Below are 114,328 nucleotides of genomic sequence, written 5' to 3'. Positions count from 1 at the left end.
GCCGGTGGAGCAGTGGGGGTCAGGACTGCACCCAGGGGCACCTGTTTGCCCTCAGTGCATTAGAGAGGCTCCAGGCTGTTACCAGGAAGGGAAGCCAGGAGCGGGGCTGGCCCCGAAAATACAGCTGGGAGAGAGGCTGCGGGACGTGTTTTCAGCTGAGAACACAGGGCAGTGGTCTCTATGATAATTTTTTTTTAATATTTATTTTTTAGGTGTAGATGGATACAACACAATGCCTTTATTTTATTTTATTTTTTATGTGGTGCTGAGTCCCGAACCTGGGTCCTGCCTGTGCTAGGCGAGTGCTCTACCACTGAGCCACAATCCCAGCCCAAGGGGCAGTGGTCTCCATAAGGGGCTGAATGGCCTCCCCACGTTCAGAGGTTGAAGACAGTACTCCAAATGTGACAACAGGTCCTTATTGAGCCATAGGGACTTTACAGAGGAAATCAGGTTGAAATTTGGACATTGGGTGGGCCCTAGTTTAGTACGACCAATGTCCTTGCAAAAAGAGGGAATTTGGAGACCGACAGGTGTCCAAGGAGAGCAGCGGGTGAAGATGAAGGGGGAGTCAGCGATGCTCCTGCAAAGCAACGAACGTCAGGGATCGCCCTGAATGTCCAGATGCTGGGGGAAGGACATGGGACAGTCCTGCCGACGCCTTGATTGGACTTCTGACTATCAGAACTGAGAGGAATAAATTTCTGTTCTTTAAACCACACAGTATGTGGTATTATTATTATTATTATTATTATTATTTTTAATAGCAGCCGTAGGAAACCAATACAGTTACTGTCTGGCTATGAGTGATGGAGAATCTGACTGTGCTCCTCACTACTCGTATTCTGGGTACCTGGCTGGAGGTATGATATCCCCTGAGCCATGTTCTTTTTTATGGCAGAAAAAGGAGGTCAAGCGAAACCTTTTAAGCACAAATATAGCTCACGAATATCCTAGTTCTCTGCAGTGCAGAGTGTTATGTCCTGCTGATGTATGTGACACATCTCAACCTGTGCGTTTTGGAGGCCAAAGCCCATGGCCAAGCCTGTGACCTCTTTGGGGTGAGGCAGGACGGCCCAAGGAACAAGAATGTGCTGCACCGGGGGCCGTTGGCCCAGGGATTGAAAACGTGACGAGGCCGTTCTAAAGGAACACAGAGTATGCGGTAAGTCATGAATTACTTCCTTGCCTTCTGTTTCACAAATAGAGTGTGAATTTAAAGTAATGTGTAAGTGGCTGCATTTGAAGGAACATGGGGGATCTGAGGGGTGAGGGGAGGACCCTGCGTTCAGAGCCTCAGCAGACTGGCGAGACCCGGCTGCTCCGTGGGGGACACTTGTTTGGAAGTGCTGTATTCCCGAGGCTTCTCCACAGGGCTCTGCTGGATACTGTGGGAGACGGAGGCTGCGTCAGGGAGACCAGCCGGGTGGTGGGTGCTGGGTGGGGTGCTGGGTGGTGGGTGCTGGGTGGGGTGCTGGGTGGTGGGTGCTGGGTGGGGTACGGGGAAGCAGCAGGGTGGAGTCGGGCCTGAGCAGGGGCTTTCCCCAGCCCTCCGCGAGGCTCTGCCTTAGAAAGAATCTGTGGGGACACAGGTTTTCCGACCAGCAGGAAGTCTGGGGTCAAGTTTAGCCAGCACAAGGGGATCCTGGGCAGTCTGTACTGGAAACCAAGGTCATACCTAGGGACCACTCCTCAACGAGGCTGTCCTGCTGCCATGAGGAGGTCCTCCATCACCTGCAAAGAGGAAGGGCGAGCCTCGGCTGGGTGCTCCTTCTGTAGCCTCCAGAATGTGAGAAGAGAGGCCCTCTGGCGCCTGTAGCTCTGGGCGAGGCAGCGGGAGGCCAAGACTCAGCGACAGAGGGTTTGCCCACCAAGGAGGGGTGCCCTGAGTGTCCAACACAGAAGCACTTGCTGCCCCTCCTTGGCTATCTGACATGCACCTTCTTCCCAAGCTCACCTCAAAAATAAGTCTCCCAGCAGACGCACCCGAGCCTCACCACCGCACGGCCCTGCCTCTCCCTGAGGGCGAGAACCCCCCACCCCACCGCTCTGCGGATGACGTCCTCGACTCCTGGTCCAGGCGTCTGGGATGTCTCTTCCTCCTCCGGTTTTTCTTGGTTCTCTGTATTTTCAAGGATGTAGGATTAAAGCCAACGGCTACACTATGCCGCCAAAGTGTGGCCCAAGGACCCAGGGGTCTGCGAGGTCCTTGCCCAACTGCACATCTGGGGACGCCATGCAAGAGACCAACGCAGAAGTCAACGTGGGGACACAGTGCATCCCGGGAAGCCAGACACTAAAGGTCTGCAAGTGTGGGACACGAGGCCACGCTCCACTCACTTTGTTTTGTTTATAAAATTGGGTCATTTTTGACTTTTTAAAAAAAGTTAACAACAGATTTTTTTTAAATGAATAAGTACTTTTTGAAGTTATTGGTTTTGCTTTCTATAGTGGTGAATGTTGATATAACTAAAAAAAAATCTGTGGATTAAGTTCAAAAGTCTAAGCTGGGCATGGTGGTGCATGTGTATAATTTCAGCAACTTAGGAGGCTGAGGCAGGAGGATTGCAAGTTTCAGGCCAGCCTCAGCAACTTAGTGAGGCCCTAGGCCACTTAGTAAGACCATGTGTCAAAATAAAATATAAAAAGCACTGAGAATGTGACTCATTGGTAAAGTGCCTCTGGGTTCAATTCCCAGTTTTTTAAAAAAATTATAAAATAAAACAAAAATGAAAAATGTCTAACAGCCTGTGGACAAAACCTTCTGGAGTAGGTGGTCCATATCTGGCATATTCTCATGATGCCACCAGGGGCTTTCCAGGTCTCCAGGTCATAAGGATCTTGTGCTCAGCTTGTTACCTAATGTTCACAAGACGGCGGTTGTCTCCCTAGGCATCACGTCTCCATTCTCAATTTTAAAAGAGGGGAAAACCCCTTTTTAAAATTTTTCTTTCTTTGAGTTTTTATATTTTTATTTGGACATAGCGATGCTCAGCAGAAACCTCAGCCTGTGTCTCCTGGCCACTCTTAGCTGCAAGGGAGCAGGCAGAGCCCGTGCTTTAGCAGGGTATTTGTTGCCACACCCAAAATTAGGCTTTCTTTTTGGTGAGGGTCTTGGTCCATTTTCTGTTGCTAAAATAGACATCTGAGTAAGTTTAATAATTGGTAAAGAAGCTTGTTTTGCTGCACAGCTCTGGAAGCTGGAAATCCCACTATGGAGGCAGGTGTCTCCGGGGAGGGCCTCACGCGGCTTCTGTTCTCCATGGGAAAATGGAAGGGGAGCGGGGCACAGGAGGGGCAGAGCGCAGGGCAGCCTGGCTGTGGGGCAGCGCTCTCTTGATAAGAGCGAGATCCCACCCTCGGGAAGGGCAAGGGTGGGATCCTCCAAATCCCACAGCTGGGGCTGTGGGGTGTACATCTGTATCTGGCGGGTGAAGACCTCCTCTGCTTCTGACCACCACGTGGGCCCTTCCCTCGGCCTCACTCCTCTGCCGGGACGTCCTGCCTCACCTTGAGCACGAGGCAAGGAGTCTGCTGTCCACGGACTTCCATCTCCGCGACCCTGAGCCCCCAGTGACCCTCCCCTCCTCGGTGGTTGTGCTGGTGGGGTCTGTCAGTCACGGCAGCGGAAAGGCTGACTAAAGCAATCAGAGAGGAGGAGGGACCGCCACGGGTGGACATCCAGGACGGTGTCTACAGCCTCCCTCGGGAGGTCGGGCAGAGGAACCGTCACTCCTGACTTTAGGAGGCAGAGAAAAATTATTTGGGGGCATCATGAGCTGGCGGGGAGGGAGTGAGGGAGGTCCAGGCCTGAGTGGGCTGAGCAGGCCCCGGAGCCGGGGTGGGGTGGGGTGGTTGGATTGGGATCCGGACTGTTCTGCTAAGGCCCCCGTGTGGAAGGCCTGCCCAGCGTGGCAGCAGGTTCAGGGTGGGAAAGTGCTGCATCGTGGGGCTCTGGCTGCCAGGGGGCTCCGCCTTTGGAACCTGCGTGGACCGCGAGGAGGTGAGACGTGCTGGAGGAGGCAGGGGTCTGCCCCGGGAGGGTGGTCTTCTCCCGGCCCCTTCCTGTCTCTGCTTCCCAGTTGCCGTGATCTGGACAGCTTCCCTCCACCCTTCATGCCCCTCTGCCACCAAGTTCTGCTTCTCTTCAGGCCCAAAGCAAGGCAGCCAGCTGTGGCCGAACCCTCAGACACTGTGAGTCAAAACGTGTTTTTCCTCTAATATTTTGATTTTCTTGGGCTCACTGGAAGGACATGAAAGGCATCTTTCTTCCCATTTCTCGAGGACTTGCTCCAAATGCAGAGGTTTTCTGGCCTCAGAGTGCCTAAGAATTCGCAGAGAAGCGGTCCTGCCTCTGGTTCTCAGATGAGAAAGCTACAGCTCAGAGAAGTTTAACGAATTGCCCAAGGTCACACAGCCACTGAGTGGCCACGGACTTTGAGTGCAGGCAGTGAGCTAGAGAGTCTATTCTTGGTTCTGTGCCCTGCTGCCTCAGGAAAAAATCAGAAGAGAACTGACACATGAACTGAAGCTGGAATCCTTTCTAATTAGCTTGGACCTAATCACCCCTGGCACGCTTCATAGATCCCCAGGAAGGGAGGACTCTGCAGGGGGACCTTGACTGACTTCATGGTTGTACCCCTGGGGGCGGGACTTGATTTGGAAAAGTAGAAAAAGCGGGGTGGGGGGCATCTGTGGCATCCTAGGACTTCTACAGCAGTCCACACCTGTGGCCCCAGCAAGAATGTCCAAGTCACCTGATTGCGTTCTGATATGCTTCCTTTTTTTAAATTTAAGTTTTTGAAGAACTGCAAGAATATATTTGCATAGTCTGAAAATCAAAACAATACAACCGTGTTCATTTTTTGGGATTGGGTATCAGGGATTGAACCCAGGGGCATTCCCACTGAGCCCCATCCCCAGCCCTTTATTGTATTTTATTTAGAGACAGGGTCTCACTGAGTTACTCAGGGCCTCGCTAAGTTGCTGAGGCTGGCTTCGAACTCGAGATCCTCCTGCCTCAGCCTCCCAAGCCAAGCCACTGGGATTACAAGTGTGCGCACCACCGCGTCCAGCTAACATTTACATTTTCTTTCAAAAGGGCAGAAACTGCATGAGCTTTTCTGAGCTGGCCTCAGAAGTCATGGAATATCACTTGTCCTCCGTTAGTTGAAGCACTCACAAACCTGCCGAGATTCAAGAGAAGGAGACAGAGAGCCCATCTCTCAGTTGGAGGAGGGCCAAAACGTTTGTGGTCATGTTTCAAAGCTGCCACCGCACTCGTGCTATAGGGAGAGAAAATCTCATGGCTCCCAGCAACTTCCCTTTGGGATGGAGGCGGCTTCAGGGTAATTACAGGGAAGCCCATCTTTCCAATCCCAGGAGTGGCCAGAGTCGGGGTCGGGTGATTGGCATCCTGCTAACAGGTGAATCAGTGACCCCTCAGCTCCCTGTGACTTTGTCTTAGGGTGGCAAGTCTGAGAAATCACACCTCTCTTCCAGACTGACCAGCGCCAAGGGATCCATCATCCTCTGCTGAATCAAAGGAGCCATCACTGTCAATCCTTTGCCAAGGCAACGGCAAAATTTCCCCTCCTGTGATTCCAAAATTTCCCCTCCTGTGACTGCCCTCTTATAATCTGTTCTTCAGAGCAGCTGGAGTGATTTTCGAAGATGATCAAGCAGATGATTTCGTAGCCAGCCTCCCAGCTCAAGTTGACCCTCGACCTCCATTGTTCCTGGAAGACATCTGTGCTGCTTGTCATTGCCTTTGGCCAGACACACAACCTTGTCCCTGCTCAGCTCTTTGATTTCACTTCCTTTCACTGGGTTCCAGCTACACTGGTTTTCCTACTGTTCTTGGAATTCACCAGCCTTGTTCCTGCCTTGAAGCCTGTGGACCCCATAACCCTCGCCCCCAGGTGACTGTATGCAAGGACATCTCACCCCACCCTTTCCTGGATCCCTTTCCCCCTACTCACAATAATGTGACCTTGCTTCATTTTCGTTATAGCACATATCCGTGTCTGCAACTTTTTTTTTTTTTTTTTGGTGCTGGAGATTGAACCCAGAGGCACTCAACCACTGAGCCGCATCCCAGCCTTTTTAAAATAGTTTATTTAGAGACAGGGTCTTGCTGGGTTGCTTGGGGACTTGCTGAGTTGCTGGGGCTGACTTTGAATTCACAATCCTCCTCAGTCTCCTGAGCTGCTGAGAATACAAATGTGCACCACTGTGTTCAGCCCCATCTCTTTAACTAAAAAAAAAAATTGACATAGGGTCTTGCTGGGTTGCTGGGGCTGACCTCAAACGTGATCTTCCTGCCTCAGTCTTCTAAGTTACTGGGATTACAGGTGTGCACCACCACTCCCAGCTGATATTTTCCATTTACTAATTTTTTGCTTATTTTCTTCACTAGAGAGTTTGGTTTATGGCAGTAGAGGTTTTTTTTAAAATTTTATTGTATTTTTACGCAGTGCTGAGGATCGAACCCAGTGCCTCACATGTGCTAAGCAAGTGCTCTACCACCGAGCTACCCCCCCAGCCTGAGAGTCGAGATCTTATTTTTGATTTATCACTGTCTTGGTCATCTATTGCTGTGTAAGGAGACCCCCCCAAACCTTAGTAGCTTAAAACAACAATTCATTACTATTATTTCTAGCTGGATTTGTCTCTTTTGATTCCTTTGGTCATGTCTCCAGAGTTAAGGACCTCTGTGGCGGGTGATACAATGTATAAGGCATGGCTTAAAATGTTGGCATTGCTGTGAGCCTGGCCTCTCGCTTACCAGAACTCAGAATTAAAGCTCTGACTGTTGTTTGTCTCCAGCAGCCTCTGTTTCCCAGGAGAGGTCACCAGGCTCTCGCTCCTCCAGATTAGGGTAAGTGTGTGTTAAGCTAAGAGACGTGCTCTCAAACGGGTTTAAGTGAATTTTATTTTTTGGACGACATACATGGCATGTTCTGCCCCTTAAAACCAATGCCTCCACTTCAAAGAAATCATGGTCAAAAGAAACAAGGAGCTCGAGATGACACTGGTGCCCTTTGCACTAAGTCCCTGTGTGGCATGATGACAAGCAGCAACCAGCGTGGTGACAGGTGACACGTCCACAGTGATTGCCAAATCGGTTAATGTTTCCCATTTCTAAACCCTCCTTAAAGAAAGTCAGATTCAGGGGTCACGATGTCCTCTGCGTCATCCAGCAGAGCAAGCCTGTCACCTGGGTTCACGTTCTCACCAACCAAGATCCAGTCCTTTTTGAAATCAGCAAGGACGTGCGGGATCTGCTCGGCAGCTTGTCAATAGCAGGTGTCACCCTTGGGCCTGGGGCCTTCAGTTCTGCTCTGGTAGATTTCCTGCAGTTTCCCCAGTGTGTCTTTCTTTTAGTGGTAGGTGGACACAACACCTTGACTTTATTTTTATGTGGTGCTGAGGGTGGAGCCCAGAGCCTCAGGTGTGCCAGGCGAGCGCTCTGAGCCCCGCTCCAGCCCAGTTTTCCACGCTCTCCGCACAGGCTTCTTCGGGGAGGCTGCTTTCCCGTAGAGATGGTGCTGACGCTATCAGCACCAGTGGTCACTGTGTTCTGGTACCTTGTTCTGGGGGACTTTCAGCAGAGGCTGCTCCAGCCGCGAGTGTGTCCTGTGTGTCCTGTGTGTGGCTGTCCGTCCTGTGTGTGGCTGTCCGTCCTGCTGGCCCTCCCCCTCTGTCTCCAGGCTCACCCTTTGTGGTCCTCTGGACCATGTGAATGTCAGAGAACACATCATGCCGTGAGGTCCAGGCAGATGACCGTGATGGCTGCAGGGAGCCACTGTGGTCACCAGCAGGAACCAGAGCTCAGAGCTCCGAGCCGGCTCCGTGCACCCCGAGCAGCACTGAGGGGGAAAGGAGAGGGGCAGGAAAGTGACGACTTATTGGGGCCACGTCACCTGAAGGCTTGATTGGGCTTGAACCCCAAGCCGACTCCCTCGTGAGATGAGCATTGGCTGTTGGTGGGAAGCTCCTTTGGGACGGTCACCAAGGAGCACCTGGCGAGCTCGGGAATCTCCCAGGATGGTGGCTGGATTCTGAGAGGGATGTCCCTAAAGCTGTGTATGCCCCCAAAGCTGGTGTCCCCAGAGGCAGGAAACGGGAACTACCAGGCTAGTGAAGGCATACCACCCAACTGGCACGTGTGACTTCTGCAGTGGTCAGCTGATGGCAGCACTCAGAGTTCGTGCCTGGACTTCAGTGAGTGGAGAAGGGAGGGCTCGGTCGTGTGCAGAGGAGGTACGAGATGAGAGACCAGGTCACCACAGTCTTTAGAAATGTGATCTGCCACGTTGTCGTCTCAACACCCTCGACGGCATCGGATGTGTGGAGGGCACAGTAAATATTTGTTTAATGAGTGAATTAAATGGGAGGGGTCAAATCTTGTACAAAAGAAAATCCCCAGTCCACAGGTGGAAACTGACTTACCTTCTTGTGTCTTGGCCCTCAGGGTGAGACCATAAAAACCAGAGCTTACCTGCTGCATATTGCATAGATTCTGCCCCATGATGGACTTTTCCTCCACACTCCGGGGAAATCTGACTGTAAGTTCCTATGTATTGGCTGCTGGAGGCTGTTAGGAAAGAAGACTCTGGGGTTGGCTCCATTAAGGAACATTTGATGGGACAATGAACCCCCAGGGAAGTCTGTGCAGGACAGAGCAAGGGATGTGGCTGGAAGTAAAAATTGGACTCCCATAAAAAGTCGGGCTAACGGTTCACGTGTGGTGGCTCACCAGTGACTGGGGAGGCTGAGGCAGGAGGATCACAAGTTTGAGGCCAGCCTCAGCAACTCAGTGAGGCCATAAGCAACTTAGTAAGACTCTGTCTCAAAATAAAGAGGTAAAAAGGGCTGGGAATATGGCTCCATGGTTAAGCACCTTCTCAGGCTAAGGAGCTTGGTCTGTCCTGTAGGCAGTGGAAAGCCTGTCAAGTTCACAGTCAGGGAGTTCCCGTGGACAGAGCAGGGCCCTCGGAGACGGTTTGGCCTGGGGTGGAATCAACATGATGTCTTTACAAGTCTCCTAGGTACAGAACTAGTTTTGCATCGCAGCTCAGTCACCCTGTCATGCCTGAGTCCTGGGCGAAGGCTGTGACCTCTTGGTCTTCCTGAACCTGGCAGGTAAACATAGCCACCTGGAGGACTTGTTCTCTGGTTTAAGAGATAATCAATATCTTGTGGCAGATCAGAGGAGGAACTTGGTAAGATGAGTGTTATTTTTAGAATGAGTTTATTCCATTTATTCACCCAACAAATATTTATTGAGTGTCACTACCAGGAAGTGCCAGACACAGGGGCTAGGGACACGCAGAGAACTGAACAGCATTCCTATTGGCACAGAGTTAAGATTCTAGCAGGGAGAGAAGAGCGAATCCACAGCTATGTGGTGTGACAGCCTGCGGGAGCACTTTGGAGGAAATAAAGCAGAGTAGCCAGCAAAGTCCTCTTGAGGAAATGCTATTTCAGCAGAGGCTGGAATAGAGGGAGGAGGTCAAGGCTAGTGACTCCCCTGGTGGAGGAGAATTCGGGCAGAGAGAGCAGCGAGTGCAAAGGCCCTGTCGGGGACCTGCTTGCGATGTCAAGGAAGAGTGTGGGGACCCACAGAGCTGGGGAGGGGACCGAGAAACAGAGAGGGAGATAGAAACGAATGTGTGTGTGTGTATCTGTGTAGGTGTGTGTCTGTGTATGTGTGTGTGTGTGTCTGTGTCTGTGTGTGTGTTTGTGTGTATCTGTGTGGGTGTGTGTCTGTGTATGTGTGTGTATATTTGTGTGAGTGTGTGTCTGTGTATGTGTGTGTGTATCTGTGTGGGTATGTGTCTGTGTATGTGAGTATGTGTGTGAGTGTTTGTGTGTATCTGTGTGGGTGTGTGTCTGTGTATGTGTGTGCGTGTCTGTGTATGTGTGTGTGTATCTGTGTGGGTGTGTGTCTGTGTATGTGTGCGTGTGTGTCTATGTATGTGTGTGTGTATGTGTGTGTGTGTGTCTCTGTGTGGGTGTGTCTGTGTATGTGGGTGTGTCTGTGTATGTGTGTGTGTATCTGTCTGGGTGTGTGTGTATGTGTGTGTGTATCTGTGTGGGTGTGTCTGTGTATGTGTGTGAGTATGTGTGTGTATGTTTGTGTGTATCTGTGTAGGTGTGTGTCTGTGTATGTGTGTGTGTGTCTGTGTGTATCTGTGTGGGTGTGTCTGTGTATGTGTGTGAGTGTGTGTGTGTGTGTATCTGTGTGGGTGTGTGTCTGTGTATGTGTGCGTGTGTGTCTATGTATGTGTGTGTGTATGTGTGTGTGTGTCTCTGTGTGGGTGTGTCTGTGTATGTGGGTGTGTCTGTGTATGTGTGTGTGTATCTGTCTGGGTGTGTGTGTATGTGTGTGTGTATCTGTGTGGGTGTGTCTGTGTATGTGTGTGAGTATGTGTGTGTGTGTTTGTGTGTATCTGTGTAGGTGTGTGTCTGTGTATGTGTGTGTGTGTGTCTGTGTGTATCTGTGTGGGTGTGTGTCTGTGTATGTGTGTGTGTATCTGTGTGGGTGTGTCTGTGTATGTGTGTGAGTGTGTGTGTGTGTGTGTATCTGTGTGGGTGTGTGTCTGTGTATGTGTGTGTGTGTATCTGTGTGTGTGTGTGTATGTGTGTGTCTGTGTGGGTGTGTGTGTGTGTGTATGTGTGTGTGTGTGGGGTGTGTGGCTCAGGGTAGGACTTGGGATCTGGTCCCACAGGCCAGCAGCTGTCCCTGGAGGAGCCGAACTGCACAGACCCTGGTGGACGGAACCTGACAGTAGCCTGCAGCTGCCCTGTGGAAGACCAACCGAGGACACGATATTTACTCTTTCTTTCCAGGTACCACGTCCTCCTCCAGGGCCCTCCTAGGATCTGGGGTGTAGCAGGAACGAAATGAAACCAGTCCTGGGCCCTCTTGGAGCTTTTCTCCCACAGTGAGACGCAGCCAGGTGAACAGATGTAAATCAGGTGTTCCCTCCGACGGTGAGAGAGCTCCCGAGGAGGCGGAACCCGGAGAGGAAACACAGAGGCTGCCGCTTAAAACTGGATCATCACAAACAAAGGGCTTTATTGAGGACGTCTGAGCGGCTTTTGGGGTGGGGGGGCAGGAGGGTTTCAGGCAGCTGGAGACCAGCAGGGACAAAGTGTGAGGCGGATTTCAGGAGGAGCGAGGGGCAGTCTGGCTGGACGGTGTAGGGAGGACAAGTGGCTGTGGGTGGGGCTGGTCAGTCGGATGGGCCATGGTGGCCCGTGAATGAGACGGGAGCCACGGGGGTGTGGCACGGAGGAGCACAGGGTCTGGCCCGGGTGACAGCACTGCTCTGGAGGCAGCAGAGGAGGGTTAGAAGGAAGGCGGGGGAAGGGAGAGGTGCTTGGACCAGATGGGATGGCGGAGGCAGGCAGGGTGGATTCTGGAAGGATTCGCAGAACTGAAGGCAGAGCCAGCGGGGCTGCCCACACTGCTCCGGGGAAGAGAGAGGGAGTGGCCGAGGACAGGGAAAGGGGTTGTCGTTCACTGAGAGGGAAGAAGCAGGTGAAGGCGCTGAGAATGTGGCCTTGGGGGTGCTGTCTTGGGGGGCCTGTGGGGCGCCTAAGTGAGGACACAGGGAGTTAAGGGGGACACAGGGATGCCATCACCCGGGCTGGAGGGAAGGAGCGCCCGTCCTGCAGGAGAGGCAAGAGGGGAAGGCGGACGGACGGGGAGACGTGCAGCAGGAAGACAGGGCTTAGGCCAGGACGGGAGGGAGAGGAGGAGTCTACGTGGTATGTGATGTGGACCTCTGGTCCTAAAACATGAGGCAGGAGCCACAGCTGCTTTGACGGAGGAAGGTGCTGAGCTGGGCAGACAGGACACCCGAGCGGAAATGCTCCCACAGTGGGCAAACCCGTCACTGAGGCAGAAAGAAGGAGAAGGGAAAAGATACTGAGTACCCCAGACTCAGAGAAGGGGTTGGGTGTGGAAATCGACACAGACTGAGCACCTACTATGTGCCAGGTACATTGCTGGTGCTCTATATCATGATCACAGACAGCTCTTTAAAGGTGCCCACATTTTACTGAAAGACCCCCATCCAATGAAAGACCCCCGTATCCCTGTCCAAGGAGAATCACACGAAACACTGGCTGCAAAAGCAAGAGGTTGGTTTATTGGGACACAGGCGCCTGCGGGTGCCCAGCAGAACCTCAGCCGGAGCTTTGGTGAACTGGCACACTGGGCTTGGGGATACAGAGATTTTTATAGGGTTTGGGACAGGTTTTGCGGGCACGCGGGAAGCAACAGGTTTCTTATTGGTTTGTTTAAATCTAGCATATAGGCCACCTAGGGGGTACAGGTCTGCATTCCAAAAACCACAGGTCTGCATTCTATTCTTTCTTTTCCTGCTTATCTGTTCCGGTTTATTCATTCATGCCTCAGGATGCAGGTGCTCTGTTCTTCAACCGGTTGTCCGGAGAGCATGCCTGGCGCCTGAACCTGTTTATGGCGTGCCTGGTATCTTGGTTTCATATCTTGGCCTTAGGTAACTGGGCTGACTGGGCTAGGGTCTTTCATTACATAAGTGGAAACAGGCCCAGAGGAGGTGAAGGGATGGCTGGATGCCACAGAGGGCAACAGTGGCAGAGGGACTTCCCGTCCTCTGGTGGAGGTGGAAGTCAGGAGTGGAGAGAATCCCTGAGGGGTAGCGAGGTGTGACACAGGGACACCCATGACCACTTACTGAGTCGTGGCGCACAGATCTTCCTGAAGCCGGAGCTCAGAGGGCTAACCTCTTCTCCAAGGTCACCCAGCCTACGATGGCAGGAGTTGGCAACTCAAGACTCTGACTGCAAAGCTGTCTTCCAAACAAGAGGGTTTAAAACTGTCCTTAAAGGCCCTGGAGAGCCACAAGAGGAGATTCAAGATACTTCAAATAACGAAGCTCTCTGCTCTTCGTGGATTTTTGCACTGAAACCATGTGAAACAACTTTTTTTTTTTTTTTTAATAAAGGATTCGGTTTGAACATTGTTACATTTATTTCACATTCCACAAAGGCCTTACTGTGAAGTAGAGGAGAATGGAGGCTGGAGAAAAAGCCATTGAATTTAGAAATGGGGAGCCTAATGGTGGCCTGGGTATAGGGGGTCAGCACACTTTGGTTGCTAGCAACAGAAACCAACTCGCTATAGTAAGCCGAGACGGTACTGAAATTCACGATGAAAGCAACATTGAAGGAGCTTTTCGAAATGCACTCAGGAGGCCACTGGGAAGCTGTCCCTGTGCACTTTGCAAACTGGTGCTAGGAATGTGAACTTTGGTCACCCTTGCCCTTTGACTGCAGGCATCTTGAACAGGTGATTGCATTGTGCCCGGAGACTCAACGTGCCTATCGAGAGGTTTCTGGACCTTTGTTTTATGGACAGTTTTAACTAAGCATAAACATTCTTTTCTTTATCTTCCATGGGTTACCCTAGCCTCTGTTATTCAGTACCGGATCTTTCTCAATTTCAATAGAATTCCCTACAGAGAGATTCTACCTCTTTCTACTGTTTGCCCATTTAAGCTCTGACTTCTTTGGAACATTGACTCAGAACTCTCTGAACCTGTGTCTCCTGAGTTACAATTACAAAGACCTCAAATAAACACCTCTTTACTTCTGCAGTTGCTACGTTTGCACTGATCAACAAAGAAACTTAGGACAATGGTGCGGAGATGTACTGGGTATCCATTCTCTCTTCCCAACAGCTCCTTTAAGTTAGCTAGGGCTGAATTCGAATACTTGCAACCAATAGCACTAACTGATTGGGGTTAGCTCACAGAACTGAAGGGAAACCTAAGAGAACCTGGTTTGGAAAGGATGGTAAACAAGGAAGAACTGAGGCCTTCTCCCGGCACCTCTGAAAGAGCCCAGGTCCTTCCTTGTTCAAGATGAAAATTCCAGGGACAACATCTGATCAGCTATTCTGTGGGGACAGATCAGGCACTTTGATTGACAGGCCCCCCTGCCCTACTATCCTGGTAGACGAAGTTTCACTTTGCCAAACCCAGATCAGGGCACTTTATCAGAAAAAGGATAAACAGATGGTAGATGACAAAACAAAATAGCCAATCTCCCCAGAAAGAGAGGAGAGAGAGAAGTTTCCATAAAATGAAATTTGATTGAGTCCAACAGTTCAAGAGGACAAGGCTCCATTGTATAATTAAAGACAGCTGTTAGTTCCTGGGAATTTCTCAAATCTTCACCATTAACTTGTTTACGGTCACTTTAGAGTAGGCGTGGCCACAGGTGACTAACATCGCCTCCCTTTATAAACTTTTCCTTCTTTACTATTTCCTTCCTCTTCTTCCTTGATAAATATTGCTTTACACTCATGAAGTCATGTCCAAAGTTTTGGATGTATCATCTATTTTAACCTTGGATAATTCTGTGTGTGCAAATGTGTTTGTTTGTGTGATAGTGAAATAACTGGGACTGCATGAGCAAAAAGTATTGCTATCTTCCTTCTGATGGACTGGCTGTGTTCCCTTGGGCCAATCACTTTGTCTACCTGAATCTCCACTTCTTTACCTGTAAGATACTCTGTAAGATTTTTACATACATGCAAGCTTACTACATGCTCATCCACAGGTTACAAGGTAAATGCCCTCTCTGGACAAGCAGGTAATACCAACTGAAGTAGCTGGGGGCAGGGCATGTGAGACAATAAGGAATGGTGGGGATGATGGGGAAATGGAAAGAATGCTTCTTTCATAAAGAGAGTGGCTTCTTTTAACTCTAGGTCACAACATTCATAGTGTGGTCTCTTAACTAGCGGTATCACCTGGAAACCTCTCAAATGCACATTTCTATCCCAGGCCTATTAATCAAAACTCAGGGGAGTGCCAGGCACAGGGGTGCACATCTATAATCCCAGTGACTCTGGAGGCTGAGGCAGGATGATCGAAAGTTTGAGGCCAGCCTCAGAAATTTAGCAAGACTCGGCAACTTACCAAGACCCTGTCTTAAAATAAAAAATAAAAAGGAATGGGGACTGTAGCTCAGTGGTAAAGCACCCCTGGGTTCTAACTCCAGTATCAAAAATAAAAACAGAAACCAAAAAAACTGCAAAACCTCTGGGGGTGGGGTGGGGTGCTGCAACCAGTGTTTGAACAAGCCCTCCAAGTGATTCTCACACAGGCTGCTCTGAGACCCACACTGTAACTGAGGGCTGCTATGTACTGGCTGCAGGACCGGGCTGCCAGGTCTTGTACTTTTTCCAAGAGAAAAAAGAGGTTTATTTTTATGTGAAATTCCCCACGTTTAAATCTTGGCAACTAATTTAAATTTTAAAAATGTACTGTGTGGGCTAACAATGCATGTGCTATAGCTGGATTTGCCGCCTCTGGTCTCTGCTCTTCCCTTTCATCCTTAGAATAATCTTATGAGATGTCATATGATGCTCATTTTGTGGAGGAAGACGTAGGTCCTAAAAGTGAAGTGCTCCTCGGAGTTACAGCCAGAAAATGGCTAACCCCTTCGTGAGACCGGGATGCATTTGGTTTTAAAGTCTCTGCTCTTTTTACTTATGCAAAAGAGAAAACAATGACTTTTCATATTGTGGCTCTGACACCGCAAAAACTAAACATCTGATGCCATCGACCTATGAAATGTTCTTTCCATCCTTCTACCACCCCACCCCACTTCCTGAGCCTCACACTAATCCGCATTCTTTTAAGAGTGAGCCAGTCAGCAAGGGGGGGGGGCTCTGAAGAGGTGGGAGGGGCGAGGCTGGCGGTTTCCTGGCCAGGGGGTGCTGGATAGGTCCTGGACAATCAGCCAGCAGCTTGCTAGGCCACAGGCTGAACCCAGGGGCTCACCACAGTGTTCTCTGCGGTGCCCTGAGTTTGCCCAGGGCTGCGTCTCCCCCTGGCTCTCGCCCTCATGGCTGTTGACTGTTCTGAGCTCAGAGCAAATAGTCCTGGCCCCTCCCTGCAACGGCATGTGTCCAGGGCTGAGGCTGGGCCTGGGAAGCTGGGGGAGACATTCTCAGACTCTTTCATGGACACTCATCATGGGAACAGGTGGCTCATTGTCCCCACATCAGCAAACTACTCACCCGTCCTCCTCATTTTCATTGTTCCTGACCCCTCTAGCCACCAGCAGCAAAGACTTCCCTGGGTTTCCAGAACCTCAGATTACTGGAGCAAGAAAAATGTTTGAAGGCACTTCTTTCTAACTCCCTTGGCAACCGTTTTGACATTTACCACCCTGGATTCTAAAGCTCAGTATATACAGTTGTCCCTAAGTATCCCGGATCCCTGTGTATATCCACCCACAGATGCTCAAATCCTGCATATAAAAAGGAGCAATATTTGGATATAGCCTGGGAGCATTTCACATATACTCTAAATCCTGTATAGATTGCTTAGAATACCTACTGCAATGAAAATGCTATGGAAGTCGGTGTATACTGTATTGTTTAGGGAATAATGGAAAGAAACAAGTGTGTACACATTCAGTACAGGTGCATTTTTTTCCCAAGTGTTTTTTATCCAATGTTGGTTGAATGCAAGATCATGGAAGCCACAGATGTGGAGGGAGGGGAGGGGAGGCTGTACTAAACAGTCTCCTTACCTGTTACTGAGCACTAGAGGCCACTTATGTAGCACCTATTGTGTGCCAGGCCTGGGGTTCCTATGTCAATCAGTGTGAATTTACCTACCAGGAGTACATACGTGTTCCACAGCAGGTACATTAATGTTGTAGATGAATGTTTATGTTATAGATGACAAAATGGTCGTTCTGAAAGGAGAAGTAAGTCACTTGAAGACCCTCGGGTGGAAAGTGATGGAGGTGTGTCAAACCTAGACACCAGAGCTCAGTGACTCCTATGGACTACTTTCTCTATCCCAAGTGCCCATGTGTCTATACACCCGGCGAATATTTATGATGGAGTGGGAAAAAAAGGTCCCCAAACAAGGCCTGTAGGGAGAGATCTGGGGTGAAATAGACTTGTCTGCACAGCTCTGCATGGGACCTTGGTGAGGGGGGGTCCTAAACCTCTGTACATCACTCTATCATATCCAGTTGGCAAGAATAACCCTCTTGTCAAAGGCTGCTGGGAAGATCCACGAGCACAGGAGCACGGTACCTGGTGGCAGTCAACCCCGATCGAGTGGTTGACTCAACAGAAATGCACCCAGCATGGCTGGGAACTGTCTTCCACCTCCACAGGCCTGTTCCTTGTCAGATGGGTTCATTTATCCCCGACAGGCGCCATTTCTACAGCCTGTACCACCCAGCCCTCCACCACCAATCTGCACTCTGATCCCACTGACCCCTAGTCCAATCACTTAATCCTCAGGGTCTCTTGCCTCCCTGTGGCCTTGCTCTTTCCCCCTCCAACCCTCAGCCTTGGACATTCCAGGGAGGACTCCAGTGGAGCCCTGGGCTTGGACTGCGCTGGCTTCCCGCTGCCCTCAGGCCCCAGGAGGGAGGAAAGGAGGGGGGAGCGGACAAGGGTCCGGCTGCAGCTGGTCGAGCTGCTCCTGGCCTGGAAGCTGCTTAGGTTCCTGGTTCCCACCGGGGCCAAGAGTGACACCTGATCCCGGGGGATTGTGAAATGGCATGAGGTGGCAGTGCTCCCGCTGTGCCCATTGGGCTCTTAGGCCCCCACCGCACCCCCTAGCTCGGCCCCGCCCCTGCCCCACGCCCCCCGCGCGCGCGGTTAAATCCCCCCACCCGGCTGCAGCTGCACCTGCACCCCGCCCCGGCGCAGCACCATGCCTGTCCCTCGCCTCTGCGCGCTGGCCGCCGCCCTCCTCCTTGGACTGCTGCTGCTGGGCCTCCCTCCGGCTACAGGTGAGTGGGGCGGGGAAAGGCCGGGTGCCCAAAGGGCCGAGCCACCTGCGCAAGACGGAGTCAGGCAGAGGTGCAGCCTCGCTGGGGGCTGGGGAAGTGGGGATTCTTGGGGCGGAAGTGGGGACACCCATGAAAACTAAGATTTGGTGATCTCTGGGGCCTAAAGCTAGTGACCCTTGGAGCTCGGGGTGTGGAGCCTGGGGGTGGCGAGACTACCAGGGGCTAAAATTTGGAGGGGCGGGGCGGGTGCAGAGGGCGGAGACGGTGGCTGCCCTGGAGCGGGGAGCCGTCTAGACGCAGGACCTCCCAGGCGCTCAGGTGTGCAGTCCCCGGAGGACTGAGATTTGAGGATTTGAAGCCCGCCCGGGGACCTCCTGTGCCTCCAGGGTTGGTGTGGGCCTCCAGGAGCTTTTAGAGGGTCCCCAGGGCCGGAAGGTGAGAAGGCCAAGGAACGGAGATTGGGGGGTCCTCGGAGTAGGAAGCGGGCACCCTCTGGGACTGGGGCCCCCGACTGACCCTCCTCCTGCCCTCGCCCGTCCGCAGGCGCGGGGGAGAGGGCGGGCGTGTGCCCGCAGCTGCCGGCGGACGTGAACTGCACCAAGGAGTGCCTCTCGGACAGCGACTGCGCCGACTACCGCAAGTGCTGCCAGGCCGGCTGCGGCACCGTGTGCTCCATTCCCAACGGTAACCCCGCGGCGACCCGGCGGGCACGGGGCGGGGCCGCGGAGGATGCGGGAGGCGGGAGCACCGCGTTCTGGGAAGGAGGGCGCCCCTGCACCCGGGACCCCGGAAGGTCCAGGCGGGTGAAGCAGATCAGTCCCCGCCGTCCTCCCCGCGTGGGCGGCGGGAGGACAAGAAGCCAGGCGGGGGGCGAGGGCGGTCCCCTCACCCTGGCTGGATTCGGTTCTCTGGTGCATGACGGCTTCCGGGCACGCGCAGCGGGACATGGTTCCGGGCAGCCTGGGGACCGGCTGCGCTTCCTTCCCGGCCGGCCGGGGCCTGCGGGAATCCCGGGCGGCCTCCGAGCTGGACCCGAGGTCCCGACGCCCGGCTCTCAGCTGTCCTCCCCTGGGCCTCCCAACCCTGGGGACGAGGGCTAGCAGCCCGGGCCCCGAGACTCGCAGGTTCCTCCCTCTAAAACTTGCCAGATTTAATGAGCCCACATCTTGACCTGTAGACGGAGCCGCGGAGGGAGCCGTGGTCCTGCCTAAGGTCGCATTGCCATCCCGTGGCTGAGAGTTCAAGTTTTTAAAATTTATTTTTTATTTTTTTTGTGTGTTTGCTGTTTACTGGCTGAGAGGTTTGAAGAATGCCAGGACCTCTCCCTGGGCACCTTATCCTCCTTCTTCTTTTTTTTTAATATTTATTTTTCAGTTATCGGTGGACACAACATCTTTATTCTATTTGTACGTGGTGCTAAGGATAGAGCCTAGCGCCCCGCGCGTGCCAGGCGAGCGCGCTACCGCTTGAGCCACATCCCCAGCCCCCTTATCCTCCTTCTTAATCTTTAATCTATCTCTCTCTTCCATCCTAAGTACCCAGAAAGGGTGCCACGGTGCTCCGTCGGGGTGCTCGCTGGGGCGCTACTCTCTGCACCAGGCTGTGAACTCTGATCAGGGCGAGATGTGGCCTTGGCATGGAATCCAGGCTTCTCATTTCCCAAAGGGAAAAACACGAAAAGCAGGGATACCATCTGGGGGAAGGGGCGCGCATGGGAGGGCGACGTGGGAGACCAAGGTACTGTGATTACTGGTCTTTATCCAGAATACAGCCTCTGCGATTTTTCCTCTTGGTTATTTCCCCATCAAAATGCCATCCGAAGCTGGGAAACGGGAGACCCGGGACGCTGTGAGGAGGGCAGTGGGAGGTGGAGGCGGGCTTGCCCACTAGGGGGCAGCATCTTGGGGTGGAGACCTAGTGTGGACCTGAGAGGGAGGACCAGAAGACATGAGGACTGAGAGAGGAGGTCAGAGGCAGAGCCAGGTGGAGGGGCAAGAGGTGTCGTGTTGTTGGGTGGATAAAGAGGCACAGGCCAGAGAGCTGCCTGGGCCGGGGGAGGAGCCCGGAGGCTGGAATCCCAGCCCTGGCCTTCCCAGGTGTGTGATCTTGAGCAACGTGCTTTATCTGTGAGCTTCTGCTTTCTTGTTTGCACAGTGGGATTGATATGAGGGCTAAATGAAGTGGACATGGAAGTGTCCCATGGATGCGGGGACATTCTGTGTACTTAACAGAGCTCTTCCTTGTTTATGCCCTTTTAGTCCCAGGGCCACCTGTTATTGAGAGCTTCTGCCCTTTTCAAGGGAATGGGTTTGTGAGGGAGTCAGGACTCGGTCAACCAGGCTTGAGGTCACCTTCAGCTAATCAACAAGTTCTGGGCCTAATTTTACATTTGGCTGATCCTGGCTTCCTTCTCCCTGACCCAGAAGTAGAGTGGTGTGTGTGTGTGTGTGTGTGTGTGTGTGTGTGTGTGTGTGTGTATTATTGAAGGCTGGGCTCAGGTCTTAGTTTACTCCTGAGCAGCAGGGTGCTGCTGGGTGGCACCTCTCTATGTCACGTTTTTCTCATGCATGATATAAATAGGGTTAGAAATATCCCCTATGGCTGGGTGTGATGGCCCATGCCTATACCCATGCCTCCCAGTGACCTGGGAGGCTGTGGTAGGAGGATTGCCAGTTCGAGGCCAGCCATAGCAACTTAGCAAGACCCTAAGAAATTTAGCAAGATTCTGACTCTAAAGAAAAAAAAAATGTGTGTGTGTGTGTGTATATATATATATATATATATATATATATATATATATATATATATATATGAAGGCTGGGGTGTGGTTCAGTGGTAAAGTGCCTCTGAGTTTAATTCCTTTTATCAAATAAATAAATAAATAAATAAATAAATAAAAGAAAAAGAAAGGAGAAAGAAAAAAAGGAATATCCCCTACAATGGAAATGGAATGGTTCATGTGAAGATTAAAGGAGATAACAGGTTTCCATAGAGAGCACACAGCACATCTCCGCAGTGTTTGCTCTAGTGTGCATGTGTGTAAGGATGTGTGGTTTTATCTGTGCATTAAGTATGGAGGGCCACGGTGCTGAGTGATTTTGATTGGCAGTGAGTCAGTGGAAGTGAGTGAAGAGAAGGTCGAGTGTGTAACTCCTCTCGTGTGCTCAGCCCATTGGGTGACCCTGCACTGTGTCACCAGCCATGCCAGGTGCTGGTTTTAGCAGCAGGTGCGCAGGGGGCTGGCACACACACTCTGGAGCTAGATGTCCTGCGCGCTTCAAATCTTGCCTCAGTCCTTTGTGACCTTAGACAACTTAACCTTCTCTGTTAAGGAGGTTAACAGAGCAGCTTAACAGAGTGGGTAGGAAAGCAGGAGCATTTCCTTACTGGGGCACTTCAGGAAGAGCCAGAGGGCTCTTTCTCTGCCTCAGTTTCCTCCTCTGCAACACGAGGAACTATTAACAGGCCCCTCCTCCTCTCTTAGGGATTTTGTGAGGATCGAATGAGCTAATATGTGTCAAGTGCTTAGAATAAAGCCTGGCCGACAGCAGGAGTGAAGTCATTTAATAACTACTCATTATTATTACAAAGTAGTTTGCTCTTTGGGGGGAGAAACAATGTATGTTTGCTTCCATTGCTTTTGCAACCACCCCCTGTGGTGCGTGACACTGACACCTGAGGCAGGAGGGATTTCTGGCCCCAGTCCACAAACGGCAGAGCAGGGACTCAACTGGGGGCTTATGATTCTGAAGCCATCTGGGAGCAGAAGGACGGAATTGCAGGTGACTTCCCTGGCTCAGGCCCCCAAAATCAGAATTCCTAGGCAGCTCCGCTGTTTATGAGTCAGGGTGAGGGGCCGTGGTGGATCCTGCTCTGGCCGTCACCTCTCTGCCCCGCTTTGACCTGCCTCCTCTTACTCCTTTTTCTACCCAGAGAAGCCAGGTTCCTGCCCCAATGTGGACCTACCCCAGCTTGGCATCTGCCAGGACCAGTGCCAGGAGGACAGCCAGTGTACTGGTCCCATGAAATGCTGCCGCAATGGCTGCGGAAAGGTGTCCTGTGTCACACCCGACCCCTGAGGTAGGTGGGCAGAGAGGAAGGTCAGGCATCGGAATCCAAGGACGACGGTACCCTCAGCAGGTTGAAGAGGGAGACCTGTGCACATGGAGCTCACGCGTTGGACTATTTACTTTAATTCATTCACAGTTACTGATTGAGTCGTGTGCTCTGACCACTCTGGGGCTCTGGGGATGCTCCATGAGTGAACAAATTGACAAAAATGTCTCTCGGGTGGGGTTTACAGTCCAGTGGGTGATAAACCAAGTAAGTCAGCAAGCAGGTTTTGCAGCATGTTACAAGGAGAAAGGGCCCAAGGGAGGGGAAGACAGGGGACAGCAAGTAAAGGCCTCACCAAGAAAGTGGGAAATGAGGGAGCACACTGTGGGGATGTCCAGGGAGCGTCAGGTACAGGGAGCGGTGGGTGCTAAGGCAGGAGCATCCCTGGGGTGGATCAGGGTGCAGGCAGGGCAGAGAGGTGGCTGGGATGGAATGTGGTGAAGGCAGGTGGGGCAGAAACAAACCAAACGCTTGGTTGGCCCGTTGGGTGACCCTGCCCTGTGTCACCAGCCATGCCAGGTGCTGGGACACAAAAGTGACCATTGCCCATCCCCAGAGCTTGAAGCCCAGGAGCTGAGGCGGATGGGTGGATGACATGCCTAGTGCCCAGAGTCAGCTCCTGGTGCCGTGGGAAACAGAAACATCACGCAGGCGGGTGGGGGAGGTGGACAGATGGAGCAGGCCAATGGGGGGAGGCTTCCCAAGAAGGTGACCTGAGCCACAACTACAAGTGAGTCCAAGGGAGGTGGCCCTGTGCAGTGCAGTGGGGCAGTCGTCGCAGGCAGAGGGAACCAGAGGAACTTGGAAGGGCCCTTTGGTTGAACACAATTTCAGCAAAGGAACCTGGAGGTCACGGGTGAATCCCATTGAGTGCGCAGAGGAGAGACCTGAAGTCTTGAGAGGGAGGACCTGCCCCAGTCCTGCGGTTTCACAATGTGCTCTTCAGTGCTTAAGAGGGACCATGGTTTCCCCGGGCCCAGAGCTCTCCTCTGGTGCCAGCCACGTGGGTGGGTTTTGCAGGCAGGAAGACCCAGGTTCACATTTCAGCTCTGACCCGTAACTGGCCTTCTCACCTCCGCGAGCCACAACTGTTTTGCTTCTAGAATGTGAATAAACGAGATCTATTTGACCAGCTCATCTCAGCTTAGTGTGTGCCGTGACACCGCAGTGGCAGTTCCTGGTGGTAGAGGGATTCCTAGCGGGGTGAAGGCCCACCGTCCCTCAGGAAGGCCACAGGGGTCAGTCAGGACAGGATATACCCAGGTGCGTCCTGGGGATGATGGGAAGCAGAAGAGGTGAATCTAGAACCTTCAGGAAATTGCAAGCAATTGAAACTTTGCTGTGTCTGAGTGGGATGGTGGGTTGGGAGGAGTCGGTCCAGGATTTATGTGGCTGCTACTCCTGTCCAGTGTGATGGATGTCAGTTTTGATGCTATTGTTACGATTCTTTTCCTCCAGCTCCAGCCACCACCAGCCTGAGGAGTGGGGAGGGGAAGCTTCTGCCTGGCCACACATCCGGCCCCCTCATGGCCACCCTCCCTTCTGGGTAGCCCCTGCACTCCTTCCTGGGCTGACCATGGCTTCTGCCTTCTCCCGCCAATAAAGTGACTGCTTTCAGCATTGGTGGCCTCATGGCTTCTGTTCTTATCATCCTGTCCCTGTTTCCTGACACTGGGGTTGGGGTGGGTGGGGCAACCAGATGGTCCAGGCGTGAAGTCCAGGGAGGGCTTCGCTCTGACCCATGGATCCAGGCCTTGTCTCCACTTGTCAGCGTTTTCCTGGTGAATGTGTCACCTGTGAGGTTGGTCACTGTCCTCCAAAGGTGATGAATGAGAAAAGAGATCAGAGAAGAGATGGAGTGTCTCCAAAGTCGCTCCGATTCAGCAGCATGTGCCATGTGCCAGACACACTTGGCTTGTGAGGTCTCCTGGCTTCTCAGAATCCTCAGAATAATTAATAACCATCCCGAGTTACAGAGGGGGACTCCAAGAGGTTGCTTACCCAAGACCACACAGAAAGAAGGTGGCGCCGCTGGAGGTCAGCTCTGGTTTTCAGAGTGACTCTGAGGTCTGTATGTGTCGCTCATGCAGAGCGCGGCACAGTGCCTGGCAGGATGTATGACGGTGAGGGTTCCTTGGACAGTGGGTAATGGCTCGGGTGGGCTTGAAGAGAGCCCTTGAATGAGCCTGGCTGGTGAAGGGGATGCCCAGGTGAACGTGCCTGCCTCCATCCTGCCCTCCAGTCCTGAGGGGAGTCTGAGAGAATGATGGGGAGAGCCTCGCCGTGCATGAGAAGGGACACTTTGGGATTGGGGTGTCCCCATCTTTGGGTCTCGTGGATTCCTCTCGAAATAAATGAAAAGAGAACCTCATGTTTTTCTCCTCTCCCTCCAACTAGTAGCCATTGTCCTTGCTTAAGACAAACCAAGGCACCCTAGGACCAGGCTTTGTAGTCCTCTCCCGCGTGGCAGGAAGGTGTGGCATGGCCTAGTGGACAGGGGCTTTCACACAAATTCACTCATTTTCATTTAAAAGTGGTCTCAGATTCCTTCAAGACCCCCCTTCTCTCCCTTCCTTTCCCAGTTTGTGTTTCCTTTATCCGTGTCACAAGACTCCAGGAACCCTTTCCTTATCTCATTGAAGCCCTTTAAATACCAGGTTTCCACATCCACTCCCCTCCCCCTTCCAAAGCTTCGTCTTCCAGGGGGTGCAGCAGTGATTCACAGGAAGCTGAGAAAGGCTCTCTAGAATTCTGTGCCCGTGTGTGTGTGTGTGTGTGTGTGTGTGTGTGTGTGTGTGTGTGTTTTACAAAGAAACTCTTGAGGCTTTAAACGGTATGTCCACATTTGTATTATTTCAGGCCCAGAGATGAAATGATCTTAGGAACATGTGGGACGATGAATTTGGGGGTGGGAGAACGGATCTCTCGTGATGAAGGGGGTTGAAATGCCTCTAACAGCCCTGGCGCCATCCTGACTCCGTGGCGGGCTGTGTTCTCCTGAGGAAGTCACGCGGTTTTGCAGGCTTCCTCACACAGAATTTTCTCCCTAAACCTGTTGTCATTTCCTTCGCAGCCCCCGTAGAGAAACGGCACACACTGGTTTTCCTCCATTTTGTAATACCATCTGAACAAGCCTGCGCGACAGGAGCCCTTCTCCAGAGGCAGATTGCATATGCTCGGATCTACAGAGAGAAAGCAGTTGAGGGCGGCCGGACCGTCCCCTTCCCCTGGTCCAAACCCCTCTGTCAGGGGTTGAGATGACCCAGAGCACAAGAGTGAGGCTGCCCGTGGCAGCTGTGCCCCGTCCCTCTCCTTTCCAGCCCACGGAAGGTGAAGATTCCATTTTTAGAAGTTGCCTGAAGGAGTGCAAATCCCACACTTTATTATTATTATTATTTTTTTTTCCAATCGACCCACATGGTTTTATTCTAGCTCAAACTTCACTTTATGCACCCTGTAAAACTGTGATCACCAAGGGGCCAAGTGACTTTCCCAAATCGATTCACCAGTTGGGGCCAATCTCATACTCGAGGTTGCAGCTCAAGCGTGCGTTTGTGTGTTTGTAATGTTGAGAAGTTGAACTTCACGGGCTGGGGTTGTGGCTCAGTGGAAGGGGGGCCTGGGGTTGTGGCTCAGCGGTACAGTGCTCCCCTAGCATGCAGGAGGCCCTGGGTTCAATCCTCAACACCACATAAAAAATACATAGATAAACAAAATAAAGGTATTGTGTCCAACAAAAAAAATAAATATTAAAAAAAAAAAAAAGAAGTTGAACTTCACATCTCCTGGTGGCTTTCAAGATCTGATTTCCTAGAGCAAGCTTCCCCAGGCTTCCGTCTCTCTCATGGTCAGTTCTAGAACAGACAGCCCCTGGGGAAAAGGTAGGTTTTGAACCTGAGAGCAGGGTTTAGACTTGACTCAGTTACTTTCTAGCCGGGTGACCTTGGAAAAATGAGCTATCTCTTGGACGTTCATTTTCTTTCACTGTAAAATGGCTCTCTAATATCCACACTTGAGGCTTTTTGAGAGGTTAGAGATAACCAATAAAATTCACTGATAAACGGTGGCTGTTCTTAGATGGTTTCTTAGCCAAAAAAGCCCTTGAGCCCAGGAATGTCCTAGTGCCTAAAGGGGACCTGGCTCTCAGTTCTCAGTAAATGTTTGTCTTCAGAGAACAATAACTAGGAAGGCATCTGGGGCTGTGTCCTAAGTTCCTTTGTACTCTCCTTTCATGTTCTTGTCACCATCTGAGTGGCTTTATCCTTGTATTTAAGCTTCACACAGCTATTACGACTTCCAGTGTTACATGAAGAAACTAAGGTCAGGGAGACCAAGTGCCTGTCCTGACATCCTGCTGGGAAGCGGGGGACCTAGAATCAAACCCGGCACAGGCCAGCGGCACAGGTGTGCGGGGACTCCAGCCACCTTTGTGGTGATAGCATTTCAGACGCAGCCCTGGAGGGAAAGGACCAGCTCTGCCTCCTCCCCCACTGCAGGCTGATGGAGGGTGAGGGACAATGGTGAGGGATAAGGGAGCCCCTTCCTGTAAGGAAAGCTGATTCATCAAATCTCTCACCTTTAAATCTGGGCCACCATGAGCCCAGACTTTGGAGCCCCCTTTCCCGGCTGTACTTTTCCTGTGACGCCTTATCACCTGGCATGTTATTATGTGTGATGGGTACTATGTGCCTCTCTCCCACTAGAATAGGAACTCCACAAAGGCAGGACCTTTGGCTTCCAGCTTCAACCCCAGCACCTAGGACGGTGGCTGCGCGTCACACAAGCTCAGCATACATTTAAGTGTGAGATGAGGAACGGATTCGGTGCAGCTGCGCCTCTGTCCTAGCCCCGTCCACTCTGAGATCCCACGTTCCACACTCACCTTTCTCTGACTGAGTCTGAAGCTCTTGGCAGGTGAGAACCAGGAGAAGTAAGAGGGAAGCCTGGAAGCCCATGTTCTCGCCCAGCGGTGGCCCAGCCTAGCACTGCCTTTTTAGAGAGAAAGGGGACCAAAAAGGGGTGGGGATGACCCCATATTTTGCTTATTCACTCCTAATTCCTGCTTCTCACGGGGGTAGCTGCCTCAGGAACAGAGTGTCCCGAGCACAGTTCTGCCTTTCTCCTCCTAACTTATCTGATCTGGCCACCAAAGCCAATTTGCTACCACTGCAGGGTGAAAAGCCCTTTTAACAATTCTAAATCACGCACCAGATGCCTTTCTTTTCCAGGCACCATGGAAAAACCTCTTTTTTTAAAAAAAAAAAAATTTCTAATTTGTGTTTTTTTTTTTTTTTTTGTAAATTGAAATATGCTTTCCACATTGTCTCTCGAATCTACACAGGAAATCCTTGAGACTTAGGACCCCATGCTTTGGTTGGGATATGGGTTGAGTGTGTGGCTTAAGGTTTGAATGGGGTCCCCAGTGAGGTGAGGTGGAGAGGTGGGGAGCCTTAACAGACAGGGCTTAGGGTTAGGAGATGAGGTCACAGGGTGCTGCTCTGGGAAGAGGTTGATGACATCTTGTGAGACCCAGTCAGTTCCCTTGACAGCGGGTTATTGCGGAGAGAGGATGCCTGGCCCCTGAGTTGCCCTGGCTTCCTCTCTTACCAGGGCACATGTTCCCTGTGCCCTGTCACATGTACTCCTGCCGAGACACTATCTGCCATACTGTGACACAACCAAGAAGGTGCTCACCAGAGGCCAAACTGAGAGGACCTCCTCATCTTGAAAGACTTCAGCCTCCAAAACTGTGAACTCAAATAAACCTCTTATAAAATAGGTTACCCAGCGGGGCACAGTGGTGCACACCTTGCACACCTGTAATCCCAGAGACTCAGAGGCAGAAGGATCACAAGTTTCAGGTCAACCTGGGCAAGACCCTGTCTCAAAACAACAACAACAACAACAACAACAACAAAAATAAAAAAAAAATAAAAAGGGTTGGGAATGTAGCTCAGTAGTAGAGCACCCCTGGCTTTAATCCTCAGTACAAAAAAAAAAAATTAAAATAAGTTACATAGACTTGGATACCTTGCTATAACAAAGGAAAATGAACTGATATACCCAGTTTTGAACTACCCTGACCATTGGTAGCAAGTTTCAGAACCAGGCCTGAGACCCAAGTTTGCCCACTCCGATGCTTTTGTGTCTCTCATTCAATCCACAGATATTCATCAAGTACCCTCAGTGCACTGGGCAGAGCGTCAGGTATAGCCTCTGTACTATCCGGGTGCTCCAAGGGAATTATGGAAGCAGCAAACATATATGGTATGAGGTCAGAAATGGCTACCCCCTTGGAAAAACAGCAGACTTAGTATATTTAAAAAGAAATGTAAAAGCTCAGGGTGAAAGGAGAGAGCCCAGCTTTGGGTGGTTCAGGGTGTCCTTCTGTCTGGAGACACATCCCAGCCCTGAGTCCAGGGTCCAGCACATTTTCCACCTGACTCCTCCCTGGATCCAATTGTTTTTGAAAGGCAAAGCTGGCATGGCTTTGTGGGACTTAATGAACCTTGGGTTTGAAGTCTGAAGTTGTCCTTGAATTCAGCTACTCTTCTTCTTCTTCTTCTTTTTCTTCTTTTTTAAATCATCATCATATTTCTTTTGTTACTATTATTTATTTATTTATTTATTTATGCAGTATTGGGGATTGAACCCAGGAAAGCTAGGCAAGTACTCTGTTACTGAGTTAAATCCCCAGTCCCTATTTATTTATATTAAAATATATATATATATATATATATATATATATATATATATATATATATATATATTTTCCTGTGGTGGTAGATGGACAGCATGACTTTATTTTATTTACTTATTTTTATGTGGTGCTGAGGATCAAACCCAGTGTCTCACATGTGCTAGCAAGAGCTCTACCACTGAGCTATAGCCCCAGCCCCCTCACCTATTTTTTAATTGACAAAAATTGGGTATATGTGACCTGACTAACATGCTACTTAACATATGCATTATCTCACATACCTATCACTGTGTGTGAGTGTGTGTGTGTGTGTGTGTGCGCGCACATGCGCTTGCAGTGAGAACACTTAAAGCCTATTAGCAGTTTTCAAGTGTACAATACATTGTTATTAACTATAGTCATCACTTTATGCATTAGATCTCCACAACTTATTTCTCTTCTCCGACTGATATTTTGTATCCTTTGGCAAATGGGTCTCCAATCTCCCTCCCCAGATCTGGCAATCACCATTCTACTTTCTGCTTTGAGTTCAGTCTTTTTAGATTATGTAATAAGTGAGATCATGCCGTATTTGTCTTTCTGTGCTCCTCGTATTTCCCTTGGCGTAATGTCCCCAGGTTCTTCTGTGTTGTCACAAACGACAGAAAGTCTTTCTTTTTAAAGACTGAGTAGTGATCATTGAGCTTCCATGTTTACTTTATCCAGTCCACCTCTGATGGGCATTAGTTGATTCTAGTACGGTTACTCTTGACCTTGGGCTAGTCATTTATCTTCTCTGAGCCTCGGTGTTTTCTTTTTTTAATCTATAAATCCAGATTAATTATGCTAATTTAGTATACTTCCTAGAATTGGTGCAAAAATTCAATGAATATTCAAATGCTCTGTACGTAGGAGATGGGTGCACAGGTATGTGCCATTTGCGAGTGTGTGTGGCGTGATGGTTTTTGGCAGCTAAGCGTGCTGACTGGGTCAGCTCCATATTCGAGTCCTAGAGCAACGTGTTCCCACCTTCGCACATGAAACCCCCTGAAGCCATGATGCTCACTCCTTGGCCACTGCCTCTTCCAACTGTAGTCCACGTGCTTCTTGGTCAAGCCTCTCATCATATGTTGATCTTTACTATTCAGGAAAAGGAAAGGCAGGGGTGCTTCTTGGTGGGGACCTCACCACCGAGCTCTCTCTTCTGGAGCAGCTAGCTGGGGAGCCAAGAGCTGCCTTTAACACACTATTCAGCCCAGGGACAGTTGCAATGTCTAGAGACGTTTTAGATGGTCACAAGTTGAGGATGAGGAACACCTACCTGTAGTAGTGGAATGGGTAGAGGCAAGGGATCCTCCTAAACATCCTCCAATGCTCAGGACCCCCCCCCCCAACAACAAAGAGTTATCTCCCAAGTGTTAATTGTGCTAAGGTTAGGACACCCCACAGAAGAGTTATGGATATAAATATTTTCTAAAAATATCAAATATTTCCATCACTGGGCTGGGGATGTAGCTCCATGGTAGAGTGCTTGCCTAACATGCATGAGGCCCTGGGTTGGATCCCCAGCACTAAAAAATTTTTTTCCATCATTAACATTGTGTTAACGTCTCAGGACAGTGGGAGGCAGTGCTCGATGAGGGGTGCCTGTACTTATTTCGTCAAATGAGCCTTGTGAGTCTTTGAAAAGCAGGCATTGTGTACCCAGGTTGCCCTGGGGGAGCTGTGACCACGACTCAGTGACTTAGCCTGTCTGTGGATGACCTGGTGGCAGTATCTCTGTCATTCCAGAAGATGGAGGCCAAGGACAACATTTATTAAAGGCACATACAGAAGCTGGCAGGCACGTCTTGCTAGTTACCCTGCATTTACCAAAGGAGTCTCACCCTATGGCAGCCACATGTACGGCATGAGTGTAAAAAATACTTATTTTTGATTGAGACCCATTGATGGTGGTGTAGGGACGGGAGAAGCAGATGAAGGTAGGATTTTAAAGAATAGTTTCCCCATTTGGGTTCTAACCTCTGTATAGCCTTCATCTTTTCTAGAAGGAGAAAGGGGACGGACATCCTATGTGCACCTACTAGATGTCAGGCCGTTTGCTGCTTTGCCTAAGTAAATTATCATGAAAAGTCCTTGGACAGATATTACTGTCATCCCCATCTTATCGAACAGGAGAACAGGTTGTAGGAACGGGACATGCTTTGTACAGTTATCACGACCACATACATGCCAATAGGTCTGTTTTACTTTTTACTTTATATATGTTTAAAACACATGTCCGACCAGGCATGGTGGCACGTACCTGTCATCCCAGCTACTCGCAAGGTTGGGAGGAGAGGATCTTGAATTCCAGGCCAACCTGGGCAACTTATTGAGATGGTGTCTCAAAATGAAGTAAAAAGAGGTAAGGATGTAGTTCAGTGGTAGAGCACCCCTGGGCTTAATCCTCAGTATCAAAGTGAAATGAAATAAAAATAAGATAAAATAAATGTTCAGAGTGGAAAAATAGGGCTGGCCTCTTTAAGAAGAGATTCAATTCATGCTTTCAGAAATTCAAGCGGAATTTTTAGCATAGGATAATTCTTAGCATTCTATGACTAATGGCTTGAATGTAAATAGGGACTCTAGGGCAGACAATGTCTGTAGAACTCAGGAAACTGATCATAAAATATGGGGAATTCCTATCGTGGGGGGTTCAGATTGATCCTTTTCCTGGCAGCTGTGGCCCTCCAGGGTTTGCATCTCAGTGGCTGAGCATATAAAGAGGCATCTGTTGTGTGCACTGATAACAGTGCTCATCCTGATTGTTATGGAACACCTTGTTCCTGCTGGGCAGTGTGGGATGCATGTTACATAGAGTCACCTTCTGCGATCTTGATAAACACCGTACAGCTCAAGTTTCATTGTTTCGCATATTTTGAAGATGAGCAAACCGAGATCTGGGGAAGGTCTGAGACATGCCCAGGTTTACTGAGTTTGCTGGTGGCTTGACTCGGATTTAACTCGAAGTTTCTCAGACTCAAGCCTTGGTGAAGTCATCACACCCAGTCCTCCCAGCCCCTTCTCCTGCAAGGGTCTCTGTCCCACAGTGTGACCCAGGCCGTTCGTCACTTGTCCTATCCCAGGCAGACCGGATTCTCCTTGATCAGCTCTTGTGAACTTTTGGTCTTTATTCCTCCTAGAAACGGAGTCTGGTGGAGGAGAGGAAAGAAACTCATAACATAGAGAGCAGGCTCTGGTGGGGCAGAGGGATCCTGGGCTTTGGCTACAGACAGGTGTGAGTGTGTATCATTGACACACTTCTGTATTCACCCACATATTTACCATTTCTGATGTTCTTTATTCTTTCTTGTGAATCCAAATTACCATCTGGCAATTTCAGTCTGGTCTGGTCTGAAATAAACAGATTTTTGTTGATATGGGGAAGTCTTTATTTTCTTTCCTTGGAACTTTTAGGTGAGTAATCGTCAATTCACAGGCAGTTGTAAGAAACAATGCGGAGATCCCTCGTACGTTTACCCAGTTTCCCCCCATGATACTCTTTTGTGAAACAGCTGGGATACTGACATTGAGACCATCCGCTGATTTCATCCAGATTTCCCCAGTTTTACTAGAACTCTTGTGTGTGTGTGTGTGTGTGTGTGTGTGCATGTAAGGATTTAGTTCCTTCAGGGTTTGTCACCTGTGTGGATTTGTGTATCCACCACCACATCCCTGACACCGAACAGGTCCATCACGGCAACGATCTCCAGTGTTGTCCTTTCGCACCATGATCTCCTCCTCCCGCCCATCTCCTGGTCCACATCATAGTGCCTGGAAACCACAAGCCTGGGCTTCCTTTCTAAAATTTTATCATTTAAACATTTTCAATGAATTGACTCCCACGTATTTCACCTTTGGGGATTGGCTTTTTTCCCCAGCAAAATTCCCTGGGAATTTGTCCAGGTTCTTCCCTCCACCAGTGCTCGTTCCTCTGAGGTGTGGGGCGTGGCCCATGGAAGCTCCGGGTTTTGTTTAGCCCCTCACCTGTTGAAGGACATCCGGGCTGTCTTCAGTTTGGGGTCATGATGAATAATGCTGTCATGAGCATTCACGTTTGGGTTTCATTGAACACTCGTTTTCATTTCTCTGGATAAATGCCCAGGAGTGAGACTGCTGGGTGGTATGATAAAGGAATACTTAGTTTTATAAGAAATGCACTGATTTCTGGGGAAGTGCCATTTTACATTCCTAACAGTGATCCGGCTTCTGTGAATCCTTGTCCTCCTTTGTTGTTATTGTCACTCTTTTTTTTTTTTTTAAAAAAAGACTTGGACATTTTGATGTACAGCAAATAGTGATATCTCATAGAGACTTTAGTTTGCATCTCCCATATGCCCAATCACGATGAATACCTTTTCATGTGTTTTTCATATGCATCTTCTCCTAGGCAAAATATCTCTTCAGATCTTTGACCCATTTTCTAATTGAATTATTTATGCACTATTGAGTTTTGGGAGTCCTTTATGTTTTATAGACATTAACTACTGTTGTATGATAGTATATTGCCTTTATTTTTGAAGGTTATAAAGAATCTTTCACTCTTGGATAGTTTTTTTCAGCATTTTGACATATTATTTCAATGCTTTCTGATTTCCATTTGTTTCTGATGAAAACTGAGCCATTAAAATGAGACATTTTTCTGTAGTTTTTTTCACATATTTATTTGTTCACCCCAAGTTTGATTCTAATGTGTCTAAGTGTGGTTTTTCTTTATGTTTAAACTACATGGGGTCATTAAGATTCTTGAAACTGAAGTCTAACTGTCATGCAAGAATAAAAGCTTCATAATTTACTGTTTTACTTTGGTAAATTTCCAGTGCCTTGATTTGTTTTTGATGCTTTTATTCAGTTTTATTCTTGATTTCTGTTGTGAGGAACTACCTGGCATTTTTAGGTCACCATAACTGGAAGCCCTTCCCGTGGATAAGTATCTAGAATACATTTATCCTGTAAGGAGCCTCTTCCTCAAATACAAGTAGTTCCATTACTTTCTGGAGGTGCAATATGTACACACATGTGTAAGTATGCATTTACCCACATGCACACTGTGCATGTGTGTAACAGAGAGTTGTGACTTTAAGGTGAGCATTGGTACTCAGCACTTGCTCGGGCTGCTTGCCACCCACCTGAGAACTGCTGCTCTCATTTTCCCACAGTTCAAAATTGCGTGAGCAAGTTAGCTAACAATAACCAGGGCTACTGCACAGCCTATTTTCCTTGGATCGTCTGTCTTGAACCCACTGGTTCGGTGCCATTTTAAACAGTACCTTCTCAGGCTCTCAGAAATGTCCCATTTGGATGATGAGTTTATATATGCATTTGAATTGTCACCTTTTTTTTTTTTTTTTTTGGCACCAGGGATTGAACCTAGGACACTTAACCACTGAGCCACACCCCCAGCCCTTTTTTGTATTTTATTTAGAGAAGGGTCTCACTGAGTTGCTTAGTGCCTTGCTTTTGCTGAGGCTGGCTTTGAACTCATGATCCTCCTGCCTCAGCCTCTCAAGCCGCTGGGATTACAGGTGTGCGCCACTGCACCTGTCAAGTTGTCACCTACTTTGAAGGCAGGCCATCGCGCTTTCCTCATGAGCACTGATGTCCAAATGTGTCGTTTCGAAATTCAGATGTAGGGTGGGAGCTGAGAGCTAAGCCATGTGATAAACTCCATTTTAATAAAAAAAATCTTGCCCATATGTTTCACAGTAGGACTTTGTTTCACATTTAGCTCCCATTTTCTCCAAAATTTGTGAACCCCCCCAGAGAAGAAGTCAGAAGCTGGATAGGGTTCAGAACTCCCAGATCCAATGCCCACAAGACCTCACACCTAGTGTGTCATGTCAGGGGGCCCAGGGGTCACCACTCGGATTCCCCTTCAGGACTGAGGTGCTCACTCCCCGAGTTGCTGGGACCATTGGTTCCTGAAGGCTCACAACTGAGTCTCTCTGTGAGAATTGACCTGGGTCAGTTCCCAATATCCAATATCACCAATATCCAACAACCGGTCCAACACCTGACCTCCTTGCCCTGATTGGAGACGACCATGAAGGTCCACTTCTGCTCAAGATCTCCCAGCGGGTGACCATGGGAACCCTCTATTGCAATTTCTTTATTATTTGTTTATCCATCCGTACCTCTCTATCCGTACGTCAATCCATCTTTTTTTCTTTCTGATACAAGAAATGACAAGTTCCATGTCACTGGGATTTCTAGCCTGAGTCCCTTCAGGTGGCAGGTGCCATTCCCCCCATAGTAGACAGGGTTTCTCCACACAAATGTAACTCTGGTTATTTTAAACATAAATTTATTTTTAAAAATTGGGTTATTTTGGCATGTGGCGGTGAGGCGCGGGCCGGTGTGTGCATGGTGACTTTCTCTCCAGATGTCCAGGCACCCACGTCCTAGGCACAGCCCGGTCCTGTGCTGCAGTTGGAGTAGGCTGTGCCTTCTGAAGTGGCATCTCTTTACAATGAAGTTACAGTCTCCAGAACTCCAGTCCCTTTCACGGAAGGATTGAAGAATCTGACAGCCTCCTGAAGAAAATTTCGAAATCACCACACTACATATGGATATCGTCACGGATGGAGGACTTGCCGAGGTAGAGTTCCCAGCCGACTGGCAGAAAGATGCAGAGATCTCACTATAAATTCTCTGATTCTAGGTTTTGATGAGACCTTATTTGATTTCTTTAATGGCTGTGCAGATTTAAAAATAAGAAAGTTAGATTTGTTGGAAAGGCCAAACAGAGAGTAAAAGAATCTCTTTGAATTTTAAGCTATTTCAGGTTTTAGGGCAGAATTGTAGACAGCCCTAGTGACCATGATCCAGAGACACTGGAGGCCATCACAGAAAATGCTAAAGGCTTGGGTGGGATACAGGAGGGAGGATTGGGGTGGAACTGAAGGAAATCCTTACAGGTGACCACGTAAACCTTCTGATTCATCTCATCTGCGATCTTGATGTGGCTTATCTGCCGACGCGGTCTGGAAGAGTTTGATGGGTCGGTGGAAACGTGAAAGGCTTTTCACCAAAGCCAGCGACTCTCCTGGCCTCGCTATTCAGATACAGGGTGACATCACAAAGTTGGATGAGGTTGGAAGATTTCAAAAGAAGAGAAAATCTTGGCTTATTTCTGGTTAAAAACAGGAAGGACTTAGTGAAAGCGGCAGATAGCTCGGACCCCCTGAAGCCGGCTCAGGACTTTGTGACAGATGTAAGTAGAAATGCACGTCGGCTTCACCGCCAGAACAAGTGCATCTGGGCTTCACTGGTTTTGTCAAAAAAAAAAATTCAGAGTGAGGATCGTTCAGATGTGAGGGTAAAATCTTAAGCAAGTGTTCCGACATGTGACGAGACTTAACGTGTGTCTGGCACTTCGTCTAGGGAGCCTGTCGCCATGGCCCAAGTGTGTGGACGGCTCAAGTATCAAGGCCAGCACTGTCTCCTACGGGGACTGCAGCGGGCAGTCCCCCCGCTGTGTGTCAGTGGCCACGACATCAGGAAAGAGAGCATTTCTTGGGGAAAGGAGATCAGGGCTCTGCTGCAACAGCTGTGTGAACAGTGGGAAAAATAGTGTCTACCAGACGGAGCAAGAGGAACCTTCTCAGTCACATAAAGGAGACGGAAATCTGATGGGGGAGCCGCTGCTGGAAAGTGGTGGGAAAACGGGGGGTTTTATCCCGTTTCCCTCCTGTTGAAATTGAAGAGAGGACAGCAGCTTTGGAGTGGTTTACAGGATATCTTGACAAAATTATTTTGTGAAATTGTGCTTCAGGCACTAAAAGGAAGTCTACCTCCTCCTAGGTTCGCCTCACTGTGCCTTAGAATTCTTTTGGAAAAGTAAGGGTCCATTTGTCGCCAGACGGTGATAATCTCAACACCCAGTGATTGCCTCCAACAGAAAAATGTTAAAATCTGCTGAGGAGCAAGCTGGGCTGGCTGGTACAGCGATGGCCTCTGATAGGTTTCAGGTCTTATAAGAGATCCAAAATTAATGCTAACCAGTGCCTGGGAATACTCGGCAATTGGATTAAAACTCCTGTGTAAAAGTGCAAGTGGGGTGGTACCCACATAGCGATACGCATTTTACTGTGGAAGTGATATTTTTCTGTCATAAGATGTCCTAACCCTGTGCATGCTTGAGTCTGATATTTTATTTTATTTTATTTTTTCCATAAAAGTCTGATATTTTAATCAAATGTTTATTTTTTGCTTTGGTGGCACACACACAAAAAGTGGGGTGACTTACAGAATCACCTGCAAGACTGAAAAAGATTAGGAGAATGGGTGGAAATGAGGAAGGCTGTGTGGCCAGGGCCACAGTCAACAGGACACTGGGCACTAGCTACCCATCTTGTACCATTGACGCCATCACCATCACGTCTGCTACGGCTGCTGCCTGGAAACAGAAGACCGTCTGCTGTAGTTGCTGCCATCACAATGAATTCTCCATCATCTCTGCCTTTTTTCCTTATTAGCTTTCAATTTACTGTCTGACTCAGGTGTGTCTGATTGACAGCCTAAGTCCAGTGCCCACTTCCTAGCTGCAAGGGAGGCTGGGAAAGTGAACATGCTGGTGACTTATCTACTGACCTCAGCTCCAAGCTCAACCTTCCGTATTCTTTTTCGTGATGCTGGGAGCGGAACTCAGCCCACTGGGTTTCTCCTTATCTTTTCCTAGTTGGCTTCAAGCTGGACTCAGAATGGAAACCACTGAGAGGACAGTGATAGGTGAAATAAGGGGACAGCGGGCTTTCATCTATCTGGTTTCTGGCTCCTACCCATTTCTATCCAGCAGCAGAAACTGTTACACCTACAGTCTCTGGATCCTTCTGGCACTCTCCAAATCAGTTGGACTCAAATCCTCCCTCTACCCCCACCAAAGGTACTAGTACCAGCTAACTGCGCCTCCCCACCCAGTGGGCCAAGTACCATTCAGCCCTCAGAGGTCTGAACACCAGGTGCAGCACAGGAGAGGAAACAGGGTCCAGCCACATAGCTGCTGCCTCTGTGTCCTCACCAGAGGTGTCAGCCAGCTGCATCTGGGTCCCTTCTATCAACTCTTAGCTTCTCCCAATAACAATCTTGTATTCTTCTAAATCTAGGAGTGATGGGTGACTCAGCTTCTCTTTTTCCCTTTCACCCTCCCAGGACTCCTACAACCAGTTCTCAGTGTTGACTCCTCCCTGTTTGGAATGCTAGTGTGGGTTCCGTGTCCCTTACTGGAGCCCGACGGAGGCCTGGCCCTTTCAGCTCTGTACTGAAATACTCCCCCCTTCGGGAATCCTTCAACTGCAGGAATGAGATGCAGATGCTGAATATTAAAAAGCCAGATGACAAACAGCCCTGGTTTCCAGATTCTGGTGGCGGGAACTGGCAACACCTGGCCATGCTTCAGACCCGGATTTTAGTTCCCGTTTTGCCACCAATGTTCTGTGTGGTCATGGCCAAGTCTGTTCCCCATGAGAAATTGCCCTGGGGCTGGTGGAACTCTCCAGGCCTCTCAGCCCAGGATGCCTTGGACCTCCATCTGGGCTCCCCCTGGGCATTTCTGATTTTGGAGGCAGCTCTGAGGAGAGAGGGAGAAGAGGAAGCTGCGGGGCCTGGGTCTGCACTGTACTTTGGGAACACCTACAGGGTCTACCTGACATGACTCTGGGGTCTATAGGGAAAAGTGACACCCCAACACTCAGCACTGAGAACCGGGCCCTCTGGCTCCACTGAGGCGTCCCTTTCAACAGGTGCTCGGAGTTCACCCCGAGCAGAACAGGTGAGCAGATACCATCAGCCCCCAGACGCTCTGGCCATTTCCAAGGGCCTCCTTGGTTCACAGGCTCCTGGGACAGAGCAGTTTATTCTAGTCATTCATGTGTGTCAACTCCGATCGGGGACTGGAGGGTGCTCAGGTGCTTATCAGATTTGGCAGAATTCCTCTGCTGTCACAGGTTTTGAACTTCTGAGTCCCCTTTAACATCACCAGCCCACCGCCTGCCACACAGGTGGGAAATGTGTTCCTCCACCCCACCCCGTCTGGGCCCGCCTCTCGGGACAGCGATTTAGCAGATCTGAGGGCTCTACATCTTAACCCTTCCCTCTCCTAAGTGGCTCTCGTGTGATTTTTCCTAATGGCATTTTCAGAAATCGTTAATCATTGACTGTGGTAGCGCTTCTGCATCACACTGTGAAACCGTCCCCTTTACTGAAGCCGCAGAAAAGAAGTCCTTGAGCCCTTTTAGAGACAGATGGCCGCGAGATGGACGGAGCTCAAGCCTTGGGGTTCCTCACTTGAGCAAGCCTCTTCTAAGATCCCGAGGGTGGCTACACATTGACATTGTCAAATGATTGGTGACATCATTCTGGCCGCCACCAGCCAGGCTGCCTTACCTCCCCCACTCTGATTCGTGCCACACTTCTCCTGGCCAGGTGGTGTTGGAATGGCTGCAGAGAACTCCCCTTGTTCCCTGTGTCAATTCCCCTTGAGGTCACGACACTATGTCCCGCGACTTTGAGGTGGCATCCTGGTATGAATGTACCTGGCCCTAGAAGGCTGTGAGTTGTGGAGGAGAAGCAAATTTTGATATGAATTGAGCCAGAAAAACAAGTCTCTGGAAAATTCTCCCAAATATCAGGTACAAAAAAATTACAAATAGAAAAAAAAACAAAAAACAGCTTTTATGGAAGGCTGTTGAGAAGTTCTTTAGTGGTAAGAGCATCCTTGCTAATTCGGTATTCTATCATGAATATTTTCTTTAATTTTTTTAAATATTTATTTTTTAATTGTAGTTGCACACAATAACTTTATTTTATTTATTTATTTTTATGTGGTGCTGAGGATGGAACCAGGGCCTCACACGTGCTAGGCGAATGTACTACAGCTGAGCCACAACCCCAGCCCATGAATATTTTCTTTTTTTGATGGGATTACACAAACAAGAATTTTTAAAAAATTCTTGTGTTTTTAGTACCCAAGCCTGTAAAGAGAACTACAAATATTAAGGGTGGCTTAGCCAAGCACAGGGTCTATGCATCCCAACTATCATCCAAATAAAAATATATCCATGTTTGATCAGTCATGTTGAATGAAAGACAGACTTATCTTTCCATGCTCTCTCTAGAAATTGGGTTTTGTTAAAGAAATTGATGCCAGGAAGGTAAAACATCAATAGATCATTGATTTCGATGGATTCTGTGCCATTTGTGGTATTTTTAAAATTCGCAGTTGCTTGTGAGTTCCTTTTCCCTGTGAATAATACCCTCTTTTCATTTCACTTATATTTGGCTTTTTAAGGACTCCTCGTTTATCAGTTTTAGATCATATAAAACCCAGATCTTCTCAGGCTCTCTGCTTAAGCATCTTAGGGCCATTTTACCAGGTAACAGTGTCACAGAGCTCTCAGTTTTTCAGATTTTCATTCTCTTCTCTCCTTTTGATGTTACTGGGAAAACCCCCAAAGCCTCTAGTTCTCTGAAAACTGCGTATAGGGAGAGATGAGTCTACGCGAAGACCTGCAGGTTGCAAGGGAATCCTTCAGACCAGGCTACGGGCTCTCAGACACTTTAATAGGGGAAACTGGAGGCTTCGTAGGGATAAATGGGGATCCTGAAGGTTGAAGAGATTTCACACTGAGGGAGGCCCAAAGGGTGAAGGCCACCGTGTTTGGAGAGAAGCCGAGGAGAGAAAAGGGAGTGAGCAAGTCCTGGGGGTCAGTGTTTGGGGCAGCCGACACCGGAGTGGCTGCAGGTGACAGTGGAAGCCAGTGTGAAGCCTGGGTCAGGCCCACGTGGCTTCAGCTCCTCCTCCTCCTGTGGACAAGCAAGGACCTCAGGCTGCCGTGGCCTTTAATCATCTATCGAAGGAAGAGAAGTTGTGAAGGGTTTGATGAGAAGTGGCCCTGCCATGACGGGGTCAGGAATGACGCCCAGTGCTCGGTGGCCTTCTGACTCCGTCTGTCTGTCTCCGCCCCCTTTCCCACCTCATCAGGCGACTCCCTTTGCCTACAGGCTTCCTTCCTAACCTCTTTTTCTCAAATCTCCTTTTTACTTACCCTCCCACAAGACGTGCCCTTATCTCCTGATTGGCCCTGGTTCTGTCAGCCCTGGGCCTGCGGCCGCCTGGGAAAGGACCAGCACCCACATCTCTCAGGTGCTCGGTGGAGCGTGGGAGTCTGAGACGCCCCCCACCCCCACCCCCAGGACTTACAGCTTTTTTGGCAGACGACCATGCAGATAGCCTCACTTTGGAAGTTGTTGTTGTTCCCTTGGCAACCACCGTAGATGAACCTGGAGCAGAGCTGGGTCTCTTCATTATACCACCAGCGCGGGAGGTAGGCCATGCAGGGCCCCACCTCCTTGGGCATGCTGCAGATGTCTGCGGGGAGATCACCGAGCAGAGCAGTGGGGATGCTGGTCTCCTGGCAGGTCCACCTCCCCGCCTCCTCCGGCCACTGCTCTCTCTGTCCCTACTGTGAGGCATATTTATCTCGGACTTGGCTCCCAATTCAGTGTAAACCTTGGCCACTTGCTTTAACCTCTCTGGTTCTTGGCTTCCTGGATGTCCACAGAAATCAGTTTAAAAGGATACTGTGGGTAGAGGCCGAGAGATCAGTGGAGGGAGGGGAACAAGGTGGGGAAGGAGAGGGGAGGCACTGGGGTCTGAACTAGGACAGGACATGTTCCTTGCTCGTATAGTTATATCACATGGATTCTACCGTCATGGGTCACCAAAAAGAACCAATAAAACAGTGATAACAGAACATGAGAATATAAAACGCCACCCTGCTCATCTTACAGGGCTGTGGTAGGAGCAGATGTGACAAGGCCACACGGATCCTTCTGCTGTGCCTCCTCCACATCGGAGCAACGAAGAGCTCCGGGGTTTTGAGAGTAAATAGCGTCCCTTTCTCTCCCTTTCTACCATTTTATTAACTCGAGCACCAGTATCTTTTCCCAGGACTGTCCTGAAAGGCTGCTGACTGATCTGCACATTTCTCCCATCTACTCCACACTGGTTTCCAGAGAACTGATCCACAGGATGGGGGCAAAGTTCTGCCCAGAAGGACTCCAGAACCCATTTCCTGGGCTGGGATACAGCCGAGGGGCAGAGGGCCTGCCTTGCCGGCATCAGCCTTAGGTTTAATCCTCTGTACCCCACCCCCCAAAAAAGAAGTCTCTCTCAGACCCTCTTTCTGGCTTTATCTCATTGCTGCCCCTCACACTCACCCCTTCTAACTTCCTGCTCTAAGAACAGCATGGTCTTATCCACCTCTGCCTTTGCCCTGCCCAAATATCCGACCCCTCTCACCAACTAGACGCACTCCTAGTTATCCTTCCAAACCCTCCCAGGCATCAGATCTTTGTGACGCTCTTCCTCAATTCATTCTTTATTCCTTGCTTTTTATTTTATTGCTTCTAAATCTTGCATATTTATCACTTTTGTGACACACATTGATCACTTCAGTGTAATTGTTTATTCACATTTTCTGGCTCCTCTATGAAAATGTAAGGTTTTCTAGAGTGGGTACTGTGTCTTATGCCAGCTCGGTACAGCCCTTCTAGCAGATTTGGCACAGAGAGAATGTTTCAGGAGTATTCACAGTCTAAACAAATGTATCCTGAATATAAAGAAGCTTTTATTTTTTTTGGGGGGGTAATGGGAATTGAACTCAGGGGCACTTGGCCACTGAGCCACATCCCCAACCCAATTTTGTATTTTATTTAGAGACAGGGTCTCACTGAGTTGCTCAGTGCCTCGATAAATTGCTGAGCTGGGTTTGAACTCACAATCCTCCTGCAACTGGGAGCACAGGCATGTGCCGCCATGCCCAGCCTATAAAGAATAAGGATTAATAAGCAATTGTTTTGTCCATTGTGCTCTGAGGTACAAATACAGTCCTTTGGCACTTCCAGTCTAGACCACATCAAAACCATTTTAGCACTTATTAAAACATCAGTCATATTCTTAGCATTTAATCTATGTTAACATTTAATATTATGCAGCTATCCCTCTTACTGCTCTCACTATAAAGATAACAAAAGTGAAGCCAGGTAAATGATAAGGGATTCAGATGTAGACAATCCCCCCCTCCTAGGATCAAGACCAGACCCCTGTGCTCCTTGCTAGCCCAGCACCCTCTGTCTCATCTCTTATCCTCTCAGGCTTCCTTCGCTCTCTGACTTTTCAAGGCCTGAGCATGATGCTTCCTAACACAGGGCCTTTGCATGTGCTGTTACCTGTGCCCAGAAACTTCCCTCCAATTTTTGCCTGCATACCACCCATCTTTACATGAATCCATGAATCCCAGTCATAGAAAAATCTTTCCTGCCCACCCCGGCCACAACAAGCAAGTGCAGCCCATCATGGGTGACAGAGGTCCTCTCAAATCTTTGTTGAATGAATAAATGAATGCATAGTGTTTGATGGTCTTCTTTAGAGCCCAGTGATACGGGGCAGGAGGAAAGAGTGTAGGAGGTCAAAGATGGTCACGGAAACCTTCCTGGATTGATGTAGACAGAGAGGCCCGGGGACAAATGCCAGGAAATACCAGCCATCCACCTGTCTCTTATGGTGACCAAATAAACTGAGGCGACGTTGGCATCTGACCGGACCTTGGTGGCTACTTGGCATTTCAGAAGATCACCAACAGGAGCCCAGAGACCATGTGGTTCAATACCCATAAGTAACTTATGGAAAAGGAAACTGAGGTCCAGAAAGGGAGAACCACATTGCTCACATCACCTACGAAATAGGGGCAGGATGTGGTCCGGGTCTCCCGCGTCCGGCACTGATGGGACTTGTGTCAAGGAGAAGATGCATCAGGGCTTTTCAGGCTCCGGCCCTCAGGGACCCAGGAAGGGGGCTGGACAGTGCCAGTGAGGGAGGCGGGGAAGGAGGGCTGCATTCATTCAGGGGATCGTAGGTACCTTTTCTCATGTCTAGACACTTCTTTCCGCAGCTGAACATGCAACACTTCATATTATTTGGGCACTGCCTGTGCCTCGTGCATAGGTTTCTTTCTTCGATTTCACACTTTACTCTGACTTTGGGACACGACTCTGGAGAGGAGAAGATATGCTTCCTTGAGGCCTGGAAGTGGGTGTCTCTCCCCCTTCCCAGGCGCAGGGCACCTCTGCAGAGTTGGGGAAGCTTGATTCCCTTCTCCTGCCCCAGGAGGACAGTAACTCTCAGGGGGCTCAGGATTCTCGAAACACTAGCCACATCCCCGACCCCGTGACTCATCACCTAATCCCTAAGCCCATTCCCAGCCCTTCTCCCACCACCTGTACAAGGTTCCTGGGAGGAGAACATGCTCCTCTAGGCACTTGGCTTTGTTGTACTTGGAGGTTCCCCTAGGGGGCGCTGTAGCTCCTGCTAATTGAGATCTGCACTTGAGCATCTGGTGGCTGGGCTTCACCATTCTGTACAGCCTTTCCTAAGGCAGGCACCCTGTCTGAACCTTCCTTTCCTCAATTGCCTAGAGGGTCATTCCAAAGACGGATGCAACAAAGTTTGAAAAGTCATCGTCCAGCTGCCTGGGACCATATAATAATGTATTGATGAGGTACTTACTATGCTCCTGAACTTTTCTCTTTAATCCTCATTCCAAATTCCTCGGTAAGTACTATTAATACTCACATCTAATAAGCAGGAATCTGAAGTATAGGGAGGCTATGTAAACTCATCCAGGGTCACACGACTATTAAGGAGTGCAGTCAGGACTGGAACCTGTAGCATGTGGCTCCTGAGAACTCACTGCCAACCGCTGCTTTTCCAGTGCTCAGTACATTTAGCTACGAATCCTGGAATCTTTGTATTTCAATATTGCAAGGGGCTTTGGGAGATGATTCTTTACCACAAAGGCAAGGATCCTTTGTGGGTGTGGGTGGGGGAGTGGGGAAACTTATTTGGGGCTTCAGTGGAGAAGTTTGGAAGTCAGTGCAGTGCTGCTAGGGAGTGTGGTGTCCTGGGGGAACGTCCCTCTGGCTATCTAGTTCCTCAAGTGCACTTTATGGGGGGTCCAGGCACCTACCTGGATAACCCCTCGGGATGCCGTGGGGGTGGGGTGGGGAGCTGCTACAGACGGGTTCCCCCTAGGAAGGGGACTGAGATAAGGACTCCAAATACCGCCCCTCTGTCCCGCCCAGGGTCCAGGCTGAAGTGGGGAGAGCATTCCTCCTCTGTGATGCTCTTCTTTGTCCTTTGTCCCCCTCAAATTCTCTCTGTACCTTAGAGGGACTGTGTCCCCAATACTTACTGAAAAATAACCCCTCAACCAGCCCAGGTTCCTGGACACCCCCCAGGAGGATGACCGGTACCAGGAATAGTAGAAGTCCCAAGAGTCCCATTTTAGGAAGTGCTGGCCGATGTCACCCAAGCTAGGTAGCTGCTCTCTGCACTGCCTCTGAGCGGTGGCCGCCCAGCACAGCCCAACACTCCAAGAAACAAGCCTGGAGGCCAGCCAGCCGCACGCCCTCCCCCAGGCCTCGCGGTCCCAGGCTCTCTCCACCAGGGGGAGGGTCACTCCCGCTGGGCATTCCAGATGCCCCCAGCAGAAGGCGTGGACAGCTCCAGAACCTTCCTTTTCTCAGGGGCAATGTGGAGGCTCATCTTTCTGATTTTGCTCTTCTCCCGGTACCTCTATTGGTGCTTTATTTTTCTCACGGTTTCTCTTTTTCGTCTCTGTGTCTCTGTGTTTTTTTCCTTGCTCCTGTTCCCCCCCCCCCCACTCCTTTTCAACAACTCTCTTTCACTGTCCGGTCACTTCTCTTCTTTCCCCCTCTCTGTTTTCTTGGGTCCATTTTCTTTTCTTTGCAGTCCTGGGGGAGTAAACCCAGGGTGCTTAACCACTGAGCTACATCCCCAGCCCTTGTCATTTTTTATTTTGAGGGAGGATCTTGCTTAATTGCCAATTTGGCCTAGAACTTGGGATCCTCCTGCCTCAGCCTCCCCACCCGCTCACACACCTGCCATCTCCCACGTTGCTGGGATTACTGGTGTCTGCAGCTGTGCCCGCTTACCCCTTTTCTCCAGCTGTTGCCAAGGAGCAAAGATATTGCTGTGAGTAAGTGTGGGGAGGAAAGAGGAATTCCAAGTTGAACTGAGTCCACAGAGAAAGTCTGTCCAGGTCACGCGATTTTGAAAGCAGAAAAGAAGACCAGAGCTCCCAGAGACTTTCTAATGTTTGATGAAAATTAGAGTAAGAGATTCAAGGAAACCCTGCAGTTGTACCTTCAGAAAACCAGCGCAGCAGCGGGGCCGCAGAATGTCCCACTGCGAGTTCCTGAACTGTCCCATTGATCTAAGTCTTGAAGCATCAGGAGAGAGCAGGAGCAGGCACTGCAGAGGGGAAGGCCTTGCTCCATCCACACGCCCTGGGCTGACCTTCAGTGTCACCTGCAGCTTCCAGAGACAGTCGGTCCCAGAGAACATTTTGTCTTAATCTATTTTTTAAATCGAGGTAGAATTCACATCATGTAAAATCGACCATGACGTGAGGAAGAATCCAGTGGCTTTTTTTTTTTTTTAGCACATTCACAAAGTTGTGTAACCATTCCCTCCATTAATCCCCATTTTTGTCACTTTAAGTTAAAACCCTGGACCTGTGAGCAGTCACTCCTTAGTTGTCCCCCCTCCCTGCCTATTCCAACCCCCGGCAGCTCTTCCTATGTCTATAGATTAACCTGTTCTGGATACTTTACACAAACTGTCATTCCGGGCTCATCCACGGTGTCGTGTGTATTGGTGTGGTGTTCCCGCTTGTGGCCAAATAACACCCGGGGCCACCCACTTCAAAGTGTCAGAGTTCCTGCTTCTCTCCTCAGGGTTTTCTCGGTTTCCTCAGGAGCTTCTTTGCTGCATGTGGAGCTCCCGGGTAGGGTGAGAGAATTGATGCCCCAGGAATCCAGTGGGAGTCCGTGGATCAGCACCTCGGCTTCCCCAGCACTAGTGACAGATGAAACTTTGGAGGAATGTTCTGTGTGGTTCACAGGATTCCTGGGAAGGCACCTGGCGGGACTGAGTTACTGTTTCCCTCAGTGGCAACCAACGCATGATCGACTCCTCTCCTTCCCACCTTGTGCTTGGGACATCTCCTAGATCAGATGTGTGCACCCTGCCCTTGTCCCAAGGTCAGTTTCTGGGGCATTCAAGTTAAGGCAATGTCCGAGGATAACAATATCCCTGGAGCCCTCGACTCTCAGGTTCTCATTGTCCTCACTTCTCAGATGCGGTCACTGGAAGCTTCAACCATCTCTTATTGTCTGCAAAGTGTAATGTACCAGACAGATGAATCACTCCACCTCAGAGGCACAGGATGAAACCAAGCACTTTATTGAAAAAAAAAAAAAAATTGGGAGCTGCACAGGGGCAAACAGGGATTTCTGGAAGTTAGAGATGATGGGGGTGAGGCAGAGATGGAATCCACGAGGAAGGTATCATGCATAAAAACAGGTGGCTACAGAGGAAGAGGGAGGAGGCAGATCCTGGGGTTCACAGTTGGGAAGCTCTAAGGCCTTGCAGCCCTGAGCTGAGGAGAACAGTTGGGGGGCTGAGCTGAGCCAAGCGGGGAACAGTGGGGGTCAACCTGGAGCATCTCAGGTGCACAGAGCCTGGAGCTGGAGCCAAATCCTGGCGGTTGTCCCCATGTATCTTTATCCATTCAGGAAACCAAGCCTGTTGAGGTAGAAAACGTAGCTGGCTTTGAACTTGAGGTTGCGTTTAGCACCTTTCTACAGGAGGAGATTCACTCTGGGCTTGCACTGGGAGCTGTCAGTGTCTTTCAAGGAACAAGGAATGAGATTGGATTGAGGCAAAGACCTCTCTCTGATGAGAAAACCCATGGCAAGGTACGACGGGCTGGTCAGCGTGACCGGAGCCAGGTGGGTGCTCTGTGGCCTTTCTAGTTGGTTTCTGAGATTGCACCACCTCCTTCCTTCCTTCAGGCTGCCGGAATCCCCTGACGCTTGCTGGCATTGATTCACCTCCTGTGCCTCCCACCCTCAGTTCCTGGGAAGCCCTAACTCTCCTCTGCAAGGTGCAGTCCTCTCTCCTGGTTGGAGCGGGTTCTGTTGGCACTGGTCTGCCAAGGACACAGCTCCCTTGGGACGGATCAATCAACATCCAGACCTCCCAGTGTGGCTCCGGTGACAAGGGGAAACGGGGGGCCCCAGGACTCACGTTTTTTGTTGGCAGGCATTTTGGCAGATGCTCTTGGTCTGGAAGTTGTTGTTGTTTCCTTGGCAGCCGCCATACACGAAGCCATAGCAGGTGTTATTGTTCTTACTGTACCACCAGCGGCGGAACAGAGCCATGCAGGGCCCGCTTTCTTTTGGCAGAGTGCATATGTCTGCAGAGAGACCTCGGAGTTGAGAACTCAGCAGCTCAGCTTGGAACAAAACAGCTGCCGTGTTCTCCTTCGCAACCACCCCGGATGACCCTGGAACTGCTCCTTTTCCCTAACCCACTGTGGGAGCCGGCTCTGGGGACATATGACATGCATTTGCCAAGAGATCCCAGAACAGGTGCCCGAGTCCCTGGAGACAGGATTGTTGCAGACGTAATCAGTTAAGAGGATGTCAGATTGGAGTAGGGTGGACCCTACTCCATATGATCGGCATCCTTATAAAAAGGGGTAGATCTGGACACAGGCACATGCACAGGAAGAAGACCACCGGAACATGAAGTAGAGATCAGAATAATGTGACCAAGGGACACCAAAGATGGCCAGAAAAATAGAGGCATGGGACAGAATTCTCCCCCACAATCCTGAGAAGGAATCGACCCTGCTGATACCTTGGCTTTGGCCTTCAAATCTGCAGAACTGTAAGGCAGTACTGTTGGCTAGGCCATCCACTCATGCTACCTAGTTTTAGCAACCCTAGCCAAGAATTCAGGTCCCCACCAAACTATGAATTCAATGAAGGCAAATCTTCACAGCTGAGCCATTAAGTCTTGTTTGTTTCTACCACCTAATAGCTCACTTCTCACCAGTACCTTGAACTTAAGCCCCAGAATCTCACCTCGGGGCTACTGAGCTATCCTCTAGTGGAGGCTATCCCTGCCTCCAGTCTTAGCCCCTCCAACCAATCCTTCATGCCAGGGAGAAGGAACTGAGGGATCTGAAGTCCAAGCCAAAGTAAGACCTACCTTGACTTCATGACCAATTCTTCTCGTCACCCACAAGGCCCTTCATTCTCTGGCTCCCACTCCTGGCTCAGGCCTCTCCCCCTGCCTCAGGCCCCCTTGATCTACATGCTTCGGCCTCACTCAGCACACTAGGGTCCCTCCTGACTCCATTCTGGATCCCAGGTGCCTGAACCCGGCCAGCATCTCTTCACCCTGTTTCTGAATCTTGTGTGTACATCTATCATCTGTTTGTATCTTCAGGCTCATTCCTGAGACGTAAGTTTCTGGACTGAACAGGGATTGAGTCTGATTGCATCTTGGAATTCCAATGACTAGCAGGTGGCTGGCACAGTTTAGAACTTTATGGAATGTTGGGGGTGGGACCAAATGCCTCCTGCCCTTAACTGAGTCAAGAAGTCCTTGGGCACTTTAGCCCTGTGTGCTAACACTTTAAGGGACAACGACAAGGCACAGTCCCTACGGCGTAGGGGTTCCCAGTCAAGAAAGACGAGTGAGTTAAGTCAGTAGGTGCTGGGTGGCTGCCATGTGCCTCCATGTTCCTGTGGCTTTCTTCCTGTGTGTGTGCCTATGTTCAGGATGTCAGTCATTGCTCTAAGCACTTCGGGAGCATCAATTTATTTGATCCTCAAAGTAATCTTTGATATCTGAAGAAATTGAGGCAGAAAAAAGGGAAATTTGTTGATTTGCTCCAGATAAAAAATCTGGTCCAACCTGGGGCTCAGAGAGTGACTCCAAAGCTCTCACCTGCAGGCGTCTGGGCAGCGCGCCATGCGTGCGTCTGGCCCATGTGCCTCCCAGTGTCTTTCCAGCACATCTCTACACCCAGCTTCTCCTAGTTCAAGTCACCCTGTTCTCTCTCCGAGTCCCTTTAGCACGCCCCACTCCTCCGCTCTCCCTGTCACACTCTGCAGGCACCCCACGAACCTGGGATGTCACCGTCCTTACTCAGGGCGTTTCCATGGCTCTTAAGATCAGGATGAGACTATAATCCGGCCCCCAGACCTGAATTGCTGGGTCTTTTCACACCTAGGATCTTTTCTCTGTGAGCCTTGATCTTGTTCATTTCGTGCTTTTCTGAGTCTTTGTGTGTGCCATTCCCTGTGCCTGGAAACCCTCCCACCCTCTTTTTGTCTAAATCATTACCCTTCATTTGGATCTCAACTCCAGGTCTGCTGTCCAGAGAAGCCCCTCCTACCCTCCCTGTCCACCATGAGCAGGTCAGACCCTATTATGGGTGCTGTGCTTTGAACACGGTTTAAGTGTGTGCCCCCGGGGGCCATTTGTTGGTGTCTTGGTCCCCAAGATAGTGGTATCAGGAGGTGGTGATAATAAGAGGTGAGACCTAGTGGTACGTCCTTGGGTCAATTGAGGATGTGACCTTGAAAGGACTGTGGGAGCTCAGTCTCTATTTGGCCTCTGTTGGTAATGTGATCTCTCTCTCTCTCTCTCTCTCTCTCTCTCTCTCTCTCTCTCTCTCTCTCTCGCTCAGGTGCCCCCCACCTGCCATGCGGTTCTTGTTAGAGCCTGTGCCATGATGTTTGGAATCAGCCTCCAAGACTGTGAGCTAAATAGACCTCTTTTATTTATAAAGTCAGCCTGTCTCAGGCATTTCATTAGAGGGATACTAAAATAGAATACCTCTTAGAGGCACTTGGTAAATATTAGCTAAATGAATGACTAAAGAATCCTTCATAGTCTTTTCTGGAGCCCCGGGGAGATGGAAAGGAAACCCCCTCTGGTCTGGAGAAGTCAGGGGAGGTTTCCTGGTACAAAGTTGGATTTATATAGGCCAAGAGGTAGTCGTTCAGAAGCGAAAACAGGGAAGAAAATTGCTTAATTCAGCCAGGGATGGTGACACACTCCTGTAATCCCAGCAACTGAGGAGGCCGAGGTGGGAGGATTGCAAGTTTGAGGTCAACCTATGCAATTTAGCAAGACCCTGTCTCAGAAAAGGAATGGGGGAGCTGGGAACGTATTTCAGTGGTGGAGTGCCCCTAGCTTCAATGCTCAATACTGGAGGTGAGGGAAGGGGGAGAAAGAAAATTCTTGTCACTTGCAACAACAAACAGCGTCGGTATATATTAGGACAACAAGGACCATCTGAGGACTCAGAAAATCATAAGGGTGAAAAGTAGCCAAGAAGCCGGCTGACCGAGTCTCACTGCTGTACCCATCATCTGTCTGGGGAAACTGACAGGATCAGGACATTATTCATGTCATACAACACGTTAGGAGCAGTAATAAGTCTAAGTCCCAGTCCTCCCACATCCAGCAGTCCTGCCTGGAGACCAGCCCTCATGAACCAGGGACAACCCAGCCCAGGGGGCGGGGGGCAGGGCGTGGGTGGAGCGTCCCGGCTCTGAAGGTACCTTGTTGGAGGTCAAGGCACTTCCTCCCGCAGCTGAAGACGCAGCACCTCTGGTTGTGCGGGCACTGCCTGTCCTTGGTGCACAGGTCCCTCTCTCTGAATTCACATTGCTCTCTGATTCTGGGGCATTTTTCTGGGGGAGAAGCAGATTTACAAGTGTGAGCCTTGGAGGGCCACTGCCCACCCTCTTCCAACCCCGTTCTGGGCAGACAGGGAGCTTTGCTCTCATTCTGTCACTAGGAGTCTCTTCCTCAGGGTCCCCTGGGTATCTCCCAGCCCCACCGACACGTCCCTCTGTTGACTGCTCCTCATCTCTACCTTCCCACCCTGCTCCTTCGTCCCACTTCCTGCCCCAGTCCCTCTAAGGCAGAGTTTCTCAGCCACTGGTGACATGTGGGCTGGGGAATTCTTTGTTGGGAGTGGGGTCGTCCTGCTCAGGTGACATTTAGCAGTATCCCTGGCTTCAATTTATTAGATGCGGGTGGCACCCCTCCCTGTGGTGACAACCCAGTGTCTTCAGACATTGCAAATGCCCCGGGGTGGGGGGGTGTGGGGGGATTGCCACCGACGGGCACAGGTTTAAGCTGGTCTGGTCTTTTGTGCCTTGCTGTGAGCCTGGGTGTGCGAGTTCCTCTGGGGGCGACATTATACAATGATTGGTAGCCCTCTGGGGTCAGTGTGGGCTTTGAATTCTGACACTGTTCTGTCACTTTCCCTCCCTGAAGCTACTCTCTTCCTTTGGTTTTGGCCTGAGGGAGTTGTGAGGAAGAAGTGAGAAGACTGTAAAGCTCCAATCTGAGTAACGGAGGCACAGTTATGGTAAGTATTTGCCATAAGCCACCGGCTCATTTAAATATTTAAAACGTATCACCTCATTTAACCTCCATAGCAGCTCTATGAGGTCAGTTCCATGATTAGTCCCATTTTACAGATCAGGAAACTGAAGCACATGGAATCTATATAAAGGTTATATGGCTGTCAGGATTTAACCCCTCTGTATGTCTCCAGAATGCTTTTTTTAAAAAAATCTCTACTTAGAAATCTCTATTTTCTGATTGTTCAGAAAATGCTAGCAATTATTATTTTTACTTATATATTCCTGGAGTATTAGTATCTTACATTGAAAGGGGCTCCCAAATATTCTTCTTACTCCAAAATCAAAACCCTTTGGGGATGCAAAGACACGTCATAGGACTACATTGGAAAAAAAGGGGAGAAGATTGAGGTGATATCCTGAGAAAAGGATCTAATTTTCTTGTGGGGTGGGAGAAGGACCCTTAGTCTGCCCAGATTTCTATAGCCCCTCACATAATTGCCAGATCCATTAATGCCCCCCCCCCCCCCCGCTGCCCCAAAGTGCCCAGGTCTGGGATCCTGCCCTCACAGAACAGATCTCTCTCCCTCCGCTCCCAGCCCAGGGCCACGGCCAAGATGCAGGAAGCAACCCAGATCTGAGGGACTGTGCCTGGTCCCCCCGCCCAGCCAGCTCCCCTCTGCCCAGGGCAAGACAGAGGCCCAGTACTTACTGGGAAAGAACCGGTCACTGAGGCCAGGTCCCTGGACAGTCACGAAGAGGATGAAGAGCACCAGGACTCTCAGAAGTCCACCAGGCGCCATTCTGAGGAGAGATGGTTCCAGAACATGGAAATGCCGACTGTTTCGCCAGCCTGTCCCTTCAGGGCCTCTACCCTGGAGACGAGAGCTGGAGAAGAGCCAGCCACCCCCTTTCTTGTCAGGAACACCAAGTTCCCAAGGCCATCAAATGGGGCTGACGGGCATGGAGAGCCCAGAGCTGGGGGAGGGTCTCCTGTGATCCTGAAGCCCTGGCTGCGCTGGCGAGGGGGCAGAGCTTGGCTCACACTTTCCAGGCGACCTTGGGGTGAAGGCCACTTCCCAGGTCTTATCTGGGAACCTCTGGGAGTGTGCATGGCCTCCTTCTGTTCCACACACACTGGCCACTGGCCCCTTCCCTCCCCGCGACAATGTCTCTTTTCATCTCTTGCTCTCTGTCTCTTGTGCCTCTCTGTTCCTAGCTGTTTCTCTTCTTTTCTGAAGGCCCCCAGGGCCTGGGTGTCCGGTGCTCCCTCCCGCAGTGTCTTCCCACCATCCTCCCTCTCCTCTTTGGGTCTTTCATGTTTGACGCCCCACGGCGGCGGGTGCTGGCAAGGCTCAGGCTGATAACAGTGCCCAGACGGTGCTGGTCACAGCGCGTTGCTTGGAGAGCAGGGCTTGTTGGGAGTCTCTGTCACATGGGATGCAAACTCTTGGTTGGAGGAGAAGCTACAAAAGGAACAGAACTCTGGTTCAGTGACTCTGGTCGGGGGTGCGGGAGACCTGGAGCTATACACCCACAGCCACTTAGCCAGGCTGCTGGCGGGCAGAGGCTCTCTTCAGAGAGTGAGTTACCTGTAGCTTCCCATTTTCTTTCCTCACTAGGAGTTGCCTTATTGTGCCGACCATCGTTCTCAAAACTCTCTTCTGTGACAGAGAGAAGTCAGAAAAAGCCAGCCTCATCATCAGTGAGTAACTATTATGGTCACAAAATCTAGGAGATGACAGCAGAGCTCCCGCGGGAACCCATCCCACCAACTCTGCAGGCTCACTCAAGGAGGCTAGGGAATGCAATTTCTTTTTTTAAATTTTTTAATATTTATTTTTTAGTTCTCGGCGGACACAACATCTTTGCTGGTACGTGGGGCTGAGGATCGAACCCGGGCCGCACGCACGCCAGGCGAGCGCACTACCGCTTGAGCCACATCCCCAGCCCCAAGGGAATGCAATTTCTGGTGAGCCATCAAGATGTCCTAGGCAGGGCTGCCCTCCTTCTGCTTCTACCAAGCTCAGCCCAGGGGAGAGGAACACACGGAAGACCTAGGTGGCAGGGCTCCGAGGGACCACCTGGTGCCACTGCTTTGTTTTACCATTTGGAATCATAAGGGCCCGAGAAGTGAGGATGCCGCTGAATGTCACCCAGCACGTGTCAGAGATGAGGATGGAGGGAGCTGAGCATGAACGTCCTTGCCAGAGGCCATTAGGGAGGTTCTGATGAAGCTGAGGGTATAAACGTTTGACTGTGGACTTGGAGGTAAAGAATGCTGAGTCCCAGGGAATGAAGGAATCATTAGTAGAGACAGAAGCTGAAGAATCAGCGTCAACAAATCTCCCAGTGGCTCCCAGGGACCCCAGTTAAGGTTTCTTTCTTCTCTTCATTTTCTTGAAAATAAATTAAAACTCTTTCAGTTTGTTCTGCCACATTCTGTCTCATCTAATTTCCTGGCCAACCCATGGGTCTCACTTTTTAAGCAGGGAACATGAAATGGGTGTCTTTGAGTTTTGGATGAATCATGGTTTGGGCCCCTGCTGACATCTATTTCTTGGAGAAAGCTGGGTAGGGGCCCACCTGGGTCCTTGCTCTTCCTTCATCTCCCTTCATGGAGAGTCATGGCCCTAACTCTGCCCCGGTCTGACCTTTGCATGATTTCTGACTGCATGCCCAAATCCTGGACTCAGAATGTGAGCTCCAGGGAGAGCCAAAGCCCACTGGCCTCACCGGGCTTCTCCTGCTTTTCAATGGACCAAGACCTGTCTCCTGGGCTGATTTCCTGTCAGGGTCTTTCAGCGTTGTTCCACGTGCCTCTAGTTGAATTGCCAAGTTGCATGTTTAAGAAGCTCTGAGGTCCACTGGGCCTGTGTCTAGAACCTAGGGCGTAGAACACGAAGAGGCCCAGAATAAATCCTCAGTGCATTCTGCGGGATGGGCGAGGTAGGTGGGGGACTGGCAGTGTGTAGAAAGGTAGGCAGACGTGTGTCCACCGACGGAGACAGCCTATCGTGAACAGAGGAGGAGACGTTGAGATTGGTGGGTGTGTGGATAGTGAGTGGGTGGTGGGTGGATGGAGGAGGTCAGTGTAGGAAGGATGGATGTGTGTGTTGATGTGTGTCCCTCAGGGGACAACACATCACGAGGTTGGTCAGAGGAGTAGGAAGAGGTGAGGAAAGCATGGCTATCTGGGTGCGTGAATGCAAAGATTGTGGGTGGATGGAAGAATGGGTGAAGTGGGTTGGACTGGATCTAGGGTTAGTGATCAGGTGGGTAGGTCTGTTGATGGAAGTTGTTTGATTGGATGGTGGGATAGACAGAGGGAAGATCAGGTAGTGGGATAAGTATGTTGATGTACATGAAGGAATGTGTGTGTGTGTGTGTGTGTGTGTGTGTGTGCTCACACGAGAAAGAAGAGAGAGGTAAATAATAAGCAGATGGATTAAAGGTTGGACATAAAATAGACAATTAGGTTGGTAAAAGTCAGATGAGAAGGAAGGGTAAGAGGATGGATATGGGGTGAAGAGATGGTGGGCAAAGGAATACGTGGAAAGGAACGTCAACAGAGGGATGGTAAGTGGGGAGGGGTACCTGGGTGCACGGTGAGAGGATGGGCAGGTGGATAAAAGGACTGATGGTTGGCAGGCAGATGGGTGGGTGGAAATGTGATCATGGGTGGAAACATTAACCAAATCTTATGATATGAAAATAATTATGTAGGAAAATATGAGACTCAAATTCACAGATGAGGAGGTAGAGAACCTGCACAAATTGTAAGATGAAGTATTTAAAAATTGCTAAAATAGAGCACTGTGGCAGAAACATGGTCTAGATGCTTGGGAGTGGAGTACTGCCTTCAGTCTTCAAAGAATGGAGAACTTATGTATCATCAAAAAATTTCAGATTTCAGAAAAAGTATGTAAGTTTTCTAACCAAGTTTCTATTCTTATTTTGTTTTTCAGCAAGTATAATCTTTAATAAACATCATAGGTCAAGTTGTAAAACTTTTTATTGGTGCATTCTAATTACGTGTAATGGTGGTGCTCATTGTGACGTTCATACATGCACATAACAGAATTTAACTTTCTAGTACCTCCCCTTTCCCCACTTTCTGATCCCCTTCCTCTAACTCAACTGATTTCCCTTCTATTTTTAAAAACTGGTGCATAGTAACTATGCAGAACAGGGGGGTCATCGTGATGTATTTGCACGTGCACATACGTAGTTTGGTCCTCTTGATGCCCTTTTCCTCCCCGTTCTCTTTGCTCCCTTCCCTTCCTTTATTCTACTGTTTTTGTGAGATCCTTTTTTATTTTTAATTCTTTTCTTCTCTCTAGCTTCTGCATGTTAGAGAAAATATTCAACCCTTGACTTTTTGAGTCTGGATTTTTCACTTATTAAGATGTCCCCCAGTTCCATCCATTTGCCAGCAAATGACACCATCTTATTCTTTGTGGCTCTATGAAACTCCATTGTGTATCCGTACCACATTTTCTCAATCCATTCATCTGTTGACGTTCCATAACTTGGCTCTTGTGAATTTTGCTGCTGTAAACTTTGGTGTGCAGGAATGGCTATATAGGATTCTGATGTTAGTTCTTTTGGATAAATACTAAGGAGTGGGATTGCTGAGTCATGGGGTGTTTCTACTTCTAGTCTTTTTTTTTTTTTTAAAGAGAGAGAGAGAGAGAGAGAATTTTAATATTTACCTTTTAGTTTTCGGCGGACACAACATCTTTGTTTGTACGTGGTGCTGAGGATCGAACCCGGGCCGCATGCATGCCAGGCGAGCGTGCTACCGCGTGAGCCACATCCCCAGCCCTCTACTTCTAGTCTTTTGAGGAATCTCCATATTGATATCCACAGTGACTGAACTAATTTGCAGTCCTACCAAAAATGTCTAAGTATACCTTGCATCCTCACTGGTATTTGTATTTGTTACCATTCTAATTAGGATGAGAAGAAACCTCAGGGTAGTTTGGATTTGCATTTTTTTCTGCTCACTTGATATATTATTTGGCAATCTGTATTTCTTCTTTTAAGAAATGTCTGTGTAGTACATTTGCCCATGCATTGATTGGGCTATTTGTTTTTTGGTGTTGAGTTTTTTATGTTCTTTATGTATTCTAGCTATTAATCTTCTGCCCAAAGACTAGCTGTCCAAGATTTCCTCCCATTCTGTAGGCTTTTTATTCTTATTCTGAATTGTTTCCTGTGCTGTGCAGAAGCTTTTTCATTTGATGCCATCCCACTTAATGATTCTTGTTTTTTTTTTTATTGAGCTTTAGGAGTCTTATTAAGAGAAGTTGATCCCTACACCTATATGTTGGTGTCTGGATTCTACATTTTCTTCTAGTTGCGAAGTTTCTAGCCTAATTCCTAGATCTTCGATCCACTTCGAGTTGAATTTTGCCCATGCAAGTTTTTTGAAAGTACCGTGACCAGAACAGCAACAAACAAACGAACATTTACTTTAATTTGACTCTAGAAGTGAAAATTTTAAACAAACTCTTTGCCAAAAAAGCCACAGTAAATGAATGCAAATATACTAGCAATATGATTAAAGTCATTCTAAGAATGCAAGATGGTTCAACATATGACAATTTAATAATTTGTTTTGCCAACAAATTAGAAGAGAACAGTCATTATATGAGCAGATACTTGAAAGGTATTTGATAAAATTCAGCAGTTGTTTCTAGTAGCAGCTGAAAATGGAGAAGAAAAAACCTTAAAAAAGGAAATAAGTGCCATAAAAAACTATTTATCTTTCACACACACACACACACACACATACACACACACACCCCACCACCACCACCACCAGTAGCCACCGACTTTAAAATAAGGAACTAGACACTATTGCTTTTATTTTTATTTTTTTGGTCGTGGGATTGATGGCAGGACCTTGGGCATGCTAACTACATGCTCTGCCATGGAGCTGTACCTCAGGCCCTCACTGCCTTCATTTTCAAGATTATTTTAGAAGTTCTACTCAATAGAAGACAAGATAACAAAGCCATGAAGCTGGAGAAAAGAAGAGCCAAGTTTATCATTATTTTACGATGATATGATTGTATATAAATTTATTATATATAAAACCCCTACATGATAGGATACATAGAATAACCCTATAAATACTGTTACCCTTAATAACAATCTGGTAAGGTAGTTAGCCCAAGACCAACAAAAGAGCTCTTCATTACGCTTATTCATAATTACTCTTCCCATGAGAATATTTTCCACTTACTGTTCATTTCTGGGGTGCCAAGCACATCAGTCCACAGCGTGAACAGCACTTCTCCCCCTCTGGACAATCGCTATCCTGAAGGCACATTGGTTTACTAATCTTTTTACACATCTGAGGCATACGTGGGCAAAAACCTGGTTTGACTTTATGGAGTAAAAACAAGACACTTGACCTTGAAACACTCCATCATAATCAGACACACATTTGGGGAATCTTAGGAAACCCATAAAGGATTTTATCTAATCAAGCCTCTTCCCTTCCCATCACTGAGTGGGGGAGGCACTGTCTATGGCTAGTAACTTGAAGAGCATCATCCCAGACTTGTCCAATCTGATAAGATTCCTGTATTCCCTATGGAATTAATGGGTTTGGGTGGACCCAAAACATCCTTGTCTTATAAATTATAGGAATTGAGGATTATATAGGGGGAAGTGAGTTGGCCAAGTCGCACAGACAGCCTCTGAAAAAGTTGAAGTCAGTTGAAAAAGCTTTGCCTCTTGCAACCTCACCGCGGGTATCTCCAGGCACTACCAATCCCTGGGTCTACTTGGGGAAATTGGTACCTCCAGCCTCAGGAGTGGGAGAGTTGGCTTCTACCCCCAAAGCATTCGCTAACAGTCTTTCCCCGGATCCTCTTTTAGAATGTGAATTTTCAGGAATATACTTAGTGGTTAAGAATCTGAATGTATGTGAATCCACGGACATTGCCACTTTGCAAGTCACGGAAGAATGAGATCCTAACAAATAAATTTTCTTGGGGAAGAATGGAGAGTGATTACCAAGTGTGGTAATGACTTCAAAGAATAGCACAACAGTGTCCAGAGGCCAGGAGGTCAACATGAGAGCACTGGTTGGACATTGAAAGGTGAAATCTCCTCAGATACCTCCAAGGTCAATCCAAGGGGTAGTGGAGGCTCAAGAGACTCCCATTTCATGGGATATCATGGCATCCTCGATCCATGCCCAGTGGACTTTGGGAGGTATGTCTTCCCAAAGTCCTACCCTCTCTGGTCCTTACCTTGCCAGAGGTTGGCACAAACAAAACCACACCTGGAGTCACAGCATTTTTCTGTCATCAGGCAATCCATGTCATTCTTACATGGCTTTGGACACTCCATTCGAGAGGTGTAAGGGAAGAGTGGGCACTGTCCTTTCTTGACTAAAACAAGAGCAGACGTGAGTACCTGCAGACCCCACCATCCCACCACCCTTCAAACAGATTTTCTTTCTCTTCAAAACTAGAATCCCTGCAGCTTGGTTCACTTTACCCTGTCCGCTCTCTCCCTGCCTTCTGGAATGTGGTAGAAAGAATGCTGAGCTCAGCATCTGAAGCCCCAACATGAAGTCTCAGTCCGGTCACTAAATAAGTGACAGCATCCTTCTGTATAAAATAGGGCTGATGATGTCCAGTTCACTCAGATCAAGTTAAGCCCTTGGAAGGGGCCTGGTTTTACTTTGAGTGAAATGGGAAGCTATTGTAGTGTTCTCAATAGAGGATGTCACGGTGGCTCATGTTTTGAAAGGACTGTCGTGGCCAATGTGCTGATAGTGATGATAAAAAGAAGGTGAATGTCAAGTGGAGAGACCCTGGGGCAGACTGTTGCAGCACTGAGAAGGTGACACCTTGTTAGCGGGGCAGCAGCTCTCAGATCTGGGCTGGAGATAGGACTCTGAAGTCATTAGGACCTAGATGGTATTTAAATCAATTCTTCAGGATTTGATGTGGGTCTCCTGGTCTCATCTGGTTGCCAAGTCTATGAGGGTAGATTTTTTTTTTTCCTTCTGTCTCTGGTCAGACCGACCATAGTGCGTTCAACTCTTAGAGGTACAAGTTACCTCTGAGCACGGACCTAAGTTTCCCACAAACCAGCCCAAACCCATTTCCATGGCCTCTTCTTGCTGCTCTGGGGAGAAAAGACCCAGCCCTTGTCCATAGACCCTGATTCCTCAGATCCTCCCACTCAGGGAATGTTCGATTCTAATTCCATCCAGACAGATCCCAAGATGGCCTTGGCCATTCAGGCACATGGGGTGTGGGGGATTGAAACCACTCTACTCCTGACTGATGATGGGTTCTTAGCTAGCTACCTCTCTGTGTTGGTGATGATGGTATGAGGTTGAAATTCTGTGGTGCTGCCTTGTAAATCACACAGTGCCACATCCTGATGAATGGTCACCATCTCTCTCAATTGGTACCATTTAGTGGGCCCAGGCCACTGGACAAGCTGCCATGTCAAGGTTTGGTGTCTTTGAACACATGTCATCCTGCCAAAAATTTGGTGAGGTGTTGGCTACTGTAACAATATTATAGAAGAGAAAACGGAAGCTCCCACAGGCCCAAACACCTGCACTAAGTGGGAAAAGCAGGGTTTTAGTCCAGGTCATGAGTTCAGTAGGACTCTGTCCCCCAGCATTACCAATGATGATCACTCCACTAGAGAAGGAACCCACAGCTCTTACCTTCACCGCACCCTATTCTCTACCTTCAGTGTCTACACTGACTCCCTGGGACTCCAGGCTGGCCTGTCTATGCCTCCTTCTTGGGTGAGTCCTCCAGGTGAGGCTCAATAGGTTGACGTGACGAAAAAAATATCTTTCTCCAAGAAAGTAGGCCTGGATCCCATGAGGCAAAATTTGGGAGCCCTTTATGGGTACTGTGTCGTTTTGAGGTACAACTCCATTCGATGAACACTATCACCATCCCCATTTTGTACACAAGAAAATAGGTTCCGCAAGGCAGGCACTTGGCCCAAGACCTCCCAGCCGGTAAGTGACGGAGCTATGGCTTGAACCCAGGTAGTTCCACCTCCAACTCTGGGCTCTAACCATGCGGGTATTCTGTTTCTGGGCAAACCAAGCCCTCCCCTGGCAGGGATGTGGGTCTCACCAATTAACATGCAGGCCTTCTTGCAGTCATCCAGCCTGAGGAAGTTGTTGGCGTTCCCTTGGCAGCCATGATAGATAAAGGTTCTACACTCCTGTTTTTTAAAGTCATAATACCAACGCTGCAGTCTCATCCTGCAGTCTCCTTCTTTAAAGAGTAGCATGCAGGGTTCTGAGGTCAGGGTGTAAAAAGGGAAGAGCATAAAAGGTAGAGGTAAAAAGAAGGGATAGGATCCCCCCAACTGTCCTAGCTGATGGTGTTATCATCCAAGTCAGAAAAAGCCACACTCCAAAAAAGTAGGTTCTGGCCCTGGCTCCACGACTAGTATTGTCCACTGAATTCTCCTAACATCACTTCTTTCTCGCAGAGGTGATTTTGAAGGGCATCTGAAGATACTTTGGAGTTGATCTTCTCCACTGCTTTGAGCTTTGAGAGGCCAGGACCTGTTCAGGAACTGTATCCAAAGTGCCTAACAAAGCAGCTGGCACATAGGAAGGAAAAAATAGTCCCTGATGTCTGAAAACCCATCAGCTAAGCTGTTGTGTTCCCCTGTTGACATAAAACGTCTCATGGACATCTGCATCAAATGAAGTCGCTCTAAGACCATGACAACGTGAGACAGAAAGCAAGATATCTGTGAAATTCATAAAACACCAAACACTTGCCTGTTCCACCCAACGTCAGTGACTTCAGCTCCCTCACTCTGCCTGCTCCCTCTGTGGATGAGACTCCCCGAGGAGCCGAGCCGCAGCTTTGCCCCCACTTCCTGACAGTACAGATTCTAAAGCCCTCCCCCAAATCATCCAAAGACCAAATCCTGTAATACACCCTAGCAGTTGCTTCCCGAGATGTCACATGGTTATCCACAGTGGACATTCTCCCTCCCTGTAATCAGTAATGAACCCAACTTGTTCAGCTCCAGGTATGTTCCTGGTAGTCTTGGCCAAAGGGCACCGACCACGAATACCAGTTGGATAAATGAATGAACGAACAAATGAATCTCTGTCAAATGTACACACTCTTATAAGATGTGCATGGGAATACTCACGGGTTCCCAGAAAATCTCCTTGAAAAGACCAAGAGTCTGAAAGGAACCCAGCACCTAAGTTAACTGAGATTTGATTTTGTCACAGGGCCAACCACAGTTTCTCAGCACACAGTGAGCACACTAGAGTATTAATTGTTCATGAAAGAGTGAATGTGGGACCCAAGAAGGCAAGCATCAGTATTGTCTAGTTGATGGCCACCATGCCTGGACTCATGACTTACACTTAAGGGTGAGAGTTAAATTGGACAGTGAGAAAAATGCAAACTTGGGACTCTTTGTCCTGCTATCAGAAGGAATTGTTCAGCCATTTCTGGATGGAGTAAGAAGTGGGGATCCTCAAAAGTCACCTCCGCCCCCAGCCTGAGTGCCACTACCTTCATATGGATCCATGCACTTCTTCCCACAGGCAAAAGTGCAGCACTTCATGTAATCTGGGCAGTTGAAATCCGATTTGCATAAATCCGGCCTCATGACGTCACAGAAGAGCCGCTCTCTGGGGCACTCTCCAGGTTTCACTGCAAGAAAGAATTGTCCAAATTCACATCCCAGGAGTTTAAGCTCTTCTCCTCCAGGGCAACGGTGAATGGTGAAAATGTCCCAGTCCTATCCTGTGCCTTCGATTCCCAGCTCTCATTCTGCTTACATTTGGGATCCATGGCTGCCTCTCCCACCACTTTTGGTCCATTTAGAAGGAGGTGAATCCGGAATTTGTGCCCAGGTAGAACTGAAGGAAAAACGTCTTAGATCCCAAAGGCAGGTGCTTCAGTAAGGACAAAGGCCCTTGCTCTAAATTAAGGAGCTCCCAATCTTCTTGAACCCTAATATTTTAAGGCTTAACTCCTCTGTCTCCAACATCTGAGGCAATCGAAGAAATTAGTAAAGAATCATGGAAACATCATGGAAATAGGAGTCTGGAGTCCTGACTTTGGTCCCTTGACTTCTGTGAACTCAAGACCAATCTAAGTTCAACAGCGTGAATTCTGACTTACCTCTAAGACAGGAAGAAATGGTGGAGTGGGAGGAGCATCATTGGCAGACTGATTGCAACACTAACTAGCTAAATAATCTTGGGACAGTCTCTTCCTTTGTCTGAGTCATCCATGTCCCATCTCTAAAATGAGAATGGCAACCCTTACTGTACAGGTCAGTTAGAATTAAATGGGATGATGTTCATAGTACACGGATCACAGGGCCTGCTAAGAGTTCTGCAGATACATGGCTGCTTACTCCGTTTTTAGGGATAAGTATGGATGCTGATTTAAGTGCTTGCAAAAGACAGGTTTCCAACATTGCACCCCCAAGATTCCAGTCCTCTGAATCAAACAGGAATGCAGGCACTGCCGTGAAAGGATCCTGCATGTGTAGTGAAGTTCAAAGTCAGTTGACCTTAAGAGACAGAGATTATCCAAGTGGGTCAGACCCAGTCAGTTGGGTCCTTTAAAAGAAGAAGGTTGGGAGTGAAGAGGTTGCAGAGATTGAGACTGTGAGGAGGAGCTGTCCTACTATCGCTAGCTGTGAACATAATGGAGGTCAAGTGCCAATAAATGAAGGTGGCCTTTCGAAGTCGACAACCAGTCAGGAAATCGGAGCTTCCATCCTAAAACGGCAAGAGAAGGGCTATGCTAACAACCGGTGCACTTAGGGAGAGGACCCTGAGTCCCGCTGAGAACGGCGGCCCTGTCTGACACTTTGGTCTCAGCCTGACGAGAATCAGAGCAGAAAACCCAGGCGCACCAGGCCAGACTGATGAGCTCCAGTGGGCTCTGCAGCAGCAGGCACTAATACAGGCCAGAGATGGAGCATGTCTCCAGTGGAACCTAATCAGAGACCTACGATCTTTTTAGATAGGACTGGGTCTTGTAATCATAGAAGTTTAGAATTCAAAGGACCATATTTATCTTTAATACCACCCTCCTAATTTCATAGGCTTAAAAGAAAATGAGGTCAAAAAGGATGCTACAGTGACTCAGTGACAGGCCCAGGATTCTCAGCCCAGAACTCGCCTCAGAAGCCCCACATCTTCCCCAAGGATGGGCCACTGAGACTTTTAGCCTTCTTCAGCTAGTCTTACTCATCACATCTCTCTAAATGCACCCTCCAAGGATGGCCCAAAGCTAAGAAGAGTACATGGTTCCTGATCTGGAGTGGACATCAAAACTCTCTGTGTATCTTTAAGTAAATAAGGACTCTGGACTGAAATCAGAATCTCTAGTAAGTAAGGCCTACTGACCCTAATTTTTCCCCCTTTTTTTAAAAAAGAATTATTTCATCTAATTTATCATATATGACAGCAGAATGCATTTCAATTCATACTACACACATAGAGCATGATTTTTCATGTCTCTAGCTGTACACAAAGTACAGTCACACCATTCGTATCTCATACTTGTGCTTGGGTAATGATGTCCATCTCATTCCACTGTCTTTCCTACCCCTCTGTGCCCTCCCTTCCCCTTCATCCCCTTTGCCCTACCTAAAGTTCCTCTATTCCTCCCATGACACCCCCATCCCCATTATGGATCAGCATCCTAATATCAAAGAAAATATTTGGCATTTGTTTTTTTGGGATTGGCTTACTTCACTTAGCACAATATTCTCTAACTCCATCCATTTACCTGCAAATGTCATGATTTTATTCTCTTTTAATGCTGAGTAATATTCCATTGTATATATGTACCACAGTTTCTTTATCCATTCATCTACTGAAGGGCATCTAGGTTGATTCCACAATTTAGCTATTTTTTAAAAGTTTTTGAAATTTGTTTTAATTAGTTATACATGACAGTAGGATGCATTTATGCCGTTTGATATATCATACAAAGATGGGATATAATTTCTCATTTTTCTGAGTGTCCATGTTGCAGAATCACATTGATCATGCAGTCACATACAGCAATAATGTCTGCTTCATTCTACTGTCTTTCCTATCCCCACATTCCCTCCCTTCCCCTCCCAATCACTTCCCTCTACCTAATCTAAGGTAATACTATTCTTCCCTAGTGCCCCCCCGCCTTATTGTGAATTAGCACCCATATATTGGAGAAAACATTTATCGGCCTTTGGTTTTATGAGATTGGCTTATTTCGCTTAGCATGTTTTCTCCAACTCCAAGCATTTACTGGCAAATGCCATATTTCACTCTTCTTTAAAGCTGAGTAATATTCCATTGAGTATACATACCACATTTTCTTTATCCATTCATCTATTGAGGGACACCTAGGTTGGTTCACAGTTTAGCTATTGTGAATTGAACTGCTATATATACATTGATGTGGCTGCGTCCCTGTAGTATGCTGTTTTTAAGTCCTTTGGCTATAAACCGAGGAGTGGAACAGCCGCTGACCCCAATTTTTAGAAAGCCTCCTGGGTAATCCTAAGGCAGGTTGGTAGGCACCATGGGATAAGCTACCACTTGGGGACCATTGCTCAAGATTTGGGCACAGAAAGAGTTTGGCAAATTAAATATGGAGACCTCAAAAGGGTAAAGAGAAGTAGGAAGGGAAACCTTGGGATTAGGAGGTAAAGCCAATCATCTCACTAGAGTTGATTCTCCGGCTTCCAGCAGCCATTTTAACCTTTGCTTGGGTTTTGGACATTGGGCTCCTCTCCTGATTATCAGCTTGAGTTCTTTACCTAGAATAGAACCCCCTCCCTCCCTGGCCAGCTCTTCTTAGTCACCTACTGCCCCGACACACGATTAAATCAGTCAGGGTCACTCCAGGAGAACTGGGCTGGCACGGAATAACCACACAAAGACAGAGAAATACCTTTTTCTTTGGTTTCTGGGACGCGGGCCCCTCTGACCCAGCTCCCACAAAGGAGGCAAGGCAGGCCTTGAACCTGGCTTTCATTGGGGAGGCTGTTTGAAAGAACATTCATCCTGAAAAAGGGCCAAATGTGTAGGATTACCAAGGAACAAGGGGCAGCCCCCTCCAATCAGGTAACGTTCAATCCCAGAGCTATACCTTGCTTTCAGAGCGGAGGCAAGTCCCCTTGCCCTGCAGGGTGCAATGCCAGTCCAGTCCCTCTTCATTCAGGACTTAACTGTGTGTGCATGGCTCCTGCTCAGGGTGGTCCCCATAACTCACCCTGGGTGCATACCCCCTGGTACACTCCCCTGGAGTTCTGCATTTGCCAGAGATGTTCCCCAGAGTCCTGCTCTCATGACATTCCTGGGTGATCACATCCATTCTCACAATCCTGACTGATTCCCAGATCCATCCTGTTCCTTTTATTCAACTGCCTGGGAACAATTATTCAGGCAGACTCATGGGTAACTCTGTTCTAACATGTTTAAGAACTACCGTGTCCCCATGCCTAAGCTGCACCTCCCTGCCCCTGTTCCCCATCTTGGTATTTGACATCAACAGTTGTTGTTAGAATCTAGACATTCTTTCCTCCCCCGTCACCCCAGCATCCTGTCCATCATGGCTTCTGGCCAATTTTGTCTCCAATCTCCTTAAAATCGACCTTTTCTCCTTCTTTACCGCACTCCCTTGACTCAGCCCCTGCCTTCACGCTCTCGTCCCCAAGACTGCAGCCATGTCCTCACTGATCCTCTCCTCTCAGGCTCCTGCACAGTGACTCATACATTTAAAAAAAGACCCTGGAAGACATATTTTGGGAAAAGTTAGGGAAATAACTTGGGGAGAACAGGCAGGGGAGGATTTGGGGAGCTTAGAGTGGAATCCACAGTAGGGTGACCTCAGGCGACACTAGCTTTGCACCCCAACCTCGGCCTCCAAGCATGCCTCTCACAGGAAAACGGCGGCAGCTGTTCTGAACCCACCTTTGATCCTGTTGGACTGCGATGCAGAAGTCTGCTCCAAAGAGAGAGGGAGAAGCAGCAGGAGAGCTACATTCCTCCAAGAGAAGGCGGGGCTGTGGAGAGAAGGGCAGATGTGTGAGAGAAGAGGGATCCGCGTGAGGCATGATCCAGAGGAGGCACAAAGTGTGCAGAGGAGCCTTCCCGGGGATCCCCCAGAACCCCTTAGTTCTCACATAAGAAAAAGGAGCCCGTTGGGACGGGGCAGGCCTAGACATTCATCCCAGAACTCTCCCCGGGTGTCTCATACTCTGCCACGGTGCTGCGCCTTGTCCTACCCAGACCCCTGTCCACCCTGCTTCTCCTGGGTGAAAGGCCACACCTGGGTGATTAAAGGATGTGTTTGGAACAGTTGTGGCGTTGATGTGCACACAGTCATTCCTTGGGCAACCCCTGACACTGGTGAGCACCTCTTCTTTGCTCCACTGATGACAGAAAATAGACAGCAAGAGATTTTCTGCAAGGCCTGAGCAGACCCTGCTGGGTCTTGGATCTCAGAAGTAAAAATGATCCCAGATGGCGGCAAGTTAGCAAAAAGATTCCTCTCATTCCTTCTGGGGCATTCCAAGGCTCAGCTCCTATGATACTCCTAGACAACCCGAGAAGTGGATAATCTTCCCCTGCTCACCCAAACCCCCATTTTCCATATGTCTTTTCAAGATCTAAGTGTGTTTTTTATTTTAAGATGTGAAGAACTAACAGCATCTTACTGCAGTAACTCTTGGAGAGAACACATTTCAAAATCAGAGAGAGAGAGAGAGAGAGAGAGAGAGAGAGAGAGAGAGAGAGAGAGACTGATCTTTATGCCATTTATTCACGTGGGCCTCATTTATACATGGAATCAGGTCTTGAGGAAGCTATGCAGAGATCCTCCAGCATCCGGAAGCCACATTATGTGGTGACTAAGGTGAAGACATGTCACCGTATCCACATTTGCTCCCTCCTCCCCAGAATTCTAATGCTGTATCTTCCCCCAATTCTACAGCAGCTCCTGGACTCTTCATTAGTGGTGATTACAACCCCAATCCAGTGATCTTGCCTTGGGTCCTGGCTTGGTCACTTTAACTGCAGCATATCTTGGATCCTTAGTTTCCTCATATGGAAAATGGAAATCATACAACTAACCTGGAAACTTTGCTTTTACTGTGGGGATTAAGATGAGAAAGGATGAAGACTTAACTCAGCAATATAGGATGGTAGAAAAGTTGATGCCTGCACTTGGACCTGAGTTCACGTTCCAGATCCAGCCACTCCCACCCGTGGGGTCTGGCCTGTCACCAAGCCTCAGCTTTTCATAAAGGAAATAATAATAGCAAAAGCTGCCTCTTAGACATGAGGATTAATTGAACTATGGTAGGGAATCATGGTAACTGGCGTATGATCAGTGCTCGATATATGTTCAACAGGAAACAGATAACAAGGAAACAGTGATTGCCCCAATACTACCCACGGCGCTTTCAGCTTTGAAGTTCCCTAGTCAGAAACCGTGCCATCTCTTCAGTCCCCTGAGAGATCAGACAAGAGGCCCTGTGTGTCTTAAGTTCGCATGATCAAGTCGTACTTTTGGTTTGAAATTTAACCAGATATACCTATTCACTGAGTCTTGAGAATTAGCTGGTCAGATGAGCCCACAGCCTATTAGTAGAAGCAGGGCTCCTGGGGTGGATATGGAGGGGGGACACAGATGAACAGGACTTCCAAACAATTGAGGGTATTCGGTTATAATTTTTAGTGTGTGTGTGTGTGTGTGTGTGTGTGTGTGTGTGTATCAATGCTTATTACACATATAGAGCACAATTTTTCATATCTCTGGTTGTATACGAAGTAGAGTCACACCATTTGTGTTCTTCATACATGTACTTAGGGTAATGATGTCCATCTCATTCCACCATCTTTTTTACCCCCATGCCCCCTCCCTTCCCCTCCCACCCCTCTGCCCTATCTAGAGTTCATCTAATCCTCCCATGCTCCCTGTCCCTACCCCACTATGAATCAGCCTCCTTGTATCAGAGAAAACATTCGGCCTTTGGTTTTTTGGGATTGGCTACCTTCACTTAGCATTATATTCTCCAACTCCATCCACTTACCTGCAAATGCCAAGATTTTATTCCCTTTGAATCCTAAGAAATATTCTATTGTGTATGTAAACCACATTTTCTTTATCCATTCATCCACTGAAGGGCATCTAAGTTGGCTCCACAGTTTAGCTATTGTGAATTGTGCTGCAATAAACATTGATGTGGCTGTGTCTCTGTTGTACTGGGTCTTTTGTGGCAACTTAAGCAGTTTAGGATTGTTTTGTCTATTTCTGAAAAAAAGTGAATAATAATTTGCTAACAATTTGGATAACCTAGAAGAAATAGGTAAATTTCTAGAAACACATCAATACTGAATCATGAAGAAACAGAAAATCTGAATAGTCCTACAATGAGTAAGGAGATTAAATCAGTAAGACCAAGTCAAAGGAAATCCCAGAACCCATTAAAGAAAATTCCAGAACCCAAGGGCTCAAATGCTGAATTCTACTAAACACAGCAAAGGAGAACTGCAGACCAATCCCTCTCAAACTCTTCCAAGGAAGTTGACATGGAAGGAATATTTTCAAACTCATTTTATGAAGCCAGCATCACCTTGATACCAAAGCAAGGAGAAGACACTTCAAGAAAATAAAAAGCATTGTCCAATGCTCCTGATGAACATAGATACAAAAATCCTCAACAAAATATCAGGAAAGCAAATTCAGTGACACATTGAAAGAATTATCCACTGTTATTGTGAAAAAAAAGATTAAAAATAAAAAATTCTGGTAAGGATATAGAAAAAGGAGAGCTTTTATATACTGATGGTGGGAATGTAAATTAGTGCAGCCATTATGGAAATACTATGGAGATTCTTCAGAAAACAAATAGAACCACCAGGTGACCCAGCAATGCCACTGTGGGGTGTACATCCTCAGGAAATGAAGTCATTACATCAAAAAGAGACCTGCACACCCATGTTATGGCCACACTATTCTCAATAGCCAGGTTTTAGAATCAACCAAGATATTCTTTGATAGGTGAATGGATAAAAATACTGTCATGTATAATAATTAAAACAAACATATTATATATGCACAACCCAATATTATTCAGCCATACAAAGATGAATCATGTGACTTGTGACAACATGGGTAGAACTGGAGGACGGTATGTTAAGTGAAAGGACCTAATTGCAGAAAGACAAGTACCACAAGTTCTCATTCATTTGTAGAAGCTAAAAAAGTTGATCAAGTGAGTGAGGTGGTACATGCCTATAATCTCAGCCACTCAGGAGGCTGAGGCAAGAGGATCACAAGTTTGAGGCCAGGCTTCACAACTTGGTGAAATCTCATCTCAAAATAAAAAAAAAAAAAAGAAGAAGAAGTGCTGAGGATGTAGCTCAGTGGTAGAGCATCCTTGGATTCAATCCCCAGCACAATCAATCAATCAATCAATCAGTAAAATAAAGTTGATCTCATTAAAGTTGAATGTAGACTAGATGTCACTAGAGGAAAGGAAGAGTATGGGGAGAGAAGATGGAGGGAGAGTGAATAATGGGATCAAAATACAGTTAGTAGCTTTAATGTTCTAGAGCACAGTAGGGCAACTAATATCTACAATTAATTAAATATTTCAAGATAACTAGAAAGGGGCTGGGAATGTGGCTCAAGCGGTAGCGCGCTCGCCTGGCATGCGTGTGGCCCGGGTTCGATCCTCAGCACCACATACCAACAAAGATGTTGTGTCCGCCGAAAACTAAAAAATAAATATTAAAAAATTCTCTCTCTTTCTCTCTCTCTCTCTCCCTTAAAAAAAAAAAAAGATAACTAGAAAGGAAGACCTTGAAGTTTTTCAACACATAGAAATGATATTAGAGGAGATAATTACTCAACCTGATTTGATCATTATACATTGTATACACATATCAAATTATAATATTATAACCATAAATAAGTACAAATATCATGTCAGTTATAAAATAAAAATTAATTTTAAAATGTATCATTCACTACAAAAACTAATAAATTCAATATTAATAGAATGCAGAGGAAAACCATGTGATAATCTCAGTGGATGCAGAAAAAGCGTTTGATAAAATTCAGCATCTGTTTATGATCTCAATAGGTTAGTTAGAGAAGGAATTTACCTTAACCCAGTAGTCTACATAGCACAACGTCACAGCTAGGATCACACTCATCAGTGAACAGCTGGAAGCTTTTTTGTTAAGATTAGGAACAAGACAAGGATGCCTACTCTCACCTTTTTAAAAACATGCTATAGGAAGTGCTAGCCATGGAAATTAGTAGAAATAAATAAATAAATAAATATTATCCAAATAACAAAGGAAGAACTGAAATAATGTGTATGCTGATAACATGATTCTTCCATAGAAAACCCTAAAGACTCTCCCAAAAAAAGTTATTAGTACTCATAGATGGGGCTGGGGTTGTGGCTCAGAGGTAGAGGACTCGCCTAGCATGTGCGAGGCTCCGGGTTTGATCCTCAGCATCATATAAAAATAAATAAATAAAGATATTGTGTCCAATTACACCTAAAAAATAAATATTTCTTAAAAAAGAACTCGTAGATGAATTCAGTAAAACTACAGGATACAAAATCAACATGCACAGATCAGCAGTGTTTCTATACATTAACAATAAGCTATCTGAAAAAGGAATTAATAATCTCATTTACAGTGCCACAAAAACATATTGATGAGTAACTTTAAATAAAACAGTGAAAGATCTGTGTTCTGAAAACTATAAAACATTGACGTAGGACACTGAAGAACAGGAGTGAATGGAAAGATAGCCCACGTTCATGGGTTGAAGGATTAGACACTGTTAAAAACCCATACCATTCAGAACCTACCTTTTGGCCCAGACTTTCCAGATGGCAGAAGTTTCTCCTTGTAGTAAACTGAGAAGCATTTTGCACTTGAAAGGAGCTAGGAGAGCAGTGTGAATTTCCAGGTTACGACTTTTAGAAATTATGGGTAGAAGTTACGGGTGAGGCCCCACTAATACTCTGCTAAATTCTGCTACCACTCACTGCTCCCCCACTTGGAGAACGCCCAATCCCAGGTCCTGTTTTCATGGTTGAGAGCTTGTTCACAACCTCTTCATCCCAGTGGCATAGTGTGATCTGCTGCATGGCCAGTCAACCAGGAATGTGCTTTGAGCCTGAACAGAAGACCTGGAGAAGGACAACTACTCCAAAGGTCTGGCTGATAAATCTTTCCCTAAACCCAGCCAGAGCATGTGCGTAGTAAGCTTCTCTAAAGAAATTTACCTTCTAAATAACTCCTGCACAGATAATAATAATAAATGCTAAGTTTGGAGCCCTCCCTGTACAGATCTATAATGTGTTGCTAAAATATTTTAAATCTTCCTAATTTTTTTGTCCTTTTGACTTATCCATAATTGAGAATGTTGAGGGCTCTCAACATGACCACGGATTTCTTGAATTATGCCTATAATTGCTTCAGTGCTTACCATATATCCTGATTCTATTGATTTAGGTAAATACAAATGCATTCCCAGTGAATTAAATCTTTCATTATTATCTAGAGATCCCCCATCTCTCTCTCTCTCTCAAATTGATCTTTATCTTACAGTTTTTTATTACCTGATATTAATCTAACTATATTTTTCTTATTATTTGCATTTGCTTAGGCTTTCTTCCCATCTTTTTGCATTCAGCCATCTCAAGTACTTATCTTTTGTCTGTTAAATAACATCAATCTACATTTTTAAAAAATGCTGTCTGGCAATTTTTGCCTATTAATTGACATTTATTATTGGTATTTATGACATAGGTGGATTCATTTCTACAATCTTGAGTTTTCTATGGTCTGTTCTTCTTACTCTTGAATTCTGTACTTGCAAATTCACCTACTTGCTAAAATTTGTCACTCAGAGTCACCCAACACACACATTCCCACCTAAAGGTGAATCCTTGGTTCAATTCAAACTCTAAACTGGGGGCCCTTTTACAGTCTAGTTAGTGCTACACTTTTCACATTTTTGTGTTTTTTTATTGGTGATTTCACTGTTCAAAGTGGCCCCCAAGGGGGGTGTAGAAGTGCTAACTTGTGTTTCTAAGAGCAAGATGACTGTGATGTGCCTTACCAAGAAAACACATTTGTTAGATGACGTCATTCAGGCACAAGTGATAGTACCGCTGGTCATGATTCAATGTTTATGAAACAACATTTAAAAAACACAGTTCTTTAAACAGAAGCATGTGCCAAGCATGGTGGTACACACCTGTGATCCCCAGGACCAGGGAGGCTGAGGCAGGAGAATCACAGGTTCTGGGCCAAACCTTAGTAATTTTGCAAGACCCTGTCGTAAAATAAAGAATAGAAAGGGCCAGGGGTGGGTAGCTCAGTGGAAGAACACCCAATCCTAGGCCCTGTTTTCATGGTTGAGCCTCAACCCCTGGTACGATAAAAACAAACCAACCAATAGAAGCACCCATAGAACAAGGTTGTGCATCAACCAGTTTATGAAAAGGTGACTGGAGGCTTAAAGGAGGCTAACCCTGGGATTTTCTCCCAGGAGCAATGGCTCAGTATTTGCTAATTTGGTGACTTTAGAGAACATAACTACCAGAAATAAGGAGCATCAACTGCACTTTTATTAGCTTTGCTTTTGTCTGGGGTACAAGTAGCTTTGAGCTCTCCAGGACTTGCCACAATATTTTTCTTGTTCAAGAAATCTCGGTTCCTGTCGTCGACTTCTCTGTTCCAGGAGGGGGCTGAAGGAGCAGCTCCTGCCTGGCTCCCGCACATGGCAGAGGGGAAGCAACAGTGGAGCTGGCAGAGACCCACCTGGCTTACATCCTGGTTACAGCCTTTTCATGCCCAGGTTTCATCCATTTCATTGGCCAGAGCACAGATTACAGCCAAGTTCAAAGTCAAAGAGGCAGGGACACCTATTCCTTTCACAAGAGATTCTGCAAATCACAAGGCAACAGGCAGAGACCTAATCTCCTTAAAGAAAGGATGGAATCCGCAACTATGATCAATGATATATCCCATCATTATGGCTCCCTTTTGAGTTAAAAAATGATGTGTATGTTTATGTGTGTGTATATATATCATATATATTTTTTTTCTGAGAAAATATAAAGCTACCCTGTTTCAGACGACTGAACACTGGGACACTTGCCCTGCAGATGCCCAACGCACCTTACCTGGGCTCCGACAGCCACGTTGGGTTGCTCCTACACATTGGTACCTCTTCAGTCTGCTCCGTCTTGGGCAGACTGATTCTTGGGGAACCTCTCCTCATTGGCTGTGACTTCTCATGGCAGGCCACTCTAACCTCTGGATGTCCTCCTCAATCTCCTTGGGCTCTGACCCTTTATGTCTGTTGGCCCCAGGAATGGACACCCCTTATCACCCTGCTCAAGTTGTTGTTGTTGTTTTAACCGTGTACAGGGTCTTGACCTCCCACATGGACTTCCTCCTTCACAACCAAGCCATAACAAGCCTCTGTCCACGGGAACGACTTCCTGACGTGGCTCCAGGCTTGGGTTCCTCCCTGGGCTGTTTCCCTGCATGAGCACCCCCCAGCCCACTGAGGTGGACGCCTTTCTTACCAAACTGTGCTGCTCCCCACCCCTCCACTGGGCAGTCTCCTACCTAACTAGGTTCCAGCAGCCTTCTACAGAGATGCCCTTCTCCTGTCGTGGCTCTGACGCCCACACTGGGTCACTGTGGCTTCTTTCCCCTTGGGGCAGATGCCTACCTTGATCTGTCCCACCTGATGGCTTCCGGACTGACTAGTTCTATTTGTGCAAATGAAAGAAAACAGGAAAAGATGCTTTTTCTTTTTGCAAAAGTATTATGAAAAAGATATAAAAATAAAATATGCATTAAACATTAGTGTTTGATCTAACAAACTACTGTGAAGTGACCACTCATTAACTGAGGTCAAGTAAAACAAGATCTGGAACATTAGAAGTCCCTTGCTTGTTCCTTCCCAGTCACAACCCTTCCCATCCTCCCGAGGAAGCTGATGATAACAAAGTCTTGCTCTTCTTTTCTATATTTTTAGAATTGAACTCTGTATTTTTAAAATGTGCTTTTTTTAACGTCATATGCTTGTGTTTTATATAATAGGAGCCATTTGGAAAGTGTTCTTCTGGGCATAGCTTTTTGTGTTCAACGTTATGAGTTCCATCCACACTGATCCATGTAGCTGTATGTCATTGATTTTTCTTGTTGGATCATCTGTTGTATGACTCTATGCAGTCTATCTATTTGACCTTCTGGATTGTTTCCAATTTGCAACTATTAAGAATAAGATGCTGTAGGGCTGGGGTTGGGGCTCAGGGGTAGCGCGCTCGCCTAGCGCATGCGAGGCCCTGGATTTGATTCTCAGCAACACATAAAAATAAATAAATAAATAAATAAATAAAGCAAAGGTATTGTCCAACTACAATTAAAAAAATAAAAATATTTTAAAAAGATGCTATGAATATTCTGCTTGTGTTCACAGGTGCACAGGGACAGGGATTCCCGTAGGTTATGTTCCTGAGATTGAAGTAGCTGGGTCACAGGGTGTGTGTCTCTTCAACTTCTTGAGCTGATGGCAAACTATTTCCTAAACAGTTTGAACCAATTCAGTACACTTTCTTGCACCTTTGACTTTTTTCTGGAATGATTTTTTCTTCTCCCTAAAGGACTTTCTTTAGAAGTCCCTTTGGTGAGGATTTGTGGGTGGTTAGCACTCCCATTTTTTGCTGTCTGAAATAACTTTTGTTTGTTCCTATTCTTAAAGAGAGACAGAGGGAGAGAGAGAGAGAAGGCTCACTCTGTATTCTGAGCCAAGTTAGCAGTTGTTTTCTAAGAGCCCAATATTCTGCAGTCTTCAGGGTTCCACTGCTGTTTTCTTGAGCAATCCTTTGTTAGTCAAATAGTTTCTTTGTTTTTGCTTCCACTGCAGTTACACGTTTTGTTTCTAGGTATTCTATCTGGCACTTTCTCAAACATTCTGGTCATTTTTATGTCCTCTTTCGCTCTAGCTATGCCGATAATGTTCTTTTTAAGTTTCTTTCTGTTCATTCTAGTGATACTGATCATCTTGATTGATAAAATATTTTATAATTGACAAAAATTTATATATATGAATATATTTAGTGATTGCACAATGTATACATGTATCAAAGTATTACATTGCACACAGTATATACATAATATTTTGGTACGTGCATATATTGTGAAATCACAAAATCAAGGTAATTGCCATATCCATCGCCCCACATACTTATTTTTTTGTGTTGGGAACACTAAAATCTACTCTCAGCACATTCGAAGTATTTCTATTTACTGATTTTGCATTTAGTCTCTGAGAACTGCTTGTGCAGATCTTTTTGATTGAAATGTTTGTCATTTTCTCTTCAATTTGTATATTAGGGAAAATGACTTTTGGTTTGTCATATGTATTGCAAATATTTCCCTCAGTCTTCCCTTTTTCTTGAATGTAACATTTTTTATTTGTTATTTTTAGTTATACATGGTGGTGGAGTGTGTTTTGACATATTATACACACATGGAGTACAACTTCCATTCTTCTGGTTGTACGTGATGTGGAGTTGCGTTGGTCTTGTGTTCACATATGAACACAGGATAGCAATGTCCGATCCATTCTACCCTCTTTCCTATTCCTATTTCCCCTTCTTCCCTCCATTCCCCTTTGTCCAATCCAAAGTCTTTCTTTCCCACCCTACCCCCTTATTGAGTGTTAGCATCTACATATTAGAGAGGACATTTGGCCTTTGGCTTTTTGGCATTGGTTCTGTGAGAAGTGGGATAACTGGGTCAGAGGGTGGTTCCATTCCAAGTGTTCTGAGGAATCTCTATTCTGCGTCCCGGAGGGGTTGCACAAATTTGCAGTCCCACCAGCAATGTATGAGTGAGCATTTTCCCCACATCCTCATTAACATTTACTGTTACTTTTATTCTTGATCATTTCCATTCTGTCTGGAGTGAGATGAAATCTCAGTGTAGTTTTAATTTGCATTTCTCTAACTGCTAGAGATGTGGAACATTTTTTTTCATATATTTGTTGACCAGTCATAGTTCTTCTGTTCAGTGCCTTTGCCCATTTTTTGATTGGGACATTTTTTTTCATGTTTTTAAAATTCTTTATATATCCTGGAGATTAATTCAGCCTTCCTTTATTTATTATGTATTGTTATGGTTTAGATATGAGGTATCTCCCAAAACTCATATGTGAGACAATGCAAGAAAGTTCAGAGGTGAAGTGATTGGGTTCCAAGAGCCTTAACCTAATCAGTGTATTATCAGCTTGAAGGATCAACTAGGTGGAGACTGTAGGTAGGTAGGGTGATGCTGGAAAGGGTAGATCACTGGGGTGTGCTGTGGGGGTCTATGTTTTGACCCTGCTGAATGTGTCTATGAGGGAGCTGCTGGGAAAGACTGGACTCTGAGTCAGTTGACTGAGTACAGATCTGTTCTCACCCGTGAGAGCAGGCATCGTCAAGTCTATTGAAGGCCTGAACAGGTGGAGAAAGCTCTTACTTCTTGAACTGGGTCATCTGTCTTCTCCATTCTTTAAATATTGGAGTTTCTGGTTCTTAGGCCGTTAGTCTCCAGGACCTACCCCAGCGGCCCCTGGGTTCTCAGGACTTTGACCTTGGACTGAGAGTTGTACCCTCGGTTCTTGTGTTTCTCAGGCTGCAGACTGGATTACACCACCAGCTCTCCTGGTTCTCTGGGGCACAGTGGAATCATGGGCTTCTTGGCCCCCAATACATGAGCCAATTCCCATAATCAATGTCCTCGTCTATTTTTCTGTATATACTCTTGGTTCTGTTTCTCTGCAGAATTCCAACACAGGGATCTAATAAACACGTATAGAATGTGGCGCTTTGGGCAACAACAGCAGACAAAGCATTATTTTTAAATAACCATGGAACCAAAATAGATGGCATCCTGGATGGTGAAGTTAATCTCAAATTTAAAATAAGTAAAGTTATGTCATACAGAATGTATCTCTGATCACCACGGAATCAAACTAGAAATCAACAACAGAAATACAACAGGAAAATCTTCCAACATTTGGAAATCACACAACACACTTTTCAATAATTCATGGATCATGGACCAAATAGGAATTCTCAAGAGAAACAAAAATATTGAATGAAAATAAAAATATGGCTCAGGAGGTTGAGGAATGGGGATTACAAGTTCAAAGCCAGCCTCAGTAACTGAGCAAGGCCCTAAGCAACTTAGAGAAAACTTGTCTCAAAAAATAAAAAGGGCTGGGTATGTGGCTCAGTGGTTAAGTGCTCCTTGGTTCAATCTGGTTTTATATATATATGTGTGTGTGTGTATAATATATATATATATATATATATATATATATATATATATATATATAAAATCAAAATAAAAAATTTGTGTAACAGTTTTGAAATATGCAGTATATTATAATTATCTAATTATAATCACCTTATCAACTTCTTTCTCTCTCTCTCTCTCCTTCTTTCTTTTGGTGGCAATAGAGATTGATCCCAAGGTTACTCTACCACTGAGCTACACCCCAAACCTTTTTTTTTTTTTTTTTTACGATTTTTCTATTTTGAGACAGGGTCTCACTAAGTTGCCTGGGTTGACCTTGAACTTGTGATTCTCCTACCTCAGCCTCCCAAGTTGCTGGGACAACAGGTGTATACTACCATGCCCAGTTTCTCATGTTCGTTTGTTTTTAATATGAAGTATTTTATTCTTCTTTTATATATTTTGCGGTTTTACTTTTATTTTATTTGCTGAGACCCCCAGTATGACTCAGAATAGAAATGCTGGTAGCAAACATTGATATTGTTTCTTAATCTCAGCAGCAAAACTTTCAACTTTTCACCAAGTATGATGTTGTAATAGAGTAGTGTTGCTGTGTTTTAAGGTAGTTTTTATCAGGTAGAATTTTCTCCAATTCCTAATTGACTAAGAATTCTTCTTGTGAATAGATCTTGACTTAATCAAATGCTTTGTCTGTATCTAGTGGACTGATTATATGAGTTTTCTTTTTATTCTATTTACATGATTAATGATAAAAATATTGTGAAACCAAAACTCGTTGTGACTGGGGAGTCTCTTAAATGAAAGGTTTTATTTAGTTGTGACAGATGTTAACCAGAATAGGTTCAGGTCCAGGTGTTATATGTTTCCAGAACTATTAGTAGCAGGTCAAGTACTAATAGTTCCAAAGATGTCTGCTGGACCTAGAGCTAAGAGCACTTTTATAATGAAAATCAGGGTTAAAAAAAAAGCATAAGCTGTCTACATTGAGCCTACATTGGCCATAGAAAAGAAGGGTGGGATAACTCAGAGTTGGGAGAGTTTAGGGTTTAGAGAACAATCCATTAGGAGGAGTATTTGTGGCTTCTGGATTGATTGAGGTCATAGGCAGGATGTGATACCCAGGGGTTCATCCACCTGAATTTTGAGCCAAATTTTCAATATTTACTCAGGAATGTGGAACAGTCTTTTGTTGGTTTCAACCCACAGATGTTAGCTGATGACCTTATCTCACCTCCCTTCCATCTGCTGGAAGAAAACAGTTTCCCCAATATGTGATACCTTTTTTAATGTAATGAACACATTTCCTAATATTTTGCTTTGGACATTTGCATCTCTAGAACAGATAAAATGATCTCTGGTTTCCGTTTTTATAATGTCCTTTTAAGTTTGGGAGATCAAGTTTATGTTGGTCTCATAAAATAAGCTGAGAAGTAAGTACTCCCTTTTTTATTATTCTCTTAAAGATTTTGATTTAATGCTATTTCTTCCTTGAATGTTTGGTAGAATTCATTGATGGTGCATGTGAGCCTGAAGTTTTCTTTGAAAACTCTAGATTCAATTTACTTAATATACGTATAATTATTGACATTCTCTATTTCTTCTGAGAAATTTGATGTTCAATTTTCTAGGAATTTTCCCATTTCATCTAAATTTTTATTGCTATGAAATTATAATATTCTTTACCTTTATCGTAGGATCTGTAGTTATGTTCACTTTTCCTTGGCTTATATTGACTATTTTTGCCTCTTTCTATGCTTGCTTAATCATCAGGGTATATCAACTTTATTAGTCTATTCCAAAATTGGGCACTTTGTGAACGTTTTATATTTTATGTTTATTTCTATTTATTATTTCTGTTCTAAACTAAATAATTTTATTCCCACTACTTTCTTATTTGTTATTCTTTTTCTTTGTCTTTTTTATTGTATTTATTTATTCGGTACCAGTCACTTAACCACTGAGCCACAGCCCCAGTGTTGTTTTGATGTCTTATTTTGAGACAGGGTCTCTCTAAGTTGCTTAGGGCCTTGCTAAATCGCTGGAGGCTGGCTTTGAATGTGTGATCCTCCTGCCTCAGCCTCCTGAGCTGCTGGGATTACAGGTGTGCTCCACTGCTCTAGCTTGTTATTTTTTAACCTAACTTCTCTCTCTCTCTCTCTCTCTCTCTCTCTCTCTCTCTCTCTCTCTCTCTCTCTCTTTCTCTTTCTCTCTCTCTGTCTTTTGGTATTGGCAATTGAACCCAGGGTGCTTAACCACTGAGTCACATCCCCAGCCCAGTTTTATGTTTTACTTGAGACAAGATCTCTCTAATTTACTTAGGGCTTTACTAAATTGCTGAGGCTGGCTTTGAACTTGTGATCCTCCTGCTTTACCTGCCTTAGCTGCTTGAATCCAGGCACGTGCCATTGCACTCAGCTTGTACCTAATTTCTGAGATAAAAAGATAATTGATTTCAGCATTTGTTATTTAAAATTTTCTCTTATGATTTCATCTTTGTCCTGTGGTTTCTTGGAAGTGCTTTGCTTAATTTTTACTCATTTGGAATATTTTTGTAGCTCTTTTATTTATTTCTGGATTAATTACACGGTAGTCAGTTTGATTTAAATCTATTGACGTTTGTTGAGACCTTTAAAAAATATGTTCCATGTGCTCTTAAAAAGAATGTGCACAGTGATTCTGAATACCTCACATGGCGGTCAGTCATTTCTGTGGCTAGATTGTCTTTCTCTTTACTGACTTCTCTGTCTTCTAATTCTCTGTGTTGCTGGGAGAAGTCGGTGGGAGTTGTCTGCTGGTCAAGCCTGCTGCAACGGCCAAGCAGTTTACTCTGGACCCGTTCTTCCAGTAAAGCCACAAAGAAATCCCTCAGAGGACTCCAGCCCACACCTTTAATACCAATCTCCAACCTCCTCCCACTTTTGAAGCTTTCAGAATGGATTAGCTCCAGGCTTTGAAGCAAGACAACCAAGTGGAAAGGCTGGTTCCCCAGAGCACCTGGGGGCAAGTGGGCCTCCTGTGGACCAGGTGCCACAGTTTTCCTCAACTGTGTCCTTCCACTTGCTCACCCGGGAAACAGTTCACGGGGTTTGGCTGAAGGCGGTGGCTCCCTGCTAGTCCAAGAGAACACCAGGGAGCCCTTTCCTACCCTACTCCCCCGTGAGCTCTCCCTGAAACACACCTCTAGCTCCCGAGAGAGGCATTTCAGAAAACTTGGGGTGCGGTGGAGGTGGGGTCTATACACATCCATCCGTCACCTTATCTTACTGAGTGAACTTCCACTAGTCCCTTCACTACTGAACGTTCAGCAGTCCCCGTTCCCAGAGCCAGGCCAATAATGAGGACAAGGTTTCAAGGAAAAGAGAAAAGAAGCTTTATTGCTTTGCTAGCAGAGGAGAAGCAGGGGACTCCGGGCCCAGAGGCTGTGACTTTAAAGAGGTGACTCAGGAGGCTACATTCCAGATGTGCCCTGTCAGGGGTCATCATTCACTTGTAGCCTCCAGAGCGAGCCAGCCAGGCCCCAGGTCTTCTGGCTTCAGTCCTGAAGTCGGATCCCTTCGTTCCTGGGGCGTGTGAGCGCAAGGACAGGGACTTGGCCTAGGATGGGAAGAAGTTGGTCTTGCTCCCGTCATGGTGAGGGCAGGAGGAGAAGGCAAAGGGAAAAGGAGTGTCCGTTTTAAAAGAGGTCACAGTGGCAGAGTGGCCAGGGTTTTGTTCCAAGCCTGAGGCGGACTTGGTTAGGTCTTCTTGTCACCTACTCCCTGGTCTCCACTGTTTGGATCACATGGCTTAACCCTTCCTGGGGGGGGACCCCTCCACTCCTGTAAGGTGGCTCTTGCCACAAAATGGCACGTGTTAGGCCTCAGGAGGTTGTTTATTATAATAGCACTTATATTTGAAAAAAAAAAAAAAACCCTGAAAACTCCAAATGACTGAACAAATAATAGTAACCCATTGGGTAAGATTTTATCTCCATGGATTAGTTAAAGGGGAAGTAGCTTGTGGAGGTCTGCTGGAATCCCAGGCCTGAGACAATGGGAGGTGGAGAACCCCAGGAACTGAAGAGCCTTCCCCACAGGCAGAACTCCCAGGGGTGTTAGCCAATGCCCAGAGGACAGTCAGTCCAGGAGTCCCAGCTAAGAAGACCAAGCCTCTAAAGGGGGGAAGATAGGGAGAGCCAGACCAGGAGGCAGGGCTGGGGGCCTGGAAAAAAGGTGGAGTGAGAGCAGGTCTGGGGGACAGAAAAAGAAACAGAAGTTCCAGGTGACACAGCAACTTATGAGGAAAGGACGGAAGACTGCTGAAGTATCAGCTCCAGGGAAAGTGTTGGCAGACCGGAGACACGTGGCCCTTGGGCCCATTTCCCCACCCACAACTGGGGCAGGGAGATGGTCCCACAGGGGGTCGCTCAGTCCTCTTCCCAGACTCCCCGGGTTCCCTCCAGTTCTCACTGTGGTTTAAGGCTCCGCCCTTCACGTTCAGCCCTAAACCATGCTGCTGATCTTCTATCCCAGATTCTCGTTCTCTGGAAGACAGAAGGGGAAGAAGCACTTCTTTAGGCATAACTGGTCCTCCTGAACCCGGGGGGCAGGAATGCTTTCTGTGGTTGGAGAGATGCCCACAAGGGCTTCTCTCGGGGTGTGTTGAGTCCAGTGAGCAGCGAAGGCCACGCAGTACCTCCTGGGGTTTGGCTAGAAGGAACGGGCCTGAGAGTGGAGTTCCGACTGGGGGCTAGGGTGGGAAAGCAAAGGTCACCAGGTGGGATGCAGGGACTGGGGAGCCAGCGTGTCTGGCTGTCCGTCTGCCATGGTAGGGGGCCTGGTGAGGAGGGGGAGGTGCTTTGGGGATCTCACCCATGTCTTCAACCTTCATGCAGACTTTTCCGCAGACGGCCACGCAGCAAAGATGGTCCATAGGACACTCCAGGTGTATCTTGCAGGGGGTCCCACACTGTGTGGTAGTAGGGGTCTTGGGACAGGATTTTAATTTTGGCCTTGATAAAACTGAGGAGAGAAAAAGCAGTTTAATCCCTAAAGAAGAGTGTCCCTCAGGATCATCAGCTCCTCCCATGCTCAGGGACGCCCTGTGTCGACTCCCCCTCTTCTCCCACCCAAGCACATAAGCGGTCTTTTGGATTCTTGGGATAAAGATCCAATCCCCAACACTCTCCTCAATTCCCCTGGCCACAATGAAGTCACCCCGTGGAATTTAAACCCACAGAAACCAAGCCCAATTCTCCAAAGAGCCCCGAGAGGTCGACTAGTCCCCCCATCCTCCTTCTATGGGGGTGTGGGAAAAGCGGGGTCCCACAGCAGTAGAGGAAGGGGCTTCCCCTCCGCTGCCGGCTGAAAGGGCCCTTTAAGCTGAGCTCCTTCCTCCCACCACGCTGCACTATCTACCCCCACCCTCCCCAAATTCTGCACATTTCATTTTGCTTTAACCGCAGGGCTTCCGTCAGGCATGCATTTTATTTCTCCTTCGTATTTCAGTGCTCTGAAATACTCAGTTCCTTAAAAAAGGGCCATGTGTTAAGAAATAATTAGTAGCCATTTCCCAATTTGGTGTTCATCTCTGGAGCACTCAACTGAGGACTTACGCTCCTGGTACCCCCTCTTGCAAGCTCCGAATCCTCTGGACCTCCTCAAAAACTCAGTGTGGCCTCCACAGTCCCCCCAACACACACAGAGACACCACATTACGTGTAGTGTCAGGAGACCCTCAAGGTTGAGAGTGGATCATTTTACTTCCCTTGGGTATCCTGGCTTAAAAAAAGAACCGTGTTTCTCTCTATGGTCACCCTGGCTCCTCTCTACACCTGGACTGGGGAAAGTCCTTTAATTTTCCATCCCCTCTTCACTTTGAAACCCAGCCAAAATACCTACGGTAATCCAGAAATTCAATTTCAAAGTGAACTCTGTCTTTCAATTTTCCCGACACTGGGAGGACCACCCCGCCGAGGAGCAACAGCAGCTGGAGATGCAGCCACTTCATGATGCTGGCTCTGGACCTCTGAGCTGCAGCTGGCAGGAGACCCAGGATGTCAGCAGGCCCTGCTGGGGGTAGAAAGAGGTTCCAGCGGGAGCGGAGAGCACGTGACCGGCCTCTGGTTCTGCCCCTCTCCACGCCCTGCCGGAGGGTGCTTCCTGTGAAATTCTCTCACACCTCAACTCCTCCCATTGCAGAAGTGAATTCCTCATGACTTCATAATTTTTTTTTAGAAATTTGAAGAACAGAAAAGTACAAAGAAATGTGATAATAAAAGTAATAATATCCAGAGATAACACCTATTAATAATTTAGTATGCTTTCAGTCTTTCTAATACACCAATATGTATGTCTTCTACATTTATATTTTATCTTTACCTCTACCCACATACAATCTAGAGCTCCATCTACATAATTTTTTTTTGTTAAATTGGTGATCAGATAGTACATGTCATTTTAGCATGTTCCCATTTCATCAAATATATTCTATAATATTTTTTAGGGAAGTTCCATATATTTTCCTTGTGTATTCCACAACCAAGTGCACAGATTAGTGAATTTTCATAAAGTGAACATAGGCACTACCCAGCTCAAGAAAGAAAGAACACATAATATTCCTCTCTCTATCCCCCCCAAAATAATCACTATTGTAAATTTTAATACCATAAACTAGATTTGTCTATTTTAAACCTTACAGAAGTGGAATAATACAGTGCATATTATTTTATGTGACTTTTTTTGCTTAATTCAATGTTGGAAATTCTGTCTTGTGGATGTGTTCAATTTAATTAATGTATAATATTTCATCGATTGGATTTAACATAACAGTTCATCCATTCCACTTTTGATAGCTATTTGGGTTGTTTCCAAGTAACAGTGTTATGAATGCTTCCACAACGATTTTTAGATGTCATTAAGCATTCACATACCATTGGCCCTCCACGTCTGTGGGTTCACACCTTGCAGACACAACCAAACCCAGATCCAAAATATGCCTATAATGAACATGTTCAGACTTTTTTTTTTTCTGGTCATTATCCCCTAAACAATACAGCAAACAAGTGTTTACATTATATTAGTTAAGTAATCTAGAGATGACTTAAAGTATATGGGAAGATGTAGGCAGATTATATGCAAATATGACACTGAAATATCAGGAGCTGGAGCACCCATGGAGCTGGAGCACCAACTGGTACCTGGGGGAGGTGTGTCCTGGAACGCATCCCCCGGGGATGCCAAGGGTCAACTGTACGTATTTCTGATGGGTATAACTAGAAATAGAATTTTGAGTCATGAGCTCTGAGTATTTTCAGCTTCAGTAGCTCTGCTGTAAACTCCTATCAGCAGAGAATGAGAGTTCTAGTGACTTCACATAGTCTTCAACTTTTACTATTTTTTTAAAGTACTTTTCATTTTAGCCCTCTGGTTTTGTGTGTGTGTGTGTGTGTGTGTGTGTGTGTGTGTGTGTGTTATGGAAATCTCATTCAGCAAGAGACTACACACCTCTCGGAGGGTTGGAGAACTCAGGTGCATGTCCTCTGGCAGCCCCAGATGAGCGAGTGTTCTGAAGTTCTGGCCGAGCAGAGAGTACACGGGGCTTCTGTAGGAGATCTGACATCATATCTTAACCACTCCACCATGGATGGGTTGGAATTCTTGGCCTACCTGACCAAAGACCATGCACAGGAACTTACCATGAGTAGTTCCCAGGTATAGAACAAAGACAGTAAAACACCTGTGAGTGTTCTCAGGAGGTGGCCTTCACCACAGGCAGCAGTAACCCAAGGTGACTCTATCTCCCTGAGAGCCACATTTCTAGGAACTAAGCCAAGGAGGGCATTGCTTAGACAGCAGCTAGTTGGCCTAGCAACTAAGTGGTGTAGTCACATTCCTGCAGAGCTCAGGAAGTTTCAAAGTGTAAGAAAGGACACACACGCACAGGCACCTGTGGAATCTCTTGATGTTTACATTTCAAAAGGGCGACTCCTGGAGACAGCTATTTACAGTCCAATGGATACAGACAGGCTGGGGCGGGGTGGGGATGAACCCTTTCCCTAGGAACTGGTTCTTTATCATAATGGTCTTATAATTGCATTTTACAATCAGGTCTGGTATCTCCACCACAGCAGTTTGTGCATTTTCTCATGATTAATGAATTTTGGCATCTTTTTATTACCATCCATTAAACTTTCAGATACTCTCATAATTGCCTCTTCAAGTCTTTTTTGCCTACTTTTCAATTTTCTGTCTTTATTTGTATAGTAAACATTCTTCACATGCTCTGAGAAGGTGTTTGCTTTATCAATACCTTCTCCCAATCTAGAGTTTGCTTTTTTAATATCTTAAGTGTGCCTTCTTTTGATAAACAGAGATTCTCATTTATATGTAGTTCAATTTATAATTTTTTTCACATTTAAAAAGTATTTCCCTCCCCAAAGTTATGAAGATAGGCTTCGTATTATTTTCTAGCATCTTATGTTATTACCTTTGATGTTTATAACCTAAATTATAGATTTAAGTGTATTTTAGGGGCTGGGGATGTAGTTCAGCGGTAGAATTCTCGCTTAGCATGCATAACCCTAGATTCAATCTACAGCACTGAAAAAAAAATTTTTAAAGGTGAATGCTTTCAAGATGGGTGTTTATATTTCACTCGTTTTCTTTTTAATTTTCTTCCTTCTTTCTTTGAGTATGATTTGTTTTCTCTTTCCTTATTTTTCTTTCTTTTCTTTTTTGTACTGGAGATTGAACCCAGGGTCGCTTTACCATTAAGTTACATCTCCAGCCTTTTTATTTTGAGACATGGTCTTTCTAAGTTGCTTAGGGCCTCATTAAATTCCCCATGCTGGCCTTGAACTTGTGATTCTCCTGCCTTAGTCTCCCCAGTATGTGGGGTTATGCCACCATGCCCGGCCCAGACTTCTTTCTTTTCTAATATTTAAAATTACAATACTTTTTGCAATTAAAATTTTAAATTGGGGCTGGGGATGTGGCTCAAGCGGTAGTGCGTTTGCCTGGCATGCATGCGGCCTGGTTTCAATCCTCAGCACCACATACAAATAAAGATGTTGTGTCCGCCGAAAACTGAAAATAAATATTAAAGAATTTCTCTCTCTCTCTCTCTCTCTCTCTCTCTCTCTCTCTCTCTCTCTCTCTCTCTCTTTAAAAAAAACTTTAAATTTCTCTATCAAACATATGGTACTTTTTGATAAATATTTTATATGCATTTGAAAAGAATATGAATTTTATCGTGTGCAGTGTTTTATAATATATCAACTAGGACAAGGGCTTTTGATTCCATGTTGTTCAGGTCTTCCATTAAAAAATGCTTTTTTGTGGGTTTGTGTTTGTTCTTATCATTACTTAAAGTGGTATGTTCAGATATCACATTCTGATTTTCTATTTGTTAATTTCTACTTTTTTTCTGCCAATTTTTGCCTAATGTATTTGATGCTACATTACTTGATGTATCATGTAAAATCACTGAGTATATAGGGTAGATTGACAATTTCATTGTTATGAAATGTCCCATTTTGTCTCTAAACAATGCTTTTTACTGTAGAGGCTGATTTATTTCATATCAACAGACCAATATGAAGCTTTGGTTAGCATTTGCATAGTGTATCGACCTACATTCTTCCACTTCCAGATTTTATATTTAAGGCAGATCTTTCAAACTTTAAAACAGATGGCTTAAGCTGCATATTAGTGGATTTTATTTGTTTATCTGCTCTGACAGTCTTTTATTTGGAATATTAAGGCTGTTTATATTTAATGCCATTAATGGCATATTTGAGTTTCTATTTACCAATTACGATGCAATTTCTACTGTTCCATCTGTTCTATTTTTTTTCTCTTTCTTTACAATTGCGCTTTGGATTAATCAACAATTTTCCCTATAATTTTATTAACCTTCCCGTTGCTTATTAATGATACAGACTTTTACATTACAAAGTGTATCTTTGGTTTACTACTGTATAAAATAAATTAGACTCTTATCACTACCAAGGCAACACCAAATCTTCAAGCACTTTAACTTCATGTACCAAGTCACATGTTTCGTGATACTTTTGTATCATACTATAATTCTGTATAAATTTAAACCTCATAGACAATATTATTGTTCTATATAAGCAATAGTAATTTGGATCAGGGTTTCTCAACTTTGACACTGTTGACATTTTGAGCCAAGTAACTGTTTATTATGGAGGACTTTCCTGTGCATTATAGATTGCTTAACAGCATTCCTGGTCCCTACTAACTAGATGCCAGTAGCACCAGCCTCCAGGCTGTGACAAATACAAATGACCTCAGACATTGCCGAATGTTCCATAGTGGGCAAAATTACCCTGAGATGGGGACCATTAATTAGCTTTGCCTATATATTTTCCCTTTCTATTTTTCTTCATTTCTTCTTGCATTATCTTATTTATGACCAAGATAATCTTCCATTTGCTTGAATAAAAAAATCTCTGATATTTCTTTTTCATGTGAGAATATTGGTGATAAAGTTCCTCAGTCTTTATCTGAAAGGGCCTTAATTTCATTATCATTTTTGAAAGACATTTTCCCTTGGGTGTGGAATTCTAGGTGAGCATCTATTTTCTCTCAGAACATTAAAGATATGATTCCATTGTTTTCTACCTTCCATTATTTCCATCGAGAAGCCAAAAATCAGTCTTACTGTTGCTCTTTAAAGATAGCAGATCGTGCCCCCCCCCGTCAGATTTTAAGATATTCTCTTTGTTTTAAAGCAAAATAAAAACAGACATTTATAACTTAGATATGGTTTTACTGTGATGTGCCAAGGGCTTCTTGAATCTGCGACTTGATATCTTTCATCAGTTTGTAAATTCTCCATCATTTTCCTTTCCTTTGCTCTGTTTTCTCTTTCTTCTCCAAGAAAGAGAAGCTGGCAGGAGACCCAGCTTCTCCTAACATAGGTGGAATAGCCTCCAATTTTCACTCTATGTCATCTTCAGTTTTTTTTCTCTGTTTCTCATTCCTTTTTCCCCTCCCTGCTTCAGTCTGGATATTTTCTGATCATTTACCTTCCAATTCAGCCAACCTTTCTTCAGCCGAGTCTAATCTTCTCTAAACACCCATCTTCTGGTTATTTTATTTCAGTTATTATATTTTTCAATTCTAGAAGTTTTTTGTTATTTATTTATGTATTTATTTAATTGGTGAAAGGATCTCACTATGCTGCCCAGACTAAACTTGAAATCACCATTTGCCTCAGCTACTCAAGTAGTTAGGGTTACAGGCATGTACTACCATGTTCAACTAATTTTTCTTTTTTATAGAATTTAATTCAGTAGTAAAATTAACCATTTTCTTGAACATATTAATTTGAGTCATTTAAACTTAAGAACTATGTCTATATACTTATGAGTTTCCTTCTATTGTCTATTTTTTCTTTGTATGCCTTGCTAATTTTGTTGAAATGCTTAGATTTGAGTATAAAAATAAAAAATTGCTCTGGAGATAATTTATTATAACCAGTTGCAAGTATTAAACTGGAATAAGGTTAATTTAATCCAAGCAGAGATTGAATTAATTTGAAATTAGGAGTCAGTCTTTTAAAATCCTGGTTTATTTTGAGTTTACCTTACTCCTAGGTCACAGTCATGCCGTGGTGGTGGTTGAAAGTCCAGGTTATTTCCAGGACTTCCCTTCAAACTCTCTCTCCCTCACACCATTAGAATGTTTCTAGCTCGACTTAGTTTTTCAGTCTTTCAGTACATGCTGTCTGGCTTCTGTGACTTAGGAATCAGTAGACACCTTCAGCAGAAAACTGGTGCAGAACATTAGGCTCGTGTCTGACCTCACTAAGTCCAGGCTTTTTTAGGATCCTTTTTCTGTCTAATCCTGTGAACTCACCAGAAGTTCTGCTTAGCTACTACTTCATGTTGAAAATTTGCTAGACTTTTCAGCCCCTCACTCTTTTTTATGTATAAATTGGCAAATGCCTCAGGGGAAAGTGGACTGAACTAAGTGAATTGCTGTTCTTGAACACGTTTTGGCTCTCCCAGTATTAGCTGCCTTGGTATAACTCTGATTCCATTAAATGCATCATAAATCTTTTATACAGTTTTCCTAGTTAATCTTGGCAAGAGGCTTGATCCATTGCAATCTATCTTTCATAGGCAGAGAGTGAAGTTCTATAGTATTATTATTTTTTATTTCACATGCTCATCAGTATAATCCTATTTTATGGCATTTGGGCATCTCTTGGAGCATTTAAACAAAAGCAAGTCAGCCTGGTCTGAGCTTACTCTTCATTCTACCACTTGCTAAGTTTCTAACTTTGGGCAAGTTATATAACTCAGGGAACCTCATTTTTAAAATATACGTGAGCTTTAACTCTTCTCTTATTTCTCTTCCTGAAAAATTGATACCTAAACCCATTAAGTGGGCAGAGCAAGGTAGGCATATACCACAGAGCACCTGTGGGTACTGAGGGGAGCAGGGGGCAGGAAGTGGCACTGGTGCACTGTTGGAAACTGAGCAGTGTTGTGTCTGCCTGGGAGAACAAGATGTCAGAGACCACAGTAAGGAGGCCATGCGCACAGAAGTGTGCCCTGGCATAAAAAGTCGGGGCCCAAGCTGGGTGTTATGGTCTAGATGTGAGGTGTTCCCCCAAAGCTCCTGTGTAAGACGATGCAAGAAAACGTGGAGGTGAAATGATGGGGTCATGAGAGCTCTAACCTAACGGGCGCGTGGATCCACTGACATGGATTGACTGGGTAGTCACTGTTGGCCAGGTGGGGCGGGCTGGAAGAGGCGGGGCGCTGGGGGCATGCTTTTGGAGTTTAGATTTTGTCTAAGTAGGAAAGCACGACAGAGGAAGGCAGCCCTGTGCTTCCTGACTGCTCTCCTCTGTGGTGCCCTCCTGCCAGGATTCTGCCAAGGCTCTGCTCACCCTGGGCCCAGAGCTACAGAATCAATCATCTCGGTACTGAGAACTTGTAAAACGGTGAGCCCCAAATAAACTTTTCTTCCTCTACATTGTTCTTGTCAGTTTTTTTGGTCGCAGCAACAAAAAAGCTGACTGCAACACCAGCTGAGAAAGTGTCCACCTGGGGGGGCGGTATTTGAGGAGCCCGTCCACCTGTGGGCTGTGACCTGGAGTAGGAGGTTTGAACCCTGCAGGGGGAAGCGGGAAGGCCCACCTAGGAGGAGCCTGGCACGTGGGGGAGCCAGAGCCCAGACCTGAAGAAGACATCCTGGAGATGGGGACTCACTTGAGGGAGCAGGGCCTCCACGCAGTGTGGGCGGCCTAGTATAAGACATCGGGTATGGTCACTGGGAGGAGGATTTATCACATAATTAAATATTAAGGATAATAGAAGTTAATTTGTCTGAGATTTGCTACAGATATGCAAAGGGAGAAATCAGAATAGAGATAATAGTGTAAAGCCATGGCTTCCAACAGACAGACAGATAGGTCCTAGATATACTTGCTGAATGTCCACGTTCAATATGTGGACGCACAGCATCCACACTCGGGGAGAAGGCAGTGTGAGTTGGCTGGTTTTGACCACCAGAAGGGACGAGGAAACGTCACTCCTAGAGCCATGACAAGTTCAGTTCAAGACTGTGGCTTCTAGACAACATTCCCACTGAAAAGAGTCGGGACTCCTAGGGGAAGTGACTGATTATAGGGCTGGGCAGGAAAAGCACGACATGAGCTAGCAGTCTCTTGTTGTGCTTATGATACAAGCCCGAACCTAATCAGGAGAAAAATGTCAGAGAAACGCAAATTAAAGAGACATGACAACCAGCTGCAATACATGATCCTGGACCGGTCCTCCCCCTACACAAGACGTTACTGTGCAACGAGCAAAACTTGAGTGGAAGATTTTAATATGTTTTAAGGTATATATTAATATATATTTTAAAACATAAGATTTCTCATAGTTGAATTGGAATAATATAAAAGAATTATTTGTTGGGAAAGATACACTCTAAAAACTTGGGATTATCGGACATTGTTTTGGCAACTACCACTCAAATGGTTCAAGAAAACTTTTCTGAAAGTTTGCTCCTATTCCAAACTTAAAAAAATAATAACAAAAAGGTAAAGGGTCATGACCAAGCTACTTTATGGACGTATTTTGAGGAGTAAAGGAGTTCACGCCTCTAAAATGCTGGGTATAACATCTACCACATAATAAGTGTTGATTTGCTAATTCTAACTATGGAAAGTTGTTTTTTCCTCCAGAGGTTCCTATGTATTTAATTTTATTTCCTACATGTTTTGTTACTATTTTAATGTTTAACTTTTTAAACTATGAAATTTGATTTGGGTTGGTTCTGGTGTGTAGGCTAGGGGTTTTCAGCGTTGGCACTGTGACTTTTTCTGCCTGATAATTGTGTGTCGCGGAGGCTTGGATTGTGAATTATAGAATGCTCAGCAGCACTCCCGGCTTCTGGTCACTAGACAACAGTAGCACCCCTCCAGTGCAAAGACAAAAAGGTCTTCCAGAATTGCCAAAATCACCCTAGGGGTGCTTTTGCGCCAGTGGAGAAGCACTGAGGTCCTGAAGAGACGCCTCACAGACAGACAAGCGGAGGAGGGGCAGGGGCGGTGGACACTCGGCTCCATTCTAAGTGTTCTGATTTATTCAATACCTTCCCTTCTTTATTTCTCGCCCAACTTGAGATCTTCCAGCAGAAATGTCAAGGGTATTAGGAGAGGTGAAACACCGGGGAAATGCTGAGTTTCTGTTGTGTAATCATATAAAAGTAATTAAATCTCCTATATCAAAAATTGATTCTCATATAATATTATCATTTTTCCAATCAAAGTCTCAAAATTAAGGCAGAAGTTTCCATAATATATTGTCTAAAAATTCTTAAAATGGTAAAAATTTTAAAAATACAAAAAATTTAAAAATATTTAAACATACAAAAATTCTCAAGAAGGATCAAATGTATTCTTTATTTATTTATTTATTGGAAAAAAGTGATAAATTTTTATTTTATTTATTTTAAATAAAATAAAAATTGAAAATAAATGAAAAATAGGAATTTTAGATGAACATTTCGGTAGATGCCTGCCTGATTTTAGGGGTCCTAAGGGGAGACAGGAACAAACAGACAGATGTTAGGAAATATAAGGCAGGAGGATTAGGACAAAGACAAAAATCTCTCCTAAACTGAGAAGTCCCAGAGTCTGAAGTCACTTATTTTTGGACGTCTCTCCGCTCCTCCCCTCCTCTCCTTCCTTTCCCACCACTCTCTGTTGGTGTTACCTTATGGATTAGTCAAGGTAGGTCAAATGCCATGGTGAGCAAATTCCCAGGGCCTCACCCCTCTGCCAAAGTTCGCTTCTCGCTTATGTAAGCACCTATCAATGGAGTCATTCGAAGGATCAAGCTCTACCTGTGACCTGACCACCCTCCTCAAGGCCTTCTCCAGTCAGCTAAATAGGGAAAGACAGCCAGCCTGGGAAGCTTTGCAAGCCCTCTATTTAAGTGGCTCACATCGCCTGGTCACATGACTATAGCAAACTGCAAGGGAAGCTGGGAAATGCTGTTCATCTGTGGCCCAGGAAGAAGCATAGCGCTTTGGGGACGATGACTTCTAGAAATCTCTGCCGTATCCTCAGTGTAGTTCTAGGAAGAGAGTGTGCTCAGGCTGAAGTGACAGGGACAGTTCACCAGCCAGCAATGCTTAGCCTCATGAATGAGGTTCTAATTGTGGAGCGTTCAGAAGGAACGTTGTCCTTGGTTACTGGGAACTCCTCAAAGTCCTTCAAATAGTCCCCATTTTCTCTCCACTGAGACAGTCTTGCCTTTGCTTGGCAAAGAGCTCAGCAGCAAGACTGAAGCCAGTGACCAGCTCCTTTCCTCCTGCTGATGCGTAGCATCATTGGGTGTCCCTTATCTCAGATGTGGTCCATCTCTCCCATCTTGGTTTGAGCACAAAGCCTGAAGTTTGGACATCCCTGATGCTCTGATTTGCCATGTCCAACATATTCATCTCTCTTTACCCTCATCCTTGGAAATCACTGATATTTTCACTTTCCCCATAGTTTTACCTTTTCTAGAGTTTTCATCTCACTCCACTCACAATGGCATCTATCAAGAACACAAGTAACAATAAATGTTGGTGAGGATGTGGAGAAAAGGGTATGCTTTACACTGTTGGTGAGACTGCAAATTGGCACAACCGCTCTGGAAAGCAGTATGGAGGTTCCTCAAATTGGAACCACCATTTGACCCAGTTATCCCACTCCTCGGCATACATCAAAGGATTTAAAATGAGCAGACTCCAGTGCTGCAGCCACATCAACGTTTACAGCAGCACAATTCACAATAGCTGAGCTATGGAGTCAGCCTAGGTGCCCCACCTCTGACAGATGAATGGACAAGGAAATTGTGACATGTATTGTGACATATAAAATAGCCGTAAAGAAGAATAGCTATATGACATTTGCCAGTAAATGGATGGATCTTGAGACTACCATGCTAAGTGGAATAAGCCAATCCCCCCAAACCAAAGGTCAAATGTTCTCTGATATGTAGAAGCTGAACCAAAACAAAGATGGGGAGGGGGAGAAAAGAAGTAGATTAGCCAAAGGAGAATGAAGGGAAGGGCGGGGGATAGGTATAGAAAAGACAATAGGATAGTTTTCCTATGTACATATATGAAAATGCCTAAGTAAATCCCACCATGTGTACACTCACAAGAATGGAGTCCAAATTAGAATAAGGTATATTCCTTGCTTGTATAATTTTATCAAAGTGGATTCTACTGTCCTGTATGATTAAAGAGAAACAACAAATTGTTTTCGGTGAAAAAACAAAAATAAAATTTCTTGCTTTACCTTCTCATGCATTCTTTGAAGCTCTTGCTTTGTATGCAGAGCCGGTTGGCTGATCTATATCATTTTCCTTCTCTCTAAAGAATTCCTTTGACTTTTATTAAAGGCTGCACTATTGGCCACAAATTTCCTCATTTCTTTGCTTGAGAGCATCTTTATTTCTTCACTTTGGGGGGACAATCTGTCAGGGTGCAGGGTCTTAGAGAATTTTTTTCTCTCAACACTTCCTTCTCTTCTTGCTTTCATGGTTCCTGAGTGGTCAGGTGTATTTCTCATCTTTTATAATAAGAATTTTTTCCTATGGTTTCCTTCAGGATTTTTTTCTTCATTTTTGATTTTTTTATAATTTGAAAATTAAAAGTTTGAGGTTCGGGGGGCGGTGGGGGCCTTCTCAAACCTTGTCCATGGATGTGTCTTCTCTGGAGTTGAGTTCAGACACCTAGAGGGATTTGCAATTCTCTTTTTAGAGGCGTTCCTGATCTCGGGCTCCCTCTGGCGTCTGACTGCTGCATCACAAGTTCTCTGCCTGTGCACGACAGGGCAGCCCCAGAAACTAGGGCACGTGAGGTCCTGGCAGGGACATAGTGACACAAACCAGTCCCCGAGCACCCCTCGGGAGAAGCCTGAATGTTGGCAGTGCTTTTCAGTCTTCTCTTTTCTCTTCAGGGAGAAGTTGGGGGGGGGGGTGTTGGCAGTTTCCCAGTTTGTGCCACGCTGAGCCCTGGAAGAAATGATGGCAGGAGAGTGCCACAAACATGCCCTCCAGCCCTGACGTGTGGCTTCACGCTTGCCTGGGATTCGGGAGCCTTTCAACGGGTCCCTGCATCTCTCAGAAATGGAACTGGGCCACGTATTGGTTTTGAACTGGTATCAGGTGGGAGAGAGAAAATCCAGGGCTCCTTATTGAAACTTCTTGCTGAAGTCACTCGCTAAAGAGCAATTTAAGTTCAACTAAATTTAAAGTAAATACTAATAAAGAAGGGTTTTTAGAGTCTGGTTGTTTTATTTTCAGTGTGATGAATATGTTAGACTATTTATTCTGTTAGTGGATTGATGAAATAAATATTCAGGTGTTTAGGATTGAGTGTGATATAGATTTCTTTAGAGTTGTTAAATCCATCATGACTCTTACATAATGGACAAATGGAGTTTAAAAAATAAAACACCTTTACCTGGCTTAGCTTGTTTTCTGGTGCTGTTGACCTGCAAGAGAAAATTCTTTTGCACATACAGGTGAATGTTTTTCAATTTATGTATGTAAGAAATTGTAGGCATTAAAGATATTTTATAGATTAAAAAAAGAAGGGCTTCTGCCCTTTGCTATTTGCTTTATAATTGTCTTACACCTATTTTATTTCTCAATTCCATTACTGTCTTTTTTGTGTATATCTAATTTTTTCTAATATACCATTTTGATTCCCTTTTAATTTACTTTTCTGTGTTTTAAAAGTTATTTTCTTAGGTATTAGCCAAGCCAAGCTGATGACCCTACATAATCATTCCACATTTTTGGGGGGGGGGGCACCAGGGATTGAACCCAGGGGCACTTGACCACTGAGCTACATCCCCAGCCTTTTTTATATTTATTATTACAGACAAGATCTCCCTGAGTTGCTTCAGGCCTGTTTAAGCTGCTGAGGCTGGGTTTGAATTCTCAATCCTCCTGCCTCAGCCTCCCAAGTCGCTGGGATTACAGGTGTGCGCCACTGTGCCTGGCAGTATTCCACATTTGGAGACTGGCGCCAGCTCCTAGACTGTCTGATTTTATACACAGGAAGAGGATCTACACCTGCATCATGGAACAACTGTTGCTGATGGTACAGGAGAACCCAAGAGGTTTATTCCGTGAGAAAGCCTGAACCCCACAGAGCTGTGGGGCAGCGGGGGAGCCAGGAGGTCTTTAAAAGAACCTCCGATAACCCATCAGAACATGCTGTCACCTGTTGGGCATGACTGCGGGGCAGAGGTGTGCCGTTCTCGGTGAGCTCTGCTCTCCCCAGGCTCCGCTGGTTCTCCTGCGGCCCTCCCTGGGGCACGTGGAGGGCCCTGGGCAGGTGCTGTCGCTGTCAGGCCTCCGGGGAGTGCAGGTCTTCACCACTCCCCTGCCCTTGGTGGCCACCTGGCTGCCCCAGAGCCAGGCCTGCCAACTTCCCGATGACCCCGCCACGTCCCTCAGGGACCGGGAGCAGCTCAGTGGCTTCTTGTGCCTCTGGGTCCTCAGGTGGCAAGAACTGATCTTCCAGGCACACCTTGGGCTTTCTTCTCTTTAGTTCCCATTTCTTAACTGGTCCCCGTGTCATGGCCGAGCTCACACTGACTGGACCGTTTGGGTCCCTTTCTGTTCCCTTCATCTTTAGGGGCAGAGGAGTCGGTGGCGACTCTGCGGCTGCATCAGTCTCACCTGCCAAGTGGAGTCAGGAGAGAGAACCAAGTCCTCCTCTAGTTATTTCTCTTTGCTTTTTAGTTGTTACAGTTTGCACACCAGGGAATTCGCCGTTTCAAAGTGTGCCGTTCAGTGGCTTCAAATAGAGGTTGTGCAGTCACCCTGCAGGACATCTTCATCACCCTCAAAGGAAGCTCTGTTCTCGTTAGCAGTCACTGCCCCCTCCCCCCACCCCGCCCCTGACCGACTTTCTGTCTGTACTGGCTTCTTCTAGACTTTGGAAGACAGGGGGCTTTTGCATTGGCATCTTTTCCTTAGCACGTTTCAAGGTTCCTTCTGGGTACACCCATCATCATCCTTTTGACGACTTACTGTTCGATTCTGTGGGTAGACCACATTTTAAATCCATTTGTTGGGTTCGTTTCCACTTGGGGGCTACTATGAATGAAAGTTTTTGATACGGAAGATGTCTTTTAATTCTTCTTGGTCTGTGCCCACGAGTGGCACTGCTCAGCCACGTGGTGACTCTATGCTTAATTTTTCTGAGGTTTTTCCCCATGTGTTTATCTTAGTGGCTGCCCGTTGTCTGATCCTGCCCGCAAGGCACACGGTTCCGATTTCTCCACATCCACCAACATTTGTTGCTGTTCACAGTGTTTTCTTAAATCATGCCGTTCCAAGGGCGGTGTTGATGTGTGTTTAATTTGCCTCTTCTCAATCACCAATGATATTGAGCCCCTTTCCGTGTGTTTACTGCCCATTCATGGATCTTCATTGACAAAATGTCTATGCAGATACTTTGCCTATGGTGGGGGCTTTTAAGATTCCCAATTTGGGGGGTTTTGTTTCTTGAAGAATTAATGGTGAAATCCAAGGCCTCACACATGCTCTGCAGGCCCTCCACCACCAAGCCACGCCTCCAGCTCCTTGGTCTGGTTTGAAACTGGATGATTGCTTCTTTTGTGGTTGAATTGCAAGAGTTCTTTATGTATTCTGGATACTAAGCCCTTATCAGATCTTTGTTTGAAAATATGGTTGCCTTTTCATCTTCTTGATAAGATCCTTTAACACATAAAGATTTTTGATTTTGAGGAATTAAAGTTTTGTTCTCCAGCTCCTTGAACTTTGAGTAGCCATGTCTAAAAACCCCTACCTAATCCAAGGCCATAAAATTTATACACTGATTTTTTTTCTAAGAGTCTTATAGTTTTAGTTCTCATAGTTTTAGGTTACTGTTTTGCATTAAGAATTTCCTTAATGCATTTTGAGTTAACTTTTGTCTATGATATGAGGCATTTTTGTATATGGTATAAGTCCAAATTCACTCTTTTACTTGTGGCTACCCAGTTGTTGAAGACTATTCTTAATCCATTAATTATCTTGCATAATAATTAAAATTAATTGTCAGAATTTATATTTCTTTACTTTTAATGAGACTATCTTGATATCTAGTTTATATTCTATAGCTGCCTTTTTAATTTTTAAATAAGTGTGGCTTCATTTATTTTAAGACTGAAGACAGTCACCATAGGGAATACTAGATAATACAAAATCATGCGACAGTTAACATCCTATACAAAATAACACAAAGGAAAATTAAAAAGATATAAAATTAAAAAATTAAAGAACATAATAAAATGAGACAACAGCTTAAGAGATTTAGTTCATGTTCTTGATATCCTTTTTGTTTCCATGGATATCAGTATTGCTGTCTTGTATGATAGCTTTAGAGTTAAATCTCTTCCCCAAATATTTAAAATTGTACATATTTATTATATAAATGTCTTACTGTATTTAAAAAAACTAGTTAAGAGCATCAAGAAGTAAATTAAAATTTAAAATCATCAGAGACTTAAAAATTCACCACATATGGACTGGGGATATGGCTTAGTGGTAGAGTATTTGCTTAGCACGTGTGAGGCCCTGGGTTCGATCCTCAGTACCACATATAAATAAATAATATAATGGTCTATTGACAATTTACAAAACCCATAATTTTAATTGGAACAACTTTTTCTGGATCTGAATTTCCCCAACATTTTCTGTTCTTTGCAATAATCAGCTCCTACATGATATAAACATATTTCATATTTCAAGCATACTTGACATATAATTTTTGCATGTGTAAAATTGGTTTTATTTCACTCAATTTCTTTCAAGTAACGTTCACACATTCTGGCCCATTTCCAAACTTTAATAAGGATTAACATAGGCATCTCTAATTTTTTTTATTCTTAACGACTAATTTATTACCAGAAAAAAAGAAATTCAAAGTTGCTTTCCTTGAGTTTACCTAATAGCTAATAAGTTTTCCACATGCCAAACAGGACAACCAAAAATTTGGCTTCATATTCTGGACCTCAGTAGGAAGAATAGTACTCTATTTAACTTCAGTGGCCCCTGATCCTAGGATCTCTAGAAACTCAACGAGTCACTTCATCTCTTGGGCAGTGTCAAACACACAGAATGAGAACACGTTACCACCTACTGTTCAGCTAACTGGAGGCTCCTTGTGGCCCCGTGTGGAGACCTTTCCGCCCTGGCTTGCAGGGAAGACCTCGGCCTCCCGGTGAAGAGGCCTGGAGAAGAGCTGGACTCACCCTCAATCTGCCTTCTGCTCTAGGGCTCCTCGCTTTGAGCAGTTGTCACTGGAGGCAGCTTTATTCCCTCCTTGTTCTCGGTTCTTCCTTTTATGTTCAGTAACAGGAAAGCACAGCTCTGTCCATTAACCCCTTTCTAATGGTGCCCCAGCTCCCGCGTTGCTTCTTCACGAAGTCTGATTGCTTCCAGGGTAGGAGAGAAGCAGACAGTGGACATGCACGGCTTGCCCGGGGGCTCCGACTGGCTGCTGCAGTCAACCCAATGAAATCGTGACTCCCAAGAGCAGAGAGCTTTTCTCTGCTCCAGTGGGTCAGAGAGATGAGCCAGAGGGAGAGATGTGAAGTGTGGGAAAGGCTCAACTTGCTGTCCCTGCCCCTAAACAGGAAGGGAGACCAAGCAACGTGGGTAGCTCCTAGAGGCTGAGAAGAGCCCCCGGCCAGCAGCCAGCAGGGAGATGGGGCTCTTGGTCCTCCACTTTGAGGAACTGGATTCAGCCAACAATCTAAATGGCCAAGAAGTGAACCCTCTACGGGGAGGAGAGGCATCAAGGAACGAAGCCCTGCTGAGCCCTCATTTCAGATGAGACCCGAGCCAGACCTCTGACCCACAGAACTGTAAGGTAATGAGTTGTTGCTTAAGCTACTAAATTTGTGGTGATCTGTTACAACAGCAATAGAAAAAAAAAAAAAACCCACATTCATGTTTCAATACCTTGTTTAACCAGAGGCCCTGCTTCTGCCTTGGGCTTCCCAAGCCCACCTGGATGTTCCTGTCCCTCTCCTGTCCACTCCTCTAGGGTTCTTCCCACCGGCTGTTAGATGTCTATGACTTTTACAATGGGCAAAGACTGTTCTTAGGTTATTTGGCTTTATTCCTAACCTAAAGATTTCACTAAACTCCACACTTCTGACAGTCAAAGCCAAATCTTGGTAGTTGCAAACACAAGACAAGCACAGAAGAACAATTCTCCTCTCTCAAATATCAGGAATAACTTTCAACGTGATTTTGGACCTCAGATTCATGAGCGCAAATGGTTCTGTCCGTATTTGTTCATTTTGTGGTCTCTGTTCCCAAGAGAAACCACCTTCAGCTTCACGTCCTTGTTCCAATGGTGGCAGGGCTTGGTGGAAAAGAAGGAATCACAGAAGCATAAAATAACAACTTGATTAATATTTTCAATATCCTATACCTCAATATCCTCTTTTTAAATCATTAAGGCCTTTATTATAAGACTCCCTTCAAAGTTTTAAGGAGCAATGTATTTCTTTGACTTCTAGTTTTGCTACGGTTTGAATTTTCTTACTTTAACTAATTTTTTAAAGAATGACTAATTGTGTGGGGGGGTGGATAACAGGGATTGAACTCAGGGGCACTGGACCACTGAGCCACCTCCCAACCCTATTTTGTATTTTATTTAGAGACAGGGTCTCACTGAGTTGCCTAGTGCCTTGCCGTTGCTGAGGCTGGCTTTGAACTCCCGATCCTCCTGCCTCAGACTCCTGAGCCACTGAGACTAATTTTTTAACGTGACAAAAACACATAAAATAAATTCACCTGCAACTTGTGGTAGAATAAAATGTATTCTACCATATATTCACAACTGCATGCACCATAACAACAGAATGGGTCTCCAGAAGCATTACATCTTGCGTAACTGAAACGAGATACCCACTGACCAACTCTCCATTTATCTTTCCTGCAGTCCTAGGTATCCACATTCTACTTCATGATGTTTCTGTGATTGATCACTTTAAAAGCCTCGTAAGGGGGCTGGGGTTGGGGCTCAGTGGCAGAGCACGCATCTAGCACGTGTGAGGCACTGGGTTTGATCCTCAGCACCACATAAAATATAAATAAACAAAATAAAGATATCGTGTCCATCTCCAACTAAAAAACGAACATGTTTAAAAGCCTCCTAAGTAGAATCATGCGTCATTTGTTTTTTGTGGTTGGCTTATTGCACTTAGTGTGACGTCCTCAAGGTTCATCCGTGTTGTAGCGTTTGATGGGGTGTGGTGACCTCCACAGTCTCACTTTCTTCATGTCCAGGAGGAAAAAAAAAATCACACCAGAGCCTTGACCACTCTGTGACCCAATCAGCTTTAGATTGTCCCCAGCACTGACGTTCGTAACTCTATCATTGCCCCAAACATTGAAAGCCGCTGGCCCTGGCCCTGCGCCCAATTCCTTAAGCCTTCTTAAGAACGCCATGCCCTGGCCTCCTCGCTGCAGGCACTGTAGGCAGAACACCCCTTTCCTTGAAATCCATCTTGAAGAAAGGCTGCAGCATTCAATAAACAAGTCCCCCGGTGAGCGCCCTGGGCAGATCACCCTGGAATTTAGCATTTCTTTCTCTGGAATCCCCCCTGGGCCCTTCAGGACGACACGGCAGAAAGCCTAGTGGGCTCAGTCCTTACCGTCCAGAGCCTTTGTGTCTGTGTCTGCGGGGCTGATAAAGGGGCAGTGCTGTCCGTGTGTCCACATTTTACTGATCCCTTGATGTCCTTCCACTTCTCGGCCAGTGCTCTTTTCATTATAATTATTAGCACATATTAGTTGTACGAATTATTTGGACTCACTGTGATATTTCCATATTTGCAAATATCATGTGACAATTTCCATATTGTCAAATATCATATCTATTCTCCCTGCTTTTACCCTCCACTCCTTGTTCCCTACTTCCTGACGCCCTTACCAATCCCTTGTGGTTTCTCTTCTAATTTCATGTCATCTTTTTTTTTTAAACTTTCCATGCATAAGAGAAAACATATGATGCTTGTCTTTTGGTGTTTGCTTATTTCACTTCATGTGATGTCCTCTTGTTCTACACATTTTCCTGCAAGTGACAGGATTTCATTCTTGATGGCTGAGTAATACTCCATTGACTGTATATAGACCATACTTTCTTTATCCATTTGTCCATTCACAATATGCCAATTGCTCTTTTGCTGATATTGGCCAAGCCACATCTTCTCTCCTTTCCACCCCTCATGACCCAGGCTTGGCATGTGAAGGTAGGAAAGGGATATGATGTTGAAATAGGGCACCCAAGAAGACAACACTTTCCTTTTCTACTGCTTCTTTTGGGGGTATCTCTGTGGTTTTCTGTACATTTTTTTTATTAGAAAGGAATAACCATCTTCATTCTAAAGAACTGCAAGTCCTCCTATTCCCCAAGTTAAGGCAAAGCCTAATTTCTGAAGGGTGTTTACCTGAATCCCTCATTCCTGAGTTTTCCATCAACCCTTTTAGTTCCTCTGAGCAATAAAGTGCTAACTAGTGTTCTCTCGGGCCCTATCCCTTGACTGGACTTTTTCTTTGATGTGTCATATCCTCAACCTTTGGCTCGGCTATGAAGTTGATCAATACAACATTCAGACTCATCCACCTGAGACTATCTTGTCCTCTGTCCTGGGGGCCCGGGGAGATGAGGGGAGGCATGAGACTGGATACATAGTAGGTATGCCAGAAATTCCTCATCAAGAGGAAGTCACATCTTTAAAATGATTTTCTAGACATAATCCAGGAAAATTGTATGAGCAGCCCTGCATTCCCTGAAATCTCCAGGTAAGACTGCCAGGCAGAGAGGACTGACCTGATAGGCGTAAGAGGAGACTAGGATGGCAGAATCTATTCTAGAAGCTCCTGGTACCCACCTGGAAGGCAGGGTGCTTTCTATAATGAAAGAACAGTCCTATTTCTTACGAGGAAAAGTGCTTATTCTGTTGGACAGAGTGAGATGGAGGCCAGGGCCTTGAGTCTTTGCTGAGGACTCTAGCTCTGCATGAGTTCTCGGATCACACACTACCATGTGCTCAGCAATTCCATTGTCTTTTCTTGAAAACACTGCTAGACTACATTTCCCAGCCTCCTTGGCAATAGGTGGTACCATGTGATCACAGGAGGGCCAATGGAGGATGAATCACAACCATGAACTCTGCTTCTAGACCAGTCTGTGGACATCTTCTGTTTGGGCCTCTGTGCTAACTCTTTTCTCTCATCTTCTGGCTAGATGTAAAGGAACCAGCAGAGGAGGCCCTGACAAGCTACAAGTGGAAGAATTTAGGTCCTTTATGGTGCGGATGACTGCCTACTGACCACTTTGGGTGACATCTATTGTGAGTAAAGCTGGACTCACTTTGTAGTCTTGCTACAGCCATTACCCAGGCTGGCTAACACCTAGGTCTGATGAGGAAGGCAGAACTGGGCACCTATGTTCCTAAGGTAATGGGGACAAGTCTTGGGGGCTGTTAGGGATTGTAACAAGGGAAATTAAATCGTAGGGAAGGAATACAAGCTCTCAGGCTTATGATTGATGTATTAGTTTATTTGGGAAAAACCTTGAACCTTTGCAGGATGTAGAGATCGAGGAGATTCCAGCAAGATCCTCAGCTGAAGCAAGCACGTGTCCCACCAGGCAGCGTTCTCCCAGACCACACAGCCATCCTGCAGCCCACGCCTGGGGCGGGTCACACAGAACCTAGGGGTTTAGCATGGTTTTCATGGGTTCTCTGGAAGAGAAAAGCCAGGTGATTAGAAGTCAGAAGCCCTGGGGGAAATCTGTTTCCAAACTTACTAGCACCCTCTGTCCCAGGTGAGAACGGAAACTCTGTTACATCAGGAGTCACCAAATTCCAACCAATTTTTTCCCCAAGTGGTTTGCTGACTTTCCAAACAGCTGGAGATCAGGTCTCCTTGGGTCTGGTTGAGAGAAAGAGACCAGTAATTGGGTCCTTGGACAAAGGAAGGGTATACAGAATGATCTTTTGAAATACGAAATGAAAACTGGAGGAAAAAGTCGCTGTCTTGGTTATTTTGCAGAGTGGCGGCCTGGATTTAGAGACAGGAATTTGGGTGCCTGTAGTCTTCTAATGGGGTGACCACCTTCCGTCTGGTGAGTGCAGAGCAGACATCAAGCACACCCAGGTCCTAACCTCCCAACCGGCCGGCTTACTCATTGTCCAGGCAGATGTTTCCACAGTAAGTCCAGCAGCACGTGTGATTTGGAATTAAGCAGCTCAGGGACTTCGTGCACCTTTTCTCACAGAACTTTGATGGCGGCTGCACCCAGCACTGTTCCGTTTCTTTTTCTTCAACTGAAATGGAGATGGTAGAAGTTGGCAGGGTCCCTCCACTTACAACCTGAAGAAACCCGTTTCAAGCTGAAGAAACCCTTCTGGAACTCGGGCTTCAAGTCACAAACGAAGTAGTTCTCTGACCTCCAAGAAAATTCCCTCCTCAGATTCTAACCTGCATCTCTTCCCACAGATGCCTACTGACCACATTTGGTGACATGTGTCGTGAGTGAAACTGAATCTCACTTACATGACCTATGTCCCTCCGTCCACGTTACCACAGGCCTGCAGGATTCTGGGAACTGAAGACAAGGCCTGGGACGCCCTCACCATGGATGACACCACACCACCACATTCAGTCTCATATAACCTTAGTTTTCAAGGCTAACAGTATCCTCTAGCCCCAATTTCCATATCTAATTAGCAGAATGGGAAACCTGCGCTAAGGAGCATAGGAGCCTCATTGTCTCCCTTCCTGTTTGTCCCCTGTGGATACCACCAGTGAACGCGCCCTCCTCCTAGATTCCACGCTCTCACCCATCGTTAGCCTCACTTTTTAATCATACGACCCCACGAGCCATTAAAGACTCCTTCTTTGTCTTTTTCATTTTTTGTGTGTGTTCTAAGATGCTCTTCCCTTCAAATCAGATGCATGTGTTAAACATCATCCTTTAGGCCCTCATCGAGGCTCCTCCCCTTGGGGCATAGAGAAATGTGGCCTCCAAGGGAAGCTCTGTGTGGACATTCCCTTTATTCCAGCTGGATACCCTCACATTGGGAAATATTAGTCCCTGCCAGTTCAGGACTGTAGGCAAAAGCTGTGCTCCCTTTCCATGCACTCAATTTGCTTCCACGGGTGGGGAGGGAGCTTGGAGGGACGCCATCTCGCTCTGTTAAAGAGGGCTCTGGTTCTTTAAAGGCTGATCCTGGAAGTGTGGGTCCTGAGCCAGCTGTGACAGACACCCCCAGAACGGGACAGAGCACCGCCCCCATTCCCTCACCACCGCTGATACCCTCTTTGTTCCTGAAGCTTCCCAGCACGGGCAGAAGCACCGCAGCCCCACAGGCGAACATGATGAGCAGGAGAATCCCCAGCCTCATGCTTGGCTCTGCGTGTGTTGGGTTCACTTCTGGCGGAAGACGGGTCCTTCCAAATGCTGCTGGAGGTAGAAAGGGGGCCGAGGAGAAGAGGGTAGGAGAGAGAGGGAAAGTGCTTATTACTGTACTAAGTTATTCTTTCTCCTACTCTTCTTCCTCTGGTACCGAGCACAGGTCAACTCCCAAGCCAGGCACTGGCTTCCCCGAGCTGCTTCCCAACTCACATGCCATCCCGTTTCCTTTGCAAAATCATTTCTTTAAAAAAATGATTGTTTTATGATTTAAAATGACCAATCTTCAGATTATATAATTTGTAAAATAAATCCGTAGTTCACCACCTACCGACAACCAGTACATGAGTATACTTTAATGTCACAGTCATTTTTTATGAAATTGGACACATTAGGTGTCCTGGTATTTAATCTGAAAACCTATGTAATAGGGGGGTACAGTGGACACTTCAGTGAGGGCATTAAGACAAGAGGTCCTGGGCCAGACCAGAGGTGTGGAAGAGCCTCTACCACAGCCTCCACCAGGAGTCAGTGGGCTGACACCTGGGTCTTGGACTTCTAGCTTCCAGAATTGTTAGAAAATAGATCTATTTTGTTTAAGCTGCCTCATGATGGTACTCTCCTAAGGCAGCCCTGGCAAACTAACGTAATGCATGATAAGTGCCCATTAAATATTAACCAGTGTTCTTAGCCCTGTGCACTTTCAATCTAACTGTACTAGGAAAATCCTGGTTTTACTCTTAAGTTCATTTTCCAGATTTTTTTTTAAAGGTCGTAGATTGATTCCAAGTCAAAGAAACTGTTTATTCAGCAGAACTTGAGAAAAGTTGTTGGCAACAACAGGTTAGGGGCTCATGAAACACCCACAGAGACGACACCGAGCTGAAGGGATTGGAAAGAGGATCTTCTTTTTTTTTTTTATTTATTTTTAATGGTGCTGGGGATTGAACCCAGGGCCTTGTTCATGCGAGGCAAGCACCTACCAACCTGAGCTATGTCCCCAGCCTGTAAAGGGGACCTTGAAGTGAATGTGAAGGCCATCCTGAGAGTTACTGCGTGTCCCCAGAAGTGGATGGGCGCCCAGTACATTTGTGTTAGGGTCAAGAATGGAGACTCGGAAAGTGTGGGCATCTGGCTAACGTGGCTGTGGTAGCAGAGAGGCGGTGTCCAAGTTATAACTGGCCAGATGACATTTTAGGTCTCCAAGGAACCCGCGAAGCCTCCTCCAGAAGAGCCAGGAGGTGAGCCCAAAGCCAGCTTATGAGGGTACCTGACCTGCCTCCACTCTCCCCCTCCTCTCCTCTCTGTCCTGGGGGACTCTCCCCCTCCTCTCCCTCCTGGGGGACTCTCCCCCTCCTCTCCCTCCTGGGGGACTCTCCCCCTCCTCTCCCTCCTGGGGGACTCTCCCCCTCCTCTCCCTCCTGGGGGACTCCCCCTCCTCTCCCTCCTGGGGGACTCTCCCCCTCCTCTCCCTCCTGGGGGACTCTCCCTCCTCTCCCTCCTGGGGGACTCTCCCCCTCCTCTCCCTCCTGGGAGACTCTCCCTCTCCTCTCCCTCCTGGGGGACTCTCCCCCTCCTCTCCCTCCTGGGGGAGTCTCCCCCTCCTCTCCCTCCTGGGGGACTCTCCCTCCTCTCCTTCCTGGGGGACTCTCCCTCTCCCCCTCCTCTCTGTCCTGGGGGACTCCCCCCCTCCTCTCCCTCCTGGGGGACTCTCCCCCTCCTCTCCCTCCTGGGAGACTCCCCCTCTCCTCTCTGTCCTGGGAGACAGTCAGCTTGGGCAGGAGGAGCAGAAACTGGAAGCAGTAAAGTAATAGCGTATGGAGGGATGCTGACCCTGTCCTGGGACTTGTGAGGGAGGGCCACAGCTCTCAAGAGCTTATGGGGTTGTTAATTGATGGGCCTGGACCAGCCCAATTGAATTAATAAGTCGAGAAGATAGCCTGTGGTTGAAGAGTCACATAAAATTTGTCTTTTCTACGTTTTCCTGAAGCAACAAAGGAAATAACTAGCCATTTTGAAAAAATCAAAAACAAAGACTTGATGGCATCCTACAAGTCGTGCCAACAGTCCAATCATGATCACTCCTCATGTCCTGAAGGCCTGAATAGCTCCTTCCTTCTTTTTTATATTTATTTTTTAGTTTTAGATGGACACAATGTCTTTATTTTACGTGGTGCCGAGGATGGAACCCAGTGCCTCACGCAGGCCAGGCGAGCGCTCTACCACTTGAGCCACATCCCCAGCCCCCCTCTCCTTTCTTCTTGATAGAAGAATATCCAGGTAAACCTCCTTACAGCTGAAGTTTGGCACATATGATATGGTTTTTATAGCATGAGGTAATGGAGAAACGTTCCTGGACTCTGCTGCCACAAAATCGCTGCCACAATTTTCTCACCAAGAGATGAGTTGCATTTCTACCCACTGGACATGGGCTGCTCCCTCCCTGCACCTGTCCTACCCTCGGCAACACCGAGGTCATTGGTTTGCTGCTTAGTATTTTACAGAAGAAAGAATGCGGGCACCAGAGTAAGAGAGGCTTGAGCTGAATCCTAACCCCCACCTCTCAGCTCCGGAACCTGGGCCGCCACCTGAGGAGCATCAGGGAGGGAGACTCCCTACCCGCTCACCTCTGCCCCCTTCACCCTCTGTCTGCTGCTCTGTCTTCCTGAGACCAAGAAGGGAGGAGTATCAGAGACCCAGCAAAGGGTAAAATTCTGACATTGTGATAACAGGTGGTGATTGTCCATCTCTCTGAAAGTCTTTATGCTTGTTCAGAAGTTTTCAACCCAAACGGAGGAGACTCGTCTGTACTGTCCAATAGGACAGCCCTTGGCCACATCATCATGTGGGCCATCATTCAAATTTATTAAATCAAATTAAAAGTCCAGTTGTTGGCCATCTTAGGTACTCAGTAGCCACAGGTGGCCAGGGGCCATTACTTCAGGGTAACTCGGAGCATTTCTATTACCGACAAAGTGCTACTGAACAGCGCTGCTCTAGCTACCCACCAAGACTACTCTGCTGAAAAGATCACTTGAAAGGAACTGTGAAAGCTCCTTCTCCTCTCGGCATCTGTGAAATTTGGAAGTTGGAAAAATACATGTTTTAGGTACATGAATCACTAGATACACTGACTTTTAGGAAAACTGGTTTTAGAAGATTGGAGGAGAGGCAGGAGATGAGGGAGAGAAAGAAAAGGAGAAATTGTGAGCAGTCAGGTGTTAGGGGGTCTCCACTCCTGACACTTGTATCTGCTATTGGACCTTCTCCGTTCAAACCATGTCCCTGCTGGCTTGCCTCAGTGGGCAGGACGATAGAACGTTGCCAAGCTGAGAAGTCGAGGCTTCATTTACCACTGGGTGACATTTATGACAAAAAATACAGCTTGATTGGTGAAGGCCAATTAAGAGAACTTCAGGCTATCAGAGAACCATCTTTGAAGCATGGTAGATTTCCAGAAATCCTGCAGATCACTCGCATTCTTTGCTCAGGGAAGTTAACTAGCCAGGGCAGTTTGCCCAGCCTTGGAACCCAAGGCCCTGAGTATCCTGATCCTGCGAAGACACCAGCAAGCACCGTGTGAGGTGGGCATGCAGTGCTCAGACTCCGTGACCCACTTCCAGGTGGGAATGCGCGGTATGGGCCACCTGGCTGAGGGTGGGCATGGATGGCAGTGGGCGTCCGGGTTCCTGGCACCTGCCTTTTGCATAAAAAAGGAGGAAGACTGGAACCTAGAGACAGAAACCCAATAAGCCCAATAAAGCCATTGTTCTATGAGGCTGTTTCTTTGTACTCAAAAATATCATCCTAGACTCAAGTTTTCCAGAGCTTGAAGATCTGTTCATTTAGAAGGTCACATTCTTGGCCTAACATCGTGGCCCGCAAGAGGTGTTCAGGATCCTGGAGATCCCAACCCCTTTCTTTGGACTCTTTAAGAACCCTGAATTACCTCAGAGGAGAGGCCCATCATGGCGGGACCTTCTCAGATCCTGTCCAGGCTGAGCGCTTCTCACATACAGAGTTCTGGGTGAATTCTTTGGTCATCTGAGATCAAGTGCAAGATAATTAAAAGGTCTACAGGCAGCAGAATGACACAAGAGCTACTGCTGACCCCCAAAGTATGGGATCCTGGGTTTCCCAGATACTGTTACGAGAAAGTTCTGGATTTAGAGTCAGGAATGCTGGTTTTGTCCATGTCCCTTTGACTTTTCGGGACCTCAGACAGGTCACATTACCTCTCTCTCTGTTTCCTTATTTGAACAAAACAAGAGGGTGACCTAGGGATTGTAGAAGTGCTGCTCGTAGGAACACCATGGCCCCCACCGGGACGGGAACACACCCAAGCACTCCACAAGCAACCTGAACCCCACCTACCTCTGGAGGGGACTCCGGACTGGCTGACAGCTCTGTGTCTTGCCTCTTGTTACTGGGACCGGGTGACTGGAAGCTGAAACAGAGGCCAAAGAGCAGGAAAACAAAGTTTAAAGGTCTAGAAATCAATAGTGATTTAGGTATCAGATATTTGGTTCTCCCCAAAATTACTGTTGGCTGTATTACAGACATTTTTTTTTTAAGTACTCACCCATCCAGAAGTATTTTCTTTGATAGAGTCAGTGTCTCCTGTAAGCTGGAAAGAACACTGTGTACGGGTGATAGCTCTGGCTACCCACGGGATTCCTAAGTGACGCGGCTCCAAAGTCTATTGATGCGTCTGAGTCCGCCCACAGAGAGGGATCGAGGACAGAGTCTGTCTTCAGCATCCATCCTGCTCAGGGCTGATTCTCCTTTCCAATAAATCCACAGCCCTCTCTCCCACCACATGCTTCCAGATCTTCTGTAGATGAAAGGAGATTGAAGGGAAGGATTCTGGAAGATGACCAGCTAACAAATGAAGGAAACGAAACGATCAAACCCAGCGGTTGGCACAGGCTTGTTGGAAGAGGGTGGAGAGATGCAGTCACCAGACACCAGGGCGGGCATGACACCAGACCCGTCCGTGCCGTTGGGGATCTTTAGGAAAGAGTCCAGTGGACCAGAGTCAGGGGCCCGAGAGGAGCAGACTTCCTTCTCTAAACCCCTCTGCAGGAGTGTTTTACACAGAGGCAAGAGCAGCCCGGTGTCACACTTCTTCCCACAGAAAGGACCTCCAAGGACGAGCCAGTACAAAGACGAGCACGGAGCCAGAGACTGGGAACAAAGGCCTGGGGTAAACAGGGGCCACCTGCCAGAGGCTTCGTCCCCGGCGTGGCAATGTGAAGAAGTGTAGGAACTTGAAGAGACGGGCCAAGAGGGGGGTGGGTGGGTCCTTGGGGACACTGTCCTTGGGAAGGGTTAGTGCCTGTTCTGTGGATGAGTTAGTTCTCACGAGTAGGTTGTTACAACAGGAAGCCGCCCCACACTGGGGCCCGCTCTGCACACAGCTTTTCCCTTTTCACTCCTCTGCCAAGGAGGCCCTCATCAGAGGTTCAACAGACGAAACTGCCCAATCTTGGAATTTCAGCCTCCAAAACAAAATGTTTGTTTCCTTTTTCCAGTTTCAGGGCCTCGAACATGCTAGGAAAGCAGTTTACACTGATTTACATCCCCACCCCCTAATACCTTTTCTTTATAGAGTTCTCTAGCCTCTGGTATTTTGTTATAGCAACAGAACAAATATAGTGCTTAATCTAAAATAATTGAATTATGCATTTCCAAGACATTGGTTCATATGGCAGGAAAATTATGTTCTGTGCAGAGTGATCACTGTCTTTTGCTGTATCTGGTCCAGATCCTGATGGTCTTAAAAAGCCTGTTTCCTCCACAGAGTTCAAGGTCAATGACTACTTCCTATAAACTTGCCCTGAGCCCTTGGCTGATAGGTCCCACCTTGTATTAGTCAGCTCTCTGTCACTGTAACAAACACTTGAGGTAGTCAGCTTATAAAGAGAAAAGATTTGTCTTTGCCTGAAAGTTTTGGAGTTTTCAGCCCATGATTGGTTGACTCTGTTGCTGCTTTGGGTAAGGCAACACATAAGGCAGGAGCTTGTGGTAGAGCAAAACGACTGACCTCATAGCGAGAGAGAGAGAGAGAGAGAGAGAGAGAGAGAGAGAGAGAGAGAGAAAGAGAGGAAGGGAGAGGGAGACAGAGAGGTGTCCCACTACCTTCTTCAAAGGCATGCATGCTGTCCATGACCTAAAGACAAGTTCCTACCTCTTGAAGGCTCCACCAACTCCCAATAGCACCATGGCCTGGGGACCAAGCCTTTAACCTCCAGTCCTTGGGGATGTTACAGCATGTGGCTTCTCTTCCCGTCTGAGTTCTAAGACATTCATGTGCACACACACTGGCCCTTTCCTCCCACGCCCTCCGCTACCCTATCTCTCACATAGGTACCTACACACCTGCGTGTATGAGGCATATTCTAACCTCCATGACGTGCCCATACGTTTCTGCTAACTGCAGGGTTGGGTGTTGGGGTCTGCTCCCGTAGTCCCCCTTCCTGAGTCCTCCCTAGTCCGAATGACTGACAGCTATTTGCATTTTGAAAGGGGTCTGGCCTCCACAGGGGGTGGGGAGTAGCAAATGACAAGAACAGAAGCAGCACCTAGAAATACTCTTTGCACAGGGAGGCTGTAGGAGTGGCCCCAAAGGGTGCGGACCTGGTGTCTTTGAGTAAAACTGCCACACCCCGAACACAAGTTCTTGGGATGGAGAGAGTGGACGGGAAGCAGAGGAGGAGGCAGCTGGAGGGAGGCCAGGGGTCAGGAGCTGGGCGGAGGCAGGGCTACTGCGGGCTGAAGGAATTTAAATTGAAAAATGAGGTTGTCATGACTTGCAGCCACATGGGGATGAGGAAAGGCCCCCGGGGGCCAAGCTGGCGTCCTACACCTGCCTACACCTGCCCACCTGTGCTGGTCTCTAAGAGAGGAAAGCCACGTGTGGCCAGAGTTTGAAGTGGCTGTTCTGAGCTCTGAGTTCCAGTTCTGCTTCCTCCACCAATCCACACGGAGTCAGCAGCTGGGGGAGTAGTCAAATCTCTTATCTGATAAAAGGGTTTTCTTCCAGGATCTCCCTTTAGGGGGCTGTGAATCACACCCAGAGGGTGAAGAGATGCCTGAAGGTTCTGGACCTGGTGCTGTGATGTGGGGGGAAGAAAAACAGACTCCATGGAGCACCTGCTGTATGCCATGATGGTGCGGCACATGTCGCCTATTTCATCCTCACAGCTGAAGTTCAAGACACCGTGGTCCCCTGCCGTCAGATGGGTGTGACAGAGGTCACGATTGGTCTGTAGAGGTGGTGGGACTTCCCCAGTGTTCCGAGGCTGGGGAGTATTGAAGACAAGATTCGCACACAGGTACCAGAGCATAAAATGTTTCCAAAGTTCCTGACAGAAAACACCCACAAGACTCTAATGAGTCTTCTCCATTTATTCTCTGGTATTCTCCGTGATTTGCAGAAGTTAGCATGTTCATACTCTCCACAGAAAAAGGGTTTATTTGAAAGTCAAATTGCACTCTCTCTTTTTCTCTCTCTCTACTCCTGTGTATGTGGGAGGTATTGTGGGGAGGGAACAAAAGTCTACACATGAAATGTACTTATTCATGCTTCACATACACTTTATACACATAGTTTAAGGGTGATTTTGATTTTGTACAATCTTTGTGGTGCACGTGCATTTTAGCTCACTTACTCATCACAAGATCAGATTAGGGATTTTGCCTAATGCTAGCCCTCAAACGGTTTCAGAATGGGGGATTCAGAGTTTAGATCAGGGATGCTCGGCCTGTATATATGTTTGTGAAGTACCAGCTTACTTTTCAACCAGGAATTCTACCTCTTTACTTTAGCCTAAAAATATTAAGAATTTCTGAATAAAAAATGCTCAATAAGATATATTGTAAAATTTCATGAATTAGTGCACCATGAATAATGGGCAGTAGTTTTACTTTAGTGCAAGCTGGACAATTAAGAAAATCATGTTTTAGGAAATAGTCAACTAT

At 46.6% G+C, this 114,328-nt stretch overlaps 7 protein-coding genes and 2 long non-coding RNA genes across 14 annotated transcripts; 3 read left to right on the top strand and 6 right to left on the bottom strand.

The window, feature by feature from the left end:
* Nucleotides 1–3,846: 3,846 nt before the first annotated feature.
* Nucleotides 3,847–14,355, top strand: LOC120886569 (uncharacterized). The gene is made up of 4 exons (XR_013439891.1): nt 3,847–5,921; nt 6,829–6,880; nt 8,477–8,570; nt 10,737–14,355. It is a non-coding gene; the product is annotated as an uncharacterized LOC120886569 (long non-coding RNA).
* A 3,321-nt stretch (nt 14,356–17,676) lies between these two features.
* On the top strand, nt 17,677–23,571 carry Wfdc2 (WAP four-disulfide core domain 2). Its single transcript, XM_005325266.4, has 4 exons — nt 17,677–17,835; nt 18,379–18,519; nt 21,769–21,915; nt 23,410–23,571. The coding sequence occupies exons 1-3, from the start codon at nt 17,757–17,759 to the stop codon at nt 21,912–21,914; spliced, it is 366 nt and encodes a 121-aa protein (XP_005325323.2). The 5' UTR covers nt 17,677–17,756; the 3' UTR covers nt 21,915; nt 23,410–23,571.
* A 1,205-nt stretch (nt 23,572–24,776) lies between these two features.
* Spint3 (serine peptidase inhibitor, Kunitz type 3) lies at nt 24,777–27,065 on the bottom strand. The gene is made up of 2 exons (XM_078052073.1): nt 26,834–27,065; nt 24,777–25,133 (listed from the first exon to the last, which is right to left on the bottom strand). Exons 1-2 carry the CDS (start codon nt 26,904–26,906, stop codon nt 24,958–24,960), a joined length of 249 nt encoding a protein of 82 aa, XP_077908199.1. The 5' UTR covers nt 26,907–27,065; the 3' UTR covers nt 24,777–24,957.
* A 7,894-nt stretch (nt 27,066–34,959) lies between these two features.
* LOC144364758 (WAP four-disulfide core domain protein 6A-like) lies at nt 34,960–45,016 on the bottom strand. Its single transcript, XM_078052072.1, has 4 exons — nt 44,923–45,016; nt 43,592–43,723; nt 40,872–41,039; nt 34,960–35,367 (listed from the first exon to the last, which is right to left on the bottom strand). The coding sequence occupies exons 1-4, from the start codon at nt 45,011–45,013 to the stop codon at nt 35,348–35,350; spliced, it is 411 nt and encodes a 136-aa protein (XP_077908198.1). The 5' UTR covers nt 45,014–45,016; the 3' UTR covers nt 34,960–35,347.
* On the top strand, nt 43,706–54,432 carry LOC120886479 (uncharacterized). Of its 6 annotated transcripts, none has more exons than XR_013439885.1 (6): nt 44,606–46,795; nt 46,892–47,512; nt 47,609–49,067; nt 50,302–51,999; nt 52,594–53,699; nt 53,842–54,432. It is a non-coding gene; the product is annotated as an uncharacterized LOC120886479 (long non-coding RNA). The 6 variants fall into 6 exon arrangements; XR_013439888.1 differs by lacking the exon at nt 44,606–46,795 and having other exon boundaries at nt 47,338–47,512; nt 50,302–50,371; nt 51,906–51,999; XR_013439889.1 differs by lacking the exon at nt 44,606–46,795 and having other exon boundaries at nt 47,338–47,512; nt 50,302–51,338; nt 51,906–51,999.
* On the bottom strand, nt 46,982–52,841 carry Eppin (epididymal peptidase inhibitor). Its single transcript, XM_013358594.3, has 4 exons — nt 52,707–52,841; nt 51,182–51,313; nt 47,844–48,012; nt 46,982–47,339 (listed from the first exon to the last, which is right to left on the bottom strand). The coding sequence occupies exons 1-4, from the start codon at nt 52,795–52,797 to the stop codon at nt 47,318–47,320; spliced, it is 414 nt and encodes a 137-aa protein (XP_013214048.3). The 5' UTR covers nt 52,798–52,841; the 3' UTR covers nt 46,982–47,317.
* Nucleotides 54,433–57,585: 3,153 nt separating the features above from the next.
* Wfdc8 (WAP four-disulfide core domain 8) lies at nt 57,586–72,185 on the bottom strand. Its single transcript, XM_078052071.1, has 7 exons — nt 71,897–72,185; nt 66,969–67,060; nt 62,554–62,694; nt 61,135–61,302; nt 59,266–59,406; nt 58,248–58,390; nt 57,586–57,705 (listed from the first exon to the last, which is right to left on the bottom strand). Exons 1-6 carry the CDS (start codon nt 71,953–71,955, stop codon nt 58,251–58,253), a joined length of 741 nt encoding a protein of 246 aa, XP_077908197.1. The 5' UTR covers nt 71,956–72,185; the 3' UTR covers nt 57,586–57,705; nt 58,248–58,250.
* Nucleotides 72,186–81,708: 9,523 nt separating this feature from the next.
* LOC101974474 (uncharacterized) lies at nt 81,709–84,445 on the bottom strand. The gene is made up of 3 exons (XM_005325263.5): nt 84,242–84,445; nt 83,213–83,362; nt 81,709–82,884 (listed from the first exon to the last, which is right to left on the bottom strand). Exons 1-3 carry the CDS (start codon nt 84,348–84,350, stop codon nt 82,865–82,867), a joined length of 279 nt encoding a protein of 92 aa, XP_005325320.1. The 5' UTR covers nt 84,351–84,445; the 3' UTR covers nt 81,709–82,864.
* Nucleotides 84,446–104,473: 20,028 nt separating this feature from the next.
* On the bottom strand, nt 104,474–106,381 carry Wfdc9 (WAP four-disulfide core domain 9). The gene is made up of 3 exons (XM_078049086.1): nt 106,116–106,381; nt 105,116–105,303; nt 104,474–104,672 (listed from the first exon to the last, which is right to left on the bottom strand). Exons 1-3 carry the CDS (start codon nt 106,335–106,337, stop codon nt 104,642–104,644), a joined length of 441 nt encoding a protein of 146 aa, XP_077905212.1. The 5' UTR covers nt 106,338–106,381; the 3' UTR covers nt 104,474–104,641.
* Between the last annotated feature and the right edge of the window lie 7,947 nt (nt 106,382–114,328).

Source organism: Ictidomys tridecemlineatus, chromosome 5 (genome assembly GCF_052094955.1).
Source record: "Ictidomys tridecemlineatus isolate mIctTri1 chromosome 5, mIctTri1.hap1, whole genome shotgun sequence".
NCBI classification, from domain to species: domain Eukaryota; kingdom Metazoa; phylum Chordata; class Mammalia; order Rodentia; family Sciuridae; genus Ictidomys; species Ictidomys tridecemlineatus.
This window is presented reverse-complemented; position numbering and strand designations above follow the sequence as displayed.

Bases quoted from the DNA above. Each gene is read 5' to 3' on its own strand.
- Wfdc2 (XM_005325266.4), top strand. From the start codon at position 17,757: ATGCCTGTCCCTCGCCTCTGCGCGCTGGCCGCCGCCCTCCTCCTTGGA. The intron at 17,836-18,378 runs GTGAGTGGGGCG...GCCCGTCCGCAG, and splicing joins GGGCCTCCCTCCGGCTACAG to GCGCGGGGGAGAGGGCGGGC. The intron at 18,520-21,768 runs GTAACCCCGCGG...TTTTCTACCCAG, and splicing joins CGTGTGCTCCATTCCCAACG to AGAAGCCAGGTTCCTGCCCC.
- Spint3 (XM_078052073.1), bottom strand. From the start codon at position 26,906: ATGGGCTTCCAGGCTTCCCTCTTACTTCTCCTGGTTCTCACCTGCCAA. The intron at 25,134-26,833 runs GTGAGTGTGGAA...TTCTCTCTGTAG, and splicing joins TCAGACTCAGTCAGAGAAAG to ATCCGAGCATATGCAATCTG.
- LOC144364758 (XM_078052072.1), bottom strand. From the start codon at position 45,013: ATGGGACTCTTGGGACTTCTACTATTCCTGGTACCGGTCATCCTCCTG. The intron at 43,724-44,922 runs GTAAGTATTGGG...TCTCCTCTCCAG, and splicing joins GGTTGAGGGGTTATTTTTCA to AGTCGTGTCCCAAAGTCAGA. The intron at 35,368-40,871 runs GTAAGTCCTGGG...AAATCTGCACAG, and splicing joins GGTCGTCTGCCAAAAAAGCT to CCATTAAAGAAATCAAATAA.
- Eppin (XM_013358594.3), bottom strand. From the start codon at position 52,797: ATGGCGCCTGGTGGACTTCTGAGAGTCCTGGTGCTCTTCATCCTCTTC. The intron at 51,314-52,706 runs GTAAGTACTGGG...CTTCTCCCCCAG, and splicing joins CAGTGACCGGTTCTTTCCCA to AAAAATGCCCCAGAATCAGA. The intron at 48,013-51,181 runs GTACCTTCAGAG...GTCTCTCTGCAG, and splicing joins GTGCCTTGACCTCCAACAAG to ACATATGCACTCTGCCAAAA.
- Wfdc8 (XM_078052071.1), bottom strand. From the start codon at position 71,955: ATGCTTCTCAGTTTACTACAAGGAGAAACTTCTGCCATCTGGAAAGTC. The intron at 67,061-71,896 runs GTAGGTTCTGAA...TTCTCTCCACAG, and splicing joins TGGAAAGTCTGGGCCAAAAG to CCCCGCCTTCTCTTGGAGGA. The intron at 62,695-66,968 runs GTGGGTTCAGAA...TCTTTCTTGCAG, and splicing joins GCAGTCCAACAGGATCAAAG to TGAAACCTGGAGAGTGCCCC.
- LOC101974474 (XM_005325263.5), bottom strand. From the start codon at position 84,350: ATGAAGTGGCTGCATCTCCAGCTGCTGTTGCTCCTCGGCGGGGTGGTC. The intron at 83,363-84,241 runs GTAGGTATTTTG...TTCTCTCCTCAG, and splicing joins AATTGAATTTCTGGATTACC to TTTTATCAAGGCCAAAATTA. The intron at 82,885-83,212 runs GTGAGATCCCCA...TCTGTCTTCCAG, and splicing joins CATGAAGGTTGAAGACATGG to AGAACGAGAATCTGGGATAG.
- Wfdc9 (XM_078049086.1), bottom strand. From the start codon at position 106,337: ATGAGGCTGGGGATTCTCCTGCTCATCATGTTCGCCTGTGGGGCTGCG. The intron at 105,304-106,115 runs GTCCCTCCAAGC...GGGTTTCTTCAG, and splicing joins CTTTAACAGAGCGAGATGGC to GTTGTAAGTGGAGGGACCCT. The intron at 104,673-105,115 runs GTAAGCCGGCCG...TTTCTCTTCCAG, and splicing joins AACATCTGCCTGGACAATGA to AGAACCCATGAAAACCATGC.